The 144,179-nt window shown below is 43.9% G+C and overlaps 1 protein-coding gene and 2 long non-coding RNA genes across 53 annotated transcripts; 2 read left to right on the top strand and 1 right to left on the bottom strand.

Moving 5' to 3' along the window:
- Window positions 1-28,630: 28,630 nt before the first annotated feature.
- Window positions 28,631-31,432, bottom strand: LOC127911861 (uncharacterized). 2 transcript variants are annotated; one of them, XR_008079676.1, is made up of 3 exons: window positions 30,338-31,432; window positions 29,367-29,567; window positions 28,631-28,784 (listed from the first exon to the last, which is right to left on the bottom strand). It is a non-coding gene; the product is annotated as an uncharacterized LOC127911861 (long non-coding RNA). The 2 variants fall into 2 exon arrangements; XR_008079675.1 differs by having other exon boundaries at window positions 29,367-29,760; window positions 30,539-31,432.
- A 12,812-nt stretch (window positions 31,433-44,244) lies between these two features.
- On the top strand, window positions 44,245-128,351 carry LOC118380717 (atrial natriuretic peptide receptor 3-like). Of its 50 annotated transcripts, none has more exons than XM_052479789.1 (11): window positions 44,245-45,239; window positions 72,734-72,856; window positions 75,459-75,634; window positions 107,799-107,934; window positions 115,520-115,614; window positions 119,416-119,536; window positions 124,706-124,793; window positions 125,130-126,096; window positions 126,130-126,215; window positions 126,579-126,707; window positions 126,741-128,351. In XM_052479789.1, exons 1-8 carry the CDS (start codon window positions 44,570-44,572, stop codon window positions 125,239-125,241), a joined length of 1,521 nt encoding a protein of 506 aa, XP_052335749.1. In that variant the 5' UTR covers window positions 44,245-44,569; the 3' UTR covers window positions 125,242-126,096; window positions 126,130-126,215; window positions 126,579-126,707; window positions 126,741-128,351. The 50 variants fall into 50 exon arrangements, with proteins under 50 accessions (XP_052335749.1, XP_052335755.1, XP_052335753.1 ...); XM_052479795.1 differs by lacking the exon at window positions 126,579-126,707 and having other exon boundaries at window positions 126,130-126,448; window positions 126,826-126,910; window positions 126,996-128,351; XM_052479793.1 differs by having other exon boundaries at window positions 126,130-127,251; window positions 127,486-127,523; window positions 127,694-128,351.
- Window positions 128,352-130,304: 1,953 nt separating this feature from the next.
- Window positions 130,305-142,538, top strand: LOC127911859 (uncharacterized). Its single transcript, XR_008079665.1, has 13 exons — window positions 130,305-132,392; window positions 133,188-133,263; window positions 133,428-134,099; window positions 134,293-134,532; window positions 134,749-135,011; window positions 135,047-135,087; window positions 135,193-135,554; window positions 135,625-135,975; window positions 136,239-137,406; window positions 137,559-137,827; window positions 137,977-138,397; window positions 138,433-139,378; window positions 139,759-142,538. It is a non-coding gene; the product is annotated as an uncharacterized LOC127911859 (long non-coding RNA).
- Window positions 142,539-144,179: the final 1,641 nt, after the last annotated feature.

Genomic DNA, 144,179 nt, shown 5'->3' with positions numbered 1-144,179 from the left:
CCAGTCATTTCCAATATATACAGTCATTACCGGTCATAACCAACAGGTACAGTCATTACCAGTCATTACCAATAGATACAGTCATTACCAGTCATTAGTAATATATACAGTCATTACCAGTCATTACCAATATATACAGTCATTCCCAGTCATTACCAACAGGTACAGTCATTACCAGTCATTACCAATAGATACAGTCATTACCAGTCATTACCAACAGGTACAGTCATTAGTAATATATACAGTCATCACCAGTCATTACCAATAGATACAGTCATCACCAGTCATTACCAATATATACAGTCATTACCAGTCATTACCAATAGATACAGTCATTACCAGTCATTACCAATATATACAGTCATTACCAGTCATTACCAACAGGTACAGTCATTACCAGTCATTACCAATAGATACAGTCATTACCAGTCATTACCAACAGGTACAGTCATTGGTAATATATACAGTCATTACCAGTAATTACCAATATATACAGTCATTACCAGTCATTACCAATAGATACAGTCATTACCAGTCATTACCAATAGATACAGTCATTAGTAATATATACAGTCATTACCAGTCATTACCAATATATACAGTCATTACCAGTCATTACCAATATATACAGTCATTACCAGTCATTACCAATAGATACAGTCATTACCAGTCATTACCAATAGATACAGTCATTAGTAATATATACAGTCATTACCAATAGATACAGTCATTAGTAATATATACAGTCATTACCAGTCATTGCCAATAGATACAGTCATTACCAGTCATTACCAATAGATACAGTCATTACAAATAGATACAGTCATCACCAGTCATTACCAATAGATACAGTCATCACCAGTCATTACCAATATATACAGTCATTACCAGTCATTACCAATATATACAGTCATTACCAGTCATTACCAATAGATACAGTCATTACCAGTCATTACACATATATACAGTCATTACCAGTTATTACCAACAGGTACAGTCATTACATTTACATTACATTTACATTTAAGTCATTTAGCAGACGCTCTTATCCAGAGCGACTTACAAATTGGTGCATACACCTTATGACAACCAGTGGAACAGCCACTTGCATCTAAATCTTGTTGGGGGGGAGGTGAGAAGGATTACTTACCCTTACTTACCCTATCCTAGGTATTCCTTGAAGAGGTGGGGTTTCAGGTGTCTCCGGAAGGTGGTGATTGACTCCGCTGTCCTGGCGTCGTGAGGGAGTTTGTTCCACCATTGGGGGCCAGAGCAGCGAACAGTTTTGACTGGGCTGAGCGGGAACTGTACTTCCTCAGTGGTAGGGAGGCGAGCAGGCCAGAGGTGGATGAACGCAGTGCCCTTGTTTGGGTGTAGGGCCTGATCAGAGCCTGAGGTACTGAGGTGCCGTACTGTCCCTCACAGCTCCGTAGGCGAGCACCATGGTCTTGTAGCGGATGCGAGCTTCAACTGGAAGCCAGTGGAGAGAGCGGAGGAGCGGGGTGACGTGAGAGAACTTGGGAAGGTTGAACACCAGACGGGCTGCGGCATTCTGGATGAGTTGTAGGGTTAATGGCACAGGCAGGGAGCCCAGCCAACATTCAGTTGCAGTAATCAAGACGGAGATGACAAGTGCCTGGATTAGGACCTGTTACTCATACGCCGCTTCCTGTGTGAGGCAGGGTCGTACTCTGCGGATGTTGTAGAGCATGAACCTACAGGAACGGGACACCGCCTTGATGTTAGTTGAGAACGTCAGGGTGTTGTCCAGGATCACGCCAAGGTTCTTAGCGCTCTGGGAGGAGGACACAATGGAGTTGTCAACCGTGATGGCGAGATCATGGAACGGGCAGTCCTTCCCCGGGAGGAAGAGGAGCTCCGTCTTGCTGAGGTTCAGCTTGAGGTGGTGATCCGTCATCCACACTGATATGTCTGCCAGACATGCAGAGATGCGATTCGCCACCTGGTCATCAGAAGGGGGAAAGGAGAAGATTAATTGTGTGTCGTCTGCATAGCAATGATAGGAGAGACCATGTGAGGTTATGACAGAGCCAAGTGACTTGGTGTATAGCGAGAATAAGAGAGGGCCTAGAACAGAGCCCTGGGGACACCAGTGGTGAGAGCGCGTGGTGAGGAGACAGTGTTCTCGCCACGCCACCTGGTAGGAGCGACCTGTCAGGTAGGACGCAATCCAAGCGTGGGCCGCGCCGGAGATGCCCAACTCGGAGAGGGTGGAGAGGAGGATCTGATGGTTCACAGTATCAAGGCAGCCGATAGGTCTAGAAGGATGAGAGCAGAGGAGAGAGAGTTAGCTTTAGCAGTGCGGTCTCCGTGATACAGAGAAGAGCAGTCTCAGTTGAATGACTAGTCTTGAAACCTGACTGATTTGGATCAAGAAGGTCATTCTGAGAGAGATAGCGGTAGAGCTGGCCAAGGACGGCACGCTCAAGAGTTTTGGAGAGAAAAGAGAGAAGGGATACTGGTCTGTAGTTGTTGACATCGGAGGGATCAGTGTAGGTTTTTTCAGAAGGGGTGCAACTCTCGCTCTCTTGAAGACGGGAGGGACTCAGCCAGCGGTCAGGGATGAGTTGATGAGCGAGGTAAGGTAGGGAGAAGGTCTCCGGAAATGGTCTGGAGAAGAGAGGAGGGGATAGGGTCAAGCGGGCAGGTTGTTGGGCGGCCGGCCGTCACAAGACGCGAGATTTCATCTGGAGAGAGGGGAGAAAGAGGTCAGAGCATAGGGTAGGGCAGTGTGAGCAGAACCAGCGGTGTCGTTTGACTTAGCAAACGAGGATCGGATGTCATCGACCTTCTTTCAAAATGGTTGACGAAGTCATCTGCAGAGAGGGGAGGAGGGAGGGGGGAGGATTCAGGAGGGAGGAGAAGGTGGCAAAGAGCTTCCTAGGGTTAGAGGCAGATGCTTGGAATTTAGAATGGTAGAAAGTGGCTTTAGCAGCAGAGACAGAGGAGGAAAATGTAGAGAGGAGGGAGTGAAAGGATGCCAGGTCCGCAGGGAGGCGAGTTTTCCTCCATTTCCGAAGTCGGCTGCCCGGAGCCCTGTTCTGTGAGCTCGCAATGAGTCGTCGAGCCACGGAGCGGGAGGGGAGGACCGAGCCGGCCTGGAGGATAGGGGACATAGGGAGTCAAAGGATGCGTAAGGGAGGAGAGGAGGGTTGAGGAGGCAGAATCAGGAGATAGGTTGGAGAAAGTTTGAGCAGAGGGAAGAGAAGATAGGATGGAAGAGGAGAGAGTCAAGGGGGAGAGAGAGCGAAGATTGGGACGGCGCGATACCATCCGAGTAGGGGCAGTGTGGGAAGTGTTGGATGAGAGCGAGAGGGAAAAGGATACAAGGTAGTGGTCGGAGACTTGGAGGGGAGTTGCAATGAGGTTAGTGGAAGAACAGCATCTAGTAAAGATGAGGTCAAGCGTATTGCCTGCCTTGTGAGTAGGGGGAGGGTGAGAGGGTGAGGTCAAAAGAGGAGAGGAGTGGAAAGAAGGAGGCAGAGAGGAATGAGTCAAAGGTAGACGTGGGGAGGTTAAAGTCGCCCAGAACTGTGAGAGGTGAGCCGTCCTCAGGAAAGGAGCTTATCAAGGCATCAAGCTCATTGATGAACTCTCCGAGGGAACCTGGAGGGCGATAAATGATAAGGATGTTAAGCTTGAGAGGGCTGGTAACTGTGACAGCATGGAATTCAAAGGAGGCAATAGACAGATGGGTAAGGGGAGAAAGAGAGAAAGACCACTTGGGAGAGATGAGGATCCCGGTGCCACCACCCCGCTGACCAGAAGCTCTCGGGGTGTGCATGAACACGTGGGCGGACGAGGAGAGAGCAGTAGGAGTAGCAGTGTTATCTGTGGTGATCCATGTTTCCGTCAGTGCCAAGAAGTCAAGGGACTGGAGGGAGGCATAGGCTGAGATGAACTCTGCCTTGTTGGCCGCAGATTGGCAGTTCCAGAGGCTACCAGAGACCTGGAACTCCACGTGGGTCGTACGCGCTGGGACCACCAGGTTAGGGTGGTCGCGGCCACGCGGTGTGGAGCGTTTGTATGGTCTGTGCAGAGAGGAGAGAACAGGGATAGACAGACACATAGTTGACAGGCTACAGAAAAGGCTACGCTAATGCAAGGAAATTGGAATGACAAGCGGACTACACGTCTCGAATGTTCAGAAAGTTGCTTACGTAGCAAGAATCTTATTGACTAAAATGATTAAAATGATACAGTACTGCTAAAGTAGGCTAGCTGGCAGTAGCATCGTTGTTGACACTACACTAATCAAGTCGTTCCGTTGAGTGTAATAATTCTACAGTGCTGCTATTCGGGGCTAGCTGGCTAGCTAGCAGTGTTGTTTACGTTACGTTGAGTTAAAAGAACGACAATAGCTGGCTAGCTAACCTAGGGAATCGGTCTAGACTACACAATTATCTTTGAAACAAAGACGGCTATGCAGCTAGCCACGATCAAACAAATCAAACCGCTGCACTGCAATGAAACGAAAATGTGAAACCACCTGACCGGGTTGTTGAATTCAAAACAGCAGACGTTGGCTAGCTGTTAGCAGTTAGCTGTTGGCTAGCTAGCAGAGTCTCCTACGTTAAGGACGACAAATAGCTGGCTAGCGAACCTCAGTGAAATAAGATAATCACTCCAAGGCTACACACACTAAACTACACAATTATCTTGGAAACAAAGACAGCTATGTAGCTAGTTAACACTGAACTAATCAAGTCGTCATCAGTTGAGTGAATAGCACTACAGTGATGCTAATCTGTGTGCGTTAGCTAGCTCCTGGCGAATAGCAGTGAAGGCTACGTTAGGGCGACGAAATACGATAATTATGCAATTATCTCTGATACAAGGACGGCTATGTAGCTAGCTAAGAAGAATTGCTAAGATTAGACAAATCAACCGTTGTACTATAATGAAATGTAATGAAAAAGTTATAAAAAGTTATACAACCTGCAGAGCGAAGTGCGAATGCGACCGCCGCTCCAACCAGTCATTACCAATAGATACAGTCATTACCAGTCATTACCAGTCATCAGTGTTACTCATACTGTCCCTGACACAACATTCATCATGTTGTCATCAGTGTTACTCATACTGTCCCTAATACAACATTCATCATGAAGTCATCAGTGTTATTCATACTGTCCCTGATGCAACATTCATCACGAAGTCATCAGTGTTACTCATACTGTCCCTGACATAACATTCATCATGAAGTCATCAGTGTTACTCATACTGTCCCTGATACGACATTCATCATGATGTCATCAGTGTTACTCATACTGTCCCATATACAACATTCATCATGAAGTCATCAGTGTTACTCATACTGTCCCATATACAACATTCATCATGAAGTCATCAGTGTTACTCATACTGTCCCTGATACAACATTCATCATGATGTCATCAGTGTTACTCATACTGTCGATGACACGACATTCATCATGAAGTCATCAGTGTTACTCATACTGTCCCATATACAACATTCATCATAAAGTCATCAGTGTTACTCATACTGTCCCTGATACAACATTCATCATGATGTCATCAGTGTTACTCATACTGTCGATGACACGACATTCATCATGAAGTCATCAGTGTTACTCATACTGTCCCTGATACAACATTCATCATGAAGTCATCAGTGTTACTCATACTGTCCCTGATACAACATTCATCATGATGTCATCAGTGTTACTCATACTGTCCCTGACACAACATTCATCATGAAGTCATCAGTGTTACTCATACTGTCCCATATACAACATTCATCATGAAGTCATCAGTGTTACTCATACTGTCCCTGATACAACATTGATCATGAAGTCATCGGTGTTACTCATACTGTCCCTGATACAACATTCATCATGAAGTCATCAGTGTTACTCATACTGTCCCTGACACAACATTCATCATGAAGTCATCAGTGTAACTCATACTGTCCCTGATACAACATTCATCATGATGTCAGCAGTGTTACTCATACTGTCCCTGACACAACATTCATCATGAAGTCATCAGTGTTACTCATACTGCCCCTGACACAACATTCATCATGAAGTCATCAGTGTTACTCATACTGCCCCTGACACAACATTCATCATGAAGTCATCAGTGTTACTCATACTGTCCCATATACAACATTCATCATGATGTCATCAGTGTTACTCATACTGTCCCTGATACAACATTCATCATGAAGTCATCAGTGTTACTCATACTGTCCCATATACAACATTCATCATGAAGTCATCAGTGTTACTCATACTGTCCCATATACAACATTCATCATGAAGTCATCAGTGTTACTCATACTGTCCCATATACAACATTCATCATGAAGTCATCAGTGTTACTCATACTGTCCCTGATACAACATTCATCAGGAAGTCATTAGTGTTACTCATACTGCCCCTGATACAACATTCATCATGAAGTCATCGGTGTTACTCATACTGTCCCTGATACAACAGTCATCATGAAGTCATCAGTGTTACTCATACTGTCCCTGACACAACATTTTAATCATTTTAGTCAAGATTCTTGCTACGTAAGCTTAACTTTCTGAACATTCGAGACGTGTAGTCCGCTTGTCATTCCAATTTCCTTGCATTAGCGTAGCCTTTTCTGTAGCCTGTCAACTATGTGTCTGTCTATCCCTGTTCTCTCCTCTCTGCACAGACCATACAAACGCTCCACACCGCGTGGCCGCGACCACCCTAACCTGGTGGTCCCAGCGCGTACGACCCACGTGGAGTTCCAGGTCTCTGGTAGCCTCTGGAACTGCCAATCTGCGGCCAACAAGGCAGAGTTCATCTCAGCCTATGCCTCCCTCCAGTCCTTGACTTCTTGGCACTGACGGAAACATGGATCACCACAGATAACACTGCTACTCCTACTGCTCTCTCCTCGTCCGCCCACGTGTTCTCGCACACCCCAAGAGCTTCTGGTCAGCGGGGTGGTGGCACCGGGATCCTCATCTCTCCCAAGTGGTCTTTCTCTCTTTCTCCTCTTACCCATCTGTCTATTGCCTCCTTTGAATTCCATGCTGTCACAGTTACCAGCCCTTTCAAGCTTAACATCCTTATCATTTATCGCCCTCCAGGTTCCCTCGGAGAGTTCATCAATGAGCTTGATGCCTTGATAAGCTCCTTTCCTGAGGACGGCTCACCTCTCACAGTTCTGGGCGACTTTAACCTCCCCACGTCTACCTTTGACTCATTCCTCTCTGCCTCCTTCTTTCCACTCCTCTCCTCTTTTGACCTCACCCTCTCACCTTCCCCCCCTACTCACAAGGCAGGCAATACGCTTGACCTCATCTTTACTAGATGCTGTTCTTCCACTAACCTCATTGCAACTCCCCTCCAAGTCTCCGACCACTACCTTGTATCCTTTTCCCTCTCGCTCTCATCCAACACTTCCCACACTGCCCCTACTCGGATGGTATCGCGCCGTCCCAACCTTCGCTCTCTCTCCCCCGCTACTCTCTCCTCTTCCATCCTATCTTCTCTTCCCTCTGCTCAAACTTTCTCCAACCTATCTCCTGATTCTGCCTCCTCAACCCTCCTCCTCTCCTCCCTTACTGCATCCTTTGACTCCCTATGTCCCCTATCCTCCAGGCCGGCTCGGTCCTCCCCTCCCGCTCCGTGGCTCGACGACTCATTGCGAGCTCACAGAACAGGGCTCCGGGCAGCCGAGCGGAAATGGAGGAAAACTCGCCTCCCTGCGGACCTGGCATCCTTTCACTCCCTCCTCTCTACATTTTCCTCCTCTGTCTCCGCTGCTAAAGCCACTTTCTACCATTCTAAATTCCAAGCATCTGCCTCTAACCCTAGGAAGCTCTTTGCCACCTTCTCCTCCCTCCTGAATCCCCCCCCCCCCCCCCTCCCTCCTCCCTCTCTGCAGATGACTTCGTCAACCATTTTGAAAAGAAGGTCGATGACATCCGATCCTCGTTTGCTAAGTCAAACGACACCGCTGGTTCTGCTCACACTGCCCTACCCTATGCTCTGACCTCTTTCTCCCCTCTCTCCAGATGAAATCTCGCGTCTTGTGACGGCCGGCCGCCCAACAACCTGCCCGCTTGACCCTATCCCCTCCTCTCTTCTCCAGACCATTTCCGGAGACCTTCTCCTTACCTCACCTCGCTCATCAACTCATCCCTGACCACTGGCTACGTCCCTCCCGTCTTCAAGAGAGCGAGAGTTGCACCCCTTCTGAAAAAAACCTACACTCGATCCCTCCGATGTCAACAACTACAGACCAGTATCCCTTCTCTCTTTTCTCTCCAAAACTCTTGAGCGTGCCGTCCTTGGCCAGCTCTACCGCTATCTCTCTCAGAATGACCTTCTTGATCCAAATCAGTCAGGTTTCAAGACTAGTCATTCAACTGAGACTGCTCTTCTCTGTATCACGGAGGCGCTCCGCACTGCTAAAGCTAACTCTCTCCTCTGCTCTCATCCTTCTAGACCTATCGGCTGCCTTCGATACTGTGAACCATCAGATCCTCCTCTCCACCCTCTCCGAGTTGGGCATCTCCGGCGCGGCCCACGCTTGGATTGCGTCCTACCTGACAGGTCGCTCCTACCAGGTGGCGTGGCGAGAATCTGTCTCCTCACCACGCGCCCTCACCACTGGTGTCCCCCAGGGCTCTGTTCTAGGCCCTCTCTTATTCTCGCTATACACCAAGTCACTTGGCTCTGTCATAACCTCACATGGTCTCTCCTATCATTGCTATGCAGACGACACACAATTAATCTTCTCCTTTCCCCTTCTGATGACCAGGTGGCGAATCGCATCTCTGCATGTCTGGCAGACATATCAGTGTGGATGACGGATCACCACCTCAAGCTGAACCTCAGCAAGACGGAGCTCCTCTTCCTCCCGGGGAAGGACTGCCCGTTCCATGATCTCGCCATCACGGTTGACAACTCCATTGTGTCCTCCTCCCAGAGCGCTAAGAACCTTGGCGTGATCCTGGACAACACCCTGACGTTCTCAACTAACATCAAGGCGGTGTCCCGTTCCTGTAGGTTCATGCTCTACAACATCCGCAGAGTACGACCCTGCTCACACAGGAAGCGGCGCAGGTCCTAATCCAGGCACTTGTCATCTCCCGTCTTGATTACTGCAACTCGCTGTTGGCTGGGCTCCCTGCCTGTGCCATTAAACCCCTACAACTCATCCAGAACGCCGCAGCCCGTCTGGTGTTCAACCTTCCCAAGTTCTCTCACGTCACCCCGCTCCTCCGCTCTCTCCACTGGCTTCCAGTTGAAGCTCGCATCCGCTACAAGACCATGGTGCTCGCCTACGGAGCTGTGAGGGGAACGGCACCTCAGTACCTCCAGGCTCTGATCAGGCCCTACACCCAAACAAGGGCACCGTTCATCCACCTCTGGCCTGCTCGCCTCCCTACCACTGAGGAAGTACAGTTCCCGCTCAGCCCAGTCAAAACTGTTCGCTGCCCTGGCCCCCCAATGGTGGAACAAACTCCCTCACGACGCCAGGACAGCGGAGTCAATCACCACCTTCCGGAGACACCTGAAACCCCACCTCTTCAAGGAATACCTAGGATAGGTAAGTAAGGGTAAGTAATCCTTCTCACCCCCCCAACAAGATTTAGATGCAAGTGGCTGTTCCACTGGTTGTCATAAGGTGTATGCACCAATTTGTAAGTCGCTCTGGATAAGAGCGTCTGCTAAATGACTTAAATGTAAATGTAAATGTCTTCAGTGTTACTCATACTGTCCCATATACAACATTCATCATCAAGTCATCAGTGTTACTCATACTGTCCCTGACACAACATTCATCATGAAGTCATCAGTGTTATTCATACTGTCCCTGACACAACATTTATCATGATGTCATCAGTGTTACTCATACTGTCCCATATGCAACATTCATCATCAAGTCATCAGTGTTACTCATACTGTCCCTGACACAACATTCATCATGTTGTCATCAGTGTTATTCATACGGTCCCTGATACAACATTCATCACGAAGTCATCGGTGTTACTCATACTGTCCCTGACACAACATTCATCATGTTGTCATCGGTGTTATTCATACGGTCCCTGATACAACATTCATCAGGAAGTCATTAGTGTTACTCATACTGTCCCTGATACAACATTCATCATGAAGTCATCAGTGTTACTCATACTGTCCCTGATACAACATTCATCATGAAGTCATCGGTGTTACTCATACTGTCCCTGATACAACATTTATCATGATGTCATCAGTGTTACTCATACTGTCCCTGATACAACATTCATCATGAAGTCATTAGTGTTACTCATACTGTCCCTGACATGACATTCATCATGTTGTCATCAGTGTTACTCATACTGTCCCTGATACAACATTCATCAGGAAGTCATTAGTGTTACTCATACTGTCCCATATACAACATTCATCATGTTGTCATCAGTGTTACTCATTCTGTCCCATATACAACATTCATCATGAAGTCATCAGTGTTACTCATACTGTCCCTGATACAACATTCATCAGGAAGTCATTAGTGTTACTCATACTGTCCCATATACAACATTCATCATGTTGTCATCAGTGTTACTCATACTGTCCCATATACAACATTCATCATGTTGTCATCAGTGTTACTCATACTGTCCCTGATACAACATTCATCATGAAGTCATCAGTGTTACTCATACTGTCCCTGACACAACATTCATCATGAAGTCATCAGTGTTACTCATACTGTCCCTGACACAACATTCATCATGAAGTCATCAGTGTTACTCATACTGTCCCTGATACAACATTCATCATGAAGTCATCAGTGTTACTCATACTGTCCCTGATGCGACATTCATCATGATGTCATCAGTGTTACTCATACTGTCCCATATACAACAGTCATCATGATGTCAGCAGTGTTACTCATACTGTCCCTGACACAACATTCATCATGTTGTCATCAGTGTTACTCATACTGTCCCTGATACAACATTCATCAGGAAGTCATTAGTGTTACTCATACTGTCCCATATACAACATTCATCATGAAGTCATCAGTGTTACTCATACTGTCCCTGATACAACATTCATCATGATGTCATCAGTGTTACTCATACTGTCCCTGACACAACATTCATCATGAAGTCATCAGTGTTACTCATACTGTCCCTGATACAACATTCATCATGAAGTCATCGGTGTTACTCATACTGTCCTTGATACAACATTCATCATGAAGTCATCAGTGTTACTCATACTGTCCCTGATACGACAGTCATCAGGAAGTCATTAGTGTTACTCATACTGTCCTATATACAACATTCATCATGTTGTCATCAGTGTTACTCATACTGTCCCATATACAACATTCATCATGAAGTCATCAGTGTTACTCATACTGTCCCTGATACAACATTCATCATGAAGTCATTAGTGTTACTCATACTGTCCCTTATACAACATTCATCATGATGTCATCAGTGTTACTCATACTGTCCCTGACACAACATTCATCATGTTGTCATCAGTGTTACTCATACTGTCCCTGACATGACATTCATCATGAAGTCATCAGTGTTACTCATACTGTCCCTGACACAACATTCATCATGAAGTCATCAGTGTTACTCATACTGTCCCTGACACAACATTCATCATGTTGTCATCAGTGTTACTCATACTGTCCCTGATACGACAGTCATCAGGAAGTCATTAGTGTTACTCATACTGTCCCATATACAACATTCATCATGAAGTCATCGGTGTTACTCATACTGTCCCTGATACAACAGTCATCATGAAGTCATCAGTGTTACTCATACTGTCCCTGATACAACATTCATCATGAAGTCATCGGTGTTACTCATACTGTCCCATATACAACATTCATCATGATGTCATCAGTGTTACTCATACTGTCCCTGATACAACATTCATCATGAAGTCATCAGTGTTACTCATACTGTCCCTGATACGACATTCATCAGGAAGTCATTAGTGTTACTCATACTGTCCCATATACAACATTCATCATGATGTCATCAGTGTTACTCATACTGTCCCATATACAACATTCATCATGAAGTCATCAGTGTTACTCATACTGTCCCTGATACAACGTTCATCATGAAGTCATCGGTGTTACTCATACTGTCCCTGACACAACATTCATCATGATGTCATCAGTGTTACTCATACTGTCCCTGACACAACATTCATCATGAAGTCATCAGTGTTACTCATACTGTCCCTGACACAACATTCATCATGAAGTCATCAGTGTTACTCATACTGTCCCTGACACAACATTCATCATGTTGTCATCAGTGTTACTCATTTGTCCCTGATACAACATAACATTCATCATGAAGTCATCAGTGTTACTCATACTGTCCCTGACACAACATTCATCATGTTGTCATCAGTGTTACTCATTTGTCCCTGATACAACATAACATTCATCAGGAAGTCATTAGTGTTACTCATACTGTCCCTGATACAACGTTCATCATGAAGTCATCAGTGTTACTCATACTGTCCCTGATACAACATTCATCATGAAGTCATCAGTGTTACTCATACTGTCCCTGAAATGACATTCATCATGAAGTCATCAGTGTTACTCATACTGTCCCGTATACAACATTCATCATGAAGTCATCAGTGTTGCTCATACTGTCCCTGACACAACATTCATCATGATGTCAGCAGTGTTACTCATACTGTCCCTGATACGACAGTCATCATGAAGTCATCAGTGTTACTCATACTGTCCCATATACAACATTCATCATGATGTCATCAGTGTTACTCATACTGTCCCATATACAACATTCATCATGAAGTCATCAGTGTTACTCATACTGTCCCTTATACAACATTCATCATGAAGTCATCGGTGTTACTCATACTGTCCCTGATACGACATTCATCATGATGTCATCAGTGTTACTCATACTGTCCCATATACAACATTCATCATGAAGTCATCGGTGTTACTCATACTGTCCCTGATACAACATTCATCATGAAGTCATCAGTGTTACTCATACTGTCCCTGACATGACATTCATCATGAAGTCAGCAGTGTTACTCATACTGTCCCTGACACAACATTCATCATGAAGTCATCAGTGTTACTCATACTGTCCCTGACATGACATTCATCATGAAGTCAGCAGTGTTACTCATACTGTCCCTGACACAACATTCATCATGAAGTCATCAGTGTTACTCATACTGTCCCTGATACAACAGTCATCATGATGTCAGCAGTGTTACTCATACTGTCCCTGACACAACATTCATCATGTTGTCATCAGTGTTACTCATACTGTCCCATATACAACAGTCATCATGTTGTCATCAGTGTTACTCATACTGTCCCTGACACAACATTCATCATGTTGTCAGCAGTGTTACTCATACTGTCCCTGATACAACATTCATCACGAAGTCATTAGTGTTACTCATACTGTCCCATATACAACATTCATCATGATGTCATCAGTGTTACTCATACTGTCCCTGATACAACATTCATCATGATGTCATCAGTGTTACTCATACTGTCCCTGATACAACATTCATCAGGAAGTCATTAGTGTTACTCATACTGTCCCATATACAACATTCATCATGATGTCATCTGTGTTACTCATAATGTCCCATATACAACATGCATCATGAAGTCATCAGTGTTACTCATACTGTCCCATATACAACATTCATCATGAAGTCATCGGTGTTACTCATACTGTCCCTGATACAACATTCATCATGAAGTCATCGGTGTTACTCATACTGTCCCTGATACAACATTCATCACGAAGTCATCAGTGTTACTCATACTGTCCCTGACACAACATTCATCCTAATGTCATCAGTGTTACTCATACTGTCCCATATACAACATTCATCATGATGTCATCAGTGTTACTCATGATGTCATCAGTGTTACTCATACTGTCCCTGACACAACATTCATCATGATGTCATCAGTGTTACTCATGATGTCATCAGTGTTACTCATACTGTCCCATATACAACATTCATCATGTTGTCATCAGTGTTACTCATGATGTCATCAGTGTTACTCATACTGTCCCTGATACAACATTCATCATGAAGTCATCAGTGTTACTCATACTGTCCCTGATACAACATTCATCATGAAGTCATCAGTGTTACTCATACTGTCCCATATACAACATTCATCATGAAGTCATCAGTGTTACTCATACTGTCCCTGACACAACATTCATCATGAAGTCATCAGTGTTACTCATACTGTCCCTGATACAACATTCATCATGAAGTCATCAGTGTTACTCATACTGTCCCATATACAACATTCATCATGAAGTCATCAGTGTTACTCATACTGTCCCATATACAACATTCATCATGAAGTCATCGGTGTTACTCATACTGTCCCTCATACAACATTCATCATGAAGTCATCAGTGTTACTCATACTGTCCCTGACATGACATTCATCATGAAGTCAGCAGTGTTACTCATACTGTCCCTGACACAACATTCATCATGAAGTCATCAGTGTTACTCATACTGTCCCTGATACGACATTCATCATGATGACATCAGTGTTACTCATACTGTCCCATATACAACAGTCATCATGATGTCAGCAGTGTTACTCATACTGTCCCTGACACAACATTCATCATGTTGTCATCAGTGTTACTCATACTGTCCCTGATACAACATTCATCAGGAAGTCATTAGTGTTACTCATACTGTCCCATATACAACATTCATCATGATGTCATCAGAACATTCATCATGAAGTCATCAGTGTTACTCATACTGTCCCTGATACAACATTCATCAGGAAGTCATTAGTGTTACTCATACTGTCCCATATACAACATTCATCATGATGTCATCAGTGTTACTCATAATGTCCCATATACAACATGCATCATGAAGTCATCAGTGTTACTCATACTGTCCCATATACAACATTCATCATGAAGTCATCGGTGTTACTCATACTGTCCCATATACAACATTCATCATGTTGTCATCAGAGTTACTCATACTGTCCCCGATACAACATTCATCATGAAGTCATCAGTGTTACTAATACTGTCCCTGACACAACATTCATCATGAAGTCATCAGTGTTACTCATACTGTCCCTGACACAACATTCATCATGAAGTCATCAGTGTTACTCATACTGTCCCTGACGTAACATTCATCATGTTGTCATCAGTGTTACTCATACTGTCCCTGATACAACAGTCATCATGAAGTCATCAGTGTTACTCATACTGTCCCTGACACAACATTCATCATGAAGTCATCAGTGTTACTCATACTGTCCCTGATACAACAGTCATCATGAAGTCATCAGTGTTACTCATACTGTCCCTGACACAACATTCATCATGAAGTCATCAGTGTTACTCATACTGTCCCTGATGCAACATTCATCATGAAGTCATCAGTGTTACTCATACTGTCCCTGAAATGACATTCATCATGAAGTCATCAGTGTTACTCATACTGTCCCTGATACGACATTCATCATGATGTCATCAGTGTTACTCATACTGTCCCATATACAACATTCATCATGAAGTCATCAGTGTTACTCATACTGTCCCTGATACAACATTCATCATGAAGTCATCGGTGTTACTCATACTGTCCCTGATACAACGTTCATCATGAAGTCATCAGTGTTACTCATACTGTCCCTGATACAACATTCATCATGAAGTCATCAGTGTTACTCATACTGTCCCTGAAATGACATTCATCATGAAGTCATCAGTGTTACTCATACTGTCCCTGATACAACGTTCATCATGAAGTCATCAGTGTTACTCATACTGTCCCTGACACAACATTCATCATGAAGTCATCAGTGTTACTCATATTGTCCCTGATACAACATTCATCATGAAGTCATCAGTGTTACTCATACTGTCGATGACACGACATTCATCATGTTGTCATCAGTGTTACTCATACTGTCCCTGAAATGACATTCATCATGAAGTCATCAGTGTTACTCATACTGTCCCATATACAACATTCATCATGATGTCATCAGTGTTACTCATACTGTCCCATATACAACATTCATCATGAAGTCATCAGTGTTACTCATACTGTCCCTGATACAACATTCATCATGATGTCATCAGTGTTACTCATACTGTCCCTGATACAACATTCATCACGAAGTCATCAGTGTTACTCATACTGTCCCTGACACAACATTCATCATGATGTCATCAGTGTTACTCATACTGTCCCATATACAACATTCATCATGATGTCATCAGTGTTACTCATGAAGTCATCAGTGTTACTCATACTGTCCCTGATGCAACATTCATAATGAAGTCATCAGTGTTACTCATACTGTCCCTGAAATGACATTCATCATGAAGTCATCAGTGTTACTCATACTGTCCCTGATACGACATTCATCATGATGTCATCAGTGTTACTCATACTGTCCCATATACAACATTCATCATGAAGTCATCAGTGTTACTCATACTGTCCCTGATACAACATTCATCATGAAGTCATCGGTGTTACTCATACTGTCCCTGATACAACGTTCATCATGAAGTCATCAGTGTTACTCATACTGTCCCTGATACAACATTCATCATGAAGTCATCAGTGTTACTCATACTGTCCCTGATACAACGTTCATCATGAAGTCATCGGTGTTACTCATACCGTCCCTGATACAACAGTCATCATGAAGTCATCAGTGTTACTCATACTGTCCCTGATACAACATTCATCAGGAAGTCATTAGTGTTACTCATACTGTCGATGACACGACATTCATCATGTTGTCATCAGTGTTACTCATACTGTCCCATATACAACATTCATCATGAAGTCATCAGTGTTGCTCATACTGTCCCTGATACAACATTCATCAGGAAGTCATTAGTGTTACTCATACTGTCCCATATACAACATTTATCATGATGTCATCAGTGTTACTCATACTGTCCCATATACAACATTCATCATGAAGTCATCAGTGTTACTCATACTGTCCCTGATACAACATTCATCATGATGTCATCAGTGTTACTCATACTGTCCCTGATACAACATTCATCAGGAAGTCATCAGTGTTACTCATACTGTCCCATATACAACATTCATCATGATGTCATCAGTGTTACTCATAATGTCCCATATACAACATTCATCATGAAGTCATCAGTGTTACTCATACTGTCCCATATACAACATTCATCATGAAGTCATCGGTGTTACTCATACTGTCCCTGATACAACATTCATCATGAAGTCATCAGTGTTACTCATACTGTCCCTGATACAACATTCATCATGATGTCATCAGTGTTACTCATACTGTCCCTGACACAACATTCATCATGAAGTCATCAGTGTTACTCATACTGTCCCATATACAACATTCATCATGATGTCATCAGTGTTACTCATGAAGTCATCAGTGTTACTCATACTGTCCCTGATGCAACATTCATAATGGATTCATCAGTGTTACTCATACTGTCCCTGAAATGACATTCATCATGAAGTCATCAGTGTTACTCATACTGTCCCTGATACGACATTCATCATGATGTCATCAGTGTTACTCATACTGTCCCATATACAACATTCATCATGAAGTCATCAGTGTTACTCATACTGTCCCTGATACAACATTAATCATGAAGTCATCGGTGTTACTCATACTGTCCCTGATACAACATTCATCATGAAGTCATCGGTGTTACTCATACTGTCCCTGATACAACGTTCATCATGAAGTCATCAGTGTTACTCATACTGTCCCTGATACAACATTCATCATGAAGTCATCAGTGTTACTCATACTGTCCCTGAAATGACATTCATCATGAAGTCATCAGTGTTACTCATACTGTCCCTGATACAACGTTCATCATGAAGTCATCAGTGTTACTCATACTGTCCCTGACACAACATTCATCATGAAGTCATCAGTGTTACTCATATTGTCCCTGATACAACATTCATCATGAAGTCATCAGTGTTACTCATACTGTCGATGACACGACATTCATCATGTTGTCATCAGTGTTACTCATACTGTCCCTGAAATGACATTCATCATGAAGTCATCAGTGTTACTCATACTGTCCCATATACAACATTCATCATGATGTCATCAGTGTTACTCATACTGTCCCATATACAACATTCATCATGAAGTCATCAGTGTTACTCATACTGTCCCTGATACAACATTCATCATGATGTCATCAGTGTTACTCATACTGTCCCTGATACAACATTCATCACGAAGTCATCAGTGTTACTCATACTGTCCCTGACACAACATTCATCATGATGTCATCAGTGTTACTCATACTGTCCCATATACAACATTCATCATGATGTCATCAGTGTTACTCATGAAGTCATCAGTGTTACTCATACTGTCCCTGACACAACATTCATCATGATGTCATCAGTGTTACTCATACTGTCCCTGATACAACATTCATCATGAAGTCATCAGTGTTACTCATACTGTCCCTGATACAACATTCATCATGAAGTCATCAGTGTTACTCATACTGTCCCTGATACAACATTCATCATGAAGTCATCAGTGTTACTCATACTGTCCCTGATACAACATTCATCATGAAGTCATCGGTGTTACTCATACCGTCCCTGATACAACAGTCATCATGAAGTCATCAGTGTTACTCATACTGTCCCTGATACTACATTCATCATGAAGTCATTAGTGTTACTCATACTGTCGATGACACGACATTCATCATGTTGTCATCAGTGTTACTCATACTGTCCCATATACAACATTCATCATGAAGTCATCAGTGTTACTCATACTGTCCCTGATACAACATTCATCATGATGTCATCAGTGTTACTCATACTGTCCCTGATACAACATTCATCAGGAAGTCATTAGTGTTACTCATACTGTCCCATATACAACATTCATCATGATGTCATCAGTGTTACTCATAATGTCCCATATACAACATTCATCATGAAGTCATCAGTGTTACTCATACTGTCCCATATACAACATTCATCATGAAGTCATCGGTGTTACTCATACTGTCCCTGATACAACATTCATCATGAAGTCATCGGTGTTACTCATACTGTCCCTGATACAACATTCATCACGAAGTCATCAGTGTTACTCATACTGTCCCTGACACAACATTCATCATGATGTCATCAGTGTTACTCATACTGTCCCATATACAACATTCATCATGATGTCATCAGTGTTACTCATGAAGTCATCAGTGTTACTCATACTGTCCCTGATGCAACATTCATAATGGATTCATCAGTGTTACTCATACTGTCCCTGAAATGACATTCATCATGAAGTCATCAGTGTTACTCATACTGTCCCTGATACGACATTCATCATGATGTCATCAGTGTTACTCATACTGTCCCATATACAACATTCATCATGAAGTCATCAGTGTTACTCATACTGTCCCTGATACAACATTAATCATGAAGTCATCGGTGTTACTCATACTGTCCCTGATACAGCGTTCATCATGAAGTCATCAGTGTTACTCATTCTGTCCCTGATACAACATTCATCATGAAGTCATCAGTGTTACTCATACTGTCCCTGAAATGACATTCATCATGAAGTCATCAGTGTTACTCATACTGTCCCTGATACAACATTCATCATGAAGTCATCAGTGTTACTCATACTGTCCCTGACACGACATTCATCATGAAGTCATCAGTGTTACTCATACTGTCCCTGATACAACATTCATCATGAAGTCATCAGTGTTACTCATACTGTCGATGACACGACATTCATCATGTTGTCATCAGTGTTACTCATACTGTCCCTGAAATGACATTCATCATGAAGTCATCAGTGTTACTCATACTGTCCCATATACAACATTCATCATGATGTCATCAGTGTTACTCATACTGTCCCATATACAACATTCATCATGAAGTCATCAGTGTTGCTCATACTGTCCCTGACACAACATTCATCATGATGTCAGCAGTGTTACTCATACTGTCCCTGATACGACAGTCATCATGAAGTCATCAGTGTTACTCATACTGTCCCATATACAACATTCATCATGATGTCATCAGTGTTACTCATACTGTCCCATATACAACATTCATCATGAAGTCATCAGTGTTACTCATACTGTCCCTTATACAACATTCATCATGAAGTCATCGGTGTTACTCATACTGTCCCTGATACGACATTCATCATGATGTCATCAGTGTTACTCATACTGTCCCATATACAACATTCATCATGAAGTCATCGGTGTTACTCATACTGTCCCTGATACAACATTCATCATGAAGTCATCAGTGTTACTCATACTGTCCCTGATACAACATTCATCAGGAAGTCATTAGTGTTACTCATACTGTCGATGACACGACATTCATCATGTTGTCATCAGTGTTACTCATACTGTCCCTGAAATGACATTCATCATGAAGTCATCAGTGTTACTCATACTGTCCCATATACAACATTCATCATGAAGTCATCAGTGTTGCTCATACTGTCCCTGATACAACATTCATCAGGAAGTCATTAGTGTTACTCATACTGTCCCATATACAACATTCATCATGATGTCATCAGTGTTACTCATACTGTCCCATATACAACATTCATCATGAAGTCATCAGTGTTACTCATACTGTCCCTGATACAACATTCATCATGATGTCATCAGTGTTACTCATACTGTCCCTAATACAACATTCATCAGGAAGTCATTAGTGTTACTCATACTGTCCCATATACAACATTCATCATGAAGTCATCAGTGTTACTCATACTGTCCCTGATACAACATTCATCATGATGTCATCAGTGTTACTCATACTGTCCCTAATACAACATTCATCAGGAAGTCATTAGTGTTACTCATACTGTCCCATATACAACATTCATCATGATGTCATCAGTGTTACTCATAATGTCCCATATACAACATTCATCATGAAGTCATCAGTGTTACTCATACTGTCCCATATACAACATTCATCATGAAGTCCTTCTGTAGCTCAGTTGGTAGAGCATGGCGCTTGTAACGCCAGGGTAGTGGGTTCAATTCCCGCGACCACCCATACGTAGAATGTATGCACACATGACTGTAAGTCGCTTTGGATAAAAGCGTCCGCTAAATGGCATATATTATTATTATTATTATTATTATATATTAAGTCATCGGTGTTACTCATACTGTCCCTGATACAACATTCATCATGAAGTCATCGGTGTTACTCATACTGTCCCTGATACAACATTCATCACGAAGTCATCAGTGTTACTCATACTGTCCCTGACACAACATTCATCATGATGTCATCAGTGTTACTCATACTGTCCCATACACAACATTCATCAGGAAGTCATTAGTGTTACTCATACTGTCCCATATACAACATTCATCATGATGTCATCAGTGTTACTCATACTGTCCCATATACAACATTCATCATGAAGTCATCAGTGTTACTCATACTGTCCCTGATACATAATTCATCATGATGTCATCAGTGTTAATCATACTGTCCCTAATACAACATTCATCAGGAAGTCATTAGTGTTACTCATACTGTCCCATATACAACATTCATCATGATGTCATCAGTGTTACTCATAATGTCCCATATACAACATTCATCATGAAGTCATCAGTGTTACTCATACTGTCCCATATACAACATTCATCATGAAGTCATCGGTGTTACTCATACTGTCCCTGATACAACATTCATCATGAAGTCATCAGTGTTACTCATACTGTCCCTGATACAACATTCATCACGAAGTCATCAGTGTTACTCATACTGTCCCTGACACAACATTCATCATGATGTCATCAGTGTTACTCATACTGTCCCATATACAACATTCATCATGATGTCATCAGTGTTACTCATGAAGTCATCAGTGTTACTCATACTGTCCCTGATGCAACATTCATAATGAAGTCATCAGTGTTACTCATACTGTCCCTGAAATGACATTCATCATGAAGTCATCAGTGTTACTCATACTGTCCCTGATACGACATTCATCATGATGTCATCAGTGTTACTCATACTGTCCCATATACAACATTCATCATGAAGTCATCAGTGTTACTCATACTGTCCCATATACAACATTCATCATGAAGTCATCAGTGTTACTCATACTGTCCCTGATACAACATTCATCATGAAGTCATCAGTGTTACTCATACTGTCCCTGATACAACATTCATCATGAAATCATCAGTGTTACTCGTACTGTCCCTGAAATGACATTCATCATGAAGTCATCAGTGTTACTCATACTGTCCCTAATACAACATTCATCATGAAGTCATCAGTGTTACTCATACTGTCGATGACACGACATTCATCATGTTGTCATCAGTGTTACTCATACTGTCCCTGAAATGACATTCATCATGAAGTCATCAGTGTTACTCATACTGTCCCATATACAACATTCATCATGATGTCATCAGTGTTACTCATACTGTCCCATATACAACATTCATCATGAAGTCATCAGTGTTGCTCATACTGTCCCTGACACAACATTCATCATGATGTCAGCAGTGTTACTCATACTGTCCCTGACACAACATTCATCATGAAGTCATCGGTGTTACTCATACTGTCCCTGATACGACATTCATCATGATGTCATCAGTGTTACTCATACTGTCCCATATACAACATTCATCATGAAGTCATCGGTGTTACTCATACTGTCCCTGATACAACATTCATCATGAAGTCATCAGTGTTACTCATACTGTCCCTGACATGACATTCATCATGAAGTCAGCAGTGTTACTCATACTGTCCCTGACACAACATTCATCATGAAGTCATCAGTGTTACTCATACTGTCCCTGATACGACATTCATCATGATGACATCAGTGTTACTCATACTGTCCCTGATACAACAGTCATCATGATGTCAGCAGTGTTACTCATACTGTCCCTGACACAACATTCATCATGTTGTCATCAGTGTTACTCATACTGTCCCTGATACAACATTCATCAGGAAGTCATTAGTGTTACTCATACTGTCCCATATACAACATTCATCATGATGTCATCAGTGTTACTCATACTGTCCCATATACAACATTCATCATGAAGTCATCAGTGTTACTCATACTGTCCCTGATACAACATTCATCATGATGTCATCAGTGTTACTCATACTGTCCCTGATACAACATTCATCAGGAAGTCATTAGTGTTACTCATACTGTCCCATATACAACATTCATCATGATGTCATCAGTGTTACTCATAATGTCCCATATACAACATTCATCATGAAGTCATCAGTGTTACTCATACTGTCCCATATACAACATTCATCATGAAGTCATCGGTGTTACTCATACTGTCCCATATACAACATTCATCATGAAGTCATCGGTGTTACTCATACTGTCCCTGATACAACATTCATCACGAAGTCATCAGTGTTACTCATACTGTCCCTGACACAACATTCATCATGATGTCATCAGTGTTACTCATACTGTCCCATATACAACATTCATCATGATGTCATCAGTGTTACTCATGATGTCATCAGTGTTACTCATACTGTCCCTGACACAGCATTCATCATGATGTCATCAGTGTTACTCATGATGTCATCAGTGTTACTCATACTGTCCCTGACACAACATTCATCATGATGTCATCAGTGTTACTCATGATGTCATCAGTGTTACTCATACTGTCCCATATACAACATTCATCATGTTGTCATCAGTGTTACTCATACTGTCCCTGACACAACATTCATCATGAAGTCATCAGTGTTACTCATACTGTCCCTGATACAACATTCATCATGAAGTCATCAGTGTTACTCATACTGTCCCATATACAACATTCATCATGAAGTCATCAGTGTTACTCATACTGTCCCATATACAACATTCATCATGTTGTCATCAGTGTTACTCATACTGTCCCATATACAACATTCATCATGATGTCATCAGTGTTACTCATACTGTCCCTGATACAACATTCATCATGAAGTCATCAGTGTTACTCATACTGTCCCTGATACAACATTCATCATGTTGTCATCAGTGTTACTCATACTGTCCCTGACACAACATTCATCATGAAGTCATCAGTGTTACTCATACTGTCCCTGACGCAACATTCATCATGTTGTCATCAGTGTTACTCATACTGTCCCTGACACAACATTCATCATGTTGTCATCAGTGTTACTCATACTGTCCCTGACACAACATTCATCATGTTGTCATCAGTGTTACTCATACTGTCCCTGATACAACATTCATCACGAAGTCATTAGTGTTACTCATACTGTCCCATATACAACATTCATCATGAAGTCATCAGTGTTACTCATACTGTCCCTGATACAACATTCATCATGAAGTCATCAGTGTTACTCATACTGTCCCTGAAATGACATTCATCATGAAGTCATCAGTGTTACTCATACTGTCCCTGATACGACATTCATCATGATGTCATCAGTGTTACTCATACTGTCCCATATACAACATTCATCATGAAGTCATCAGTGTTACTCATACTGTCCCTGATACAACATTCATCATGAAGTCATCGGTGTTACTCATACTGTCCCTGATACAACGTTCATCATGAAGTCATCAGTGTTACTCATACTGTCCCTGATACAACATTCATCATGAAGTCATCAGTGTTACTCATACTGTCCCTGAAATGACATTCATCATGAAGTCATCAGTGTTACTCATACTGTCCCTGATACAACGTTCATCATGAAGTCATCAGTGTTACTCATACTGTCCCTGATACAACAGTCATCATGAAGTCATCAGTGTTACTCATACTGTCCCTGATACAACATTCATCATGAAGTCATCAGTGTTACTCATACTGTCGATGACACAACATTCATCATGTTGTCATCAGTGTTACTCATACTGTCCCTGAAATGACATTCATCATGAAGTCATCAGTGTTACTCATACTGTCCCATATACAACATTCATCATGAAGTCATCAGTGTTGCTCATACTGTCCCTGATACAACATTCATCAGGAAGTCATTAGTGTTACTCATACTGTCCCATATACAACATTCATCATGATGTCATCAGTGTTACTCATACTGTCCCATATACAACATTCATCATGATGTCATCAGTGTTACTCATAATGTCCCATATACAACATTCATCATGAAGTCATCAGTGTTACTCATACTGTCCCATATACAACATTCATCATGAAGTCATCGGTGTTACTCATACTGTCCCTGATACAACATTCATCATGAAGTCATCGGTGTTACTCATACTGTCCCTGATACAACATTCATCACGAAGTCATCAGTGTTACTCATACTGTCCCTGACATACCTTAAGGGAAGATTTCGGCAGTACCTGTATGGTTAGTGAGAAAGTCCATATTGCAAATGTACGGTCCCTTACTAGACGTCCGAAATCGTTTGTAAAATTCGCGGACGGCGTCGGGCCGAGCGGCAGGGCCGGACCTACCAGGAAGTCATCAAATGAACTTTGTCGGACATTCGGTTTCCGTTTTACAAAAATAATAAAATTTATGTCATTTTTCCCATGTCCCGGAAATTCCCACAAGAGGGCATAAGCAATCATATGGCTATTGCTACAAAACATCACGATTCACGACGGGGCCTTATCTCGAAAACTGAAAATATTTAGAAGCCGAAACTCGGTGAGCGTAGGGGCGGCATAATGGGCAGTTGGCCCCGAACAAGATGGCGTCTAGGCCTCAACGGTTTTTGAGTTATGGCCATTTATCTGGGATTAAAGGTCCAAAATGAAAATAGAGAAATTCTTTTTCCACTTCACGTCAAAGTCAAGGAGCCTCCGGTGTCAATAAAAAGGACCAGCCATTTATCTATCGTCATTTAAGAGAAATCGCATAACGACACCTTGGTGATGTTCACGGATAGGTGTTTTTTTTTTTCAACGGTTACAGATCCAGTTGCAGGTTGTTCTTACGAATCTTTTTAAAGTGTGCTGCGGAGCTCTGCGAGATTTCTGTGATTTTCTATGATTTTCTGAAATAACACACACTCACTAAACCCTCCGTAAATAACTCAGTTCTTAACGTAAAGACTTAAAACTCAGGATTCTGTAAAGGCATACCCCAATCATGATATTAGTTTATTTATAGCTTCCTGTGCCAACCGGAAGTGCCTTTAATGGTGTCACAGTGGCAGTTTCCATGGGTTAAAAGGTCAGATCTTTTCAAAACTTCATATGTGTGACTAGGTAACCCTCATGAACTGTAAATCGGTCATTTCTCCCAACAGATGTCAAAGAAAATCTCTCACACGCACACACAGCAAGGATGGAGTGAAAAGTGCGGTTCTCAAAGACACAGAGAGCAGGCAATGGCATAAACATAATAATCTCTAGGCCGTGCCGAGTTCAACGAGATATCCCGCTTGACCGTAGCTCGCTCGGTCTAAGCGCAGCGACCATTAGAAAATTAGGCCCAAAATGAAGCCTGCCCCACAACGTCATTTGCTTTTGGGTGACAGTGAGAGAACCGTTAGGGTGAGAAGCACAATTCGACCTCAGGTACGTTCCTAAGGTCCTTCCGATCCGTGCAAGCCTAACGTTGACCGTGTGGCATTAACCCTTAATAGTTAAAAGAAGGTGTTTACTTCAAAGAGTTTGCATTGACTTCTCTCCCCATAGGAATACATTGCCTTTACCCCTAAATTCAACCTGAAGTCTATATGGGTTATGAATGCCGTATGAACCTGTCTTTGGTAACAGTCCATCAGGCCAGTATGAGGTCTACCTGTGTTGATTCTAAGCTTCCTGGACCAACCGGAAGTGGTTAAAATCACCCTAAAAGTGTTTTCCATTACCTGCCTGCAGTTTGATAGACATAGTGCATTCAACCCTGTGTAAATCAGTCAATTCTTAACGTAAGGACTTAAAACTCAGGATTCTGTAAAAGCATAGCCCAGTGAGGATATGTGTTGACTTATAGCTTCCTGTGACAACCGGAAGTGCCTTAATTGGTGTCTCAGGGGCTGTTTCGAGGGGTTAAAAAAGTCAGATCTGTCCAAAACTTCATATGTGTGATTAGGCAACCCCCATGAACTGTAAATCAGTCATTTTTCCCATAAAATTTCAAAGGAAAACTAAATCACACAGACACACAACTTGGAAGGAGGGACGTATTGGGGTTTGTAGAGACAGACAGTGCCTCCAATAGTTAGCTTTGTTCGAGCTAAAAAAGAACCGTCAGACCTAGAGTTCCGAAACTTTAGAAACCTGTTCTAGACCTCGGGTCGATAGTGCGTGGTGAGTTAGGTGGCTCTAGGAGGTTCTCGGACCGAGAAATAGCCTCGTACATTTGCAATGACTTCAATTCATTTTGACCATTACGAAAATGGCGACATTTAGAAAAGTCTCAGAGACACAAGACTAGGTGCATTGAAACCGGCTCGGCCCATAGAGACGGACCCCAACGTTTCGGTCCGATAGCTCATTCAAGGACCCCATAGCAAGGCATGGAAAAAAGTGGATTTTCAGCACCAATTAGGGTTTTACTCGGGCACCGAAGGACCTATCGAGCCGAAACTCGAGATTCGGGGTCGCCTCACATAGGCCTTCACATAATGTCCGACCTGGACCCGCAGCTAGAACGTAACTATGTGTTTTACGTTTTTATTATGTTTTAAACTAAAGGCGCTGTGAATTATGGGTCTGCTCTGACATATATGATAGTTGGCTTCTAAATGAGTTGGAAAAAGTGGGTTTGGTGTCAATTGGTATCAGTTTGGTGTCAAAATGACATCTAATTGACTGATGGACACTGACTTGCTAGTTGACTTTTGTACATTAGCAATATGTTTAAACGGAGAGGGACCATCACCAAAAGTGACATTCTGAAATCAACCCTAACGAGCCATGGAGATGAACCAGAATCACTGCCCAGCTATCCCGAGTTCATCGGGCCAGTCAATTTCACATTCCTGCAGGATTTTTATAGCATGACAAATTCGTGATGGTACCTGCCCATTGAACCATATTGCAAATGCACAGTGATTTTGCAAAAGTGAGAAAACATAAACAAATGGACATGATGAAATCAACACAACGAGTGATGGAAATGTACAACTATCACTGCTCGGCCATCCTGTGTTCATCAGACCAGTCAATTTTGCATTTTTGAGCATGTCAAATTTCATATGGTAAATGCACATTGAAACATATTGCAAATGCACGTGCACTTACAATATGATTCTATAGTGAAAAAAAATCACCTAACGGAGATAATGAAATCAACACAACGAGTGATGGAAATGTACAACTATCACTGCTCAGCCATCCTGTGTTCATCAGACCAGTCAATTTTGCATTTTTGAGCATGTCAAATTTCATATGGTAAATGCACATTGAAACATATTGCAAATGCACGTGCACATACAATATGATTCTATAGTGAAAAAACATCACTTAATGTTCACGATGAAATCAACACAACGAGTGATGGAAAGGAACAACTATCACTGCCCGGCCATCCTGTGTTCCCATAGCGGGCATTAATATCAGAATGACCGGTAAATGCATTTACAACCATATTTTTATTTTTGGGTTACCAGTTGCACAACAATGCACGTGCATTTGCAATATGATTCTATAGTGAAAAAACATCACCTAATGGACATGATGAAATCAACACAACGAGTGATGGAAAGGAACAACTATCACTGCCAGGCCATCCTGTGTTCATCAGGCCAGTCAATTTCACATTCCTGCAGGATTTTTATAGCATGACAAATTCGTGATGGTACCTGCCCATTGAACCATATTGCAAATGCACAGTGACTTTGCAAAAGTGAGAAAACATAAACAAATGGACATGATGAAATCAACACAACGAGTGATGGAAATGTACAACTATCACTGCTCAGCCATCCTGTGTTCATCAGACCAGTCAATTTAGCATTTTTGAGCATGTCAAATTTCATATGGTAAATGCACATTGAAACATATTGCAAATGCACGTGCACTTACAATATGATTCTATAGTGAAAAAAAATCACCTAACGGAGATAATGAAATCAACACAACGAGTGATGGAAATGTACAACTATCACTGCTCAGCCATCCTGTGTTCATCAGACCAGTCAATTTTGCATTTTTGAGCATGTCAAATTTCATATGGTAAATGCACATTGAAACATATTGCAAATGCACGTGCACTTACAATATGATTCTATAGTGAAAAAAAATCACCTAATGGACATGATGAAATCAACACAACGAGTGATGGAAATGTACAACTATCACTGCCCGGCCATCCTGTGTTCCCATAGCGAGCATTAATATCAGAATGACCGGTAAATGCATTTACAACCATATTTTTATTTTTGGGTTACCAGTTGCACAACAATGCACGTGCATTTGCAATATGATTCTATAGTGAAAAAACATCACCTAATGGACATGATGAAATCAACACAACGAGTGATGGAAATGTACAACTATCACTGCTCGGCCATCCTGTGTCCATCAGACCAGTCAATTTTGCATTTTTGAGCATGTCAAATTTCATATGGTAAATGCACATTGAAACATATTGCAAATGCGCGTGCACTTGCAATATGATTCTATAGTGTAAAAACATCACCTAATGGACATGATGAAATCAACACAACGAGTGATGGAAATGTACAACTATCACTGCCCGGCCATCCTTTGTTCCCATAGCGAGCATTAATATCAGAATGACCGGTAAATGCATTTACAAGCATATTTTTTGGGGGGTTACCAGGTGCCTATTTTCAATCACCAGTTGCACAACATGCGTATCCATCAGAATATTTTAAACAGTCCATAAAGCACTCAGGACGGACTCAATAGATAGAGGGCCGTAGTAGGGTACTCCCATAGCGGGCATGGACAATTGGCGTCCCGGTAAATGCATTTACAACCATATTTTTATTTTTGGGTTACCAGTTGCACAACAATGCAAGTGCATTTGCAATATGATTCTATAGTGAAAAAACATCAACTAATGGACATGATGAAATCAACACAACGAGTGATGGAAATGTACAACTATCACTGCTCAGCCATCCTGTGTTCATCAGACCAGTCAATTTTGCATTTTTGAGCATGTCAAATTTCATATGGTAAATGCACATTGAAACATATTGCAAATGCGCGTGCACTTGCAATATGATTCTATAGTGTAAAAACATCACCTAATGGACATGATGAAATCAACACAACGAGTGATGGAAATGTACAACTATCACTGCCCGGCCATCCTGTGTTCCCATAGCGAGCATTAATATCAGAATGACCGGTAAATGCATTTACAACCATATTTTTATTTTTGGGTTACCAGTTGCACAACAATGCACGTGCATTTGCAATATGATTCTATAGTGAAAAAACATCACCTAATGGACATGATGAAATCAACACAACGAGTGATGGAAATGTACAACTATCACTGCCCGGCCATCCTGTGTTCCCATAGCGAGCATTAATATCAGAATGACCGGTAAATGCATTTACAAGCATATTTTTTGGGGGGTTACCAGGTGCCTATTTTCAATCACCAGTTGCACAACATGCGTATCCATCAGAATATTTTAAACAGTCCATAAAGCACTCAGGACGGACTCAATAGATAGAGGGCCGTAGTAGGGTACTCCCATAGCGGGCATGGACAATAGGCGTCCCGGTAAATGCATTTACAACCATATTTTTATTTTTGGGTTACCAGTTGCACAACAATGCACGTGCATTTGCAATATGATTCTATAGTGAAAAAACATCACCTAATGGACATGATGAAATCAACACAACGAGTGATGGAAAGGAACAACTATCACTGCCAGGCCATCCTGTGTTCATCAGGCCAGTCAATTTCACATTCCTGCAGGATTTTTATAGCATGACAAATTCGTGATGGTACCTGCCCATTGAACCATATTGCAAATGCACAGTGACTTTGCAAAAGTGAGAAAACATAAACAAATGGACATGATGAAATCAACACAACGAGTGATGGAAAGGTACAACTCTCACTGCTCGGCCATCCTGTGTTCATCAGACCAGTCAATTTAGCATTTTTGAGCATGTCAAATTTCATATGGTAAATGCACATTGAAACATATTGCAAATGCACGTGCACTTACAATATGATTCTATAGTGAAAAAACATCACCTAATGTTCATGATGAAATCAACACAACGAGTGATGGAAATGTACAACTATCACTGCTCGGCCATCCTGTGTTCATCAGACCAGTCAATTTTGCATTTTTGAGCATGTCAAATTTCATATGGTAAATGCACATTGAAACATATTGCAAATGCACGTGCACTTGCAATATGATTCAATAGTGAAAAAAAATCACCTAACGGAGATAATGAAATCAACACAACGAGTGATGGAAATGTACAACTATCACTGCTCAGCCATCCTGTGTTCATCAGACCAGTCAATTTTGCATTTTTGAGCATGTCAAATTTCATATGGTAAATGCACATTGAAACATATTGCAAATGCACGTGCACTTGCAATATGATTATATAGTGAAAAAACATCACAAAATGGACATGATGAAGTCAACACAACGAGTGATGGAAAGGAACAACTATCACTGCCCGGCCATCCCGAGTTCATCAGGCCAGTCAATTTTGCATTTCTGCAGGATTTTTGAGCATGTCAAATTTCTTATGTCATTTGGCCCACAAAAAAATTCCTTATGCACAATTTAAAAAAATATATAAAAAAATATGATAATAAAATTGGACAAAAGTATATTCATACAGTTCTTACACATGTGTAATTGACCAAAAAAATGAAAGAATTTCAAAAAACGGTCCAGAAAGCACTTTTTTAAGGGTGTGTGAAGTTTTTTACAAAATTTTGACATTTTTGACTTTTGACTTTTGACTTCCTATGAAATCATATTGAAATTGGACAAAACATATTCCTTATGCGCATGTAAAAAAAAAAAAAAAAATATGATAATAAAATTGGACAAAAGTATATTCATACAGTTCTTACACATGTGTAATTGACAAAAAAATCGAAAGAATTTCGAAAAACGGTCCAGAAAGCACTTTTTTAAGGGTGTGTGAAGTTTTTTACAAAATTTTGACATTTTTGACTTTTGACTTTTGACTTCCTATGAAATCATATTGAAATTGGACAAAACATATTCCTTATGCGCATGTAAAAAAAAAAAAATTATGATAATAAAATTGGACAAAAGTATATTCATACAGTTCTTACACATGTGTAATTGACCAAAAATCAAAAGAATTTCGAAAAACGGTCCAGAAAGCACTTTTTTATGGGTGTGTGAAGTTTTTACAAAATTTTGACATTTTTGACTTTTGACTTTGACTTCCTATGAAATCATATTGGAATTGGACAAAACATATTCCTTATGCGCATGTAAAAAAAAAAAAAAAAAAAAAAAAAATTATGATAATAAAATTGGACAAAAGTATATTCATACAGTTCTTACACATGTGTAATTGACAAAAATCGAAAGAATTTCGAAAAACGGTCCAGAAAGCACTTTTTTATGGGTGTGTGAAGTTTTTACAAAATTTTGACATTTTTGACTTTTGACTTTTGACTTCCTATGAAATCATATTGGAATTGGACAAAACATATTCCTTATGCGCATGTAAAAAAATAAAAATTATGATAATAAAATTGGACAAAAGTATATTCATACAGTTCTTACACATGTGTAATTGACAAAAAATCAAAAGAATTTCGAAAAACGGTCCAGAAAGCACTTTTTATGGGTGTGTGAAGTTTTTACAAAATTTTGACATTTTTGACTTTTGACTTTGACTTCCTATGAAATCATATTGGAATTGGACAAAACATATTCCTTATGCGCATGTAAAAAAAAAAAAAAAAAAAATTATGATAATAAAATTGGACAAAAGTATATTCATACAGTTCTTACACATGTGTAATTGACAAAAAATCGAAAGAATTTCGAAAAACGGTCCAGAAAGCACTTTTTATGGGTGTGTGAAGTTTTTACAAAATTTTGACATTTTTGACTTTTGACTTTGACTTCCTATGAAATCATATTGGAATTGGACAAAACATATTCCTTATGCGCATGTAAAAAAAAAAAAAAAAAAAAATTATGATAATAAAATTGGACAAAAGTATATTCATACAGTTCTTACACATGTGTAATTGACAAAAAATCGAAAGAATTTCGAAAAACGGTCCAGAAAGCACTTTTTAAGGGGTGATAAGTTTTCGAAAAAAAATTTCATTTTTCAAAATTTTACTTTTGGACATTGACTTGGGTTACATATCCAATATGAAAAACCCCGGTGGAGCGCATTTGCCCCCTGTTGAATTTTTAAAGTGTTACAACTGGCAATTGCCATATGGCATTTGCAATACACTTTGCATGAATCAACGCCGAATTGGGTGGTATTGGCCAATGTGTATATGGTTTGTCCGATGCCAATGACTTGCCATTCATTTTTGTCCAATACAGGGGGGACTTCCCTTACACAACATTCATCATGATGTCATCAGTGTTACTCATACTGTCCCATATACAACATTCATCATGATGTCATCAGTGTTACTCATGATGTCATCAGTGTTACTCATACTGTCCCTGACACAGCATTCATCATGATGTCATCAGTGTTACTCATGATGTCATCAGTGTTACTCATGATGTCATCAGTGTTACTCATACTGTCCCTGACACAACATTCATCATGATGTCATCAGTGTTACTCATGATGTCATCAGTGTTACTCATACTGTCCCATATACAACATTCATCATGTTGTCATCAGTGTTACTCATACTGTCCCTGACACAACATTCATCATGAAGTCATCAGTGTTACTCATACTGTCCCTGATACAACATTCATCATGAAGTCATCAGTGTTACTCATACTGTCCCATATACAACATTCATCATGAAGTCATCAGTGTTACTCATACTGTCCCATATACAACATTCATCATGTTGTCATCAGTGTTACTCATACTGTCCCCGATACAACATTCATCATGAAGTCATCAGTGTTACTCATACTGTCCCTGACACAACATTCATCATGAAGTCATCAGTGTTACTCATACTGTCCCTGACACAAAATTCATCATGTTGTCATCAGTGTTACTCATACTGTCCCTGATACAACATTCATCATGAAGTCATCAGTGTTACTCATACTGTCCCTGATACAACATTCATCATGAAGTCATCAGTGTTACTCATACTGTCCCTGATGCAACATTCATAATGAAGTCATCAGTGTTACTCATACTGTCCCTGAAATGACATTCATCATGAAGTCATCAGTGTTACTCATACTGTCCCTGATACGACATTCATCATGATGTCATCAGTGTTACTCATACTGTCCCATATACAACATTCATCATGAAGTCATCAGTGTTACTCATACTGTCCCTGATACAACATTCATCATGAAGTCATCGGTGTTACTCATACTGTCCCTGATACAACATTCATCATGAAGTCATCAGTGTTACTCATACTGTCCCTGATACAACATTCATCATGAAGTCATCAGTGTTACTCATACTGTCCCTGAAATGACATTCATCATGAAGTCATCAGTGTTACTCATACTGTCCCTGATACAACGTTCATCATGAAGTCATCGGTGTTACTCATACTGTCCCTGATACAACATTCATCATGAAGTCATCAGTGTTACTCATACTGTCGATGACACGACATTCATCATGAAGTCATCAGTGTTACTCATACTGTCCCTGATACAACATTCATCATGAAGTCATCAGTGTTACTCATACTGTCCCTGATACAACATTCATCATGAAGTCATCGGTGTTACTCATACTGTCCCTGATACAACATTTATCATGATGTCATCAGTGTTACTCATACTGTCCCTGATACAACATTCATCATGAAGTCATTAGTGTTACTCATACTGTCCCTGACATGACATTCATCATGTTGTCATCAGTGTTACTCATACTGTCCCTGATACAACATTCATCATGAAGTCATCAGTGTTACTCATACTGTCGATGACACGACATTCATCATGAAGTCATCAGTGTTACTCATACTGTCCCTGATACAACATTCATCATGAAGTCATCAGTGTTACTCATACTGTCCCTGATACAACATTCATCATGAAGTCATCGGTGTTACTCATACTGTCCCTGATACAACATTTATCATGATGTCATCAGTGTTACTCATACTGTCCCTGATACAACATTCATCATGAAGTCATTAGTGTTACTCATACTGTCCCTGACACAACATTCATCAGGAAGTCATTAGTGTTACTCATACTGTCCCATATACAACATTCATCATGTTGTCATCAGTGTTACTCATACTGTCCCATATACAACATTCATCATGAAGTCATCAGTGTTACTCATACTGTCCCTGATACAACATTCATCAGGAAGTCATTAGTGTTACTCATACTGTCCCATATACAACATTCATCATGTTGTCATCAGTGTTACTCATACTGTCCCATATACAACATTCATCATGAAGTCATCAGTGTTACTCATACTGTCCCTGATACAACATTCATCAGGAAGTCATTAGTGTTACTCATACTGTCCCATATACAACATTCATCATGTTGTCATCAGTGTTACTCATACTGTCCCATATACAACATTCATCATGTTGTCATCAGTGTTACTCATACTGTCCCTGATACAACATTCATCATGAAGTCATCAGTGTTACTCATACTGTCCCTGATACAACATTCATCATGATGTCATCAGTGTTACTCATACTGTCCCTGACACAACATTCATCATGAAGTCATCAGTGTTACTCATACTGTCCCTGACACAACATTCATCATGAAGTCATCAGTGTTACTCATACTGTCCCTGATACAACATTCATCATGAAGTCATCAGTGTTACTCATACTGTCCCTGATGCGACAGTCATCATGATGTCATCAGTGTTACTCATACTGTCCCTGATACAACATTTATCATGATGTCATCAGTGTTACTCATACTGTCCCTGATACAACATTCATCATGAAGTCATCAGTGTTACTCATACTGTCCCATATACAACATTCATCATGAAGTCATCAGTGTTACTCATACTGTCCCTGATACAACATTCATCATGATGTCATCAGTGTTACTCATACTGTCCCTGACACAACATTCATCATGAAGTCATCAGTGTTACTCATACTGTCCCTGATACAACATTCATCATGAAGTCATCGGTGTTACTCATACTGTCCCTGATACAACATTCATCATGAAGTCATCAGTGTTACTCATACTGTCCCTGATACAACATTCATCATGAAGTCATCAGTGTTACTCATACTGTCCCTGACACAACATTCATCATGTTGTCATCAGTGTTACTCATACTGTCCCTGACATGACATTCATCATGAAGTCATCAGTGTTACTCATACTGTCCCTGACACAACATTCATCATGAAGTCATCAGTGTTACTCATACTGTCCCTGACATGACATTCATCATGAAGTCATCAGTGTTACTCATACTGTCCCTGACACAACATTCATCATGTTGTCAGCAGTGTTACTCATACTGTCCCTGATACGACAGTCATCATGAAGTCATCAGTGTTACTCATACTGTCCCTGATACGACATTCATCATGAAGTCATCGGTGTTACTCATACTTTCTCTGATACAACATTCATCATGAAGTCATCAGTGTTACTCATACTGTCCCTGATACAACATTCATCATGAAGTCATCAGTGTTACTCATACTGTCCCATATACAACATTCATCATGAAGTCATCAGTGTTAATCATACTGTCCCTGATACAACATTCATCATGAAGTCATCAGTGTTACTCATACTGTCCCTGATACGACATTCATCATGATGACATCAGTGTTACTCATACTGTCCCTGATACAACATTCATCACGAAGTCATTAGTGTTACTCATACTGTCGATGACACGACATTCATCATGATGACATCAGTGTTACTCATACTGTCCCTGATACAACATTCATCATGAAGTCATCAGTGTTACTCATACTGTCCCTGATACAACATTCATCATGATGTCATCAGTGTTACTCATACTGTCCCTGATACAACATTCATCACGAAGTCATTAGTGTTACTCATACTGTCCCATATACAACATTCATCATGATGTCATCAGTGTTACTCATACTGTCCCCGATACAACATTCATCATGAAGTCATCAGTGTTATTCATACTGTCCCTGATACAACAGTCATCATGAAGTCATCAGTGTTACTCATACTGTCCCTGACACAACATTCATCATGAAGTCATCAGTGTTACTCATACTGTCCCTGATGCAACATTCGTAATGAAGTCATCAGTGTTACTCATACTGTCCCTGAAATGACATTCATCATGAAGTCATCAGTGTTACTCATACTGTCCCTGATACAACATTCATCATGAAGTCATCAGTGTTACTCATACTGTCCCTGAAATGACATTCATCATGAAGTCATCAGTGTTACTCATACTGTCCCTGATACAACGTTCATCATGAAGTCATCAGTGTTACTCATACTGTCCCTGATACAACATTCATCATGAAGTCATCGGTGTTACTCATACTGTCCCTGATACAACATTCATCATGAAGTCATCAGTGTTACTCATACTGTCCCTGATACAACATTCATCATGAAGTCATCAGTGTTACTCATACTGTCCCATATACAACATTCATCATGATGTCATCAGTGTTACTCATACTGTCCCTGATACAACATTCATCATGAAGTCATCAGTGTTGCTCATACTGTCCCTGACACAACATTCATCATGATGTCAGCAGTGTTACTCATACTGTCCCTGACACAACATTCATCATGAAGTCATCGCATCGATGTTACTCATACTGTCCCTGATACAACATTCATCATGATGTCATCAGTGTTACTCATACTGTCCCTGATACAACATTCATCATGAAGTCATCAGTGTTACTCATACTGTCCCTGATACGACATTCATCATGATGACATCAGTGTTACTCATTCTGTCCCTGACATGACATTCATCATGAAGTCAACAGTGTTACTCATACTGTCCCTGACACAACATTCATCATGAAGTCATCAGTGTTACTCATACTGTCCCTGATACGACATTCATCATGATGACATCAGTGTTACTCATACTGTCCCATATACAACAGTCATCATGATGTCAGCAGTGTTACTCATACTGTCCCATATACAACATTCATCATGATGTCATCAGTGTTACTCATACTGTCCCATATACAACATTCATCATGATGTCATCAGTGTTACTCATAGTGTCCCATATACAACATTCATCATGAAGTCATCAGTGTTACTCATACTGTCCCATATACAACATTCATCATGAAGTCATCGGTGTTACTCATACTGTCCCTGATACAACATTCATCATGAAGTCATCGGTGTTACTCATACTGTCCCTGATACAACATTCATCACGAAGTCATCAGTGTTACTCATACTGTCCCTGACACAACATTCATCATGATGTCATCAGTGTTGCTCATACTGTCCTTGATACAACATTCATCATGGAGTCATCAGTGTTACTCATACTGTCCCATATACAACATTCATCATGATGTCATCAGTGTTACTCATGATGTCATCAGTGTTACTCATACTGTCCCTGACACAGCATTCATCATGATGTCATCAGTGTTACTCATGATGTCATCAGTGTTACTCATACTGTCCCTGACACAACATTCATCATGATGTCATCAGTGTTACTCATGATGTCATCAGTGTTACTCATACTGTCCCATATACAACATTCATCATGTTGTCATCAGTGTTACTCATACTGTCCCTGACACAACATTCATCATGAAGTCATCAGTGTTACTCATACTGTCCCTGATACAACATTCATCATGAAGTCATCAGTGTTACTCATACTGTCCCATATACAACATTCATCATGAAGTCATCAGTGTTACTCATACTGTCCCATATACAACATTCATCATGTTGTCATCAGTGTTACTCATACTGTCCCCGATACAACATTCATCATGAAGTCATCAGTGTTACTCATACTGTCCCTGACACAACATTCATCATGAAGTCATCAGTGTTACTCATACTGTCCCTGATACAACATTCATCATGAAGTCATCAGTGTTACTCATACTGTCCCCGATACAACATTCATCATGAAGTCATCAGTGTTACTCATACTGTCCCTGACACAACATTCATCATGAAGTCATCAGTGTTACTCATACTGTCCCTGATACAACATTCATCATGAAGTCATCAGTGTTACTCATACTGTCCCTGAAATGACATTCATCATGAAGTCATCAGTGTTACTCATACTGTCCCTGATACAACGTTCATCATGAAGTCATCAGTGTTACTCATACTGTCCCTGATACAACAGTCATCATGAAGTCATCAGTGTTACTCATACTGTCCCTGATTCAACATTCATCATGAAGTCATCAGTGTTACTCATACTGTCGATGACACGACATTCATCATGTTGTCATCAGTGTTACTCATACTGTCCCTGAAATGACATTCATCATGAAGTCATCAGTGTTACTCATACTGTCCCATATACAACATTCATCATGATGTCATCAGTGTTACTCATACTGTTCCATATACAACATTCATCATGAAGTCATCAGTGTTACTCATACTGTCCTTTATACAACATTCATCATGAAGTCATCGGTGTTACTCATACTGTCCCTGATACAACATTCATCATGAAGTCATCAGTGTTACTCATACTGTCCCTGACATGACATTCATCATGAAGTCAACAGTGTTACTCATACTGTCCCTGACACAACATTCATCATGAAGTCTTCAGTGTTACTCATACTGTCCCTGATACGACATTCATCAGGAAGTCATTAGTGTTACTCATACTGTCCCATATACAACATTCATCATGATGTCATCAGTGTTACTCATACTGTCCCATATACAACATTCATCATGAAGTCATCAGTGTTACTCATACTGTCCCTGATACAACATTCATCATGATGTCATCAGTGTTACTCATACTGTCCCTGATACAACATTCATCAGGAAGTCATTAGTGTTACTCATACTGTCCCATATACAACATTCATCATGATGTCATCAGTGTTACTCATAATGTCCCATATACAACATTCATCATGAAGTCATCAGTGTTACTCATACTGTCCCATATACAACATTCATCATGAAGTCATCGGTGTTACTCATACTGTCCCTGATACAACATTCATCATGAAGTCATCGGTGTTACTCATACTGTCCCTGATACAACATTCATCACGAAGTCATCAGTGTTACTCATACTGTCCCTGACACAACATTCATCATGATGTCATCAGTGTTACTCATACTGTCCCATATACAACATTCATCATGATGTCATTAGTGTTACTCATGATGTCATCAGTGTTACTCATACTGTCCCTGACACAGCATTCATCATGATGTCATCAGTGTTACTCATGATGTCATCAGTGTTACTCATACTGTCCCTGACACAACATTCATCATGATGTCATCAGTGTTACTCATGATGACATCAGTGTTACTCATACTGTCCCTGATACAACATTCATCATGTTGTCATCAGTGTTACTCATACTGTCCCTGACACAACATTCATCATGAAGTCATCAGTGTTACTCATACTGTCCCTGATACAACATTCATCATGAAGTCATCAGTGTTACTCATACTGTCCCATATACAACATTCATCATGAAGTCATCAGTGTTACTCATACTGTCCCATATACAACATTCATCATGTTGTCATCAGTGTTACTCATACTGTCCCCGATACAACATTCATCATGAAGTCATCAGTGTTACTCATACTATCCCTGACACAACATTCATCATGAAGTCATCAGTGTTACTCATACTGTCCCTGATACAACATTCATCATGAAGTCATCAGTGTTGCTCATACTGTCCCCGATACAACATTCATCATGAAGTCATCAGTGTTACTCATACTGTCCCTGACACAACATTCATCATGAAGTCATCAGTGTTACTCATACTGTCCCTGATACAACATTCATCATGATGTCATCAGTGTTACTCATACTGTCCCTAACACAACATTCATTATGAAGTCATCAGTGTTTTTTTAAATTGATATTTGTTGAGGGTCAGTGAGGGTCAGGCTCTCTTTGTCTGGTGGTTGTCATAGGGTCACATTGTGTGATTGTCATTTCGGTACTAAACACTGTCAACTGGCAGTTAGGAATCTCAGGAAGATTACGTTGTTTCACTACCACATCTCATCACTCTCCACCCACATTTCACATTTGCTTTCGTTGCTGCAACCCCAGCAGAAGCTAATTCAATGACAGAAATGCTTTCCTTGCTGCAACCCCAGCAGAAGCTAATTCAATGACAGAAAAAAAAACAGGAAGTGACACATTCAGCAAAACAACAACAACTACGCCTTTCTGTCGTACAGGGAGGTCTTTATTTTTTTTGGGGGGGGGGTTGGGTGCGTCATATAGGCCTAAACATCAGGTGATATTATCTAAATGACATGAATGGAAATATACCGCGCCGAGAAAACAGCTGTTTTAAAAAGGCCCTTCATAGATTTTAATCCAATTTATAAAAGACGAGGTAACACTTCCCATTAAGGTTCCCCCTTTTATTAACATTAACGGAAACCAAAAGACATCGTCTAGGATATCGTACAGCTTCACTTACTTACTGTCTGTGGATCAAGTGTCTCCTTTGCACAGGGACAAACACAGGGACATTTAAAACAAGACTGTGTGGCGTTGATATAAAACACACCCTGTCGTGGCTGACAGATGGCCTTGATAATATGACTCCTTTAATAGATTTAAAAGAGCTGCGGTTATAAACCAGAACCCTTATTACGTGAACTAACACACCATCAACAACTTGCTCTGCCTGGACCGGTCATCTTCCTGCACAATTATACAACACACACACACACACACACACACACACACACACACACACACACACACACACACACACACACACACACACACACACACACACACACACACACACACACACACACACACACACACACACACACACACATACACAACTGTACACACACACACACACACATACACAACTGTACACACACACACACACACACACACACACACACACACACACAACTGTACACACACACACACACACACACACACACATACACAACTGTACACACACACACACACACACACACACACACACACACACACACACACACACACACACACACACACACACACACACACACACACACACACACACACACACACACACACACACACACGATCACACACGACACACACACACACACACACACACACACACACACACACACACACACACACACACACACACACACACACACACACACACACATACATACGCATCCCCCCCACACACACACACACACACACACACACACACACACACACACACACACACACACACACACACACACACACACACACATACATACGCATCCCCCCACACACACACACACACAACACATAGCTCAAATGATCTGCATTGGCACCAACCAGGCCGAGCCAAACAGGTAGAATATAACGTGTCTGCAGGATGAAGTGACCTCCGTCTCCAAGCATCTGTGAACCTAAGAAGGCGTCAGTTGTTCAGCGACTGTCCCAGCCCCCATAGAGACCTACACCTCCAGTAGCTACACAACCCTAGCTACAGAACAGGATGCGGTAAAGATTAAATAACAAGCTGACTAGTTAAGCAGAAGGACTCTTAATTGCCTCTAAATAAGCGACTCCAAATTGCACCCATTGGTGTAATCAGGATAAAGGGCGTATAGACAACATTACATTGCGTCAAAACCCCTGTCATTATTATAATGAGATTTATGGAGAATGTGAGCTCTATGTGTCAAATGAGCCACAAACCAAATGGCCCGCGTGGGCCGCACATTAAAAGGTGATGTGAATGAGAGGTTGTTAGCCGTTACGTAAAAGAGAACCTGTTATGTGACTCATTTTGCAAGCCAACGGCTTAATGGGACATGAGAAATATAACCAGAGGCCCTCCTCCCCCTTGCTAATTCCACATCCAACATTCAGTTCTCAGCTGTTGAGATGTGTATTCAATACAACACTGAGGTTAGTATTGATTCTATCCATTGTTTCCACGTATACCAACACAGGTGCACTCTGTTCTAATTTAAAAAGATACCGCTTTGGTTACGAATTGGTCAGGACAGTTAAAGGCATGTCGATATATATCTCAACCTTGGTGATCAAGTAAGCCTACAGTACAGCTTCAGTGTAGAATAGCCTATGTCGGTTGTAGACCACTAGGTGTCAGTCTATGGCAGGGTTACTCTTTCTCCCACGCAGGGTGTCCTCGTGCAGACTTAAAGAGGTTGATCATTCATTGAGTCTTTCACTTTGGAACGCTCAGGCGCTCGTGTAATACTGGATATGTTAAGTGGGGTTTCTATCAAGTGAAACGAATTAAATGATCAGTAGACCAATGATTGTGCAGTAAGCATTGATGTCACACCTTGTTGTCTTCAAGGTAAATTGATCAGGTAAGTCACACGTATTTAATCTATAAATACAAGATATAGACGTTCTTTACTATACTGTACTATACAGTCTATTGTATTGTGTAACAAAAAACAACAACTGCTTAGACTCGTGTGTTTGTATCGAAAATAGCAAAGAAAACCTTCTCTTGAAACCTTGCCTACAATTATTTTAATAGTTCTATTTAGATGATACCATTGTTTTGTATGAGGCAATGCATCCCAGTGCATTCGGTGTCTGTAAATCCAAGTGTGCCTACGTACAGTGGAATAAAGCACAACTCTACTTTCTTTGTAAAAAAAAAGAGAGAGAGAGAAAGAAATAGAGGGACCTGCAGCTTTAAGAAAGAGGTGTAATCATACAAGGATGACGCATGAATAATAATGAAAAGATTCTTCAAAACTCCTCCCCTCGGCCAGCGTGTGTGGTAGCTGTCTGGGCAGTTACCATATTTAAACAAGAGGATTGACCAGGGAAACGGGAGAATTAGTTAGGAAAACTCAGGGGATTCTTCCATCAGTTGAGAAAGTTGCAGGAGACTCTCTGTACAGGATCATACACTTAATACATTTAGACATTTTATTTCATTAATTCAAAGAAAAAGGCAATTCAATTTAGATTCTTTGTTGTTGTTAAAAGATTCCACATTTGCAATTTACCTGCGCGCGCTCCGCGGCTCCGGGGACGCAGTTGACTTGGAGAGAGAGAGTTATACAGAGAGGATAGAATCTCTCCAATATTGCATTATTACTGATTTACAGGCAAAGCATAACTTGTAAAGTTGCATCATGCCATTTTTCATTTCATTGTGTTTGTACCTTTGGCTGGGGTTGTTACCTGGCCGGACAAGTACAGCCGTGAATGAAGACATTGAAGTGTTGGTGATGTTGCCCAAAAATAACTCGTATATGTTCTCAATAGCAAGAGTGGCACCGGTCATCGAGTATGCAAAGCAGGGGTTGAAAATCAGCGGCGGTCTGTATTCGGGACTTAATTTCAAAGTGCGTTATGAGGATTCCGACTGTGGCAATGATGCACTCTTCTCCCTGGTGGACCGTTCCTGCGAGAAGAAACCGGACTTGGTGCTCGGTCCGGTGTGTGAATACGCCGCGGCGCCGGTTGTAAGGATGGCATCTCACTGGAACATCCCGGTAATATCGACAGGTGCTCTGGCCAGCGGTTTTAGAGACAAAGAGAAAGAATACTCTCACCTGACCCGAATCTCCCCGTCTTACCTAAAAATGGCAGAGACTTTCTTGGCGATGTTCCGTCATTTCAACTGGAAAGACGCGTTGCTGATCTTCGATGACGACAAGAAGGAGAGGAATTGCTACTTCACTATGGAAGGGGTGCACCTCAAACTCATGGAGGAATATCAGACTGTCACCTATGCCATCAACTCTAAAGACGAGCGCCTGAACACAGACGAAATCATCAAATATATCTACGAGAGTGAAGGTACTGTACTGAAAAGTCTCTACTCTGTCCCAGGGTATAGTTTTAAATGACAGAATAGTTGGTCCACTAGTCCCATCTGCTAATCGTGCCACCCATTCCACTTATTTCCACTTGTCATGTAATTTTATGCTTTATTGAAAGAAAAAAACACGTATGTGAATGGCATGCGTTTCTGCTGCCCAGATATGCCCAGTATGTGAGGAACCTATCCATGAAATATGCCAAATATTTACAGGTAGGTTATGTGAAGAACCCATTGGATGTCAACAGGCATCAAGAACACATATTTGCAGTTGGCATATTCATGTACCAGTATAACTTTACGTCCGTCCCCTCGCCCATACCCGGGCGCGAACCAGGGACCTTCTGCACACATCGACATTGAAACGCTATTTAGCGCACACCGCTAACTAAGCTCGCCGTTTCACATCCGTCACGTTCACACTAAATGAAAATGAAATGGTTCCAAAATTCCCCCGTACTGTGTGCGGTACTGTATGTATGTATGTAAGAGCACTCTCCACGCTATGCCAAGAGGTCTTTGACCTTTTTACGGCACACTTTAAGGATGCTGGTTCAAGCATTTGCTCAGACCGTTACAACAGTATACCTTCGGTGGGCTGCGAGACTGCTGTGTTATCAATGAAGCCAGGTGCTTTTATAAACGGTGAATAATCACAAATGGCATCGTTTACCACAGTGGAGAGAACAGGTGCGACATGTCGGTTGCCATAGTTACTGGGACACCAGCTGGATACGCGTTACATTGTGTTACATTTAAGCAATACGGAACGATATATATATAACCCGAGGTTTATCGCGTTTTAATAGGTTTAATATTAGTTTCTGAATGGCTAGAAGGGCATTTAAAACCAGATAGCGGACAGTTGGTAGGTAACATGACTCAATATGCACCTACGCTTACAGACCGTGTTTAATTACACAGTCGCATAAAGGCAAAACCAACAACCATACAAACCGAAATTGGATACGTTGTCAACGCAGGTCCAAGGAGAAATAAAACGTCGCTAGCATTGATTTGTTTTTGTAGAGACATCTTTTTGTTGTTGTTGGGGAGCATCTGGTGCCGTAACGTGGTGAGTGGTGAACATCATTTCCTACTGTTATGACACAAGTCAAATCCTACCACATGTTTGTAGTTTGACCAACTGTTTTCAGCAACTGACATTTTATAATTAGGTTGACATATTGGAAGGTTTGCAAGCAAAAAAAAAACTATTTAGCCCAGCTTCTAACCCTAGTGTTTGATATGCAATGCGATCTCCTCGTAGTGAAGTGTTCAGTGTCCTGACGAGAAGGAACACTTTTCTAGCTATGCCAGGGAAAATCGGGCTGCACCAACTCATTGTTATGGATGTAAACAAATTAATATCAATAGAAAATAGCTAAATTAAGCGCAAAGGCAGCTCCTTTGCTGTTATTCTGTCTGCAGAAGTAGTGACTGTGTTAGTTGGCTAGCTAGCAAGCGAGAGATAAGAACGTTGCTATCGAGCATGGCAACATAACATATAGCATGGCAACAGAACATATAGCATGGCAACAGAACATATAGCATGGCAACAGAACATATAGCATGGCAACGGAACATATAGCATGGCAATGGAACATATAGCATGGCAACGGAACATATAGCATAGCAACGGAACATATAGCATAGCAACGGAATCTATAGCATAGCAACGGAACATATAGCATGGCAACAGAACATATAGCATGGCAATGGAACATATAGCATGGCAACGGAACATATAGCATAGCAACGGAACATATAGCATAGCAACGGAATCTATAGCATAGCAACGGAACATATAGCGTGGCAATGGAATATATAGCATGGCAACAGAACATATAGCATGGCAACGGAATATATAGCATGGCAACATAACATATAGCATGGCAACGGAACATATAGCATAGCAACGGAACATATAGCATAGCAACGGAACATATAGCATGGCAACGGACCATATAGCATGCCAACGGAACATATAGCATAGCAACGGAACATATAGCATGGCAATGGAACATATAGCATGGCAACGGAACATATAGCATAGCAACGGAACATATAGCATGGCAATGGAACATATAGCATGGCAACGGAACATATAGCATGGCAACGGAACATATAGCATGGCAACGGAACATATAGCGTGGCAACGGAACATATAGCGTGGCGAAGGAACATATAGCGTGGCAACGGAACATATAGCGTGGTAACGGAATATATAGCATGGCAACGGAACATATAGCATGGCAACGGAACATATAGCATGGCAACGGAACATATAGCACGGCAACGGAACATATAGCACGGCAACGGAACATATAGCACGGTAACTGAACATCTAGCACGGCAACGGAACATATAGCACGGCAACGGAACATATAGCACGGCAACGGAACTTATAGCACGGCAACGGAACATATAGCACGGCAACGGAACATATAGCACGGCAACGGAACATATAGCACGGCAACGGAACATATAGCACGGCAACGGAACATACAGAATGAACAAGTGGGTTGCGTACATAAATATAGAACTAACTAGCGTCCAAAAGAGGAGAAAGCATGAATTTGCTTATGTACATATATATTTCCACCGTTGAATGTGTTCTTTTATATTGTTTTCTCAGCAACTGTGGCATAAACAGGTTAAACACCTCCGTTCTGTACATTACCAGGGCGGCAGCGTAGCCTAGTGGTAAGAGCGTTGGACTAGTAGCCGGAAGGTTGCCAGTTCAAACCCCCTAGCTGACAAGGTACAAATCTGTCGTTCTGCCCCTGAACAGGCAGTTAACCCACTGTTCCAAAATTGTACCTTTATTTAACTCGGCAAGTCAGTTAAGAACAAATTACTTATTTACAATGACAGCCTAGGGACAGTGGGATAACTGCCTGTTCAGGGGCAGAACGACAGATTTGTACCTTGTCAGCTGGGGGGACCTGAACTTGCAACCTTCCTTGAGGTGAAAGGTGACAGAACTAGAGCAGTGTTTTGTCAGACCAGGAGACATCCCATCTGAGGTGAAAGGTAACAGAACTAGAGCAGTGTTTTGTCAGACCAGGAGACATCCCATCTGAGGTGAAAGGTAACAGAACTAGAGCAGTGTTTATCAGACCAGGAGACATCCCATCTGAGGTGAAAGGTGACAGAACTAGAGCAGTGTTTATCAGACCAGGAGACATCCCATCTGAGGTGAAAGGTGACAGAACTAGAGCAGTGTTGGTCAGACCAGGAGACATCCCATCTGAGGTGAAAGGTGACAGAACTAGAGCAGTGTTGGTCAGACCAGGAGACATCCCATCTGAGGTGAAAGGTAACAGAACTAGAGCAGTGTTTTGTCAGACCAGGAGACATCCCATCTGAGGTGAAAGGTAACAGAACTAGAGCAGTGTTGGTCAGACCAGGAGACATCCCATCTGAGGTGAAAGGTAACAGAACTAGAGCAGTGTTGGTCACACCAGGAGACATCCCATCTGAGGTGAAAGGTGACAGAACTAGAGCAGTGTTGGTCAGACCAGGAGACATCCCATCTGAGGTGAAAGGTAACAGAACTAGAGCAGTGTTGGTCAGACCAGGAGACATCCCATCTGAGGTGAAAGGTGACAGAACTAGAGCAGTGTTGGTCAGACCAGGAGACATCCCATCTGAGGTGAAAGGTGACAGAACTAGAGCAGTGTTGGTCAGACCAGGAGACATCCCATCTGAGGTGAAAGGTGACAGAACTAGAGCATGGTTTATCAGACCAGGAGACATCCCATCTGAGGTGAAAGGTGACAGAACTAGAGCAGTGTTGGTCAGACCAGGAGACATCCCATCTGAGGTGAAAGGTGACAGAACTAGAGCAGTGTTGGTCACACCAGGAGACATCCCATCTGAGGTGAAACATCTGTAAAATGATAGTCTAGAAACTAAAGCTTTGGTTGTCTTCCTCTCAGGCTTCCATGTCTTCTCCCTGGACCTCCTCAATGTCCACCTCTTGAACATCAGACTCTGAGGCCTCATCTTCACTGTCCCTTTCCAACCTTGTTAAGGATGGCTCGTTGTCAGGCTCAAAAAGCCTCAAATTTGCCCTGATGGCCACCAATTTTTCAATCCTTGTATTAATCAGCCTGTTGTGTGCTTTGGTGTGTGCGTTCCCAAACAAGGACCAGTTGCGCTCTGAGGCGGCTGATGTTGGTGGGATTTGGAGGATGATGGAGGCAACAGGGGTAAAAGCCTCAGATCCACAAAGTCCCTTCCACTAGGTGGCCGATGAGATGTTTGGCACAACTGCCATATTGCATTTCCATCCCAAAGTGTGTTTCGCCAGACTGCCAAGAACCTTGCCCTCATCCAGGCCAAGGTGGCGAGACACGGTAGTGATGACACCATAGGCCTTGTTGATCTCTGCACCAGACAGGATGCTCTTTCCAGCATACCTGGGATCCAACATGGATGTAAATGTATGTCCGCTGCGGTGTGTATGGGCTTCAGGCAGTGGTCTTCATGTCTTTTGATGTATTTCAGAACTGCAGTTTCCTCTGCTTGGAGCAACAGTGAAGTGGGCAGGGCAGTACGGAGTTATTATCTTACATCTGCAAGCAGAGTCTGAACATCAGACTGGGTGGCATTGTCTCCTACAATCCGTGCACTGGCTACTGCTATAGGTTTCTGGCTGCTTACCACTCTCTCCCAAAATACATCATCCTGGAGGATCCTCTTGATGTTGCTGTCCATATCGGCAGACTGAGATATGGCCATGTCTTGGAGACTCCTTCCCCTCCAGGAGACTATTAAACATGATAACAACATCACTCCAACAGGTGTTGCTGGGCAGCTTTAATGTGGTGCTCTTATTCTTCTCACTTTGCTTGGTGAGGTAGATTGCTGCTATAACTTGATGACCCTTCACATACCTAACCATTTCCTTGGCTCTTTAGTAGAGTGTATCCATTGTTTTCAGTGCCATGATGTCCCTGAAGAGCAGATTCAATGTATTAGCAGCACAGCCAATAGGTGTGATGTGAGGGTAGGACTCCTCCACTTTAGACCAAGCAGCCTTCATGTTCACAGCATTGTCTGCATTGCCAGTGCAAATACCTTCTGTGGTCCAAGGTCATTGTTGACTTCCTTCAGCTCATTTGCAATGTAGAGGCCGGTGTGTCTGTTGTCCCTTGTGTCTGTGCTCTTGTAGAATACTGGTTGAAGGGTGGAGATGATGTAATTAATTATTCCTTGCCCACAAACATTTGACCGCCCATCAGAGATGATTGCAATACAGTCTGCTTTCTCTATGATTTGCTGGAACTTCACTTGAACTCTGTTGAACTCTGCATCCAGCAAATGAGTAGATAAAGCATGTCTGGTTGGAGGGGTGTATGCTGGGTGAAGAACATTCATAAATCTCTTCCAATACACATTGCCTGTAAGCATCAGAGGTGAACCAGTTCCATATACAGCTCGAGCAGCAAGACCTTCATCAGTATTTCTCTGACTATGTTCCTCCATTGAGACAAGAACTTGATTCCAGGAGGACCATGAGCTGTTGAGGGAACTTTATGCACTTGGCCAGATTATTCTGCATCTTTGTTGTATGTGCACAGCTTTTCCTTCTACATTAGCTACAGTGAAATGTCTCCACACATCAGATAGTGCCTGTGGCATTTTCCTGTAAATATTAGTACAAAATGAGTTTAAAAAAAAAACAAATACCATTCCATCTACAGATAAATAGTTAAGCAGTTAGATTAAACAACTCCTTTGTAAGATACATGTTTTAAAATAACGAAACATGTATGGAAACAGGTTAATTAGCACAAGCAAGCTAAAACCCACATCGTTTTGGCTTGGGAAAAACTACCATGTGGGTTTTAGCTTGTGGGTGGATGGAGTGATGGGGGTGATGGATGGATGGATGGGTGGATGGTCGGATGGATTGGCAGTATGGTTTCAAGGGTAAACTGGTGATGGGGCATCCTTTTCTGAATTGCCTTCTCTGTCTCTCTTCATTCAGACTGGTAATTGCAACTAGACCTATGTCTAATGTTTGCACAGAGGCATCCTCTGTTCATTCATGGCTCTCCTTTAACAGACTTAAAGAGAGAGATGAAGGGAGAGAGAAGAGTGAGACAGACAGACAGACAGACAGACAGACAGACAGACAGACAGACAGACAGACAGACAGACAGACAGACAGACACCTTGAGACATGATCTACTAGGACAAGCAAGTGAGTGGTTCATTTGGGGACTCATAAAAATAGTTAATATTCTGTAAGTATTCTCATAATGTTAATTTACAGGCCAGGGGGGTAGCTGGAATGGGCAGAGTCTAAAGCAAGGGTACATCATCATTGGGTTTTTTATCATAATGTGTAGAGAATGACATTAAAGAGAGAGACGTAATCATTCTGTTATCTGGTGACGTTGTGGACTCATTGAGTTGTGTCGTGACTTTGGCTATGCCGGATTAAGTGATATGACATGCTATTCTATAAAATAATTTATCTCTAATTAAGCTAATTAGGTAAATAATTAACTAGAAAGTCGGGGCACCACAAAATAATATTTATAGAGCTGTTGTCTTCTGAATAAACTCTTAAAGACCTGGTCATCTTTTACATCAGTAGCAGTTCATATTTAATCGTCACCTTATTCAGTCTCATCTGAAAGTTGTAAATTCTTCACGAATCCTGGCTAACAAGTTGAATCAGCAATTCAAAATTGGGTTTAATTATTTATTTACTTAATACCTAAATAATCACACAGAATTACATATATACAGAATGGATCATACATTGATGACAAATTATGTCATAAAGGAAAACGTCCCTAGTGGGCGGAACAGATATGACAGCTGGTTACACAAAAGAAAGGGGTTGGGTTTTGAATGAAAGAGCGGGAAGACTAAGGAACAAAGAGATTTTGTTCCTTAGCAGATACTCTGCCCGTCCTCTCCTAGCCCACGTCTACAGTTGCTGTTCTAACGCGACGGCTAGGAGGTATCACTAAGGGTGCCAGTTCCACTGCATTGTTTCATTGTTTCTCTCTAATCCGGGACTGATTTAAACCTATGGACACCAGGTGGGTGATTCCCCTCTAATCAGGGACTGATTTAAACCTATGGACACCAGGTGGGTGATTCCCCTCTAATCAGGGACTGATTTAAACCTATGGACACCAGGTGGGTGATTCCCCTCTAATCAGGGACTGATTTAAACCTATGGACACCAGGTGGGTGATTCCCCTCTAATCAGGGACTGATTTAAACCTATAGACACCAGGTGGGTGATTCCCCTCTAATCAGGGACTGAGTTAGACCTGTTACACCAGGTGGGTGATTCCCCTCTAATCAGGGACTGATTTAAACCTTTGGACACCAGGTGTGTGATTCCCCTCTAATCCGGGACTGATTTAAACCTTTGGACACCAGGTGGGTGATTCCCCTCTAATCCGGGACTGATTTAAACCTTTGGACACCAGGTGTGTGCAATGGATTATCAGGTAGAACAGAAAACCAGCAGGCTCCGGACCTCGCAGCCTTACTCGTTTCATACTCCACCTCGGTAGGAAAATGATAAAACAAATGTGCACAGTGTGCAAGAATCGTTGCTTCACAACGTGTACATTGTCTGTTGTTTTAGCTTGTCATATTGTAGAGGCTTAGACCATGTTTGAGAAACACTGTACATCAAGAACCCAAGTTTAGTGACATTAAAGGGACAATCCTGAATTTGTGTTTTACCCAGACGGCAGTCCCACCCCTTTTTCTTTGCTGGAAAGATGAGGGAGTGGATGGGGGCCGGAGATATTGCAACCACTCTCAAATTCATTGATGGAAAAAAACGTAAATATTGAATATTGTACCTTTTTATGAACATGTGAAACTCCTCAACTTGTTTAAAAAAAAAAAGCAGAGAAATGTTCACAGTTCAGATGTTGTCATCTTTTATCGATGGAATCTATTACACCTCTATATCTGTCGGTGTTGTCATCAGAGAGCCAATGGTTGAGGCTATGCTGCCTACCTAGATCTACAGTACAGACAGAGAGACAGACAGAGACAGACAGACACAGACAGACAGACAGACAGACAGACAGACAGACAGACAGACAGACAGACAGACAGAACATAGCCCCGAGTCAGCCTAGCTTGTTAAGGCTCCGGCATCAAGGTCAGGAGACGTCATTGGGATGGTTTCCAGCAACATTGACGTCTTTTTTAAAATTCATACATAACCTGCCTGTTATTATCACAGCATGCTGTTATGTTTCCATTCCCAACATGTTGCAGCGGCTGACATGGCCTAAACGTCACCAGCACAGCTTAATGGAATGCAAAACACAAAAGAGGACTATTGACATGGATCCTTGCCTTGTGGGCACGTCATCGACACATCCCTTCAATAACGACCCAGAGATTTATTGAGATGCATTATTATACTACACTATGATCTACTTTACGTCTATTAATGTCGGGATGGTATTGTTAAAGTGACTATACATATATGATGAACAGAGAGTAGTGGTGGGTGGGACACAATGCAGATAGCCCGGTTAACTAATGTCCGGGAGCACTGGTTGGTCGGGACAATTGAGGTAGTATGTATATTAATGTATAGTTAAAGTGACTATGCATATATGATAAACAGAGTAGCAGCAGTGTAAAAGAGGGGTTGGGGGGACACACACAATGTAAATAGTAATTAGTCCGGGTAGCCATTTGGTTACCTGTTCAGGAGTCTTATGGCTTGGGGGTAAAAACTGTTGAGAAGCCTTTTTATCCTAGACTTTGCACTCCGGTGCCGCTTGCCATGCGGTAGTAGACAGAACAGTCTATGACTGGGGTGGCTGGGGTCTTTGACCATTGTTAGGGCCTTCCTCTGACACCGCCTGGTGTAGAGGTCCTGGATGGAAAGCAGCTTAGCCCCAGTGATGTACTGGGCTGTACACGCTACCCTCTGAAGTGCCTTACGGTCGGAGGCCGAGCAGTTGCCGTACCAGGCAGTGATGCAACCGGTCAGGATGCTCTCGATGTTGCAGCTGTAGAACCTTTTGAGGATCTCAGGACCCATGCCAAATCTTTTTCGTTTCCTGAGGGGGAATAGGCTTTGTCGTGCCCTCTTCACAACTGTCTTGATGTGTTTGGACTGATCTAGTTTGTTGTTGATGTGGACACCAAGGAACTTGAAGCTCTCAACCTGCTCCACTACAGCCCCGTCAATGAGAATGGGGACGTGCTCGGTGCTCCTATTCCTGTAGTCCACAATCATCTCCTTAGTCTTGGTTACGTTGAGGGATAGGTTGTTATTCTGGCACCACCCGGCCAGGTCTCTGACCTCCTCCCTATAGGCTGTCTCGTTGTTGTCGGTGATCAGGCCTACCACTGTTGTGTCGTTAGCAAACTTAATAATGGTGTTGGAGTCGTGCCTGGCCATGCAGTCGTGGGTGAACAGGGCATACAGGAGGGGACTGAGCGCGCACCCCTGGGGAGCTCCAGTGTTGAGGATCAGCGTGGCAGATGTGTTGCTACCTACCCTCACCACCTGGGGGCGGCCTGTCAGGAAGTCCAGGATCCAGTTGCAGAGGGAGGTGTTTAGTCTCAGTTTCCTTAGCTTAGTGATGAGCTTTGAGGGTTGAACGCTGAGCTGTAGCCAATGAACAGCATTCTCACATTGGTGTTCCTTTTGTCTAGGTGGGAAAGGGCAGTGTGGGGTGCAACTCTGTGGATACACGTAGCGTCTCCATCATTAACCAATCGAACTCTGTGGATACACGTAGCGTCTCCATCATTAACCAATCCAACTCTGTGGATACACGTGGCGTCTCCATCATTAACCAATCCAACTCTGTGGATACACGTGGCGTCTCCATCATTAACCAATCCAACTCTGTGGATACACGTGGCGTCTCCATCATTAACCAATCCAACTCTGTGGATACACGTGGCGTCTCCATCATTAACCAATCCAACTCTGTGGATACACGTGGCGTCTCCATCATTAACCAATCCAACTCTGTGGATACACGTGGCGTCTCCATCATTAACCAATCCAACTCTGTGGATACACGTGGCGTCTCCATCATTAACCAATCCAACTCTGTGGATACACGTGGCGTCTCCATCATTAACCAATCCAACTCTGTGGATACACGTGGCGTCTCCATCATTAACCAATCCAACTCTGTGGATACACGTAGCGTCTCCATCATTAACCAACTCTGTGATCTAGTGTGGTAATCCATGTTTCTATATTTCAACATTGATGTGAAGTAAATTGGTAGTTTATTGAGTAAGGTTTTATAAACAAAAATAGAATAATGAAGTGACCTATGTGTTTTTAGCGAGGTCCAACCAACTCCATGGTAAAGGATTCAGTGGTGAGGTCCAACCAACTCCATGGTAAAGGATTCAGTGGTGAGGTCCAACCAACTCCATGATAAAGGATTCAGTGGTGAGGTCCAACCAACTCCATGATAAAGGATTCAGTGGTGAGGTCCAACCAACTCCATGGTAAAGGATTCAGTGGTGAGGTCCAACCATGATAAAGGATTCAGTGGTGAGGTCCAACCAACTCCATGGTAAAGGATTCAGTGGTGAGGTCCAACCAACTCCATGATAAAGGATTCAGTGGTGAGGTCCAACCAACTCCATGGTAAAGGATTCAGTGGTGAGGTCCAACCAACTCCATGATAAAGGATTCAGTGGTGAGGTCCAACCATGGTAAAGGATTCAGTGGTGAGGTCCAACCAACTCCATGGTAAAGGATTCAGTGGTGAGGTCCAACCAACTCCATGGTAAAGGATTCAGTGGTGAGGTCCAACCAAGATAAAGGATTCAGTGGTGAGGTCCAACCAACTCCATGGTAAAGGATTCAGTGGTGAGGTCCAACCAACTCCATGATAAATGATTCAGTGGTGAGGTCCAACCAAGATAAAGGATTCAGTGGTGAGGTCCAACCAACTCCATGATAAATGATTCAGTGGTGAGGTCCAACCAAGATAAAGGATTCAGTGGTGAGGTCCAACCATGGTAAAGGATTCAGTGGTGAGGTCCAACCAACTCCATGATAAAGGATTCAGTGGTGAGGTCCAACCAAGTCCATGGTAAAGGATTCAGTGGTGAAGTCCAACCAACTCCATGGTAAAGGATTCAGTAGTGAGGTCCAACCATGGTAAAGGATTCAGTGGTGAGGTCCAACCAACTCCATGGTAAAGGATTCAGTGGTGAGGTCCAACCAACTCCATGGTAAAGGATTCAGTGGTGAGGTCCAACCAACTCCATGGTAAAGGATTCAGTGGTGAGGTCCAACCAACTCCATGATAAAGGATTCAGTGGTGAGGTCCAACCAACTCCATGGTAAAGGATTCAGTGGTGAGGTCCAACCAACTCCATGGTAAAGGATTCAGTGGTGAGGTCCAACCAACTCCATGATAAAGGATTCAGTGGTGAGGTTCAACCAACTCCATGATAAAGGATTCAGTGGTGAGGTCCAACCAACTCCATGGTAAAGGATTCAGTAGTGAGGTCCAACCATGATAAAGGATTCAGTGGTGAGGTCCAACCATGATAAAGGATTCAGTGGTGAGGTCCAACCAACTCCATGATAAAGGATTCAGTGGTGAGGTCCAACCATGATAAAGGATTCAGTGGTGAGGTCCAACCAACTCCATGATAAAGGATTCAGTGGTGAGGTCCAACCAACCATGATAAAGGATTCAGTGGTGAGGTCCAACCAACTCCATGGTAAAGGATTCAGTAGTGAGGTCCAACTCCATGATAAAGGATTCAGTGGTGAGGTCCAACCAATGATAAAGGATTCAGTGGTGAGGTCCAACCAACTCCATGGTAAAGGATTCAGTGGTGAGGTCCAACCATGATAAAGGATTCAGTGGTGAGGTCCAACCATCTCCATGGTAAAGGATTCAGTAGTGAGGTCCAACCAACTCCATGGTAAAGGATTCAGTGGTGAGGTCCAACCAACTCCATGGTAAAGGATTCAGTAGTGAGGTCCAACCATCTCCATGGTAAAGGATTCAGTGGTGAGGTCCAACCAACTCCATGGTAAAGGATTCAGTGGTGAGGTCCAACCAACTCCATGATAAAGGATTCAGTGGTGAGGTCCAACCAACTCCATGGTAAAGGATTCAGTAGTGAGGTCCAACCATGATAAAGGATTCAGTGGTGAGGTCCAACCATGATAAAGGATTCAGTGGTGAGGTCCAACCAACTCCATGATAAAGGATTCAGTGGTGAGGTCCAACCAACTCCATGATAAAGGATTCAGTGGTGAGGTCCAACCATGATAAAGGATTCAGTGGTGAGGTCCAACCAACTCCATGATAAAGGATTCAGTGGTGAGGTCCAACCAACTCCATGATAAAGGATTCAGTGGTGAGGTCCAACCATGATAAAGGATTCCAACCAACTCCATGATAAAGGATTCAGTAGTGAGGTCCAACCAAGATAAAGGATTCAGTGGTGAGGTTCAACCAACTCCATGATAAAGGATTCAGTGGTGAGGTCCAACCAACTCCATGGTAAAGGATTCAGTAGTGAGGTCCAACCAACTCCATGGTAAAGGATTCAGTAGTGAGGTCCAACCATGATAAAGGATTCAGTGGTGAGGTCCAACCAACTCCATGATAAAGGATTCAGTGGTGAGGTCCAACCAACTCCATGATAAAGGATTCAGTGGTGAGGTCCAACCAACTCCATGATAAAGGATTCAGTGGTGAGGTCCAACCATGATAAAGGATTCAGTGGTGAGGTCCAACCAACTCCATGGTAAAGGATTCAGTGGTGAGGTCCAACCAACTCCATGATAAAGGATTCAGTGGTGAGGTCCAACCATGATAAAGGATTCAGTGGTGAGGTCCAACCAACTCCATGATAAAGGATTCAGTGGTGAGGTCCAACCATGATAAAGGATTCAGTGGTGAGTGTCAAAACTGTCAGATGTTATAAAACTAAGTGCGCTATGATAAATTGTGTCCAAGGGCCTCAAAACACTGGTAGCTGTATTCATGTATATAATATCACCGTAATCTATAACAGTAATATATGTAGACTGAATTATCTGTTTTCTACTATTTAATGAAAGGCCCTGTTCTTATAGAAGAAGACAGACTAAATTCTTAATTTCTTAAGTAACTCGTCAGCATGCTTTTTAAATTATAGCTTTTCATCAATCCAGATGACCAGATATTTATTGACGGGGGACACGATCAATGGGGGCACCATCTAACGTACTAATGCACAAATCACCAGTTACAATATTACATGATTTGGAAAATAAAATGGTACTTGGTTTTCCCAGCATTTAGTACCAACTTCAGGTCAACCAATGCTTTCTGCAAGGTAGTAGAAACAGATTGAAGAGTCAACAAAGCCTGAGCTACCGTAAGGGACAGTATACAACACTGACGTCTGCGTACAGATTAAAATGACACTTTTGTACAGATGGTACTATGTCCTGGTCTGAACCCTGACCGGTTTACATTCAGACCATATGTAGCAGTATCAGAGATGGTACTATGTCCTGGTCTGAACCCTGACTGGTTTACATTCAGACGATATGTAGCAGTATCAGAGATGGTACTATGTCCTGGTCTGAATTGGTTTACATTTACGCTGTTAATATAAATGGCGAAAAGAACTGGACGAAGAATTGAACCCTGTGGGACACCTTTTTTTTTACGTCTAAACATCCCGATTTAACGCCAAGACACTGTGAAATAATTCTCAAAACACCGACAAGCAGCCCGATCTAAGCCAATCATTGCGCATTTCTGAATAAGATGTGATCCACAGTGTCGAATGCCTTGCACAGGTCAATGAAGAGGGCAGCACAGTGTTTCTTCATATTTATAAAAAAAAATCTGACATAATTTAAAACCATATAAGTATAAGAGATGGTACTATGTCCTGGTCTGAATTGGTTTACATTCAGACGATATGTAACAGTTAATAGGGATCTAAGCTGAGTATTAATCAATAATTCCAGGATTGTTGCTCGGCAACAGAGAGTTTGGAAATGGGCCGATAATTATTTAGATCACCTGGGTCGCCACCTTTATGTTGAGGAAGCACATGGGCCGTCTTCTAAACTCTAGGAATACCACTCAGTATAAATGTTAAGTTAAAAATATGTGTTAATGCTTCAGCAATCAATGGAGCAGAAAGCTGTGATAAGAAGGGAACAAGCATATCAGCCCCTGTCACCCCCTGACTTTAGAGACCCTTTTTATGTCTCTATTTTGGTTTTGTCAGGGCGTGAGTTGTGGTGGGTATTCTATGTTCTATGTTGTGTAGTTCTATGTTTTGGCCGGGTATGATTCTCAATCAGGGACAGCTGTCTATCGTTGCCTCTGATTGGGAACCATACTTAGGCTGCCCTTTTTCCCACCTGTGTTTGTGGGAAGTTGACTTTGTTTAGGGCACATAGCCTTTAGCTTCACAGTTTGTTTTTTTTGTAGTGTTTATTGTTTTGTTCTGCGTTTTTTTTCCAAATAAAAAGAGAAATGTACTCTCACCACGCTGCACTTTGGTCCTCTTCCTTTAATAACGGCCGTGACAGCCACAGTATATATATTTTTACATCGATCATAACTAGTTGTTCCAATACATCAAAGAGAGACAAAGAGAGACAGAGAGAGAGGGACAGATAGACACACACACAGAGACTGGGAGAGTGAGAAACAGAGAGAGAGAGACACAGAGAGAGAGACAGAGAGAGAGGGACAGATAGACACACACATAGAGACTGGGAGAGACAGACAGACAGACAGACAGACAGACAGACAGACAGACAGACTGAGAGAGTGAGAAACAGACAGACAGACAGACTGAGAGAGTGAGAAACAGAGAGAGAGAGAGAGAGTGAGACAGAAGCACAGAGAGTGACACACACACACAGAGGACTGTTGTGTTCCTCTCTCTAGGCATGCCTAATTAAAGGGTGCTGTAGTGCCGGCAGCACCAGCAGCAGGAGCACTGAGATGAAGAGTGTCCCTCTTTCTGGGAGCAGGAGGATATTCCAGGAGCCATGAGGCGCTGCTAGCCAGCCAGCCACCCGACCCTCCACTATAGTGACAGAGCTGTGGGAATGTTCCAGCAGACGCTGGATTTATCCCAAATATAACCCTATTCCCTAAACAGTGCACTACTTCTGTCCAAAGCCTCATGGACCCAGGTCAACAGTAGTGCACTGTACAGGGGATAGGCTGCCACTCAGTGTGTTAATGTGCCCTATTGACCACGGCTAGTCGACGCTGGGACACTCTGACAAGTTATTTCCAAACCCTCCGACTCGCCTTGTTGTTTGTTTGTCTGTTTGTTGTTTATTTTAAAAACCCTAACATTTCATGGTTACCAGACAGGTTTTCTGTGGATATTTGGGTGACGGCTCAGGGCTGTGGGGTCTGTATCTACTGTAAGGTCTGTATCTACTGTAGGATCTGTATCTACTGTAGGGTCTGTATCTACTGTATCTACTGTATCTACTGTAGGGTCTGTATCTACTGTAGGGTCTGTATCTACTGTAGGATCTGTATCTACTGTAAGGTCTGTATCTACTGTAGGATCTGTATCTACTGTAGGATCTGTATCTACTGTAAGGTCTGTATCTACTGTAGGGTCTGTATCTACTGTAGGGTCTGTATCTACTGTAGGGTCTGTATCTACTGTAAGGTCTGTATCTACTGTAGGGTCTGTATCTACTGTAGGGTCTGTATCTACTGTAAGGTCTGTATCTACTGTAAGGTCTGTATCTACTGTAGGGTCTGTATCTACTGTAAGGTCTGTATCTACTGTAGGGTCTGTATCTACTGTAGGATCTGTATCTACTGTAAGGTCTGTATCTACTGTAGGGTCTGTATCTACTGTAGGGTCTGTATCTACTGTAGGGTCTGTATCTACTGTAGGGTCTGTATCTACTGTAAGGTCTGTATCTACTGTAGGGTCTGTATCTACTGTAGGGTCTGCATCTACTGTAGGGTCTGTATCTACTGTAGGGTCTGTACTGTAGGGTCTGTATCTACTGTAGGGTCTGTATCTACTGTAGGGTCTGTATCTACTGTAGGGTCTGTATCTACTGTAGGGTCTGTATCTACTGTAGGGTCTGTATTTACTGTAGGGTCTGTATCTACTGTAGGGTCTGTATCTACTGTAAGGTCTGTATCTACTGTAGGGTCTGTCTGTATCTACTGTAAGGTCTGTATCTACTGTAGGGTCTGTATCTACTGTAAGGTCTGTATCTACTGTAGGGTCTGTATCTACTGTAAGGTCTGTATCTACTGTAGGGTCTGTATCTACTGTAGGGTCTGTATCTACTGTAAGGTCTGTATCTACTGCAGGGTCTGTATCTACTGTAGGGTCTGTATCTACTGTAGGGTCTGTATCTACTGCAGGGTCTGTATCTACTGTATCTAGGTCTGTATCTACTGTCTACTGTAGGGTCTGTATCTACTGTAGGGTCTGTGTCTACTGTAGGGTCTGTATCTACTGTATCTACTGGTCTGTATCTACTGTATCTACTGTATCTACTGTAGGGTCTGTATCTATCTACTGTATCTACTGGGTCTGTATCTACTGTAGGGTCTGTATCTACTGTATCTACTGTAGTGTCTGTATCTACTGTATCTACTGTATCTACTGTAGGGTCTGTATCTACTGTAGGGTCTGTATCTACTGTAAGGTCTGTATCTACTGTATCTACTGTAGGGTCTGTATCTACTGTATCTACTGTAGGGTCTGTATCTACTGTATCTACTGTATCTACTGTAGGGTCTGTATCTACTGTATCTACTGTATCTACTGTAGGGTCTGTATCTACTGTAGGGTCTGTATCTACTGTAGGGTCTGTATCTACTGTATCTACTGTAGGGTCTGTATCTACTGTATCTACTGTAGGGTCTGTATCTACTGTAGGGTCTGTATCTACTGTATCTCTGCATCTACTGTAGGGTCTGTATCTACTGTAAGGTCTGTCTGTATCTACTGTATCTACTGTAAGGTATCTATTGTATCTACTGTAGGGCCTGTATCTACTGTATCTACTGTATCTACTGTAGGGTCTGTATCTACTGTAGGGTCTGTATCTACTGTGTCTACTGTATCTACTGTAGGGTCTGTATCTACTGTAGGGCCTGTATCTGTATCTACTGTATCTCTGTATCTACTGTAGGGTCTGTGTCTACTGTAGGGTCTGTATCTACTGTAGGGTCTGTATCTACTGTATCTACTGTAGGGTCTGTATCTACTGTAGGGTCTGTACTGTAGGGTCAGGGTCTGTATCTACTGTAGGGTCTGTATCTCTGTATCTACTGTAGGGTCTGTATCTACTGTAATGTCTGTATCTACTGTATCTCTTGTATCTACTGTATCTACTGTAGGTCTGTATCTACTGTAGGGTCTGTATCTACTGTATCTACTGTATCTATTGTAGGGTCTGTATCTACTGTATCTACTGTATTTACTGTAGGGTCTGTATCTACTGTAGGGTCTGTATCTACTGTATCTCTGTATCTACTGTAGTCTGTATCTACTGTATCTACTGTAGGGGTCTGTATCTACTGTAGGGTCTGTATCTACTGTAGGGTCTGTATCTACTGTAGGGTCTGTATCTACTGTATCTACTGTAGGGTCTGTATCTACTGTAGGGTCTGTATCTACTGTAGGGTCTGTGTCTACTGTATCTACTGTAGGGTCTGTATCTACTGTATCTACTGTAGGGTCTGTATCTACTGTAAGGTCTGTATCTACTGTATCTACTGTAGGGTCTGTATCTATCTGTATCTACTGTAGGGTCTGTATCTACTGTATCTACTGTAGGGTCTGTATCTACTGTAGGGTCTGTATCTACTGTAGGTCTGTATCTACTGTAGGTCTGTATCTACTGTATCTACTGTATCTACTGTAGGGTCTGTATCTACTGTATCTACTGTAGGGTCTGTATCTACTGTAGGGTCTGTATCTACTGTATCTACTGTATCTACTGTAGGGTCTGTATCTACTGTATCTACTGTATCTACTGTATCTACTGTAGGGTCTGTATCTACTGTATCTACTGTATCTACTGTAGGGTCTGTATCTACTGTAGGGTCTGTATCTACTGTATCTACTGTAGGGTCTGTATCTACTGTAGGGTCTGTATCTACTGTAGGGTACTGTAGGGTCTGTATCTACTGTAGGATCTGTATCTACTGTATGTCTGTATCTACTGTATCTACTGTATCTACTGTAGGGTCTGTATCTACTGTAAGGTCTGTATCTACTGTATCTACTGTAGGGTCTGTATCTACTGTATCTACTGTAGGGTCTGTATCTACTGTAGGGTCTGTATCTACTGTATCTACTGTATCTACTGTAAGGTCTGTATCTACTGTATCTACTGTAGGGTCTGTATCTACTGTAGGGTCTGTATCTACTGTAGGGTCTGTATCTACTGTAGGGTCTGTATCTACTGTATCTACTGTAGGGTCTGTATCTACTGTAGGGTCTGTATCTACTGTATCTACTGTATCTACTGTAGGGTCTGTATCTACTGTATCTACTGTAGGGTCTGTATCTACTGTAGGGTCTGTATCTACTGTAGGTCTGTATGGTCTGTATCTACTGTATCTATTGTAGGGTCTGTATCTACTGTAGGTCTGTGTCTACTGTAGGGTCTGTATCTACTGTAGGGTCTGTATCTACTGTAAGGTCTGTATCTACTGTAGGGTCTGTATCTACTGTAGGGTCTGTATCTACTGTATCTACTGTAGGGTCTGTATCTACTGTATCTACTGTATCTACTGTGGGGTCTGTATCTACTGTATCTACTGTATCTACTGTATCTACTGTAGGGTCTGTATCTACTGTATCTACTGTAGGGTCTGTATCTACTGTAGGGTCTGTATCTACTGTAGGGTCTGTATCTACTGTAGGGTCTGTATCTACTGTAGGGCCTTATCTGCTGTACGTCTCCAGGGGAAGAGTCTGTATAACTGTCAAATCTATTAAAAAAAAACTGTCACATGGGTCTGTATCTACTGTAGGGTCTGTATCTACTGTAACCAACAAGGGTCTTAAAATCTGCTGTTAAGGGTCTTTATCTAAAATAAGGTCTGAAAATCTAAAAAACTGAAAATCTACTGAAGGGCCTGTATCTACTGTATAAAACTGTAGGGTCTGTATCTACTGTATCACTGTTAGGGTCTGTTATCTACTGTAAGGTCTGTATGTACTGTTGAAAGGTCTGTATACACATACTCCTCTGGGTCTGTTCTTCAACTGATTCTCTACTGTATCTCACTTTGTAGGATCTGATCTACTGAAACCAGGTCTGTATCTACTGTAGGGTCTGTATCTCACTAATACTTTAGGGTCTGTATCTACTGTAGGGTCTGTATCTACTGTATAGGGTCTGTATCTACTGTAAGGTCTGTATCTACCTGTTGGTCTGTATATCACTGTATCTACTGTATCTACTATCACCTGGGTCTGTATCTACTGTAGGGTCTGTATCTACTGTAGGGTCTGTATCTACTTTAGGGTCTGTGATATCACTGTAAGGTCTGTATCTACTGTAGGTTCTGTATCTACCTGTTGTTCTGTGATATCACCTGTAGGATCTGTGATCTACTGTAGGGTCCTGTGATCTCACTTTAGGGTCTGTGATATCACCTGGGTCTGTGATATACTGTTGGTCTGTATCTACTGTAAGGTTGGTGATATCACCTGGTTGTCTCCTAGTGATATCAGTTAAATTAAATTGGTTGTTCTAGTGATATCACCTGGTTGTTTTAACCTGGTTGTTCTGGTGATATCACCTGCGTTCCTAAATACAACACCTGGTTGTGTATATCACTGAGAGTGAAATATCACCTGGTTGTTCCTTGATATCAACTGGCAGTTTGAAATCAAAATGCTGTTCCTAGTGATATCAGTATTTACTAATATCAACTGGTTGTTCCTAGTGATATCAAATAAAAAAATCCTAGTGATAAATGTTCCTAGTGAAAATCATAACGAAAGATCAACAATAAAATAAAACAGTAGTGATGCTATACCTGGAGGGGTTCACCTGGTTGTTCTGGTGATATCACCTGGTTGTTCCTAGTGATATCAGGTTTCCTAGTGATAATTGTTGTAATATGTTCATGTGATATCACCTGGTTGTTCTGGTGTATCACATATCTCACCTGACTTGTTCTTGATATCACCTGGTTGTCCTGGTGATATCACTGGGTTGTACCTAGTGATATCACCTGGTTGTTCTAGTGATATCACCTGGTTGTTCCTAGTGATATCACCTGGTTGTTCCTGGTGATATCACCTGGTTGTTCCTGGTGATATCACCTGGTTGTTCCTGGTGATATCACCTGGTTGTTCCTAGTGATATCACCTGGTTGTTCCTGGTGATATCACCTGGTTGTTCCTAGTGATATCACCTGGTTGTTCCTAGTGATATCGCCTGGTTGTTCCTGGTGATATCGCCTGGTTGTTCCTAGTGATATCACCTGGTTGTTCCTAGTGATATCACCTGGTTGTTCCTAGTGATATCACCTGGTTGTTCCTGGTGATATCACCTGGTTGTTCTAGTGATATAGTGATATCACCTGGTTGTTCCTGGTGATATCACCTGGTTGTTCCTAGTGATATCACCTGGTTGTTCCTAGTGATATCACCTGGTTGTTCCTAGTGATATCACCTGGTTGTTCCTGGTGATATCACCTGGTTGTTCCTAGTGATATCACCTGGTTGTTCCTGGTGATATCACTAATATCACCTGGTTGTTCCTGGTGATATCACCTGGTTGTTCCTGGTGATATCACCTGGTTGTTCCTAGTGATATCACCTGGTTGTTCCTAGTGATATCACCTGGTTGTTCCTAGTGTGATGTTCAGTGATATCACCTGGTTGTTCCTAGTGATATCACCTGGTTGTTCCTGGTGATATCACCTGGTTGTTCCTAGTGATATCACCTGGTTGTTCCTAGTGATATCACCTGGTTGTTCCTAGTGATATCGCCTGGTTGTTCCTAGTGATATCACTGGTTGTTCCTAGTGATATCATCACCTGGTTGTTCCTAGTGTGATATCACCTGGTTGTTCCTAGTGATATCACCTGGTTGTTCCTGGTGATATCACCTGGTTGTTCCTGGTGATATCGCCTGGTTGTTCCTGGTGATATCGCCTGGTTGTTCCTAGTGATATCACCTGGTTGTTCCTAGTGATATCACTAATATCACCTGGTTGTTCCTAGTGATATCACCTGGTTGTTCCTAGTGATATCACTAATATCACCTGGTTGTTCCTAGTGATATCACCTGGTTGTTCCTAGTGATATCACCTGGTTGTTCCTAGTGATATCACCTGGTTGTTCCTAGTGATATCACCTGGTTGTTCCTAGTGATATCACCTGGTTGTTCCTAGTGATATCACCTGGTTGTTCATCGTGATATCACCTGGTTGTTCCTAGTGATATCACCTGGTTGTTCCTGGTGATATCGCCTGGTTGTTCCTAGTGATATCACCTGGTTGTTCCTAGTGATATCACCTGGTTGTTCCTAGTGATATCACCTGGTTGTTCCTGGTGATATCACCTGGTTGTTCCTGGTGATATCACCTGGTTGTTCCTGGTGATATCACCTGGTTGTTCCTGGTGATATCACCTGGTTGTTCCTGGTGATATCACCTGGTTGTTCCTGGTGATATCACCTGGTTGTTCCTAGTGATATCACCTGGTTGTTCCTAGTGATATCACCTGGTTGTTCCTAGTGATATCACTAATATCACCTGGTTGTTCATTGTGATATAACCTGGTTGTTCCTGGTGATATCACCTTGTTGTTCATCGTGATATCACCTTGTTGTTCATCGTGATATCACCTGGTTGTTCCTAGTGATATCACCTGGTTGTTCCTGGTGATATCACCTTGTTGTTCATCGTGATATCACCTGGTTGTTCCTGGTGATATCGCCTGGTTGTTCCTGGTGATATCACCTGGTTGTTCCTAGTGATATCACCTGGTTGTTCCTAGTGATATCACCTGGTTGTTCCTAGTGATATCACCTGGTTGTTCCTAGTGATATCACCTGGTTGTTCCTAGTGATATCACCTGGTTGTTCCTAGTGATATCACCTGGTTGTTCCTAGTGATATCACCTTGTTGTTCATCGTGATATCACCTGGTTGTTCCTAGTGATATCACCTGGTTGTTCCTAGTGATATCACCTGGTTGTTCCTAGTGATATCACCTGGTTGTTCCTAGTGATATCACCTGGTTGTTCATCGTGATATCACCTTGTTGTTCATCGTGATATCACCTTGTTGTTCCTGGTGATATCACCTGGTTGTTCCTAGTTACATCACCTTGTTGTTCAGTCTGTGTTGTAGTAGTGCTCTGTATGGGTCCACATGATAATATGATTAAAGAGATTACCTGTGATTATTATTTATCTTTCAGTGGTAATCTTATGTTCCACCCTCTACCAGGAAAATTTGTGGTGGCAAACTGCTTTTGAAAACCGACGTTTAATGTATTTAATTGGAAGGGCATTGGCCTCTACTGTCCTCTCTGGTTGAGTGCCGGGCTCGGAGAGTACTCTAAGTAATTGGGCACTTCTGAAATCAGCCACAAAGACTCAAGTGGGCACAACACTTTTCTGTGTGTTAGTGTGTGTGTGTATGTGTGTGTGTGTGTGCGTGTCACATCTTTTTTTAGGTGCAAAACATTACCTAATTGTGTGTTTCATAATTGTATCTAACAGTTGAAAGATTATGGAGTGGTGCATTCTATCCCTCCTACGGTAACTGGACACTTGACCAGTTAAACATGTTTCAGCCATAAATTCTCCTATAGGGTGTCATTTTGGGACACATCATATTCATGAAGTCCAGGACAAGGAAAACCCTAAGTCCCATAGGGGACCCTATTCCCTATATAGTGCACTACTTTATACTACAGCCCTATTGCCTATATAGTGCACTACTTTATACTACAGCCCTATTCCCTATATAGTGCACTACTTTATACTACAGCCCTATTGCCTATATAGTGCACTACTTTATACTACAGCCCTATTCCCTATATAGTGCACTACTTTATACTACAGCCTTATTCCCTATATAGTGTACTACTTTATACTACAGCCCTATTCCCTATATAGTGCACTACTTTATACTACAGCCCTATTCCCTATATAGTGCACTACTTTATACTACAGCCCTATTGCCTATATAGTGTACTACTTTATACTACAGCCCTATTCCCTATATAGTGCACTACTTTATACTACAGCCCTATTGCCTATATAGTGCACTACTTTATACTACAGCCCTATTCCCTATATAGTGCACTACTTTATACTACAGCCCTATTCCCTATATAGTGCACTACTTTATACTACAGCCCTATTCCCTATATAGTGTACTACTTTATACTACAGCCCTATTCCCTATATAGTTCACTACTTTATACTACAGCCCTATTCCTTATATAGTGCACTACTTTATACTACAGCCCTATTCCCTATATAGTGCACGACTTTATACTACAGCCCTATTCCCTATATAGTACACTACTTTATACTACAGCCCTATTCCCTATATAGTGCACTACTTTATACTACAGCCCTATTCCCTATATAGTGCACTACTTTATACTACAGCCCTATTCCCTATATAGTGCACTACTTTATACTACAGCCCTATTCCCTATATAGTGCACTACTTTATACTACAGCCCTATTCCCTATATAGTGCACTACTTTATACTACAGCCCTATTCCCTATATAGTGCACTACTTTATACTACAGCCCTATTCCCTATATAGTGCACTACTTTATACTACAGCCCTATTCCCTATATAGTGTACTACTTTATACTACAGCCCTATTCCCTATATAGTTCACTACTTTATACTACAGCCCTATTCCTTATATAGTGCACTACTTTATACTACAGCCCTATTCCCTATATAGTGCACGACTTTATACTACAGCCCTATTCCCTATATAGTGCACTACTTTATACTACAGCCCTATTCCCTATATAGTGCACAACTTTATGCTACAGCCCTATTCCCTATATAGTGCACAACTTTATGCTACAGCCCTATTCCCTATATAGTGCACTACTTTATGCTACAGCCCTTGTATAAAGAGCATTTGGAAAGAATTCAGACCCCTTGACTTTTTCAATTTGTTGTTATGTTACAGGCTTGTTCTAAAATGTATCAATCTACACACAATACCCCATAATGACATCACAATACCTCATAATGACATCACAATACCTCATAATGACATCACAATACCCCATAATGACATCACAATACCCCATAATGACATCACAATACCCCATAATGACATCACAATACCCCATAATGACATCACAATACCCCATAATGACATCACAATACCCCATAATGACATCACAATACCCCATAATGACATCACAATACCCCATAATGACATCACAATACCTCATAATGACATCACAATACCCCATAATGACATCACAATACCCCATAATGACATCACAATACCCCATAATGACATCACAATACCCCATAATGACATCACAATACCCCATAATGACATCACAATACCTCATAATGACATCACAATACCCCATAATGACATCACAATACCCCATAATGGCATCACAATACCCCATAATGACATCACAATACCCCATAATGACATCACAATACCCCATAATGACATCACAATACCTCATAATGACATCACAATACCCCATAATGACATCACAATACCCCATAATGACATCACAATACCCCATAATGACATCACAATACCCCATAATGATATCACAATTCCCCATAATGACATCACAATACCCCATAATGACATCACAATACCCCATAATGACATCACAATACCCCATGACAAAGCAAAAAAACAGTTTTTTAGAACATTTTCCAAATCTATTACAAAAGTGAAATATCACATTTGCTGAAGTATTCAGACCCTTTACTCTGCACTTTGTTGAGGCACCTTTGGCAGCGATTACATCTTAGAGTCTTCTTGGGTATGATTACGTCATCATGGTAACCAACCATATTTAAAATATGTTGAATTTGTACCTGTGAAACAACGTCAGACCTTCAACGTTATATCCACTATCAGAAAAATGTCAATAAACTGGGCCGCATCTCCTACTAGACAGTTAATCTGCCTAGACCAACTATTCTTTGGTCTCCCATCCAGGGTTAAAACAAGCCCAGCTCTGCGTAGCTTTGATATTTGTAAATTGCCTAAGAAATGGTATGTTGGATTCACAACTCCAACCATAGTTAAAGAATAGGATTAAGCCAGTAGCTCAGGTGAAACTGTCCAAGCATTAGATACATCTGTTTTAAATGTTGACATTTGGTTTGTCCAACCATTAGATACATCTGTTTTAAACGTTGACATTTGGTTTGTCCAAGCATTAGATACATCTGTTTTAAATGTTGACATTTGGTTCCGTTGTCAACCAAACAATTCAATATTACTTTTGCAATCCAATAATTGGTCAAAGTTTAATGCTATTTTACAAACTAATGTAACAGTATTTATTCATGGCCTCATTTTGAGGTTACTATACGTTTCTTCAATCATAAAACATGTTCAAGATAGACGGCAAAGGTCGCAGGTCTGTACAAATCTTCACATATTCTATAATAATCTGACCAACAGCATATATTTTTTTATGTAATTTCACCTGCAATCCAGGTCATTTGACTGTTAGAAATTCAACAACCTTCTGGCTGTCTTTTTGAGTAGGTGGATAAAAGTTTCAAATCTCATTGATCAACGTCTCAACCAAAAATTAGCCACATTTCCACGTTGAAATGATCGGATGTGCCCAGTGGGATGCTCCATTTCCACTCCAGCTCTAAGAAAAAAGTCATTTGTCATGTAGTTGTAGTCTTGTTGAAACGGGCCGAGGAGTCAAACTGGTTCGTCTTCTGGTCTTATTGAAACGGGCCGAGGAGTCAAACTGGTTCGTCTTCTGGTCTTGTTGAAACGGGCCGAGGAGTCAAACTGGTTCATGTCTTCTGGTCTTGTTGAAACGGGTCGAGGAGTCAAACTGGTTCATGTCTTCTGGTCTTGTTGAAACGGGCCGAGGAGTCAAACTGGTTCATGTCTTCTGGTCTTGTTGAAACGGGCCGAGGAGTCAAACTGGTTCATGTCTTCTGGTCTTGTTGAAACGGGTCGAGGAGTCAAACTGGTTCATGTCTTCTGGTCTTGTTGAAACGGGCCGAGGAGTCAAACTGGTTCATGTCTTCTGGTCTTGTTGAAACGGGCCGAGGAGTCAAACTGGTTCATGTCTTCTGGTCTTGTTGAAACGGGCCGAGGAGTCAAACTGGTTCATGTCTTCTGGTCTTGTTGAAACGGGCCGAGGAGTCAAACTGGTTCATGTCTTCTGGTCTTGTAGGTACAGGTTTCTGTACAGCACTTTGAGATATCAGCTGATGTACGAAGGGCTATATAAATACATTTGATTTGATTTGATCTGGTTGAAACTGGTTGAGGTATAACACTGGTTCATGTCTTCTGGTCTTGTTGAAACGGGTTGAGGTATATCACTGGTTCATGTCTTCTAGTCTTGTTGAAACTGGTTGAGGTATAACACTGGTTCATGTCTTCTGGTCTTGTTGAAACGGGTTGAGGTATATCACTGGTTCATGTCTTCTGGTCTTGTTGAAACTGGTTGAGGTATAACACTGGTTCATGTCTTCTGGTCTTGTTGAAACGGGTTGAGGTATATCACTGGTTCATGTCTTCTGGTCTTGTTGAAACTGGTTGAGGTATATCACTGGTTCATGTCTTCTGGTCTTGTTGAAACTGGTTGAGGTATATCACTGGTTCATGTCTTCTGGTCTTGTTGAAACTGGTTGAGGTATATCACTGGTTCATGTCTTCTGGTCTTGTTGAAACTGGTTGAGGTATATCACTGGTTCATGTCTTCTGGTCTTGTTGAAACTGGTTGAGGTATATCACTGGTTCATGTCTTCTGGTCTTGTTGAAACTGGTTGAGAGTATAACACTGGTTCATGTCTTCTGGTCTTGTTGAAACTGGTTGAGAGTATAACACTGGTTCATGTCTTCTAGTCTTGTTGAAACTGGTTGAGGTATAACACTGGTTCATGTCTTCTAGTCTTGTTGAAACTGGTTGAGGTATATCACTGGTTCATGTCTTCTGGTCTTGTTGAAACTGGTTGAGGTATATCACTGGTTCATGTCTTCTGGTCTTGTTGAAACGGGTTGAGGTATAACACTGGTTCATGTCTTCTGGTCTTATTGAAACGGGTCGAGGAGTCAAACTGGTTCATGTCTTCTGGTCTTGTTGAAACTGGTTGAGGTATAACACTGGTTCATGTCTTCTAGTCTTGTTGAAACTGGTTGAGGTATAACACTGGTTCATGTCTTCTGGTCTTGTTGAAACTGGTTGAGGTATAACACTGGTTCCTTCATGTTGATCTCTTCCAGTTGTTATCATGTGTGCGGGAGCTGACATCGTCCGAGACATCATGCTAGCTGCTCATCGACGGAGGCTCACTAATGGCAGCTACATCTTCTTCAACATCGAACTCTTCAACTCCACATCTTATGGTAACACTACTCCCAGCCCTACATATACACTGTACCAAAATATAAATGCAACTAATTAAAGTGTTGGTCCCATGTTTCATAAGCTGGACATAAATCTATGTTCCATACGCAAAACAAATCAAATTCTGTGCACAATATTGTTTACATCCCTGTTAGTGAGTATTTCTAATTTGCCAAGATAATCCATTCACCTGACAGGTGTGTCAAATCAAGAAGTTGATAAAACAGCATGATTGTTACACAGGTGCACCTTGTGCTGGGGACAGAAAAAAGGCCATGCTCTTTGCTTGACATCATGGGAAAACCAAAGAAATCAGCCAAGACCTCAGAACATTTTTTTTTGTAGACCTTCACAAGTCTGGTTCATCCTTTGGGAGAAATTTCCAAACACCTGAAGGTACCACATTCATCTGTACAAACAATAGTACACAAGTATAAACACCATGGGACCACGTAGCCGTCATACCGCTCAGGAAGGAGACACGTTCTGTCTCCTAGAGATGAACGTACTTTGGTGTGAAAAGTGCAAATCAATCCCAGAACAACAGCAAAGGACCTTGTGAAGATGCTGGAGGAAACAGGTACAAAAGTATCTATATCCACAGTAAAATGAGTCCCATATTGACATAACCTGAAAGGCCGCTCAGCAAGGAAGAAGCCACTGCTCCAAAACCGCCATTAAAAAGCCAGACTACGGTTTGCAACTGCACATGGGGACAAAGATCGTACTTTTGGAAAAACGTCCTCTGATCTGATGAAACAAAAATAGAACTGTTTGGCCATAATGACCATCGTTATGTTTGGAGGAACAAGGGGGAGGCTTGCAAGCCGAATAACACCATCCCAACCGTGAAGCACGGGGTGGCAGCATCATGTTGTGTTTTTTTTTTGCTGCAGGAGGGACTGGTGCACTTCACAAAATATATGGCTGCACGAGGAGGAAAATTTTGTGGATATGTTGAAGCAACATCTCAAGACATCAGTCAGGAAGTTAAAACTCGGTCGCAAATGGGTCTTCCAAATGGACAATGACCCTAAGCATACTTCCAAAGTTGTGGCAAAATGGCTTTACGGACAACAAAGTCAAGGTATTGGAGTGGCCATCACAAAGCCCTGACCTCAATCCTATAGAACATTTGTGGGCAGAACTGAAAAAGCATGTGCGAGCAAGGAGGCCTACAAACCTGACTCAGTTACACCAGCTCTGTTAGGAGGAATGGGACAAAATTCACCCAACTTATTGTGTGAATCTTGTGGAAGGCAACCTCAAACATTTGACCCAAGTTAAACAATTTAAAGGCAATGCTACCAAATACTATTTGAGTGTATGTAAACTTCTGACCCACTGGGAACGTGATGAAAGAAACAAAACCTGAAAAAAATCATTCTCTCTACTATTATTCTGACATTTCAAAATGAAGTGGTGATCCTAACTGACCTAAAACAGGGAATTTTTGCTTGGATTAAAGGTCAGGAATTGTGGAAAAACTGAGTTTAAATGTATTTGGCTAAGGTGACTTCAGCTGTACACAGTGATGGTGGGGTGGCAGGTAGCCTAGCGGTAGCTAGGTGGCAGGTAGCCTAGCGGTAGCTAGGTGGTAGGTAGCCTAGCGGTAGCTAGGTGGTAGGTAGCCTAGCGGTAGCTAGGTGGTAGGTAGCCTAGCGGTAGCTAGGTGGCAGGTAGCCTAGCGGTAGCTAGGTGGCAGGTAGCCTAGCGGTAGCTAGGTGGTAGGTAGCCTAGAGCGTTGGGTCAATAATCAAAAGGTTTGCTGGTTCAAATTCCTGAGCTGATACAATGTACATCTGTAGGTCCAGACCTGCATACCATGTACATCTGCAGGTCCAGACCTGCATACCATGTACATCTGTAGGTCCAGACCTGCATACCATATACATCTGCAGGTCCAGACCTGCATACCATATACATCTGCAGGTCCAGACCTGCATACCATATACATCTGTAGGTCCAGACCTGCATACCATATACATCTGCAGGTCCAGACCTGCATACCATGTACATCTGTAGGTCCAGACCTGCATACCATATACATCTGCAGGTCCAGACCTGCATACCATATACATCTGCAGGTCCAGACCTGCATACCATATACATCTGTAGGTCCAGACCTGCATACCATATACATCTGTAGGTCCAGACCTGCATACCATATACATCTGTAGGTCCAGACCTGCATACCATATACATCAAATCAAATCAAATGTATTTATATAGCGTACATCAGTACATCAGCTGATATCTCAAAGTGCTGTACAGAAACCCAGCCTAAAACCCCAAACAGCAAGCAATGTAGAAGCGGTGTAGAAGCACGATGGCTAGGAAAAACTCCCTAGAAAGGCCAAAACCTAGGAAGCAACCTAGAGATGAACCAGGCTATGTGGGGTGGCCAGTCCTCTTCTGGCGGTGCCGGGTGGAGATCATAACAAAACATGGCCAAGATGTTCAAATGTTCATAAATGACCAGCAGGGTCAAATATCTCTAGGTCCAGTGTCGCACTACATGGTGACAGACATTAGTAGATAAACATTTCAACATGTTAGCAATTTCACCACTTTTTTCTCTCTCCTCGTATGGTCTCCTAGGCAACGGCTCGTGGAAGCGAGGGGATAAGCACGACAGTGAGGCGCGACAAGCGTACTCTGCCCTCAACACAGTCACGCTGCTCCGGACGGTCAAACCAGAGTTTGAGAACTTCTCTCTGGAGGTCAAGAGGTCCATTCAGAAGGCTGGCCTACCGGACTGTGACGACTGTGACAACGTACGTAAGTCTACCCTGCCCCGTGTGGCTCCGATGGTAGAGCGTGGTGCTTGGTGCAACGCCAGGGTCACTACTGTATGTCTGCAAAAATGTGAAAAGAAGATGGAGCGAAACCCTCAGTGAAGACTGTGACTGTGTCCGGAAAATAGTTTTAGCGAATGGCAGGCCGAATGGCAGGCCACAACAGTTAGCCAAGAGTCTTGATCAGCCAAATTGATTGCCGTTTATTGAGGTGATCAACGTTTATTGAGGTGATCAACTGAATTGATTGCTGTTTATGAGGTGAGAGACATGGCAAGTGGCAGCTTGGTCCTGGAGCTGTAGAAAATCATATTTTGATCGACATGCCGTTGACTGACTTTTCTTTCGCTTTCTTAGTTGATATTTTGTCTTGTTGAGGACAGTCCTAATGTGTGGTTTTGTTGAGGACAGTCCTAATGTGTTGTCTTGTTGAGGACAGTCCTAATGTGTTGTCTTGTTGAGGACAGTCCTAATGTGTTGTCTTGTTGAGGACAGTCCTAATGTGTTGTCTTGTGAGGACAGTCCTAGCATGTTGTCTTGTTGAGGACAGTCCTAGCATGTTGTCTTGTTGAGGACAGTTCTAATGTGTTGTCTTGTTGAGGACAGTCCTAATGTGTTGTCTAGTTGAGGACAGTTCTAATGTGTTGTCATGTTGAGGACAGTCCTAATGTGTTGTCTTGTTGAGGACAGTCCTAGCATGTTGTCTTGTGTTGGGGACAGTCCTAGCATGTTGTCTTGTTGAGGACAGTCCTAATGTGTTGTCTTGTTGAGGACAGTCCTAATGTGTTCTCTTGTTGAGGACAGTCCTAAAGTGTTGTCTTGTTGAGGACAGTCCTAATGTGTTGTCTTGTTGAGGACAGTCCTAGCATGTTGTCTTGTTGAGGACAGTCCTAATGTGTTGTCTTGTGAGGACAGTCCTAGCATGTTGTCTTGTTGAGGACAGTCCTAGCATGTTGTCTTGTTGAGGACAGTTCTAATGTGTTGTCTTGTTGAGGACAGTCCTAATGTGTTGTCTAGTTGAGGACAGTTCTAATGTGTTGTCATGTTGAGGACAGTCCTAATGTGTTGTCTTGTTGAGGACAGTCCTAATGTGTTGTCTTGTTGAGGACAGTCCTAATGTGTTGTCTTGTTGAGGACAGTCCTAATGTGTTGTCTTGTTGAGGACAGTCCTAATGTGTTGTCTTGTTGAGGACAGTCCTAATGTGTTGTCTTGTTGAGGACAGTCCTAATGTGTTGTCTTGTTGAGGACAGTCCTAATGTGTTGTCTTGTTGAGGACAGTCCTAATGTGTTGTCTTGTTGAGGACAGTCCTAATGTGTTGTCTTGTTGAGGACAGTCCTAGCATGTTGTCTTGTTGAGGACAGTCCTAATGTGTTGTCTTGTTGAGGACAGTCCTAGCATGTTGTCTTGTTGAGGACAGTCCTAGCATGTTGTCTTGTTGAGGACAGTTCTAATGTTGTCTTGTTGAGGACAGTCCTAGCATGTTGTCTTGTTGAGGACAGTTCTAATGTGTTGTCTTGTTGAGGACAGTCCTAATGTGTTGTCTAGTTGAGGACAGTCCTAATGTGTTGTCATGTTGAGGACAGTTCTAATGTGTTGTCTTGTTGAGGACAGTCCTAGCATGTTGTCTTGTTGAGGACAGTCCTAATGTGTTGTCTTGTTGAGGACAGTCCTAATGTGTTGTCTTGTTGAGGACAGTCCTAGCATGTTGTCTTGTTGAGGACAGTCCTAATGTGTCCTAATTGTCTTGTTGAGGACAGTCCTAGCATGTTGTCTTGTTCAGGACAGTCCTAATGTGTTGTCTTGTTGAGGACAGTCCTAATGTGTTGTCTTGTTGAGGACAGTCCTAACGTGTGGTCTTGTTGAGGACAGTCCTAGCATGTTGTCTTGTTGAGGACAGTTCTAATGTGTTGTCTTGTTGAGGACAGTCCTAATGTGTTGTCTAGTTGAGGACAGTTCTAATGTGTTGTCTTGTTGAGGACAGTCCTAATGTGTTGTCTTGTTGAGGACAGTCCTAGCATGTTGTCTTGTGTTGGGGACAGTCCTAGCATGTTGTCTTGTTGAGGACAGTCCTAATGTGTTGTCTTGTTGAGGACAGTTCTAATGTGTTGTCTTGTTGAGGACAGTCCTAGCATGTTGTCTTGTTGAGGACAGTTCTAATGTGTTGTCTTGTTGAGGACAGTCCTAGCATGCTGTCTTGTTGAGGACAGTCCTAATGTGTTGTCTTGTTGAGGACAGTCCTAATGTGTTGTCTTGTTGAGGACAGTCCTAAAGTGTTGTCTTGTTGAGGACAGTCCTGATGTGTTGTCTTGTTGAGGACAGTCCTAGCATGTTGTCTTGTTGAGGACAGTCCTAATGTGTTGTCTTGTTGAGGACAGTTCTAATGTGTTGTCTTGTTGTCTTGTTGAGGACAGTCCTAGCATGTTGTCTTGTTGAGGACTGTCCTAGTTGTTGTCTTGTTGAGGACAAACATGCTCAATGGCTGACATATCTGGTGAGTATGCAGGTCATGGAAGAACTTTGACATTCTCAGCTGCCAGGGAAGAACTGGGACATTTTCAGTTTTCAGGAATTGCAACATGGTCTCATGCTGAAACATGAAGCGATGGTGGTGGATGAATGGCACGACAATGGGCCTCAGGATCTCATCATGGTATCTCTGTGCATTCAAATTGCCATCGATAAAATGCAATTGTGTTCGTTGCCCGTAGCTTATGCCTGCCCCATACCATAACCCCACAGCCGCCATGGGGCACTCTGTTCACAACGTTGGAATCAGCAAACCACTCGCCCACACAATGCGAAACACATGATCTGCAGTTGTGAGGTCGGTTGGACAGACTGCCGATTTCTCTAAAACAATGTTGGAGGCGGCTAATGGTAGAGAAATTAACAATACATTCTCTGGCAACAGCTTTGGTGGATCTTCCTGTAGTCAGCATGTCAATCGCACTCTGTGGCATTGAGACATCTGTGGCATTTTAGAGTGGCCTTTTATTGTCCCCAACACAAGGTGCACCTGTGTAATGATCATGCTGTTTAATCAGCTTCTTGATATGCCACACCTGTCAGGTGGACTTTTTGTTGTTCCCACTCTTCATACACAACTCCAGTTGAGGTTTAGGTCTTAGACAATGTTTTGAACCAAATACAAATGCTTTTCATTTTAGATGTATACTGAACTAATATATAAACGCAACAATTAAAGTGTTGGTCATTATCTTGGCAAAGGAGAAATACTCACTCTCAGGGATGTAAACATATTGCGCACTAATTTGGAGAGAAATAAGCTTTTTTTTGTGCGTATGGAACATTTCTGGTATCTTTTATTTCAGCTCATGGAACAACACTTTAAATGTTGCGTTTTATATTTTGGTTCAGTTTACATCTGAAACGAAAAGCATTCTAATTGGTTCAAAACATTCTCTAAGACATAAACCTCAACATTAAGAGTGGGCCCATAGAAAAAGTAGAGGAAGCTTAAGCTCTTACTGTAGGTATAATATCGGACGGTCAATTATCATGTTCAAGTCATATTGACAAAGTCGTTGTGAAGATGGGGAAGGGTATGTCTGTCATAATAAGAAAAAGCTCAGTTTTTGACACAGATCAACTGTACTAATGTTTCAGGCTCTGGTCTTGTCCCCATCTTGATTACCGTCTGGAAATAGGGTCAGGTGCAGCATAGAAAGACCTAGAAAAGCTACAGCTGGCTCAAACCAGAGCAGCACGCCTCGCCCTTAACTGCACATATAGAGCTAACATCAACATGCTTTCCTGGTTGAGGGATTAACGGCTTCTCTTCTAGTTGTTATTAGAAATAGCAGTGTTATTAAAACACCTCAGACATCCATGCCTACAACATGGGTCTCTCAGACAGACAGGCAGACAGACAGAGACAGGCAGGCAGGCAGGCAGGCAGGCACAGACAGACAGACAGACAGACAGACAGACAGACGTCTAGTCTTAGTGGACATTATGAAATGACTCCTCCCTCAGAGAGAGAGAGAGAGAAAAAGACATCCTATTGAAATCTCTACAGTTGAAAGGCGGAGCCTCTTGCCAGAAAGCCTAATCTCAGTGGATTTCCATATCCCCAATATTTCTATCCAATCACAACCAGTAGGTGGGTGTGTTGCGTTAGAGCTCTGTTATTACATTCACTAACATGACATACAGTACGTTATACAAAGGACCAGGGCTGAATGATTTGTTTTGCGTCAGGAATGAAAACATGAATGGGTCTTACCCCTAAACGTCCAGAAGAGATGAATTTCCAAACACATTCATCGTTTTGGTTTGGAACGTTACTTCACTGTCTGGCCGTTGTTCTCGGAGCTCAAATAAAATATTTACAAGAGGACATTCTTACTGACCTTGTCGTGCGAGAAGCGCTCAAAGCAAATCCTGTTCCAATGAATCAAACCTTCAACTACTATAGTAGGAAGATAGACCTATCTATGCCATCAAAGAGTATATTGAAAAGGAATCTATGACGTAGCCATACAGAATGAAAGATGGTGTATTGTAGATTCTAGAGGCCATTCTGAGACTGTTGCTGTCAAATGATTCATCTGTAGATTCTAGAGGCCATTCTGAGACTGTTGCTGTCAAATGATTCATCTGTAGAATCTAGAGGCCATTCTGAGACTGTTGCTGTCAAATGATTAATCTGTAGATTCTAGAGGCCATTCTGAGGCAGGCAGACAGAGAGACAGACAGGTAGACAGACAGACAGGTAGACAGACAGACAGGCGGCAGGCAGAGAGACAGGCAGACAGGCGGCAGGCAGAGAGACAGGCAGCAGACAGACAGACAGAGAGAGAGAGAGACAGACAGACAGAGAGAGAGAGAGACAGACAGGTGACAGGCAGAGAGACAGACAGCAGACAGACAGACAGAGAGAGAGAGAGAGAGAGAGAGAGAGACAGACAGACAGGTGACAGGCAGACAGACAGTCCTGTCTTGTTCATTCACCGCATGGATTTTGTGATGCTTCAGCAGTGTGTGTGCATGCATGTGCTTATGTCTCTGCACGTGCTTATGTTTGTGTTCTTGCACGTGCATGTGTGTCAAACATCTAATGTGCGTCATGAAGAGGCAGGCTGTCAGGTCTGTGCTTGAAGCAACCCCCCCCATCCTCAGAGCCAACATTAGTTTGAAGTAATTAGATATATTAACAGAAACTTTGTCATTCCTGACAGCCAGATTGTTAGAGCACATTATAATCGTACCTCCAAGCTGTCGACTTGCGTCAAAGGAGTGAATAGCATTCGTCCCTTCAAACGATTTGCCAGGGGCTGCATGTGCGTGTCACAGAGGGCTGGGGCATCGACTGGGGAAACAATCAGGAACATTTCAGATCTGCTTTGAATGTTATTCCTCAAATGTATTTAATCTTTATTTAAACCAGGAAGTGCCATTATTAAGAAGCAAGACATGGTCAAGCAGGCAATAGAAGACCATGAATAATACATTAGTAAATGGACAGAGTGGAACCCCCTGCGAATCCCAGTACATTTCACTAGGCCCCCAGCGAATCCCAGTACACTTCGCTATGCCCCCAGCAAATACCAGCACACTTCACTAGGCCCCCAGCGAATCCCAGTACACTTCACTAGGCCCCCAGCGAATACCAGCACACTTCACTAGGCCCCCAGCGAATCCCAGTACACTTCACTAGGCCCCCAGCGAATCCCAGTACACTTCACGAGGCCCCCAGCGAATCCCAGTACACTTCACGAGGCCTCCAGTGAATCCCAGTACACTTCAATAGGCCTCCAGTGAATCCCAGTACACTTCGCTATGCCTCCTGCGAATCCCGGTACACTTCGCTAGGCCCCCAGCGAATCCCAGTACACTTCAATAGGCCTCCTGCGAATCCCGGTACACTTCACTAGGCCCCCAGCGAATCGCAGGACATTTCACTATGCCCCCAGCGAATCCCAGTACACTTCGCTAGGCCCCCAGCGAATCCCAGTACACTTCACTAGGCCCCCAGCGAATCCCAGTACATTTCACTAGGCCCCCAGCGAATCCCAGTACACTTCACTCGGCCCCCAGCGAATCCCAGTACACTTCACAAGGCCCCCAGCGAATCCCAGTACACTTCACTAGGCCCCCAGCGAATCCCAGTACATTTCACTAGGCCCCCAGCGAATCCCAGTGCACGTCACAAGGCCCCCAGCGAATCCCAGTCCATTTCACTAACCTCTTTAACAGACAGGATACACAACCTCTTTAACAGACAGGATACACAACCTCTTTAACAGACAGGATACACAACCTCTTTAACAGACAGGATACACAACCTCTTTAACAGACAGGATACACAACCTTTTTAACAGACAGGATACACAACCTTTTTAACAGACAGGATACACAACCTCTTTAACAGACAGGATACACAACCTCTTTAACAGACAGGATACACAACCTTTTTAACAGACAGGATAAACATCACAACCTCTTTGACAGACAGGATACACAACCTCTTTAACAGACAGGATACACAACCTTTTTAACAGACAGGATACACAACCTCTTTAACAGACAGGATACACGACACAACCTCTATAAGAACAAATTCTCATTTTCAATGACGGCCTGGGAACAGTGCCTTTATCAGTGGTCTTGGTGATGAACGAGCCATCTGGTTCAATGAATGATGAAGCGGAGTTGGCTTTTTTCCCCCAAATTTCATTTAAGGTGCCTCAAAGCTTTTTACTATTATTCTTTATATAATTTATTTTTGTTTCATAGTGTAGTTTATTTTTAATTTTTATTTAGTTTAGTCACATGATTTCTTCATTTGCAGTACGTTTGCCAGTCAGTTGGGCTGCCAGACTTAATAACTGCCAGACCTTTTGCCTCATCACTCTCAGCCATACAATTTTTCAATTCCTCATCAATCCACGGGGATTTAACAGTTTTTAGTCATTTTCTTAATGGGTGCTTCGTGCTTGTTAGTAACTAGTAACTAAATAAGTAGTTGAATGCGTCAAGTGCAGCGTCTGGTTGCTCCTCATTACACACCACAGACCAACAGCGTCTGGTTGCTCCTCATTACACACCACAGACCAACAGCGTCTGGTTGCTCCTCGTTACACACCACAGACCAGCAGCGTCTGGTTGCTCCTCATTACACACCACAGACCAGCAGCGTCTGGTTGCTCCTCATTACACACCACAGACCAGCAGCGTCTGGTTGCTCCTCATTACACACCACAGACCAGCAGCGTCTGGTTGCTCCTCATTACACACCACAGACCAGCAGCGTCTGGTTGCTCCTCATTACACACCACAGACCAGCAGCGTCTGGTTGCTCCTCATTACACACCACAGACCAGCAGCGTCTGGTTGCTCCTCATTACACACCACAGACCAACAGCGTCTGTTTGCTTCTCATTACACACCACAGACCAGCAGCGTCTGGTTGCTCCTCATTACACACCACAGACCAACAGCGTCTGTTTGCTTCTCATTACACACCACAGACCAGCAGCGTCTGGTTGCTCCTCATTACACACCACAGACCAGCAGCGTCTGGTTGCTCCTCATTACACACCACAGACCAGCAGCGTCTGGTTGCTCCTCATTACACACCACAGACCAGCAGCGTCTGGTTGCTTCTCATTACACACCACAGACCAGCAGTGTCTGGTTGCTCCTCATTATACACCACAGACCAGCAGCGTCTGTTTGCTCCTCATTACACACCACAGACCAGCAGCGTCTGGTTGCTCCTCATTACACACCACAGACCAGCAGCGTCTGGTTGCTCCTCATTACACACCACAGACCAACAGCATCTGTTTGCTTCTCATTACACACCACAGACCAGCAGCGTCTGGTTGCTCCTCATTACACACCACAGACCAACAGCATCTGTTTGCTTCTCATTACACACCACAGACCAGCAGCGTCTGGTTGCTCCTCATTACACACCACAGACCAGCAGCGTCTGGTTGTGCCTCATTACACACCACAGACCAGCAGCGTCTGGTTGCTCCTCGTTACACACCACAGACCAACAGCGTCTGTTTGCTTCTCATTACACACCACAGACCAGCAGCGTCTGGTTGCTCCTCATTACACACCACAGACCAGCAGCGTCTGGTTGCTCCTCATTACACACCACAGACCAGCAACGTCTGGTTGCTCCTCATTACACACCACAGACCAGGAGCGTCTGGTTGCTTCTCATTACACACCACAGACCAGCAGTGTCTGGTTGCTCCTCATTACACACCACAGACCAACAGTGTCTGGTTGCTCCTCATTACACACCACAGACCAACAGCGTCTGGTTGCTCCTCATTACACACCACAGACCAGCAGCGTCTGGTTGCTCCTCATTACACACCACAGACCAACAGCGTCTGGTTGCTCCTCATTACACACCACAGACCAACAGCGTCTGGTTGCTCCTCATTACACACCACAGACCAACAGCGTCTGGTTGCTCCTCATTACACACCACAGACCAGCAGCGTCTGGTTGCTCCTCATTACACACCACAGACCAGCAGCGTCTGGTTGCTCCTCATTACACACCACAGACCAGCAGCGTCTGGTTGCTCCTCATTACACACCACAGACCAGCAGCGTCTGGTTGCTCCTCATTACACACCACAGACCAGCAGTGTCTGGTTGCTCCTCATTACACACCACAGACCAGCAGTGTCTGGTTGCTCCTCATTACACACCACAGACCAGCAGTGTCTGGTTGCTTCTCATTACACACCACAGACCAGCAGCGTCTGGTTGCTCCTCATTACACACCACAGACCAGCAGCGTCTGGTTGCTTCTCATTACACACCACAGACCAGCAGCGTCTGGTTGCTCCTCATTACACACCACAGACCAGCAGCGTCTGGTTGCTTCTCATTACACACCACAGACCAGCAGCGTCTGGTTGCTCCTCATTACACACCACAGACCAGCAGCGTCTGGTTGCTCCTCATTACACACCACAGACCAACAGCGTCTGTTTGCTTCTCATTACACACCACAGACCAGCAGCGTCTGGTTGCTCCTCATTACACACCACAGACCAGCAGCGTCTGGTTGCTCCTCATTACACACCACAGACCAGCAGCGTCTGGTTGCTCCTCATTACACACCACAGACCAGCAGCGTCTGGTTGCTCCTCATTACACACCACAGACCAGCAGCGTCTGGTTGCTCCTCATTACACACCACAGACCAGCAGCGTCTGGTTGCTCCTCATTACACACCACAGACCAACAGCGTCTGGTTGCTTCTCATTACACACCACAGACCAGCAGCGTCTGTTTGCTCCTCATTACACACCACAGACCAGCAGCGTCTGGTTGCTCCTCATTACACACCACAGACCAGCAGCGTCTGGTTGCTCCTCATTATACACCACAGACCAGCAGCGTCTGTTTGCTCCTCATTACACACCACAGACCAGCAGCGTCTGGTTGCTCCTCATTACACACCACAGACCAGCAGCGTCTGGTTGCTCCTCATTACACACCACAGACCAACAGCGTCTGTTTGCTTCTCATTACACACCACAGACCAGCAGCGTCTGGTTGCTCCTCATTACACACCACAGACCAACAGCATCTGTTTGCTTCTCATTACACACCACAGACCAGCAGCGTCTGGTTGCTCCTCATTACACACCACAGACCAGCAGCGTCTGGTTGCGCCTCATTACACACCACAGACCAGCAGCGTCTGGTTGCTCCTCATTACACACCACAGACCAACAGCATCTGTTTGCTTCTCATTACACACCACAGACCAGCAGCGTCTGGTTGCTCCTCATTACACACCACAGACCAACAGCATCTGTTTGCTTCTCATTACACACCACAGACCAGCAGCGTCTGGTTGCTCCTCATTACACACCACAGACCAGCAGCGTCTGGTTGTGCCTCATTACACACCACAGACCAGCAGCGTCTGGTTGCTCCTCGTTACACACCACAGACCAACAGCGTCTGTTTGCTTCTCATTACACACCACAGACCAACAGCGTCTGGTTGCTCCTCATTACACACCACAGACCAGCAGCGTCTGGTTGCTCCTCATTACACACCACAGACCAGCAACGTCTGGTTGCTCCTCATTACACACCACAGACCAGGAGCGTCTGGTTGCTTCTCATTACACACCACAGACCAGCAGTGTCTGGTTGCTCCTCATTACACACCACAGACCAACAGTGTCTGGTTGCTCCTCATTACACACCACAGACCAACAGTGTCTGGTTGCTCCTCATTACACACCACAGACCAACAGCGTCTGGTTGCTCCTCATTACACACCACAGACCAGCAGCGTCTGGTTGCTCCTCATTACACACCACAGACCAACAGCGTCTGGTTGCTCCTCATTACACACCACAGACCAACAGCATCTGGTTGCTCCTCATTACACACCACAGACCAACAGCGTCTGGTTGCTCCTCATTACACACCACAGACCAGCAGCGTCTGGTTGCTCCTCATTACACACCACAGACCAGCAGCGTCTGGTTGCTCCTCATTACACACCACAGACCAGCAGCGTCTGGTTGCTCCTCATTACACACCACAGACCAGCAGCGTCTGGTTGCTCCTCATTACACACCACAGACCAGCAGTGTCTGGTTGCTCCTCATTACACACCACAGACCAGCAGTGTCTGGTTGCTCCTCATTACACACCACAGACCAGCAGTGTCTGGTTGCTTCTCATTACACACCACAGACCAGCAGCGTCTGGTTGCTCCTCATTACACACCACAGACCAGCAGCGTCTGGTTGCTTCTCATTACACACCACAGACCAGCAGCGTCTGGTTGCTCCTCATTACACACCACAGACCAGCAGCGTCTGGTTGCTTCTCATTACACACCACAGACCAGCAGCGTCTGGTTGCTCCTCATTACACACCACAGACCAGCAGCGTCTGGTTGCTCCTCATTACACACCACAGACCAACAGCGTCTGTTTGCTTCTCATTACACACCACAGACCAGCAGCGTCTGGTTGCTCCTCATTACACACCACAGACCAGCAGCGTCTGGTTGCTCCTCATTACACACCACAGACCAGCAGCGTCTGGTTGCTCCTCATTACACACCACAGACCAGCAGCGTCTGGTTGCTCCTCATTACACACCACAGACCAGCAGCGTCTGGTTGCGCCTCATTACACACCACACACCAGCAGCGTCTGGTTGCTCCTCATTACACACCACAGACCAACAGCGTCTGGTTGCTTCTCATTACACACCACAGACCAGCAGCGTCTGTTTGCTCCTCATTACACACCACAGACCAGCAGCGTCTGGTTGCTCCTCATTACACACCACAGACCAGCAGCGTCTGGTTGCTCCTCATTATACACCACAGACCAGCAGCGTCTGTTTGCTCCTCATTACACACCACAGACCAGCAGCGTCTGGTTGCTCCTCATTACACACCACAGACCAGCAGCGTCTGGTTGCTCCTCATTACACACCACAGACCAACAGCATCTGTTTGCTTCTCATTACACACCACAGACCAGCAGCGTCTGGTTGCTCCTCATTACACACCACAGACCAACAGCATCTGTTTGCTTCTCATTACACACCACAGACCAGCAGCGTCTGGTTGCTCCTCATTACACACCACAGACCAGCAGCGTCTGGTTGCGCCTCATTACACACCACAGACCAGCAGCGTCTGGTTGCTCCTCGTTACACACCACAGACCAACAGCGTCTGTTTGCTTCTCATTACACACCACAGACCAGCAGCGTCTGGTTGCTCCTCATTACACACCACAGACCAGGAGCGTCTGGTTGCTTCTCATTACACACCACAGACCAGCAGTGTCTGGTTGCTCCTCGTTATACACCACAGACCAGGAGCGTCTGGTTGCTTCTCATTACACACCACAGACCAGCAGCGTCTGGTTGCTCCTCATTACACACCACAGACCAGCAGCGTCTGGTTGCTCCTCATTACACACCACAGACCAGCAACGTCTGGTTGCTCCTCATTACACACCACAGACCAGGAGCGTCTGGTTGCTTCTCATTACACACCACAGACCAGCAGTGTCTGGTTGCTCCTCATTATACACCACAGACCAGGAGCGTCTGGTTGCTTCTCATTACACACCACAGACCAGCAGCGTCTGGTTGCTCCTCATTACACACCACAGACCAGCAGTGTCTGGTTGCTCCTCATTACACACCACAGACCAGCAGCGTCTGGTTGCTCCTCATTACACACCACAGACCAGCAGCGTCTGGTTGCTCCTCATTACACACCACAGACTAGGAGCGTCTGGTTGCTCCTCATTACACCCCACAGACCAGCAGCATCTGGTTACTCCTCATTACACACCACAGACCAGCAGCGTCTGGTTGCTCCTCATCACACACCACAGGCCAACAAATATTATTTACATCATCAACATATGAATCACTACAAAACGTCTTGTATGACCTCTGATATACTCTATTAGGCCCAGCCTGACCTCTGATATACTCTATTAGGCCCAGCCTGACCTCTGATATACTCTATTAGGCCCAGCCTGACCTCTGATATACTCTATTAGGCCCAGCCTGACCTCTGATATACTCTATTAGGCCCAGCCTGACCTCTGATATACTCTATTAGGCCCAGCCTGACTTCTGATATACTCTATTAGGCCCAGCCTGACCTCTGATATACTCTATTAGGCCCAGCCTGACCTCTGATATACTCTATTAGGCCCAGCCTGACCTCTGATATACTCTATTAGGCCCAGCCTGACCTCTGATATACTCTATTAGGCCCAGCCTGACCTCTGATATACTCTATTAGGCCCAGCCTGACCTCTGATATACTCTATTAGGCCCAGCCTGACCTCTGATATACTCTATTAGGCCCAGCCTTTGGAACTTTGGTTTTCCTAGATGTTGAGTGCCCTTCTCTATAAGCATGCTGAAAGTCTGTTGTTAATTAGTTTACAGAGAAATAGAATTGTATTTGCTAAGAGCTGGCAGCAAGCTGATAGGTCTGCTGTTAGAACCAGTAAAGGCCGCTTCATCACTTTGGCTTCCCTCCAGGCTTGAGGACAAAGACCTCTAGGCTCAGGTTAAATTTATGACAGATGGGAGTGGCTATAGAGTCAGTAGGAGTGGCTATAGAGTCAGTGGGAGTGGCTATAGAGTCAGTAGGAGTGGCCTGAGGACAAAGAACTCTAGGCTCAGGTTAAAGATATGACAGATGGGAGTGGCTATAGAGTCAGTAGGAGTGGCTATAGAGTCAGTAGGAGTGGCTATAGAGTCAGTAGGAGTGGCCTGAGGACAAAGACCTCTAGGCTCAGGTTAAAGATATGACAGATAGGAGTGGCTATAGAGTCAGTCAAATAGAAATCAAACTGGATGGACATCAGAAATAGATGGGAGGGGGGGAGGTTATAGGAAGGACCTCAGAAATAGATGGGAGGGGGGTTATAGGAAGGACATCAGAAATAGATGGGAGGGGGGTTATAGGAAGGACATCAGAAATAGATGGGAGGGGGAGGTTATAGGAAGGACCTCAGAAATAGATGGGGGGGTTATAGGAAGGACATCAGAAATAGATGGGAGAGGTTGAGGGTAGAGGAAGGACATCAGTAATAGATGGGAGAGGTTGAGGGTAGAGGAAGGACATCAGTAATATAGGTTGAGGGTAGAGGAAGCCCATCAGTAATAGATGGGAGAGGTTGAGGGTAGAGGAAGGACATCAGTAATAGATGGAGAGGTTGAGGGTAGAGGAAGGACATCAGTAATAGATGGGAGAGGTTGAGGGTAGAGGAAGGACATCAGTAATAGATGGGAGAGGTTGAGGGTAGAGGAAGGACATCAGTAATATAGGTTGAGGGTAGAGGAAGCCCATCAGTAATAGATGGGAGAGGTTGAGGGTAGAGGAAGGACATCAGTAATAGATGGAGAGGTTGAGGGTAGAGGAAGGACATCAGTAATAGATGGGAGAGGTTGAGGGTAGAGGAAGGACATCAGTAATATAGGTTGAGGGTAGAGGAAGCCCATCAGTAATAGATGGGAGAGGTTGAGGGTAGAGGAAGGACATCAGTAATAGATGGGAGAGGTTGAGGGTAGAGGAAGGACATCAGTAATAGATGGTTGAGGGTAGAGGAAGGACATCAGTAATAGATGGGAGAGGTTGAGGGTAGAGGAAGGACATCAGTAATAGATGGGAGAGGGTAGAGGAAGGACATCAGTAATAGATGGGAGAGGGTAGAGGAAGGACATCAGTAATAGATGGTTGAGGGTAGAGGAAGAACATCAGTAATAGATGGGAGAGGTTGAGGGTAGAGGAAGGACATCAGTAATAGATGGGAGAGGTTGAGGGTAGAGGAAGGACATCAGTAATAGAGGTTGAGGGTAGAGGAAGCTCATCAGTAATAGATGAGAGAGGTTGAGGGTAGAGGAAGGACATCAGTAATAGATGGAGAGGTTGAGGGTAGAGGAAGGACATCAGTAATAGATGAGAGGGGTTGAGGGTAGAGGAAGCCCATCAGTAATAGATGAGAGAGGTTGAGGGTAGAGGAAGGGCATCAGTAATAGATGGGAGAGGTTGAGGGTAGAGGAAGGACATCAGTAATAGATGAGAGAAGTTGAGGGTAGAGGAAGGACATCAGTAATAGATGAGAGAGGTTGAGGGTAGATGAAGGACATCAGTAATAGATGGGAGAGGTTGAGGGTAGAGGAAGGACATCAGTAATAGATGGAGAGGTTGAGGGTAGATGAAGGACATCAGTAATAGATGGGAGAGGTTGAGGGTAGAGGAAGGACATCAGTAATAGATGGAGAGGTTGAGGGTAGAGGAAGGACATCAGTAATAGATGGGAGAGGTTGAGGGTAGTTGAAGGACATCAGTAATAGATGGAGAGGTTGAGGGTAGAGGAAGGACATCAGTAATAGAGGTTGAGTGTAGAGGAAGGACATCAGTAATAGATGGGAGAGGTTGAGGGTTGAGGAAGGACATCAGTAATAGATGGAGAGGTTGAGGGTTGAGGAAGGACATCAGTAATAGAGGTTGAGTGTAGAGGAAGGACATCAGTAATAGATGGTAGAGGAAGGACATCAGTAATAGATGGTTGAGGGTAGAGGAAGAACATCAGTAATAGATGGTTGGGGGTAGAGGAAGGACATCAGTAATAGATGGTTGAGTGTAGAGGAAGGACATCAGTAATAGATGGGAGAGGGTAGAGGAAGGACATCAGTAATAGATGGTTGAGGGTAGAGGAAGAACATCAGTAATAGATGGTTGAGGGTAGAGGAAGGACATCAGTAATAGATGGTTGAGGGTAGAGGAAGGACATCAGTAATAGATGGTTGAGGGTAGAGGAAGGACATCAGTAATAGATGGTTGAGGGTAGAGGAAGGACGTCAGTAATAGATGGTTGAGGGTAGAGGAAGGACGTCAGTAATAGAGATTGAGGGTAGAGGAAGGACATCAGTAATAGATGGTTGAGGGTAGAGGAAGAACATCAGTAATAGATGGTTGAGGGTAGAGGAAGGACGTCAGTAATAGAGGTTGAGGGTAGAGGAAGGACATCAGTAATAGATGGTTGAGGGTAGAGGAAGGACATCAGTAATAGATGGTTGAGGGTAGAGGAAGGACATCAGTAATAGATGGTTGAGGGTAGAGGAAGGACATCAGTAATAGATGGTTGAGGGTAGAGGAAGGACATCAGTAATAGATGGTTGAGGGTAGAGGAAGGACATCAGTAATAGATGGTTGAGGGTAGAGGAAGGACATCAGTAATAGAGGTTGAGGGTAGAGGAAGGACATCAGTAATAGATGGTTGAGGGTAGAGGAAGGACATCAGTAATAGATGGTTGAGGGTAGAGGAAGGACATCAGTAATAGATGGTTGAGGGTAGAGGAAGGACGTCAGTAATAGAGGTTGAGGGTAGAGGAAGGACATCAGTAATAGATGGTTGAGGGTAGAGGAAGGACATCAGTAATAGATGGTTGAGGGTAGAGGAAGGACATCAGTAATAGATGGGAGAGGTTGTGGAAGGACATCAGTAATAGATGGTTGAGGGTAGAGGAAGGACGTCAGTAATAGAGGTTGAGGGTAGAGGAAGGACATCAGTAATAGATGGGAGAGGTTGAGGGTAGATGAAGGACATCAGTAATAGATGGAGAGGTTGAGGGTAGATGAAGGAGAGGTTGAGGGTAGATGAAGGACATCAGTAATAGATGGGAGAGGTTGAGGGTAGAGGAAGGACGTCAGTAATAGATGGTTGAGGGTAGAGGAAGGACATCAGTAATAGATGGGAGAGGTTGAGGGTAGATGAAGGACATCAGTAATAGATGGGAGAGGTTGAGGGTAGAGGAAGGACATCAGTAATAGATGGAGAGGTTGAGGGTAGATGAAGGACATCAGTAATAGATGGTTGAGGGTAGAGGAAGGACATCAGTAATAGATGATTGAGCGCAGAGGAAGGACATCAGTAATAGATGGGAGAGGTTGAGGGTAGAGGATGGACATCAGTAATAGATGGAGAGGTTGAGGGTAGAGGAAGGACATCAGTAATAGATGGTTGAGGGTAGAGGAAGGACGTCAGTAATAGATGGTTGAGGGTAGAGGAAGGACATCAGTAATAGATGGGAGAGGTTGAGGGTAGAGGAAGGACATCAGTAATAGATGGGAGAGGTTGAGGGTAGATGAAGGACATCAGTAATAGATGGGAGAGGTTGAGGGTAGAGGAAGGACGTCAGTAATAGATGGTTGAGGGTAGAGGAAGGACATCAGTAATAGATGGGAGAGGTTGAGGGTAGAGGAAGGACATCAGTAATAGATGGGAGAGGTTAAGGGTAGATGAAGGACATCAGTAATAGATGGGAGAGGTTGAGGGTAGAGGAAGGACATCAGTAATAGATGGAGAGGTTGAGGGTAGATGAAGGACATCAGTAATAGATGGGAGAGGTTGAGGGTAGATGAAGGACATCAGTAATAGATGGGAGAGGTTGAGGGTAGAGGTTAGAACTATTGAAAAATAGATTGTGTCCATAAAATGTTTATTGTGTGTATAAGCTGGAAATACAAGCCTAAGTGTTGTTGTTCACTAGTTTACTCCAATTAGAGGAGGGGTGCTAGGGTTCACAGAAAATAATAAAGGAACATATATATTTCTAAAGATATTTAAAAAAGATAAACCACCGGTCAAAATATTGGACACGCCCACTCATTCCAGAGTTTTAGAACACCTACTCATTCCAGAGTTTTAGAACACCTACTCATTCCAGAGTTTTAGAACACCTACTCATTCAAGGGTTTTAGAACACCTACTCATTCCAGGGTTTTAGAACACCTACTCATTCAAGGGTTTTAGAACACCTACTCATTCAAGGGTTTTAGAACACCTACTCAGTCAAGGGTTTTAGAACACCTACTCAGTCAAGGGTTTTAGAACACCTACTCATTCAAGGGTTTTAGAACACCTACTCATTCAAGGGTTTTAGAACACCTACTCATTCAAGGGTTTTAGAACACCTACTCATTCAAGGGTTTTAGAACACCTACTCATTCAAGGGTTTTAGAACACCTACTCATTCAAGGGTTTTAGAACACCTACTCATTCAAGGGTTTTAGAACACCTACTCAGTCAAGGGTTTTAGAACACCTACTCATTCAAGGGTTTTAGAACACCTACTCATTCAAGCGTTTTAGAACACCTACTCATTCAAGGGTTTTAGAACACCTACTCATTCAAGGGTTTTAGAACACCTACTCATTCAAGGGTTTTTCTTTATTTTTTACTATTTTCTACATTGTAGAATAATAGTGAAGACATCAAAACTATGAAATAACACATATGGAATCACCTCGTAACCAAAAATGTTTTTGAAATTTTCTGAATTGATGGACCGTCATTTCTTTTTGTTTATTTGAGCTGTTCTTGCCGTAATATGTACTTTGTCTTTTACCAAATAGGGCTATCTTCTGTATACCACCCCTACCATGTCACAATACAACGGATTAGATCATTAAGAAGGAAAGAAATACCAGAAATTAACTTTTAACAATCCACACCTGTTAATTGAAATGCATTCCAGGTGACTACCTTATGAAGCTGGTTGAGAGAATGCCAAGAGTGTGCAAAGCTGTCACCAAGGCAAAGGATGGCTACTTTGAACAATCTCAACTATAAAATTTGTTTAACACTTTTTTTTGCCTCCAACATGATTCCATATGTGTTATTTAATAGTTTTGATGTCTTCACTATTATTTTACAATGTAGAAAATAGTTGTTTTTAAATAAAGAAAAACCCTTGAATGTGGGCCCAAACTTCTGACTGGTACTGGACGTACATGTATATCTGCATTAAATTGAAAACAATTGAAAGACAAAATTGACCATTCTGCCTGCCCTGACCTCGAGCCTGTCTGCCACTCTGTACCTGCCTGCCTGACCATTCTGCCTGCCCTGACCTCCAGCCTGTCTTCCACTCTGTACCTCCTGGACTCTGATCTGGTTTGGACCTTTTGCCTGTCCACGACCATTCTCTTGCCTTCCTCTTTTGGATTATTAATAAATATCAAAGACTCAAACCATCTCTCTCCCGTGTCTGTATCTAGGTCTCGCCTTGTTCCCTCATAAGCAGTGATTGAAAAAGTACTCAATTGTCCTACTAGAGTAAAAGTAAAGATACATTAATAGAAATTGACTCAAGTGAAAGTGAAAGTCACCCAGTAAAATACTACTCTAATAAAAGTCTGAACGTATTTGGTTTTAAATGTACTGAAGTATCAAAAGTAAAATTATAAACCATTTCAAATTGCTTATATTAAGCAAACCACAATTCACAGTTTTATTTTTAAAATGTATTTACAGGTTGCCAGGGGCACATTAATTAACACTCAGACATAATTTACAAACAAAGCAGTTTGTAAATCTGCCAGATCAGAGGCAGTAGGGATGACCAGGGATGTTCTCTGTTTAGTGAGTCCTCCAGATCAGAGGCAGTAGGGATGACCAGGGATGTTCTCTGTTTAGTGTGTCCTCCAGATCAGAGGCAGTAGGGATGACCAGGGATGTTCTCTGTTTAGTGAGTCCTCCAGATCAGAGGCATTAAGGATGACCAGGGATGTTCTCTGTTTAGTGAGTCCTCCAGATCAGAGGCAGTAGGGATGACCGGGGATGTTCTCTGTTTAGTGAGTCCTCCAGATCAGAGGCAGTAGATGACCAAGGATGTTCTCTGTTCAGTGAGTCCTCCAGATCAGAGGCAGTAGGGATGACCAGGGATGTTCTCTGTTTAGTGAGTCCGCCAGATCAGAGGCAGTAGGGATGACCAGGGATGTTCTCTGTTTAGTGAGTCCACCAGATCAGAGGCAGTAGGGATGACCAGGGATGTTCTCTGTTTAGTGAGTCCGCCAGATCAGAGGCAGTAGGGATGACCAGGGATGTTCTCTGTTTAGTGAGTCCACCAGATCAGAGGCAGTAGGGATGACCAGGGATGTTCTCTGTTTAGTGAGTCCTCCAGATCAGAGGCAGTAGGTATGACAAGGGATGTTCTCTGTTTAGTGAGTCCTCCAGATCAGAGGCAGTAGGGATGACCAGGGATGTTCTCTTGATAAGTGTGTGAATTAGAACATGTTCCTGTCAAAATGTAACGACGGGTGTACGTTGGGTCTCAAGAAAAATGCACGGAGTAAAAAGTACATTATTTATTTTTTAGGAATGTAAGTGAAGTTAAAAGTATATACCCCAAAAAAACTACTTAAGTAGTACTTTAAAGTAGTTTGTTTCTTAAGTACTTTACACCACTGCTGAATAGCCATTCAAGTTGTTATTCATCACCAGTTTTTTTTTTTCAGATAAGGTTACTGTTACAGCATCATCTAAAAAGGTCATTGCATTCTCCCATCTCCCCTGAATCTCAGACTGTAAACAGGGCTCTGGTCTGGGTTTCATTCTCCCATCTCCCCTGAATCTCAGACTGTAAACAGGGCTCTGGTCTGGGTTTCATTCTCCCATCTCCCCTAAATCTCAGACTGTAAACAGGGCTCTGGTCTGGGTTTCATTCTCCCATCTCCCCTGAATCTCAGACTGTAAACAGGGCTCAGGTCTGGGTTTCATTCTCCCATCTCCCCTGAATCTCAGACTGTAAACAGGGCTCTGGTCTGGGTTTCATTCTCCCATCTCCCCTGAATCTCAGACTGTAAACAGGGCTCAGGTCTGGGTTTCATTCTCCCATCTCCCCTGAATCTCAGACTGTAAACAGAGCTCTGGTCTGGGTTTCATTCTCCATCTCCCCTGAATCTCAGACTGTAAACAGGGCTCTGGTCTGGGTTTCATTCTCCCATCTCCCCTGAATCTCAGACTGTAAACAGGGCTCTGGTCTGGGTTTCATTCTCCATCTCCCCTGAATCTCAGACTGTAAACAGGGCTCTGGTCTGGGTTTCATTCTCCCATCTCCCCTGAATCTCAGACTGTAAACAGGGCTCTGGTCTGGGTTTCATTCTCCATCTCCCCTGAATCTCAGACTGTAAACAGGGCTCTGGTCTGGGTTTCATTCTCCCATCTCCCCTGAATCTCAGACTGTAAACAGGGCTCTGGTCTGGGTTTCATTCTCCCATCTCCCCTGAATCTCAGACTGTAAACAGGGCTCTGGTCTGGGTTGCATTCTCCATCTCCCCTGAATCACAGACTGTAAACAGGGCTCTGGTCTGGGTTGCATTCTCCATCTCCCCTGAATCTCAGACTGTAAACAGGGCTCTGGTCTGGGTTTCATTCTCCCATCTCCCCTGAATCTCAGACTGTAATCAGGGCTCTGGTCTGGGTTTCATTCTCCCATCTCCCCTGAATCTCAGACTGTAAACAGGGCTCTGGTCTGGGGGGAAACTGCTTTACTGTGAGAGGCTGGAGGACAAGGGAAGGGGGGGCTGCTTGGCCTGCTGTGGGTGGTTGGAGGACAGGGGGGTTGGCCTGCTGTGGGCGATTGGAGACGGGGGTGGGTTGGCCTGCTGTGGGAGGGAGATAGCTTTTTCCTTTGTCTCCCCTTTCAGCTTCCTGCTCCCAGTAGATTTCACCATCCACACGGTCCTGTAGAGAGACAATGGTTGGTAGAGGTTGCCACCAACAGACCAGACCTGCATGGCCGTCCTGGCGTATCAAACACTGTATGGTCTTATTCTTCTAGCCCGTTGCTATTCAACTCTAGCCTGGTCCCAGATCTGTTTGTGTTGTCTTGCCAACTCTGATAGTCATTGACAGCACAACATATCTAGGATCAGGCTAATTCCATTTTCTCTCACCTGGTTGACTGGCTTCAGAATCAAGGATGTCCTTAAGACGAGGCAAGACTAGGCTAGTGTTGTGTGACTTTTCACCAGTGTGAAGAAGTTAACATGTGGTTGCTACTTTTAGTGGCAGTACCCAAAGTTGGTTCCTGTGGCGCTGAAGTAGACTGAGGGCTGGCTGGGACGCTCCAGCATTGAGCCAAGAGGAAGAAATGGAGGACACTATATCACAATCACTGCTCTGGTGACATCATATAATGTCGCCCTCAATGACGTCGCAAGTCTGTCGACAAGTATTTCTTATTTCGCTAGTGATCTGTGCCTCGACACAATCCTGTCTCGGACCTCTACAGACAATGCCTTCCATCTCATGGCTCGGTTTCTGCTCTGACATGCACTGTCAACTGTGGGACTTTTATATAGACAGGCGTGTGCCTTTCCAAATGATGTTCAATCAGTTGAATTCACCACAGGTGGACTCTAATCAAGTTGTAGAAACATCTCAAGGATGATCAATGGAAACAGGATGCACCTGAGCTCAATTTCAAGTCTCACAGCAAAGGGTCTGAATACTTACTGTATGTAAATCAGGTATTTCTGTTTTTGATTTTTTTTTTGCCAGTTTTTGCTTTGTCATTATGGGGTACTGTGATGTCATTATGGGGTACTGTGATGTCATTATGGGGTACTGTGATGTCATTATGGGGTACTGTGATGTCATTATGGGGTATTGTGTGTAGATTGATGAGGGGGGGGGGGTGATTTAATCAATCTTATAAATAAGGCTGTAACGTAACAAAATGTGGAAAAAGTAGAGGGGTCTGAATACTTTCGGGATGCACTGTGCTTCCATAAATGTATTCGACTCGCACCGGGGAACCTTCAGACGAGTCTTCTGAGGCCTGTGGCCATTCTAGAGCAAAACAACAACCTTGTACGTGAGAGTCTCACCTTTACACAGAGGAGACGTTTCAACATCTCTCTTACTCTAAGCAATTGTATTAGTATAAAATAATATAATTCAAACTGTTTTTAGCAGTTCAGTGTTTTGTAATATTCATTTTATACAGTCTTTTTTTGCTGATCTTTAACAAGGGGTCCGATATTTCCAGCGTATATGAGACCGCTTGACCCTGGTTTCTCCTGATGTAAACAAACCTCTATCTGTTTACCATAACAATCATAATACCACACAGAAAATAATCTGTTCTCCGGCAATTTGCAGCCTAAGTACCAGACAGTGTAAATAATGAGTTAGTCCACACACAGTCTCTAGCTAAACAAACAATTTGGCCCATATTTGTTTTCACAAGAAACCATGAAACCAACAGAAATGTTGAAAGGTTTTCCCTTCCACTTAAGACACAGTGAGTCACTGAGTACTCCTGGTATCCCTGCGTGAGTCACCGAGTACTCCTGATATCCCTGCGTGAGTCACCGAGTACTCCTGATATCCCTGCGTGAGTCACTGAGTACCACTGATGTCCCTGCGTGAGTCACCGAGTACTCCTGGTATCCCTGCGTGAGTCACTGAGTACTCCTGATATCCCTGCGTGAGTCACTGAGTACTCCTGATATCCCTGCGTGAGTCACTGAGTACTCCTGATATCCCTGCGTGAGTCACTGAGTACTCCTGGTATCCCTGCGTGAGTCACTGAGTACTCCTGATATCCCTGCGTGAGTCACTGAGTACTCCTGATATCCCTGCGTGAGTCACTGAGTACTCCTGATATCCCTGCGTGAGTCACTGAGTACTCCTGGTATCCCTGCGTGAGTCACTGAGTACTCCTGATATCCCTGCGTGAGTCACCGAGTACTCCTGATATCCCTGCGTGAGTCACTGAGTACTCCTGATATCCCTGCGTGAGTCACTGAGTACTCCTGGTATCCCTGCGTGAGTCACTGAGTACTCCTGGTATCCCTGCGTGAGTCACTGAGTACTCCTGATATCCCTGCGTGAGTCACTGAGTACTCATGGTATCCCTGCGTGAGTCACTGAGTACTCCTGATATCCCTGCGTGAGTCACTGAGTACTCCTGATATCCCTGCGTGAGTCACTGAGTACTCCTGGTATCCCTGCGTGAGTCACTGAGTACTCCTGGTATCCCTGCGTGAGTCACCGAGTACTCCTGATATCCCTGCGTGAGTCACTGAGTACTCCTGGTATCCCTGCGTGAGTCACCGAGTACTCCTGATATCCCTGCGTGAGTCACTGAGTACTCCTGGTATCCCTGCGTGAGTCACCGAGTACTCCTGATATCCCTGCGTGAGTCACTGAGTACTCCTGGTATCCCTGCGTGAGTCACTGAGTACTCCTGATATCCCTGCGTGAGTCACTGAGTACTCCTGATATCCCTGCGTGAGTCACTGAGTACTCCTGATATCCCTGCGTGAGTCACCGAGTACTCCTGATATCCCTGCGTGAGTCACTGAGTACTCCTGGTATCCCTGCGTGAGTCACTGAGTACTCCTGGTATCCCTGCGTGAGTCACTGAGTACTCCTGATATCCCTGCGTGAGTCACTGAGTACTCCTGGTATCCCTGCGTGAGTCACTGAGTACTCCTGGTATCCCTGCGTGAGTCACTGAGTACTCCTGATATCCCTGCGTGAGTCACTGAGTACTCCTGATATCCCTGCGTGAGTCACTGAGTACTCCTGATATCCCTGCGTGAGTCACTGAGTACTCCTGATATCCCTGCGTGAGTCACCGAGTACTCCTGATATCCCTGCGTGAGTCACTGGGTACTCCTGGTATCCCTGCGTGAGTCACTGAGTACTCCTGGTATCCCTGCGTGAGTCACTGAGTACTCCTGATATCCCTGCGTGAGTCACTGAGTACTCCTGATATCCCTGCGTGAGTCACTGAGTACTCCTGGTATCCCTGCGTGAGTCACCGAGTACTCCTGGTATCGTGATCCTGTCAAAGACCTGTTCCAATAGGGCACCGCCATGCTCCCATGTGATCGAGGCTATACGATTCACGAAGTTACCAACGTTCAGCTCACCTTTTCATTTTCTAACATAGTGATCACTTTTCCAAAACACGTGACCATGGGTTCCACTCAGTCTCTAAATAAAACAACACACATTTACTGTAGGTGTCTTAATTAACGTCCTTACAAGAATTAACTACTAACTCAAGGCAATTTGGGTCTGAACGTTCTCCGTCCGACTGATTTCCATTGGCCGGATGAGCTTACACCACCTACTTACCCGTCGTCGGTTTCCTCATTCAAAATGAATCAATCAACCATCACTGAATGGATTTTTTCTCGGGAGGAACGTTCTGTACACTGATCTTCATCCCTCGGGCCGACTAGCCAATTATATGCATGTTGCCTGTGGTGATACCCCCTGAGAGCTGTGGATGCTGTTAGACTGGCACTAATAGTTGATACTCCCTAAGAGCTGTGGATACTGTTAGATTGACACCATTTGAGCTGTGGATCCTGTTAGTCTGACACTAATAGTTTATACCCCCTAAGAGCTGTGGATCCTGTTAGACTGACACTAATAGTTGATACCCCCTAAGAGCTGTGGATACTGTTAGATTGATACCCTAAGAGCTGTGGATCCTGTTAGTCTGACACTAATAGTTGATACCCCCTAAGAGCTGTGGATACTGTTAGATTGATACCCTAAGAGCTGTGGATCCTGTTAGTCTGACACTAATAGTTTATACCCCCTAAGAGCTGTGGATCCTGTTAGACTGACACTAATAGTTGATACCCCCTAAGAGCTGTGGTTACTGTTAGATTGATACCCTAAGAGCTGTGGATCCTGTTAGTCTGACACTAATAGTTGATACCCCCTAAGAGCTGTGGATACTGTTAGATTGATACCCTAAGAGCTGTGGATACTGTTAGACTGACACTAATAGTTGATACCCCCTAAGAGCTGTGGATCCTGTTAGTCTGACACTAATAGTTTATACCCCCTAAGAGCTGTGGATCCTGTTAGACTGACACTAATAGTTGATACCCCCTAAGAGCTGTGGATACTGTTAGATTGATACCCTAAGAGCTGTGGATCCTGTTAGTCTGACACTAATAGTTGATACCCCCTAAGAGCTGTGGATACTGTTAGATTGATACCCTAAGAGCTGTGGATCCTGTTAGTCTGACACTAATAGTTTATACCCCCTAAGAGCTGTGGATCCTGTTAGACTGACACTAATAGTTGATACCCCGTAAGAGCTGTGGTTACTGTTAGATTGATACCCTAAGAGCTGTGGATCCTGTTAGTCTGACACTAATAGTTGATACCCCCTAAGAGCTGTGGATACTGTTAGATTGATACCCTAAGAGCTGTGGATACTGTTAGATTGATACCCTAAGAGCTGTGGATACTGTTAGACTGACACTAATAGTTTATACCCCCTAAGAGCTGTGGATACTGTTAGATTGATACCCTAAGAGCTGTGGATACTGTTATACTGACACCCTAAGAGCTGTGGATCCTGTTAGACTGACACTAATAGTTGATACCCCCTAAGAGCTGTGGATACTGTTAGATTGACACCCTAAGAGCTGTGGATACTGTTAGATTGACACCCTAAGAGCTGTGGATACTGTTAGATTGATACCCTAAGAGCTGTGGATACTGTTAGACTGACACTAATAGTTGATACTCCCTGAGAGCTGTGGATACTGTTAGACTGACACCCTAAGAGCTGTGGATCCTGTTAGACTGACACTAATAGTTCATACCCCCTGAGAGCTGTGGATACTGTTAGACTGACACTAATAGTTGATACCCCCTAAGAGCTGTGGATACTGTTAGACTGGCACCCTAAGAGCTGTGGATACTGTTAGACTGGCACTAATAGTTGATACCCCCTAAGAGCTGTGGATACTGTTTGACTGACACCCTTTGAGCTGTGGATCCTGTTAGTCTGACACTAATAGTTGATACCCCCTAAGAGCTGTGGATACTGTTAGATTGACACCCTGAGAGCTGTGGATACTGTTAGACTGGCACCCTAAGAGCTGTGGATACTGTTAGATTGACACACTGAGAGCTGTGAATACTGTTAGACAGACATCCTGAGAGCTGTGGATACTGTTAGACTGGCACTAATAGTTTATACCCCCTAAGAGCTGTGGATCCTGTTAGACTGACACCCTAAGAGCTGTGGATACTGTTAGATTGACACACTGAGAGCTGTGAATACTGTTAGACTGACACCCTGAGAGCTGTGGATACTGTTAGACTGGCACTAATAGTTTATACCCCCTAAGAGCTGTGGATCCTGTTAGACTGACACCCTAAGAGCTGTGGATACTGTTAGATTGACACCCTGAGAGCTGTGGATACTGTTAGACTGACACCCTGAGAGCTGTGGATACTGTTAGACTGGCACTAATAGTTTATACCCCCTAAGAGCTGTGGATCCTGTTAGACTGACACCCTAAGAGCTGTGGATACTGTTAGATTGACACACTGAGAGCTGTGAATACTGTTAGACTGACACCCTGAGAGCTGTGGATACTGTTAGACTGGCACTAATAGTTTATACCCCCTAAGAGCTGTGGATACTGTTAGATTGATACCCTAAGAGCTGTGGATACTGTTAGACTGACACCCTAAGAGCTGTGGATCCTGTTAGACTGACACTAATAGTTGATACCCCCTAAGAGCTGTGGATACTGTTAGATTGACACCCTAAGAGCTGTGGATACTGTTAGATTGACACCCTAAGAGCTGTGGATACTGTTAGATTGATACCCTAAGAGCTGTGGATACTGTTAGACTGACACTAATAGTTGATACCCCCTAAGAGCTGTGGATACTGTTAGATTGACACCCTAAGAGCTGTGGATACTGTTAGATTGACACCCTGAGAGCTGTGGATACTGTTAGACTGACACCCTAAGAGCTGTGGATCCTGTTAGACTGACACTAATAGTTGATACCCCCTGAGAGCTGTGGATACTGTTAGTCTGACACTAATAGTTGATACCCCCTGAGAGCTGTGGATACTGTTAGTCTGACACTAATAGTTGATACCCCCTAAGAGCTGTGGATACTGTTAGACTGGCACTAATAGTTGATACCCCCTAAGAGCTGTGGATACTGTTTGACTGACACCCTTTGAGCTGTGGATCCTGTTAGTCTGACACTAATAGTTGATACCCCCTAAGAGCTGTGGATACTGTTAGATTGACACCCTGAGAGCTGTGGATACTGTTAGACTGGCACCCTAAGAGCTGTGGATACTGTTAGATTGACACACTGAGAGCTGTGAATACTGTTAGACAGACATCCTGAGAGCTGTGGATACTGTTAGACTGGCACTAATAGTTTATACCCCCTAAGAGCTGTGGATCCTGTTAGACTGACACCCTAAGAGCTGTGGATACTGTTAGATTGACACACTGAGAGCTGTGAATACTGTTAGACTGACACCCTGAGAGCTGTGGATACTGTTAGACTGGCACTAATAGTTTATACCCCTAAGAGCTGTGGATCCTGTTAGACTGACACCCTAAGAGCTGTGGATACTGTTAGATTGACACCCTGAGAGCTGTGGATACTGTTAGACTGACACCCTGAGAGCTGTGGATACTGTTAGACTGGCACTAATAGTTTATACCCCCTAAGAGCTGTGGATCCTGTTAGACTGACACCCTAAGAGCTGTGGATACTGTTAGATTGACACACTGAGAGCTGTGAATACTGTTAGACTGACACCCTGAGAGCTGTGGATACTGTTAGACTGGCACTAATAGTTTATACCCCTAAGAGCTGTGGATACTGTTAGATTGATACCCTAAGAGCTGTGGATACTGTTAGACTGACACCCTAAGAGCTGTGGATCCTGTTAGACTGACACTAATAGTTGATACCCCTAAGAGCTGTGGATACTGTTAGATTGACACCCTAAGAGCTGTGGATACTGTTAGATTGACACCCTAAGAGCTGTGGATACTGTTAGATTGATACCCTAAGAGCTGTGGATACTGTTAGACTGACACTAATAGTTGATACCCCCTAAGAGCTGTGGATACTGTTAGATTGACACCCTAAGAGCTGTGGATACTGTTAGATTGACACCCTGAGAGCTGTGGATACTGTTAGACTGACACCCTAAGAGCTGTGGATCCTGTTAGACTGACACTAATAGTTGATACCCCCTGAGAGCTGTGGATACTGTTAGTCTGACACTAATAGTTGATACCCCCTGAGAGCTGTGGATACTGTTAGTCTGACACTAATAGTTGATACCCCCTAAGAGCTGTGGATACTGTTAGACTGGCACTAATAGTTGATACCCCCTAAGAGCTGTGGATACTGTTTGACTGACACCCTTTGAGCTGTGGATCCTGTTAGTCTGACACTAATAGTTGATACCCCCTAAGAGCTGTGGATACTGTTTGACTGACACCCTTTGAGCTGTGGATCCTGTTAGTCTGACACTAATAGTTGATACCCCCTAAGAGCTGTGGATACTGTTTGACTGACACCCTTTGAGCTGTGGATCCTGTTAGTCTGACACTAATAGTTGATACCCCCTAAGAGCTGTGGATCCTGTTAGACTGACACCCTAAGAGCTGTGGATACTGTTAGATTGACACACTGAGAGCTGTGAATACTGTTAGACTGACACCCTGAGAGCTGTGGATACTGTTAGACTGGCACTAATAGTTTATACCCCCTAAGAGCTGTGGATCCTGTTAGACTGACACTAATAGTTGATACCCCCTAAGAGATGTGGATACTGTTAGATTGACACACTGAGAGCTGTGAATACTGTTAGACTGACACCCTGAGAGCTGTGGATACTGTTAGACTGGCACTAATAGTTGATACCCCCTAAGAGCTGTGGATCCTGTTAGACTGACACTAATAGTTGATACCCCCTGAGAGCTGTGGATACTGTTAGATTGATACCCTAAGAGCTGTGGATACTGTTATACTGGCACTAATAGTTGATACCCCCTGAGAGCTGTGGATACTGTTAGATTGATACCCTAAGAGCTGTGGATCCTGTTAGTCTGACACTAATAGTTGATACCCCCTAAGAGCTGTGAATACTGTTAGACTGACACCCTAAGAGCTGTGGATACTGTTAGATTGATACCCTAAGAGCTGTGGATACTGTTAGACTGGCACTAATAGTTGATACCCCCTGAGAGCTGTGGATACTGTTAGATTGATACCCTAAGAGCTGTGGATCCTGTTAGTCTGACACTAATAGTTTATACCCCCTAAGAGCTGTGGATACTGTTAGACTGGCACTAATAGTTGATACCTAAGAGCTGTGGATACTGTTAGACTGACACCCTAAGAGCTGTGGATACTGTTAGACTGACACTAATAGTTGATACCCCCTGAGAGCTGTGGATACTTTTAGACTGACACCCTAAGAGCTGTGGATCCTGTTAGTCTGACACCCTAAGAGCTGTGGATACTGTTAGACTGACACCCTAAGAGCTGTGAATCCTGTTAGTCTGACACCCTAAGAGCTGTGGATCCTGTTAGTCTGACACTAATAGTTTATACCCCCTAAGAGCTGTGGATACTGTTAGATTGACACTAATAGTTGATACCCCCTAAGAGCTGTGGATCCTGTTAGACTGACACCCTGAGAGCTGTGGTTACTGTTAGACTGACACTAATAGTTGATGCCCCCTAAGAGCTGTGGATACTGTTAGACTGACACCCTTTGAGCTGTGGATACTGTTAGATTGACACACTGAGAGCTGTGGTTACTGTTAGACTGACACTAATAGTTGATACCCCCTAAGAGCTGTGGATCCTGTTAGACTGACACCCTGAGAGCTGTGGTTACTGTTAGACTGACACTAATAGTTGATGCCCCCTAAGAGCTGTGGATACTGTTAGACTGACACCCTTTGAGCTGTGGATACTGTTAGACTGACACTAATAGTTGATACCTAAGAGCTGTGGCTACTGTTAGATTGACACCCTAAGAGCTGTGGATACTGTTAGATTGACACCCTAAGAGCTGTGGATCCTGTTAGACTGACACTAATAGTTGATCACGTTCTGATTGGGATCATTGTTCCATTCCATGTCTTCTCTATCAATCTATCCAGTGCCCAACCTAAACAGGAAGTAATCTGGACTGCTACTCAGGGGGAACTCATTACATGTACGAGCCGAGGTGATGGCTGTGTATTTCCATTCACCTTCAGCAGCCGATTAGCAGCCCCGCGGCGGCAGGGAACAGGCTGATATAGCTAACAACCAACTCTTTTTAAACAATCTATTCATTTATGTATGTTTTACTACGCTCTGCTGCCCATCGCTGGCGGGGGAGGAAGAGAGGCTGATACTACATACCGAGGCCTGTGGTTTCATATTTTAGAGAGCGTTTGCTTTCTCAATGCTGACAACACAAGTAAACATACTTTCCTCCCTCCAAATAAAGGTAAGGGAATTTGCTCGTTTCCCAAAAATACACAAATATCGAGCTAAGAATTTTACAGAATATTTTTAGCAGAAACAAAATGCTGACATGATCCATTCTGAAGCAAACTATAGTAGCCTAGGTTTCAGTGGCGGTCAATGCCATTTAAGATGAGGGATCATGATATATATATATTTTTTTATGAACATGGCCTTATTTCTATAACAGCATATTGGGTGACTGTCATTCATATTTCAATCACCCAGCTCTGGGGAGACCTGAAAACATCTGTACAGAGACACTCCCCATCCAACCTGACACCCTCCCCAGTTGTCAATACTCTAGAACCCTCCCCTGTTGTCAATGCTCTAGAACCCTCCCCTGTTGTCAATACTCTAGAACCCTTCCCTGTTGTCAATATTCTAGAACCCTCCCCTGTTGTCAATACTCTAGAACCCTCCCCTGTTGTCAATACTCTAGAACCCTCCCCTGTTGTCAATACTCTAGAACCCTCCCCTGTTGTCAATACTCTAGCATCCTCCCCTGTTGTCAATACTCTAGTACCTTCCCCTGTTGTCAATACTCTAGCATCCTCCCCTGCTGTCAATACTCTAGAACATTCCCCTGTTGTCAGTACTCTAGAACCCTCACCTGTTGTCAATACTTTAGAACCCTCCCCTGTTGTCAGTACTCTAGAACCCTCCCCTGTTGTCAGTACTCTAGAACCCTCACCTGTTGTCAATACTCTAGAACCTTCCCCTGTTGTCAGTACTCTAGAACCCTCCCCTGTTGTCAATACTCTAGAACCCTCCCCTGGTGCCAATACTCTAGAACCCTCCCCTGGTGCCAATACTCTAGAACCCTCCCCTGGTGGCAATACTCTAGAACCCTCCCCTGTTGTCAATACTCTAGAACCCTCCCCTGTTTTCAATACTCTAGATCCCTCCACTTGCGAGGATAACAGCACTGAGCCTTTCTCTGTTGTTTTTTTTTTAGATTGTAGAACACATTCGGATGGATCTTAGACCATTCCTCCATACAGGACCTTTCCAGATGCTTGGTATCATTTTTCGGGGCTTATGGACCATTCTCTTCAATTCAAATCCCAGGCTTTAGTCCAGAGACCGAGGGCCGTTTCAAAATGTTGATATTGGGTTCAATTAACCGTTTCTACTTTTGTTTTGTTTATTGCTTGCGGTTATTGTCTCCACTTATTTTGAAGGCCTCGAGTACCAGCGTTGTTATGTGACTATATAAATTGACACATTTTTGTTACCAGTGGCCTTCACATTCTGAGCAAAGAGGGAAGCATCTATCTAAGAGAATTTGTATGTGGTAATTTTTTTGGTCCTCGTTCATCATTTCAAAGGTTTTCAAGGCTAGACACCCATTGACTAACTGCAAGGCTCTGTTGTTAAAAGCGTGTCTGAAAGTTGATCAAGACTCTGTGATACAGTACGACGGGAGGAGATCAGGTGATTAATCCCTGTTTTACTGTTGTTTTCCTCCAGATCAACATGTTTATGGAAGGGTTCCATGATGCATTGCTGCTGTACGCCCTGGCGCTGCACGAAGCCATCAGGAACGGCCTCACCAAGAAGGACGGAGCAGAGATCACCTATCGCATGTGGAACAGAACATTTGAAGGTAAAAAAACAAAAACCCTCTGGTCCTTATTGAACCTCTGCCTTATCTCTGGTCCTTATTGAACCTCTGCCTTATCTCTGGTCCTTATTGAACCTCTGCCTTATCTCTGGTCCTTATTAAACCTCTCCTCCCCTCTGGTCCTTATTAAACCTCTGCCTTATCTCTGGTCCTTATTGAACCTCTGCCTTATCTCTGGTCCTTATTGAACCTCAGCCTTATCTCTGGTCCTTATTGAACCTCTGCCTTATCTCTGGTCCTTATTAAACCTCTGCCGTATCTCTGATCCTTATTAAACCTCTGCCTTATCTCTGGTCCTTATTGAACATCTGCCTTATCTCTGGTCCTTATTAAACCTCTGCCTTATCTCTGGTCCTTATTGAACCTCTGCCTTATCTCTGGTCCTTATTGAACCTCTGCCTTATCTCTGGTCCTTATTGAACCTCTGCCTTATCTCTGGTCCTTATTAAACCTCTGCCTTATCTCTGGTCCTTATTGAACCCCTGCCTTATCTCTGGTCCTTATTAAACCTCTGCCTTATCTCTGGTCCTTATTAAACCTCTGCCTTATCTCTGGTCCTTATTAAACCTCTGCCTTATCTCTGGTCCTTATTAAACCTCTGCCTTATCTCTGGTCCTTATTAAACCTCTGCCTTATCTCTGGTCCTTATTAAACCTCTGCCTTATCTCTGGTCCTTATTAAACCTCTGCCTTATCTCTGGTCCTTATTAAACCTCTCCTCCCCTCTGGTCCTTATTAAACCTCTGCCTTATCTCTGGTCCTTATTAAACCTCTGCCTTATCTCTGGTCCTTATTAAACCTCTGCCTTATCTCTGGTCCTTATTAAACCTCTGCCTTATCTCTGGTCCTTATTAAACCTCTGCCTTATCTCTGGTCCTTATTAAACCTCTGCCTTATCTCTGGTCCTTATTAAACCTCTGCCTTATCTCTGGTCCTTATTAAACCTCTGCCTTATCTCTGGTCCTTAATAAACCTCTCCTCCCCTCTGGTCCTTATTAAACCTCTCCTCCCCTCTGGTCCTTATTAAACCTCTGCCTTATCTCTGGTCCTTATTGAACCTCTGCCTTATCTCTGGTCCTTATTGAACCTCAGCCTTATCTCTGGTCCTTATTGAACCTCTGCCTTATCTCTGGTCCTTATTAAACCTCTGCCTTATCTCTGATCCTTATTAAACCTCTGCCTTATCTCTCGTCCTTATTGAACCTCTGCCTTATCTCTGGTCCTTAATAAACCTCTCCTCCCCTCTGGTCCTTATTAAACCTCTGCCTTATCTCTGGTCCTTATTAAACCTCTGCCTTATCTCTGGTCCTTATTAAACCTCTCCTCCCCTCTGGTCCTTATTAAACCTCTGCCTTATCTCTGGTCCTTATTAAACCTCTCCTCCCCTCTGGTCCTTATTAAACCTCTCCTCCCCTCTGGTCCTTATTACCTCTGCCTTATCTCTGGTCCTTATTAAACCTCTGCCTTATCTCTGGTCCTTATTAAACCCCTCCTCCCCTCTGGTCCTTATTAAACCTCTCCTCCCCTCTGGTCCTTATTAAACCTCTCCTCCCCTCTGGTCCTTATTAAACCTCTCCTCCCCTCTGGTCCTTATTAAACCTCTGCCTTATCTCTGGTCCTTATTAAACCTCTCCTCCCCTCTGGTCCTTATTAAACCTCTGCCTGATCTCTGGTCCTTATTAAAACTCTCCTCCCCTCTGGTCCTTATTAAAACTCTCCCTTATCTCTTCCCCATTCTTATCCTCCCATCCTTATCATAATGGCCTCCCTCCAGAGCCTTAGCAGCCTGCATTCATCCTCTCTCTCGCTCTCTCACTCTCTCTCTTTCTCAATTCAATTCAATTTAAGTCCTTTTTTGGCATGGGAAACATATTTTTTAAATGCCAAAGCAAGTGCAATAGATCATAAACAAAGTGAAATATAAATAAATATAAATTACATCTCTCTCTCTCTCTCTCTCTCTCTCTCTCTCTCTCTCTCTCTCTCTCTCTCTCTCTCTCTCTCTCTCTCTCTCTCTCTCTCTCTCTCTCTCTCTCTCTCTCTTTCTCTCTTTCTCTTCTCACTGTCTCATCATATGTCCTCTGAGGATGTTTTTTACTGAGGTGTGGATCATTTTCCAAAGACTGTAAGACTGTTGGAATGTGATCTGAATTTTAGATCTAAGACCGGAGCTCAGATTCTGCCTCCTTCAGTTGTCCTGGCTCCCAGCTGGACCAATCATCACCCTTAATTAGGCCAATGTTGTCAACCAGAGTTGAGCCTCTGGCATTCTCCACTCATTTTTAATGGCTGTAGAAGGAACATTTATAGCATTATTGATATCACTATCAATTACACAAGGCTTTGGCGTGCAACACAGCTAGCTCAGCGCAGTGCAGCTTTGTCCTGAGCTGTTAACCAGAAGGATTTCCTTTAGCTTGTAGAGGATGTTAAAATACACCACAGAAGGGCTTACAGCAGTATGAAGGGCTTATAGCAGTATGAAGGGCTTACAGCAGTACCAAGGGCTTACAGCAGTATGAAGGGCTTATAGCAGTATGAAGGGCTTATAGCAGTACGAAGGGCTTATAGCAGTATGAAGGGCTTACAGCAGTATGAAGGGCTTACAGCAGTATGAAGGGCTTATAGCAGTATGAAGCGCTTACAGCAGTATGAAGGGCTTACAGCAGTACCAAGGGCTTATAGCAGTATGAAGGGCTTATAGCAGTATGAAGGGCTTATAGCAGTATGAAGCGCTTACAGCAGTATGAAGGGCTTACAGCAGTACCAAGGGCTTATAGCAGTATGAAGGGCTTATAGCAGTATGAAGGGCTTATAGCAGTACGAAGGGCTTACAGCAGTATGAAGGGCTTATAGCAGTATGAAGGGCTTACAGCAGTATGAAGGGCTTACAGCAGTATGAAGGGCTTACAGCAGTATGAAGGGCTTACAGCAGTACCAAGGGCTTACAGCAGTATGAAGGGCTTACGGCAGTATGAAGGGCTTACAGCAGTATGAAGGGCTTACGGCAGTATGAAGGGTTTACAGCAGTATGAAGGGCTTATAGCAGTATGAAGGGTTTATAGCAGTATGAAGGGCTTACAGCAGTATGAAGGGCTTACAGCAGTACCAAGGGCTTACAGCAGTATGAAGGGCTTACGGCAGTATGAAGGGCTTACAGCAGTATGAAGGGCTTACGGCAGTATGAAGGGTTTACAGCAGTATGAAGGGCTTATAGCAGTATGAAGGGTTTATAGCAGTATGAAGGGCTTACAGCAGTATGAAGGGCTTATAGCAGTATGAAGGGTTTATAGCAGTATGAAGGGTTTATAGCAGTATGAAGGGCTTATAGCAGTATGAAGGCCTTATAGCAGTATGAAGGGTTTATAGCAGTATGAAGGGTTTATAGCAGTATGAAGGGCTTATAGCAGAATGTATATTTACATGTTAGTCATTTAGAAGACGCTCTTATCCAGAGAGATGTACATCTTAATTCGTTTTAAAGTAGCTAGGTGGGACAACCACATACCGCTGGCATAGAAAATAAATTTATCCTCAATAACATAGCTAGAATAACGGTCCGAGCTCGAAGGTGGGGGAGTGTCAGGAGACCTGAGGGGATAGAACAACGTGCGTAGCGGGGAACCCAGCAAACAGCGAGTTGCAGTAGTCCAGACGGAGATGACTAGTGCCTGGATTAGGACCTGTGCATCTTCCTGTGTGAGGTAGGGTCATACTCTACAGATGTTGTAGAGCTTGAACCTCTGCAGGAGCGGGTCACGGGACGACACTGTGGAATTGTCAACCATGATGGCGAGGTCTTTGAGTGGGCAGTCCTTCCCCTGGGAGGAAGAGCAGCTCAGTCTTGTCCAGGTTGAGCTTGAGGTGGTTAACGACATCCAAGTTGAGATATCTGCCATGAACGCAGAGATGCATGTCGCCACCTGGGTGTCAGATTGAAGTAAGGAGAAAAATAGTGAGAAAAATAGAGGTCCATCCTCATAGCGGCGATAGGAGAGACCATGTGAGGATATGACAGAGCTGAGTGACTTGGTCTATAGAGAGTAGAGGAGAGGTCCATCCTCATAGCAGTGATAGGTGAGACCATGTGAGGATATGACAGAGATGAGTGACTTGGTCTATAGAGAGAAGAGGAGAGGTCCATCCTCATAGCGGCGATAGGAGAGACCATGTGAGGATATGACGGAGCTGGGTGACTTGGTCTATAGAGAGGAGAGGTCAATCCTCATAGCAGTGATAGGAGAGACCATGTGAGGATATGACAGAGCTGAGTGACTTAGTTTATAGAGAAAGATGACAGGGCCTAGAACTGATCCCTGGGGGACACCAGTAGTGAGAGTACGTGGTGCAGAACCAGATCCTCTCCACCTCACCTGGTAGGAGCGGACTGCCAGGTAGGATGCAATCCAAGACTGAGACGCCCAGCCCTGAGAGAGTGGAGAGGAGGATCTGATAGAGCCTGAGACACCCAGCCCTGAGAGGGTGGAGAGGAGGATCTGATCTGATAGAGACTGATTCTTCCAGCCCTGAGAGAGTGGAGAGGAGGATCTGATAGAGCCTGAGACACCCAGCCCTGAGAGAGTGGAGAGGAGGATCTGATAGAGACGGATTCTTCCAGCCCTGAGGGTGGAGAGGAGGATCTGATAGAGCCTGAGACACCCAGCCCTGAGAGGGTGGAGAGGAGGATCTGATCTGATAGAGACTGATTCTTCCAGCCCTGAGAGAGTGGAGAGGAGGATCTGATAGAGCCTGAGACACCCAGCCCTGAGAGGGTGGAGAGGAGGATCTGATCTGATAGAGACTGATTCTTCCAGCCCTGAGAGGGTGGAGAGGAGGATCTGATAGAGCCTGAGACTCCCAGCCCTGAGAGAGTGGAGAGGAGGATCTGATAGAGACGGATTCTTCCAGCCCTGAGGGTGGAGAGGAGGATCTGATAGAGACGGATTCTTCCAGCCCTGAGAGGGTGGAGAGGAGGATCTGATAGAGACTGATTCTCCCAGCCCTCAGAGGGTGGAGGGGAGGATCTGATAGAGACTGATTCTCCCAGCCCTCAGAGGGTGGAGGGGAGGATCTGATAGAGCCTGAGACACCCAGCCCTGAAAGGGTGGAGAGGAGGATCTGATAGAGCCTGAGACACCCAGCCCTGAGAGAGTGGAGAGGAGGATCTGATAGAGCCTGAGACAGGAGTGGGACCAGTGGACTCAATAGGCTGAGTGAATGAGTGGGACCAGTGGACTCAATAGGCTGAGTGAAGGAGGGGGACCAGTGGACTCAATAGGCTGAGTGAAGGAGTGGGTGGGACCAGTGGACTCAATAGGCTGAGTGAATTAGTAGCGGATGTCGTCAACCTTTTTTTCAAAGTGGTTGACAAAGTTGTCCTCAGAGAGGGAGGATGAAGGAGGGGGAGGAGGATTAAGCAGGGAGGAGAAGGTGGAAAAACGTTTCCTAGGTTTAGAGGCAGAAGCCTGATATTTAGAGCGATAGGAAGTGGCTTTAACAGTGGATACAGAGGAAGAGGAGGGAGTGAAAGGATGAAAAGGCCTCCGGAAATGTATATTCCCTCCATTATCGCTCAGCTGCCCGCAGCCCTATTCTGTAAGCTCGTAATGACCTCACTGTACTAATTGCTAATTGCCTAGCATAGGTGGAGAGCACACCTCCCTCTACTAATTGCTGATTGCCTAGCATAGGTGGAGAGCACACCTCCCTCTACTAATTGCTAATTGCCTAGCATAGGTGGAGAGCACACCTCCCTCTACTAATTGCTGATTGCCTAGCATAGGTGGAGAGCACACCTCCTCTACTAATTGCTGATTGCCTAGCATAGGTGGAGAGCACACCTCCCTCTACTAATTGCTAATTGCTAATTGCCTAGCATAGGTGGAGAGCACACCTCCCTCTACTAATTGCTGATTGCCTAGCATAGGTGGAGAGCACACCTCCCTCTACTAATTGCTGATTGCCTAGCATAGGTGGAGAGCACACCTCCCTCTACTAATTGCTAATTGCTAATTACCTAGCATAGGTGGAGAGCACACCTCCCTCTACTAATTGCTAATTGCCTAGCATAGGTGGAGAGCACACCTCCCTCTACTAATTGCTGATTGCTAATTGCCTAGCATAGGTGGAGAGCACACCTCCCTCTACTAATTGCTAATTGCCTAGCATAGGTGGAGAGCACACCTCCCTCTACTAATTGCTAATTGCCTATGAGAGTGAAACAAATCACAAATGGCCCGCCCTTTTGATCCTGGTTCCTTTGATCCTGGTTCCTTTGATCCTGGTTCCTTTGATCCTGGTTCATTTGATCATGGTTCCTTTGATCCTGGTTCCTTTGATCCTGGTTCCTTTGATCCTGGTTGATGTGTCAACAACTATCTGCAAGTCATGATCAGGCAGCAGTTCACACACCAAGTAGGCTGCTACAGACCCCTGTCCATTCACCACTACAGACCCCTGTCCATTCACCACTACAGACCCCTGTCTATTTACCACTACAGACCCCTGTCTATTCACCACTACAGACCCCTGTCTATTCACCACTACAGACCCCTGTCCATTCACCACTACAGACCCCTGTCCATTCACCACTACAGACCCCTGTCTATTCACCACTACAGACCCCTGTCTATTCACCACTACAGACCCCTGTCCATTCACCACTACAGACCCCTGTCTATTCACCACTACAGACCCCTGTCCATTCACCACTACAGACCCCTGTCTATTCACCACTACAGACCCCTGTCCCCTGTCTCTTCACCACTACAGACCCCTGTCCCCTGTCCATTCACCACTACAGACCCCTGTCTATTCACCACTACAGACCCCTGTCCCCTGTCTCTTCACCACTACAGACCCCTGTCCCCTGTCCATTCACCACTACAGACCCCTGTCTCTTCACCACTACAGACCCCTGTCCCTTCACCACTACAGACCCCTGTCCCCTGTCCATTCACCACTACAGACCCCTGTCTATTCACCACTACAGACCCCTGTCCCTTCACCACTACAGACCCCTGTCTAAGACCCCTGTCTCTTCACCATACGTCCTCTGTACATCCAACAAACAGTATGGTGACAGACTCCAGTTGCAAAATAATGTCCTCCAGATAACTCCAGTTAAAGTCTTAAAGGGATGAGGCAGAGTCACACACGGAGAAAACAAGACCTTTCATCTGCTGTGATTAGAGTCCCCGTTACAGAACGGATGTCCCCTCTCGCCAAACTGGTTAAAAAGCCAATGCATTGCCAGCTCCCAACGTGAAGTAACAATGTTTTGTTCGGCGGGGAATCGTCAAGAACAGGGTCATATTTTCTTGTTAAAATAAATAATATGTTAAAAATGCCAACAATTTGTGGGAACACAGGCGTAGGGATGAAATTACAATTCTTGGAGGGCCTGCCAACACAAACGACGGGAGGAGAGATGGGATTTCCTGTTCTATTGGCCGGTGCTGGAATTTCTCCATTCCGCTCTCTGTTCTCTGTTTTCCTTGGAATGTTGGGCTCTAGCTAATTAATTCTGCCATTCTTTACATGCCACTGGTCCTCTGGTCGCTGGGCAGGCATCGCAGGCCAGGTGTCTATGGACTTCAACGGGGACAGATACGGAGACTTCTCTGTGATGAGCATGACCAACACCGAGGCCGGCACCTATGAGGTAAGAACAAAACCTAACACCAACAACCCTCCTACATCAGGGCCCTTATTCAGTAAGCATCTGAGAGTGGTGTCCACATCGACGGGACAGTCGTGGAGAGGGTAGTAAAGTTTTAAGTTCCTCGGCGTACACATCACGGACAAACTGAATTGGTCCACCCACACAGACAGCGTTGTGAAGAAGGCGCAGCAGCGCCTCTTCAACCTCAGGAGGCTGAAGAAATTTGGCTCGTCACCAAAAGCACTCACAAACTTCTACAGATGCACAATCGAGAGCATCCTGTCAGGCTGTATCACCGCCTGGTACGGCAACTGCTCCGCCCACAACTGTAAGGCTCTCCAGAGGGTAGTGAGGTCTGCACAACGCATCACCGGAGGCAAACTACCTGCCCTCCAGGACACCTACCCCACCCGATGTTACAGGAAGGCCATAAAGATCATCAAGGACATCAACCACCCAAGCCACTGCCTGTTCACCCCGCTATCATCCAGAAGGCGAGGTCAGTACAGGTGCATCAAAGCTGGGACCGAGAGACTGAAAAACAGCTTCTATCTCAAGGCCATCAGACTGTTAAACAGCCACCACTAACATTGAGTGGCTGCTGCCAACACACTGACTCAACTCCAGCCACTTTAAAAATGGAAATTGATGGAAATTGATGGAAAAAATGTATCACTAGCCACTTTAAACAATGCCACTTAATATAATGTTTACATACCCTACATTACTCATCTCATATGTATATGTATATACTGTACTCTATACCATCTACTGCATCTTTATGTAATACATGTGTCACTAGACACTTTAAACTATGCCACTTTGTTTAAATACCCTACATTACTCATCTCATACAGTATGTACTATATATACTGTGCTCGATACCATCTACTGCATCTTGCCTATGCTGTTCTGTACCATCACTCATTCATATATATTTATGTACATATTCTTTATCCTTTTACACTTGTGTGTATAAGGTAGTAGTTGTGGAATAGTTAGTTAGATTACTTGTTGGTTATTACTGCATTGTCGGAACTAGAAGCACAAGCATTTCGCTACACTCGCATTAACATCTGCTAACCATGTATATGTGACAAATACAATTTGATTTGATTTGTTCTAGGATCAGGTCACAAAGAGTCTCAGTAGGAGTGGTGATCTAGGATCAGGTCATAAAGAGTCTCAGTAGGAGTACTGATCTAGGATCAGGTCATAGAGTCTCAGTAGGAGTACTGATCTAGGATCAGGTCATAGAGTCTCAGTAGGAGTGGTGATCTAGGATCAGGTCATAAAGAGTCTCAGTAGGAGTGGTGATCTAGGATCAGGTCATAAATAGTCTCAGTAGGAGTATTGATCTAGGATCAGGTCATAAAGAGTCTCATTTGGAGTGGTGATCTAGGATCAGGTCATAAAGAGTTTCAGTAGGAGTACTGATCTAGGATCAGGTCATAGAGTCTCAGTAGGAGTACTGATCTAGGATCAGGTCATAAAGAGTCTCAGTAGGAGTACTGATCTAGGATCAGGTCATAAAGAGTCTCAGTAGGAGTGCTGATCTAGGATCAGGTCATAAAGAGTCTCAGTAGGAGTGTTGATCTAGGATCAGGTCATAAAGAGTCTCAGTAGGAGTGGTGATCTAGGATCAGGTCATAGTCTCAGTAGGAGTGGTGATCTAGGATCAGATCATATAGAGTTTCAGTAGGAGTGGTGATCTAGGATCAGGTCATAAAGAGTCTCAGTAGGAGTACTGATCTAGGATCAGGTCATACAGAGTCTCAGTAGGAGTGTTGATCTAGGATCAGGTCATAAAGGGTCTCAGTAGGAGTGCTGATCTAGGATCAGGTCATAGAGTCTCCGTAGGAGTGGTGATCTAGGATCTGGTCATAGAGTCTCATTAGGAGTGGTGATCTAGGATCTGGTCATAGAGTCTCATTAGGAGTGTTGATCTAGGATCAGGTCATAGAGTCTCATTAGGAGTGGTGATCTAGGATCAGGTCATAAACAGTCTCAGTAGGAGTGGTGATCTAGGATCAGGTCATAGAGTCTCAGTAGGAGTGGTGATCTAGGATCAGGTCATAAAGAGTCTCAGTAGGAGTGCTGATCTAGGATCAGGTCATAAAGAGTCTCAGAGTAGGAGTGTTGATCTAGGATCAGGTCATAAAGAGTCTCAGAGTAGGAGTGTTGATCTAGGATCAGGTCATAAAGAGTCTCAGTAGGAGTGTTGATCTAGGATCAGGTCATAAAGAGTCTCAGTAGGAGTGCTGATCTAGGATCAGGTCATAAAGAGTCTCAGTAGGAGTGTTGATCTAGGATCAGGTCATAAAGAGTCTCAGTAGGAGTGCTGATCTAGGATCAGGTCATAAAGAGTTTCAGTAGGAGTACTGATCTAGGATCAGGTCATAAAGAGTCTCAGTAGGAGTGGTGATCTAGGATCAGATCAGAAAGAGTCTCAGTAGGAGTGGTGATCTAGGATCAGGTCATAGAGTCTCCGTAGGAGTGGTGATCTAGGATCTGGTCATAGAGTCTCATTAGGAGTGGTGATCTAGGATCTGGTCATAGAGTCTCATTAGGAGTGTTGATCTAGGATCAGGTCATAGAGTCTCATTAGGAGTGGTGATCTAGGATCAGGTCATAAACAGTCTCAGTAGGAGTGGTGATCTAGGATCAGGTCATAGAGTCTCAGTAGGAGTGGTGATCTAGGATCAGGTCATAGAGTCTCATTAGGAGTGGTGATCTAGGATCAGGTCATAGAGTCTCAGGTAGGAGTGGTGATCTAGGATCAGGTCATAAAGAGTCTCAGTAGGAGTGTTGATCTAGGATCAGGTCATAAAGAGTCTCAGTAGGAGTGTTGATCTAGGATCAGGTCATAGAGAGTCTCAGTAGGAGTGGTGATCTAGGATCAGGTCATAAAGAGTCTCAGTAGGAGTGTTGATCTAGGATCAGGTCATAAACAGTCTCAGTAGGAGTGGTGATCTAGGATCAGGTCATAGAGTCTCAGTAGGAGTGGTGATCTAGGATCAGGTCATATAGAGTCTCAGTAGGAGTGGTGATCTAGGATCAGGTCATAGAGTCTCAGTAGGAGTGGTGATCTAGGATCAGATCATAAAGAGTCTCAGTAGGAGTGTTGATCTAGGATCAGGTCATAAAGAGTTTCAGTAGGAGTGGTGATCTAGGATCAGGTCATAGAGTCTCAGTAGGAGTGGTGATCTAGGATCAGGTCATAAAGAGTTTCAGTAGGAGTGGTGATCTAGGATCAGGTCATAGAGTCTCAGTAGGAGTGGTGATCTAGGATCAGGTCATAGAGTCTCAGTAGGAGTGGTGATCTAGGATCAGGTCATAGAGTCTCAGTAGGAGTGTCTACGCCTATGATGTAAGAAGAAAACCTTCCACTGCAGATAACATCCAACCTAATCCTGTAACCTCTAGCATCGCTAGTGATCAGGTGTTTTTTCAGGCTTGTCAAATGCCCCCTTCTAAATGACCCTCGTAAAGGACTGTACAGCTTCCATAGAATGCTATCTGGCTTGTCAAATGCCCCCTTCTAAATGACCCTCGTAAAGGACTGTACAGCTTCCATACAATGCTATCTGGCTTGTCAAATGCCCCCTTCTAAATGACCCTCGTAAAGGACTGTACAGCTTCCATACAATGCTATCTGGCTTGTCAAATGCCCCCTTCTCCTCGTAGTTGTCCTTTTCTAGTACAACTTCTCAATATGTGGGCCCTATTTGAGATTGACGGCATTTGTTTCCCTTGTGTTTGTTCTTGGTGTGTAACTACCATGGTGTGTGTGTTTCTCAGACGGTGTGTAACTACTATGGTGTGAAGGAGAGTTTCCAGATGCTTCCGGGGTTCAATCCTGACCACTTCACCCTGAGAGGACTACACAGAGTCTCCCACGCAGACCTGCCAGACAAATCATGTAAATTATCTCTAATGATCTGTAATATATCTGTTATATCTGTCTGTCTGCACCACACACCAACAAACACTCCTCCTCCTCAAACTCCTCCCTCTGCCTCTGGCGCTCTAACCCTGTTTACACCTGCTGTTTAAATGCACCTTTTTTTCTGATCTTGTCCACATTCTGATTGCGATCAGGTCTTCGCGACAAGCTCCAGAGGTAGGCAGGCATGCATTGTGTCTGGATAACAATCAAATGTAAACTGATACGGATGATCAACCCACTCAAATCATTATTACACCTACCTCTAATATCTACGACAGGTACCACCATTGACTAAAGGCATCAGTAATTGTGTTAAAATAAATGCATTCATATAATATTTTTAAAGAATATACGAAGAGTTAATTTCCAAAAAATGATATATTTGTGGATTAACCCACTTAAATCATTATTACACCTACCTCTAATATCTACGACAGGTACCACCATTCAGAAATCTTGTTAAATCTGCTTTTATTGTTTATTAAAGAAGTTATAAAATATATATATATATATTCTTCTATATCTAATCAAGGCACGAGGTTCAACAACATATACATATTTATTCATTTGAAATCTTTCGTTTCAGACAAATAATATTTTTTTTGTTTGTAAAATATATATATATTTATATGCCATTTAGCAGACGCTTTTATCCAAAGCGACTTACAGTCATGTGTGCATACATTCTACGTATGGGTGGTCCTGGGAATCGAACCCACTACCCTGGCGTTACAAGCGCCATGCTCTACCGACTGAGCTACAGAAGGACCACCTCACTCTCAGATAAATATAATACTGCCAGGGTTTCCACTGTCAAATGGAACAAATAACGTCACATTAGTACTTTATTATTATTATTATTTATTATTATTACTATTATTATTATTATTATGTATTATTATGTATTATTTATGTATTATTATTATTATTATTACTTTATTATTATTTATTTATTATTATGTATTATTACTTTATTATTATTATTTATTATTATTTATTATTATTATTATTTATTATTACTTTATTATTATTATTATTATTATTCATTATTACTTTATTATTCACATGAAGGTACCCATAAGCATTCATTTCTGGTTAAAAAAACACAAATGTGAAAAATATACTGTCGTAACCCAGGTGCACCCGCTCCAGCAGGTATAATTCACTGGTCATCCCCAAAGCCAACACCTCCTTTGGCCACCTTTCCTTCCAGTTCTCTGCTGCCAGTGACTGGAACGAATGGAGACTGGAGGTGGAGACTTATATCCCTCACCAACTTTAAACATCATGTATCTGAGCAGCTAACCGATCGCTGTACATAGTCCATCTGTAAATAGCCCACCTAATCTACCTACCTCATCCCCATATTGTTTTTATTTCCTTTTCTGCTCTTTTGCACACCAGTATCTCGACTTGAACATCACCATCTGCTCATTTATCACTCGTGTTAATCTGCTAAATTGTAATTACTTTGCTACTATTGGCCTATTTATTGCCTTACCTCCTCACGCCATTTTCAGACACTGTATATATATTTCCCCCCCCCCTATTGTGTTATTGACTGTACACTTCTTTATTCCATTTGTAACTCTGTGTTGATGTTTGTGTCGCACTGCTTGGCCAGGTCACAGTTAGAAATGAGAACTTGTTCTCAACTGGCCGACCTGGTTAAATGAAGGTGAAATAAAATAAAATATTAAAAATGGTGGATATACTGTAGTAACCCAGGTGGGTATACTGTAGTACTGTAGTAACACAGGTGGGTATACTGTAGTAACCCAGGTGGGTATACTGTAGTACTGTAGTAACCCAGGTGGGTATACTGTAGTAACCCAGGTGGATATACTGTAGTACTGTAGTAACCCAGGTGGATATACTGTAGTACTGTAGTAACCCAGATGGATATACTGTAGTACTGTAGTAACCCAGGTGGATATACTGTAGTACTGTAGTAACCCAGGTGGATATACTGTAGTACTGTAGTAACACAGGTGGGTATACTGTAGTAACCCAGGTGGATATACTGTAGTACTGTAGTAACCCAGGTGGGTATACTGTAGTACTGTAGTAACCCAGGTGGGTATACTGTAGCACTGTAGTAACCCAGGTGGGTATACTGTAGTACTATAGTAACCCAGGTGGATATACTGTAGTAACCCAGGTGGATATACTGTAGTACTGTAGTAACCCAGGTGGATATACTGTAGTACTGTAGTAACCCAGGTGGATATACTGTAGTACTGTAGTAACCCATGTAGGTATACTGTAGTACTGTAGTAACACAGGTGGATATACTGTAGTACTGTAGTAACCCAGGTGGATATACTGTAGTACTGTAGTAACCCAGGTGGATATACTGTAGTACTGTAGTAACCCAGGTGGGTATACTGTAGTACTGTAGTAACCCAGGTGGATATACTGTAGTAACCCAGGTGGGTATACTGTAGTAACCCAGGTGGATATACTGAAGTACTGTAGTAACCCAGGTGGATATACTGTAGTACTGTAGTAACCCAGGTGGATATACTGTAGTACTGTAGTAACCCAGGTGGATATACTGTAGTACTGTAGTAACCCAGGTGGATATACTGTAGTACTGTAGTAACCCAGGTGGGTATACTGTAGTACTGTAGTAACCCAGGTGGATATACTGTAGTAACCCAGGTTGATATACTGTAGTAACCCAGGTGGATATACTGTAGTAACCCAGGTGGATATACTGTAGTACTGTAGTAACCCAGGTGGGTATACTGTAGTACTGTCGTAACCCAGGTGGATATACTGTAGTACTGTAGTCACCCAGGTGGGTATACTGTAGTAACCCAGGTGGATATACTGTAGTAACCCAGGTGGATATACTGTAGTAACCCAGGTGGGTATACTGTAGTACTGTCGTAACCCAGGTGGATATACTGTAGTACTGTAGTAACCCAGGTGGGTATACTGTAGTACTGTAGTAACCCAGGTGGATATACTGTAGTACTGTAGTAACCCAGGTGGATATACTGTAGTAACCCAGGTGGGTATACTGTAGTAACCCAGGTGGATATACGGTAGTACTGTAGTAACCCAGGTTGATATACTGTAGTAACCCAGGTGGATATACTGTAGTAACCCAGGTGGATATACTGTAGTACTGTAGTAACCCAGGTGGATATACTGTAGTACTGTAGTAACCCAGGTGGATATACTGTAGTAACCCAGGTGGGTATACTGTAGTAACCCAGGTGGGTATACTGTAGTAACCCAGGTGGATATACTGAAGTACTGTAGTAACCCAGGTGGATATACTGTAGTACTGTAGTAACCCAGGTGGATATACTGTAGTACTGTAGTAACCCAGGTGAATATACTGTAGTAACCCAGGTGGGTATACTGTAGTAACCCAGGTGGATATACTGTAGTACTGTAGTAACCCAGGTGAATATACTGTAGTAACCCAGGTGGGTATACTGTAGTACTGTAGTAACCCAGGTGGGTATACTGTAGTACTGTAGTAACCCAGGTGGATATACTGTAGTACTGTAGTAACCCAGGTGGGTATACTGTAGTACTGTAGTAACCCAGGTGGATATACTGTAGTACTGTAGTAACCCAGGTGGATATACTGTAGTACTGTAGTAACCCAGGTTGATATACTGTAGTAACCCAGGTGGATATACTGTAGTAACCCAGGTGGATATACTGTAGTACTGTAGTAACCCAGGTGGGTATACTGTAGTACTGTCGTAACCCAGGTGGATATACTGTAGTACTGTAGTCACCCAGGTGGGTATACTGTAGTAACCCAGGTGGATATACTGTAGTAACCCAGGTGGATATACTGTAGTAACCCAGGTGGGTATACTGTAGTACTGTCGTAACCCAGGTGGATATACTGTAGTACTGTAGTAACCCAGGTGGGTATACTGTAGTACTGTAGTAACCCAGGTGGATATACTGTAGTACTGTAGTAACCCAGGTGGATATACTGTAGTAACCCAGGTGGGTATACTGTAGTAACCCAGGTGGATATACGGTAGTACTGTAGTAACCCAGGTTGATATACTGTAGTAACCCAGGTGGATATACTGTAGTAACCCAGGTGGATATACTGTAGTACTGTAGTAACCCAGGTGGATATACTGTAGTACTGTAGTAACCCAGGTGGATATACTGTAGTAACCCAGGTGGGTATACTGTAGTAACCCAGGTGGGTATACTGTAGTAACCCAGGTGGATATACTGAAGTACTGTAGTAACCCAGGTGGATATACTGTAGTACTGTAGTAACCCAGGTGGATATACTGTAGTACTGTAGTAACCCAGGTGAATATACTGTAGTAACCCAGGTGGGTATACTGTAGTAACCCAGGTGGATATACTGTAGTAACCCAGGTGGGTATACTGTAGTACTGTAGTAACCCCGGTGGATATACTGTAGTACTGTAGTAACCCAGGTGAATATACTGTAGTAACCCAGGTGGGTATACTGTAGTACTGTAGTAACCCAGGTGGATATACTGTAGTACTGTAGTAACCCAGGTGGATATACTGTAGTACTGTAGTAACCCAGGTGGGTATACTGTAGTACTGTAGTAACCCAGGTGGATATACTGTAGTACTGTAGTAACCCAGGTGGATATACTGTAGTAACCCAGGTGGGTATACTGTAGTAACCCAGGTGGATATACGGTAGTACTGGAGTAACCCAGGTTGATATACTGTATTAACCCAGGTGGGTATACTGTAGTAACCCAGGTGGATATACTGTAGTACTGTAGTAACCCAGGTGGATATACTGTAGTACTGTAGTAACCCAGGTGGATATACTGTATTAACCCAGGTGGGTATACTGTAGTAACCCAGGTGGATATACTGTAGTACTGTAGTAACCCAGGTGGATATACTGTAGTACTGTAGTAACCCAGGTGGATATACTGTAGTAACCCAGGTGGGTATACTATAGTAACCCAGGTGGATATACTGTAGTAACCCAGGTGGGTATACTGTAGTACTGTAGTAACCCAGGTGGGTATACTGTAGTACTGTAGTAACCCAGGTGGATATACTGTAGTACTGTAGTAACCCAGGTGGATATACTGTAGGTGTGCAGCAGAGGTACCGTTAACCTTACTAATAGCCTCCCTCTTCTTCTCCAAGCAGGTGGACTAGGAGTATCTGCTGTTACTGGGATCATAGTGGGAGCCCTGCTAGGGACAGCCCTGCTAATGGCCTTCTACTTCATCAGGTAAAACAGCACATGTCATGTTCAGTACTGTCTGTGTGGCTCATTTGGTAAGAGTGGATGCTTGTTTCGTACTACAGGGCTGATCTAGTAAGAGTGGATGCTTGTTTCGTACTACAGCGCTGATCTCGTAAGAGTGGATGCTTGTTTCGTACTACAGGGCTGATCTAGTAAGAGTGGATGCTGGTTTCCTGCTACAGGGCTGATCTAGTAGGAAACTATAGCAGGAGGCCCCATTTCACTGTAAACAACCATCTGTGCACATTTACTGGCCTGGCCTAAAGGAGAAGACAGACGATTCAAACCCTTCTCAAAGCCTTTTTGTCTTGTTCCTAACAGGAAGAACTACAGGATAACCATTGAGAGGCGCACGGCGAGGCAGGAATGTGACATTGGGAAGCACCGTCAGTTACGAGAGGATTCTATCAGATCTAACTTCTCGGCAGCGTAGAGCGTCACCGCGGTTACCATCCGTTGCTCCTGACGTTCCCGTTCCAGGGAAGCAAGAAGCAGCGTGGCGCGGAAGGAAGCACCATGGGAAATGTGACCAAAGACTCACGCTACACGGCTGTCAGAGGAGTCGTGCTATTTAAAGAAAGACATACTGTCATTTATACGTGTTTTAAAATCTATCTTTTTAACTTTTTTGACTTTCATAAACTCAGGAAAGTTCCAATCACACAACAGCACCACTTTCATCTCTGTTGAAGTATATCTTTAGGTGTGTCTTCTCCCCTTAAGAGGGCCAGTACGGACAGCATTAATATTATAATAATATGTTTTCACCTGTTTTATAACAAACAGCGCAAGCGGTTTTGACCATGTAAAAAGCATTTGCACTCCATACAGGGTTAAAGTAACACCAGAGATAACAGGGATCAATAAGCCTGTGAACTTCATTGGTACATGTCAGATCAGAGATAACAGGGGTTGATAAACAGGTCAGATCAGAGATAACAGGGGTTGATAAACAGGTCAGATCAGAGATAACAGGGGTTGATAAACAGGTCAGATCAGAGATAACAGGGGTTGATAAACAGGTCAGATCAGAGACAACAGGGGTTGATAAACAGGTCAGATCAGAGATTACAGGTCAGATCAGAGATTACAGGTCAGATCAGAGATTACAGGTCAGATCAGAGATTACAGGTCAGATCAGAGATAACAGGGGTTGATAAACAGGTCAGATCAGAGATAAACAGGTCAGATCAGAGATAACAGGGGTTGATAAACAGGTCAGATCAGAGATAACAGGTCAGATCAGAGATAACAGGTCAGATCAGAGATAACAGGGGTTGATAAACAGGTCAGATCAGAGATTACAGGGGTTGATAAACAGGTCAGATCAGAGATAACAGGGGTTGATAAACAGGTCAGATCAGAGATAACAGGGGTTGATAAACAGGTCAGATCAGAGATAAACAGGTCAGATCAGAGATAAACAGGTCAGATCAGAGATTACAGGTCAGATCAGAGATTACAGGTCAGATCAGAGATTACAGGTCAGATCAGAGATTACAGGTCAGATCAGAGATAACAGGGGTTGATAAACAGGTCAGATCAGAGATAACAGGGGTTGATAAACAGGTCAGATCAGAGATAACAGGGGTTGATAAACAGGTCAGATCAGAGATAACAGGTCAGATCAGAGATAACAGGTCAGATCAGAGATAACGGGTTGATAAACAGGTCAGATCAGAGATAACAGGGGTTGATAAACAGGTCAGATCAGAGATAACAGGGGTTGATAAACAGGTCAGATCAGAGACAACAGGGGTTGATAAACAGGTCAGATCAGAGATTACAGGTCAGATCAGAGATTACAGGTCAGATCAGAGATTACAGGTCAGATCAGAGATTACAGGTCAGATCAGAGATAACAGGGGTTGATAAACAGGTCAGATCAGAGATAAACAGGTCAGATCAGAGATAACAAGGGTTGATAAACAGGTCAGATCAGAGATAACAGGGGTTGATAAACAGGTCAGATCAGAGATAACAGGTCAGATCAGAGATAACAGGGGTTGATAAACAGGTCAGATCAGAGATAACAGGGGTTGATAAACAGGTCAGATCAGAGATAACAGGGGTTGATAAACAGGTCAGATCAGAGATAACAGGTCAGATCAGAGTTAACAGGTCAGATCAGAGATAACAGGGGTTGATAAACAGGTCAGCTCAGAGATAACAGGGGTTGATAAACAGGTCAGATCAGAGATAACAGGGGTTGATAAACAGGTCAGATCAGAGATAACAGGGGTTGATAAACAGGTCAGATCAGAGATAACAGGTCAGATCAGAGATAACAGGTCCGATCAGAGATAACAGGTCAGATCAGAGATAACAGGTCAGATCAGAGATTACAGGTCAGATCAGAGACAACAGGTCAGATCAGAGACAACAGGTCAGATCAGAGATAACAGGTCAGATCAGAGATAACAGGTCAGATCAGAGATAACAGGTCAGATCAGAGATAACAGGGGTTGATAAACAGGTCAGATCAGAGATAAACAGGTCAGATCAGAGATTACAGGTCAGATCAGAGATTACAGGTCAGATCAGAGATTACAGGTCAGATCAGAGATTACAGGTCAGATCAGAGATAACAGGGGTTGATAAACAGGTCAGATCAGAGATAAACAGGTCAGATCAGAGATAACAGGGGTTGATAAACAGGTCAGATCAGAGATAACAGGTCAGATCAGAGACAACAGGTCAGATCAGAGACAACAGGTCAGATCAGAGACAACAGGTCAGATCAGAGACAACAGGGGTTGATAAACAGGTCAGATCAGAGATAACAGGGGTTGATAAACAGGTCAGATCAGAGATAACAGGGGTTGATAAACAGGTCAGATCAGAGACAACAGGGGTTGATAAACAGGTCAGCTCAGAGATAACAGGTCAGATCAGAGATAACAGGTCAGATCAGAGATAACAGGGGTTGATAAACAGGTCAGATCAGAGATAACAGTCTTGTTTAATAATCTTACGGCTTGGGGTTAGAACCCGTTCAGGGTCCTGGTGGTTCCAGACTTGCTGTGCGGTACGCAGAGAGAACAGTCTACGGCAGTGCCCTCCAACCCTCTTCCTGGAGAGATACCGTTTTCACATCAATCCTAATCTAGCACACTGGATTGTAATTCAACTGGGGTTGGAGCAAACACCTGGGGGAGGAAAGCCCTGGTCAATGGAATGGTCCACACTAAAGGGACCCACCGGAAACTACTACAGGAGATTTGAGTCTTTAAACTTCGGATTACACCATTTCGGTATCATTGCAGTGATTTGATTCTCAATCAACCAATCAAGTAAATTATATAGTATTACACTTTGCAAACTAAAATTCTCTGGTAAAAACCTCTATTCGACTTTGCTTATTTTCGAAAGTAAGAATTTTCTAGAGATATTTTTTTTAGATTAAATATGGTAATTCTGTAATATACTCTTCCCACAGTATAATAATAATGTATATTACAGTATATGATGATTCTGACACAACTATAACAAAACAGACTGGTTTCTTCTGAGATGAATAGTAACATATATTTCTCCTCTGCATCTCTGAGACCTGTTATTTCACTATATATATATATATATATATATATATATATATATATACAGTTGAAGTCGGAAGTTTACATACCCCTTAGCCAAATACGTTTAAACTCCGTTTTTCACAATTCCTGACATTTAATCTTAGTTAAAAATCCCTGTATTAGGTCAGTTAGGATCACCACTTTATTTTAAGAATGTGAAATGTCAGAATAATAGTAGAGAGAATGATTTAGTTCAGATTTTATTTCTTTCATCACATTCCCAGTGGGTCAGAAGTTTACATATACTCAATTAGTATTTGGTAGTACTGCCTTGACATTGTTTTACTTGGGTCAAACGTGTCGGGGAGCCTTCCACAAGCTTCCCACAATAAGTTGGGTGAATTTTGGCCCATTCGTCCTGACAGAGCTGGTGTAACTGAGTCAGGTTTGTAGGCCTCCCTGCTCGCATAAGCTTTTTCAGTTCTGCCCACACATTTTATATGGGATTGAGGTCAGGGCTTTGTGATGGCCACTCCAATACCTTGACGTTGTTGTCCTTAAGCCATTTAGCCACAACTTTAAAACTTTAAAAGTATGAAGTGTGCTTGTGGTCATTATCCATGTGGAAGACCCATTTGCGACCAAGCTTTGACTTCCTGACTGATGTCCTAAAATGTTGCTTCAATATATCCACATAATTTGCGTTCCACATAATTTGTGAAGTGCACCAGTCCTTCCTGCAGCAAAGCACCCCCACAACATGATGCTGCCACCCCAATGCTGCCACCCCGGTTGGGATGGTGTTCTTCAGCTAGCAAGCCTCCCCCTTTTTCGTGCAAACATAACATGGTCATTATGGACAAACATTTCTCCAAAAAGTACGATCTTTGTCCCCATGCGCAGTTGCAAACTGTAGTCTGGCTTTTTTTATGGCAGTTTTGGAGCAGTGGCTTATTCCTTGCTGAGCAGCCTTTCAGGTTATGTCGATATAGAAACTTTTGTACCTGTTTCCTCCAGAATCTTCACAAGGTCCTTTGCTGTTCTGTGATTGATTTGCACTTTTCACACCAAAGTACGTTCATCTCTAGGAGACAGAATGTGTCTCCTTCCTGAGCGGTATGACGGCTACGTGGTCCCGTGGTGTTTATACTTGAGTACTATTGTTTGTACAGATGAACGTGGTGCCTTCAGGCATTTGGACATCGCTCCCAAGGATGAACCAGCCTTGTGGAGGTCTACAATGTTTTTTCTGAGGTCTTGGCTGATTTCTTTTGATTTCCCTATGATGTCAAACAAAGAGGCACTGAGTTTGAAGGTAGGCCTTGAAATACATCCACAGGTACACCTCCAATTGACTCAAATGATGTCAATTAGCCTATCAGAAGCTTCTAAAGACATTACATAAATTTCGGGAATTTTCCAAGCTGTTTAAAGTTACAGTCAACTTAGTGTATGTAAACTTCTGACCCACTGGAATTGTGATACAGTGAATTATAAGTGAAATGATCTGTCTGTAAACAATTGTTGGTAAAAATGACTTGTGTCATGCACAAAGTAGATGTCCTAACCGACTTGCCAAAATTATAGTTGTTGAAAAAACAAGTTTTAATGACTCCAATCCAAGTGTATGTAAACTTAGACTTCAACTGTATATTTTGGGAAACTACAGAATCATCAAAGTGATATGTGTAAATTAGTTATATTTATGTATTTATGTCTTTTAGTATAATAACAGAAATCTTAGATAAAATATCTACAGACTCACGTATTTAGTACATAGTTAAGAACACATCTGATATTAATGCATTATGAATGATATCAGATGCCTCATTAGGGTTAGATGGCATTAATATTTCATTATTACTCCTGGACCCTTATGTTCTCTTCTTCCTGGGCAGAAGGACCATCTCATTTGGCAATATGGTGTAGATATATTTTAGAAGAATTTGTTTTATTTCATTTTTATTTCGGGGGGCTCTGCTCTAATGTAAATCATGTCCTCAAAAGTTTGGTGAAAATGAAAAGCGCGGAAAACTAATCTGGAATGAAATCTCCACTGGACTCTTTTCAATTATAAAATCCTTTGTAGAAAATAAAGGGCATTTAAATAGAGCTTAATGTGATACTAGAATAACTATAATAACTCCAGCATGCCAGCTAGGTGTCTGGAAGAGAAATCGTTAAATGGAAATATTAATTTTTCAATTATTTAATTTGAATCTCAGTCTTAATTCCTCTTCCACCTTTGGAATGATCTAAAAGGTTTTGTTTTTCAAATCTTGTTTCAGACATCCTCATTCCCTCTTAAACATGTCATTTCGGAGGCCGTTTGGGAGTTAAAAGTTCTAGGGGACATGTTAATGACATGGTATATGGCATCAGTTGGAAAACTCATCATTTGAAAAATGAGTCTGGCAAGGATGGCCAATCAGAGGCCAGTCAAGGCTGGTGTTGGGGGAAACACAGAGGCCAGTCACTGCAGGCCTTGCACAAGGTAAATACATCCACCCAGCCTATTGGCAGCCTGCGGTTAAACCAGGGCCAATACTGGGTGATTTAAATGACATGATACTGATTGGAACCTTTTAAAGTGCAGTAGTTAAATGAAAAGCCTGTTGGAGTGGGAGACACATCATCCAATCCAATCCCACTCATTGCAACAACATCACATACAAGAGCTATGAGGTTTTCCTCCCAACTCTAAACTGTTTTTGTCATACGCCAATGTTAATCTCCATGCGTAGTGCGTAGTGCGTAGTACGTAGTGCGTAGTGCGTAGTACGTAGTGCGTAGTGCTGCGTAGTACGTAGTGCGTAATGCGTAGTGCATAGTACGTAGTACGTAGTGCGTAGTACGTAGTACGTAGTGCGTAGAGCGTAGTACGTAGTGCGTAGTACGTAGTGCGTAGTACGTAGTACGTAGTATAATAAATACAACCACTCAGTCCCAAAGTGTTCCCTTCTGAACGTTTATTGGCCTATTTCAAACTCCATTGTAAAATATACTTGATAAAGAATCAGTACGTTCCAAAACCAATGACTGGCCGTTACAGCACATCCTTCAGGAAGTGATCAGACATCAACTCCGTGTTCAGGGAGTCATTGAGGCACGTACTGACTTCCCTGAACACCCAGTAGGTGCGTTCACAGAGCATCTCAGAGTTGAGGTGGTTATCTAGGATCAGGCCCCCCTCATCCCTCTTCTTGTTCATTATGATGTTAACACTGATCCTGGATGTGGTCTCTTTTTCTGAATACTGGCCCAGTAGCAGTGTCAGGATACTCCGGTCTCTCTTTCTGAATACTGGCCCAGTAGCAGTGTCAGGAAACTCCGGTCTCTCTTTCTGAATACTGGCCCAGGAGCAGTGTTAGGAAACTCCGGTCTCTCTTTCTGAATACTGGCCCAGTAGCAGTGTCAGGAATCTCCGGTCTCTCTTTCTGAATACTGGCCCAGTAGCAGTGTCAGGAAACTCCGGTCTCTCTTTCTGAATACTGGCCCAGTAGCAGTGTCAGGAAACTCCGGTCTCTCTTTCTGAATACTGGCCCAGGAGCAGTGTTAGGAAACTCCGGTCTCTCTTTCTGAATACTGGCCCAGTAGCAGTGTCAGGAATCTCCGGTCTCTCTTTCTGAATACTGGCCCAGGAGCAGTGTCAGGAAACTCTGGTCTCTCTTTCTGAATACTGGCCCAGTAGCAGTGTCAGGAAACTCCGGTCTCTCTTTCTGAATACTGGCCCAGTAGCAGTGTCAGGAAACTCCGGTCTCTCTTTCTCCCAACCCTAACCCACCAGGATACAGGCCAAATTATCTGACCCCAACCATAACCCACCAAGATACAGGTCAACATATCTGACCCCAACCCACCAGGATACAGGCCAACATATCTGACCCCAACCATAACCCACCAGGATACAGGTCAACATATCTGACCCCAACCCACCAGGATACAGGCCAACATATCTGACCCCAACCCACCAGGATACAGGCCAACATATCTGACCCCAACCCTAACCCACCAGGATACAGGTCAACATATCTGACCCCAACCATAACCCACCAGGATACAGGTCAACATATCTGACCCCAACCCTAACCCACCAGGATACAGGCCAACATATCTGACCCCAACCCACCAAGATACAGGCCAACATATCTGACCCCAACCCACCAGGATACAGGTCAACATATCTGACTCCAACCCACCAGGATACAGGTCAACATATCTGACCCCAACCCACCAGGATACAGGTCAACATATCTGACCCCAACCCACCAGGATACAGGTCAACATATCTGACCCCAACCCTAACCCACCAGGATACAGGCCAACATATCTGACCCCAACCCTAACCCACCATGATACAGGTCAACATATCTGACCCCAACCCACCAGGATACAGGCCAACATATCTGACCCCAACCCTAACCCACCAAGATACAGGCCAACATATCTGACCCCAACCCTAACCCACCAGGATACAGGCCAACATATCTGACCCCAACCCTAACCCACCAGGATACAGGTCAACATATCTGACCCCAACCCACCAGGATACAGGCCAACATATCTGACCCCAACCCTAACCCACCAGGATACAGGCCAACATATCTGACCCCAACCCTAACCCACCAGGATACAGGTCAACATATCTGACCCCAACCCTAACCCACCAGGATACAGGTCAACTTATCTGACCCCAACCCACCAAGATACAGGCCAACATATCTGACCCTAACCCACCAGGATACAGGCCAACATATCTGACCCCAACCCACCAGGATACAGGTCAACATATCTGACCCCAACCCTAACCCACCAGGATACAGGTCAACATATCTGACTCCAACCCACCAGGATACAGGCCAACATATCTGACCCCAACCCACCAGGATACAGGTCAACATATCTGACCCCAACCCTAACCCACCAGGATACAGGTCAACATATCTGACCCCAACCCTAACCCACCAAGATACAGGCCAACATATCTGACCCCAACCCTAACCCACCAAGATACAGGTCAACATATCTGACCCCAACCCTAACCCACCAGGATATAGGCCAACATATCTGACCCCAACCCTAACCCACCAGGATACAGGTCAACATATCTGACCCCAACCCACCAGGATACAGGCCAACATATCTGACCCTAACCCACCAGGATACAGGTCAACATATCTGACCCCAACCCTAACCCACCAAGATACAGGTCAACATATCTGACCCCAACCCTAACCCACCATGATACAGGTCAACATATCTGACCCTAACCCACCAGGATACAGGTCAACATATCTGACCCCAACCCACCAGGATACAGGTCAACATATCTGACCCCAACCCTAACCCACCAGGATACAGGCCAACATATCTGACCCCAACCCTAACCCACCAGGATACAGGTCAACATATCTGACCCCAACCCACCAGGATACAGGCCAACATATCTGACCCCAACCCACCAGGATACAGGCCAACATATCTGACCCCAACCCACCAGGATACAGGCCAACATATCTGACCCCAACCCACCAGGATACAGGTCAACATATCTGACCCCAACCCACCAGGATACAGGCCAACATATCTGACCCCAACCCACCAGGATACAGGTCAACATATCTGACCCCAACCATAACCCACCAGGATACAGGTCAACATATCTGACCCCAACCATAACCCACCAGGATACAGGTCAACATTTCTGACCCCAACCCACCAAGATACAGGTCAACATATCTGACCCCAACCCTAACCCACCAGGATACAGGTCAACATATCTGACCCCAACCCACCAGGATACAGGTCAACATATCTGACCCCAACCCACCAGGATACAGGCCAACATATCTGACCCCAACCCTAACCCACCAGGATACAGGCCAACATATCTGACCCCAACCATAACCCACCAGGATACAGGCCAACATATCTGACCCCAATCCTAACCCACCAGGATACAGGCCAACATATCTGACCCCAACCATAACCCACCAGGATACAGGCCAACATATCTGACCCCAACCCTAACCCACCAGGATACAGGCCAACATATCTGACCCCAACCATAACCCACCAGGATACAGGCCAACATATCTGACCCCAACCATAACCCACCAGGATACAGGCCAACATATCTGACCCCAACCATAACCCACCAGGATACAGGCCAACATATCTGACCCCAACCCACCAGGATACAGGTCAACATATCTGACCCCAACCCCCAGGATACAGGTCAACATATCTGACCCCTAACCCACCAAGATACAGGTCAGCATATCTGACCCCAACCCTAACCCACCAAGATACAGGTCAACATATCTGACCCCAACCCACCAGGATACAGGTCAACATATCTGACCCTAACCCACCAGGATACAGGTCAACATATCTGACCCTAACCCACCAGGATACAGGTCAACATATCTGACCCCAACCCACCAGGATACAGGCCAACATATCTGACCCCAACCCACCAGGATACAGGTCAACATATCTGACCCCAACCCACCAGGATACAGGCCAACATATCTGACCCCAACCCACCAGGATACAGGCCAACATATCTGACCCCAACCCTAACCCACCAGGATACAGGTCAACATATCTGACCCCAACCATAACCCACCAGGATACAGGTCAACATATCTGACCCCAACCCTAACCCACCAGGATACAGGTCAACATATCTGACCCTAACCCACCAGGATACAGGCCAACATATCTGACCCCAACCATAACCCACCAGGATACAGGTCAACATATCTGACCCCAACCCACCAGGATACAGGCCAACATATCTGACCCCAACCCACCAAGATACAGGCCAACATATCTGACCCTAACCCACCAGGATACAGGTCAACATATCTGACCCCAACCATAACCCACCAGGATACAGGTCAACATATCTGACCCCAACCCACCAGGATACAGGCCAACATATCTGACCCCAACCCACCAGGATACAGGCCAACATATCTGACCCCAACCCACCAGGATACAGGTCAACATATCTGACCCCAACCCACCAGGATACAGGTCAACATATCTGACCCCAACCCACCAGGATACAGGCCAACATATCTGACCCCAACCCTAACCCACCAGGATACAGGTCAACATATCTGACCCTAACCCACCAGGATACAGGTCAACATATCTGACCCCAACCCACCAGGATACAGGTCAACATATCTGACCCTAACCCACCAGGATACAGGTCAACATATCCGACCCCAACCCACCAGGATACAGGTCAACATATCTGACCCTAACCCACCAGGATACAGGTCAACATATCTGACCCTAACCCACCATCATACAGGCCAACATATCTGACCCCAACCATAACCCACCAGGATACAGGCCAACATATCTGACCCCAACCCCAACCCACCAGGATACAGGTCAACATATCTGACCCCAACCCACCAAGATACAGGCCAACATATCTGACCCCAACCCTAACCCACCAGGATACAGGCCAACATATCTGACCCCAACCATAACCCACCAGGATACAGGTCAACATATCTGACCCCAACCATAACCCACCAGGATACAGGCCAACATATCTGACCCCAACCCACCAGGATACAGGCCAACATATCTGACCCCAACCCTAACCCACCAGGATACAGGTCAACATATCTGACCCCAACCCACCAGGATACAGGTCAACATATCTGACCCCAACCCTAACCCACCAGGATACAGGCCAACATATCTGACCCTAACCCACCAGGATACAGGCCAACATATCTGACCCCAACCCACCAGGATACAGGCCAACATATCTGACCCCAACCCTAACCCACCAGGATACAGGCCAACATATCTGACCCCAACCCACCAAGATACAGGCCAACATATCTGACCCCAACCATAACCCACCAAGATACAGGCCAACATATCTGACCCCAACCCACCAAGATACAGGCCAACATATCTGACCCCAACCATAACCCACCAAGATACAGGCCAACATATCTGACCCCAACCCACCAGGATACAGGTCAACATATCTGACCCCAACCCACCAGGATACAGGTCAACATATCTGACCCCAACCCTAACCCACCAAGATACAGGTCAACATATCTGACCCCAACCCTAACCCACCAAGATACAGGTCAACATATCTGACCCCAACCCACCAGGATACAGGTCAACATATCTGACCCTAACCCACCAGGATACAGGTCAACATATCTGACCCTAACCCACCAGGATACAGGTCAACATATCTGACCCCAACCCACCAGGATACAGGCCAACATATCTGACCCCAACCCACCAGGATACAGGTCAACATATCTGACCCCAACCCACCAGGATACAGGTCAACATATCTGACCCCAACCCACCAGGATACAGGCCAACATATCTGACCCCAACCCTAACCCACCAGGATACAGGTCAACATATCTGACCCTAACCCACCAGGATACAGGTCAACATATCTGACCCCAACCCTAACCCACCAGGATACAGGTCAACATATCTGACCCTAACCCACCAGGATACAGGCCAACATATCTGACCCCAACCATAACCCACCAGGATACAGGTCAACATATCTGACCCCAACCCACCAGGATACAGGCCAACATATCTGACCCCAACCCACCAAGATACAGGCCAACATATCTGACCCTAACCCACCAGGATACAGGTCAACATATCTGACCCCAACCATAACCCACCAGGATACAGGTCAACATATCTGACCCCAACCCACCAGGATACAGGCCAACATATCTGACCCCAACCCACCAAGATACAGGCCAACATATCTGACCCTAACCCACCAGGATACAGGTCAACATATCTGACCCCAACCCACCAGGATACAGGTCAACATATCTGACCCCAACCCACCAAGATACAGGCCAACATATCTGACCCCAACCCTAACCCACCAGGATACAGGCCAACATATCTGACCCCAACCCACCAGGATACAGGTCAACATATCTGACCCCAACCCACCAGGATACAGGTCAACATATCTGACCCTAACCCACCAGGATACAGGTCAACATATCTGACCCCAACCCACCAGGATACAGGTCAACATATCTGACCCTAACCCACCAGGATACAGGTCAACATATCTGACCCTAACCCACCATCATACAGGCCAACATATCTGACCCCAACCATAACCCACCAGGATACAGGCCAACATATCTGACCCCAACCCCAACCCACCAGGATACAGGTCAACATATCTGACCCCAACCCACCAAGATACAGGCCAACATATCTGACCCCAACCCTAACCCACCAGGATACAGGCCAACATATCTGACCCCAACCATAACCCACCAGGATACAGGTCAACATATCTGACCCCAACCATAACCCACCAGGATACAGGCCAACATATCTGACCCCAACCCACCAGGATACAGGCCAACATATCTGACCCCAACCCTAACCCACCAGGATACAGGTCAACATATCTGACCCCAACCCACCAGGATACAGGTCAACATATCTGACCCCAACCCTAACCCACCAGGATACAGGCCAACATATCTGACCCTAACCCACCAGGATACAGGCCAACATATCTGACCCCAACCCACCAGGATACAGGCCAACATATCTGACCCCCCTAACCCACCAGGATACAGGTCAACATATCTGACCCCAACCCTAACCCACCAGGATACAGGCCAACATATCTGACCCCAACCCTAACCCACCAGGATACAGGCCAACATATCTGACCCCAACCCACCAAGATACAGGCCAACATATCTGACCCCAACCATAACCCACCAAGATACAGGCCAACATATCTGACCCCAACCCACCAAGATACAGGCCAACATATCTGACCCCAACCATAACCCACCAAGATACAGGCCAACATATCTGACCCCAACCCACCAAGATACAGGTCAACATATCTGACCCCAACCCTAACCCACCAAGATACAGGCCAACATATCTTACCCCAACCCACCAAGATACAGGCCAACATATCTGACCCCAACCATAACCCACCAGGATACAGGCCAACATATCTGACCCCAACCCACCAGGATACAGGTCAACATATCTGACCCCAAAAAACCAGGATACAGGCCAACATATCTGACCCCAACCCTAACCCACCAGGATACAGGTCAACATATCTGACCCCAACCATAACCCACCAGGATACAGGTCAACATTTCTGACCCCAACCCACCAAGATACAGGTCAACATATCTGACCCCAACCCACCAGGATACAGGTCAACATATCTGACCCCAACCCACCAGGATACAGGTCAACATATCTGACCCCAACCCACCAAGATACAGGCCAACATATCTGACCCTAACCCACCAGGATACAGGTCAACATATCTGACCCCAACCCACCAGGATACAGGTCAACATATCTGACCCCAACCCACCAGGATACAGGTCAACATATCTGACCCCAACCCACCAGGATACAGGTCAACATATCTGACCCCAACCCACCAGGATACAGGTCAACATATCTGACCCCAACCCTAACCCACCAGGATACAGGTCAACATATCTGACCCCAACCCTAACCCACCAGGATACAGGTCAACATATCTGACCCCAACCATAACCCACCAGGATACAGGTCAACATTTCTGACCCCAACCCACCAAGATACAGGTCAACATATCTGACCCCAACCCACCAGGATACAGGTCAACATATCTGACCCCAACCCACCAGGATACAGGTCAACATATCTGACCCCAACCCACCAAGATACAGGCCAACATATCTGACCCTAACCCACCAGGATACAGGTCAACATATCTGACCCCAACCCACCAGGATACAGGTCAACATATCTGACCCCAACCCACCAGGATACAGGTCAACATATCTGACCCCAACCCACCAGGATACAGGTCAACATATCTGACCCCAACCCACCAAGATACAGGCCAACATATCTGACCCTAACCCACCAGGATACAGGCCAACATATCTGACCCCAACCCACCAAGATACAGGTCAACATATCTGACCCCAACCATAACCCACCAGGATACAGGTCAACATATCTGACCCCAACCCACCAGGATACAGGTCAACATATCTGACCCCAACCCTAACCCACCACGATACAGGTCAACATATCTGACCCCAACCCACCAAGATACAGGTCAACATATCTGACCCCAACCATAACCCACCAGGATAAAGGTCAACATATCTGACCCCAACCCACCAAGATACAGGTCAACATATCTGACCCCAACCCACCAGGATGCAGGCCAACATATCTGACCCCAACCCTAACCCACCAGGATACAGGTCAACATATCTGACCCTAACCCACCAGGATACAGGTCAACATATCTGACCCCAACCCTAACCCACCAGGATACAGGTCAACATATCTGACCCCAACCAGAACCCACCAGGATACAGGTTAACATATCTGACCCCAACCCTAACCCACCAGGATACAGGCCAACATATCTGACCCCAACCCACCAGGATACAGGCCAACATATCTGACCCCAACCCACCAGGATACAGGCCAACATATCTGACCCTAACCCACCAGGATACAGGCCAACATATCTGACCCCAACCCACCAGGATACAGGCCAACATATCTGACCCTAACCCACCAGGATACAGGCCAACATATCTGACCCCAACCCACCAGGATACAGGCCAACATATCTGACCCCAACCCACCAGGATACAGGCCAACATATCTGACCCCAACCCACCAGGATACAGGCCAACATATCTGACCCCAACCCACCAGGATACAGGTCAACATATCTGACCCCAACCATAACCCACCAGGATACAGGTCAACATATCTGACCCCAACCATAACCCACCAGGATACAGGTCAACATATCTGACCCCAACCCTAACCCACCAGGATACAGGTCAACATATCTGACCCCAACCCTAACCCACCAGGATACAGGTCAACATATCTGACCCCAACCATAACCCACCAGGATACAGGTCAACATATCTGACCCCAACCCACCAGGATACAGGTCAACATATCTGACCCCAACCCACCAGGATACAGGCCAACATATCTGACCCCAACCCACCAGGATACAGGTCAACATATCTGACCCCAACCCTAACCCACCAGGATACAGGCCAACATATCTGACCCCAACCCACCAGGATACAGGCCAACATATCTGACCCCAACCCACCAGGATACAGGTCAACATATCTGACCCCAACCCACCAGGATACAGGTCATCATATCTGACCCCAACCCTAACCCACCAGGATACAGGTCAACATATCTGACCCCAACCCACCAGGATACAGGTCAACATATCTGACCCCAACCCTAACCCACCAGGATACAGGTCAACATATCTGACCCCAACCATAACCCACCAGGATACAGGCCAACATATCTGACCCCAACCCACCAGGATACAGGTCAACATATCTGACCCCAACCCTAACCCACCAGGATACAGGTCAACATATCTGACCCCAACCCACCAGGATACAGGCCAACATATCTGACCCCAACCCACCAGGATACAGGCCAACATATCTGACCCCAACCATAACCCACCAGGATACAGGTCAACATATCTGACCCCAACCCACCAGGATACAGGCCAACATATCTGACCCCAACCCACCAGGATACAGGCCAACATATCTGACCCCAACCCACCAGGATACAGGCCAACATATCTGACCCCAACCCACCAGGATACAGGTCAACATATCTGACCCCAACCCACCAGGATACAGGTCAACATATCTGACCCCAACCCACCAGGATACAGGCCAACATATCTGACCCTAACCCACCAGGATACAGGTCAACATATCTGACCCCAACCCTAACCCACCAGGATACAGGTCAACATATCTGACCCCAACCCACCAGGATACAGGTCAACATATCTGACCCCAACCCACCAGGATACAGGCCAACATATCTGACCCCAACCCACCAGGATACAGGTCAACATATCTGACCCCAACCCACCAGGATACAGGCCAACATATCTGACCCTAACCCACCAGGATACAGGCCAACATATCTGACCCCAACCCACCAAGATACAGGCCAACATATCTGACCCCAACCCACCAGGATACAGGCCAACATATCTGACCCCAACCCACCAGGATACAGGCCAACATATCTGACCCCAACCCACCAGGATACAGGTCAACATATCTGACCCTAACCCACCAGGATACAGGTCAACATATCTGACCCCAACCCACCAGGATACAGGCCAACATATCTGACCCCAACCCTAACCCACCAGGATACAGGCCAACATATCTGACATTATCAAAGTGTTCCAGAGGAAACATTTCCCTTTGTCACTTGATACAAACCATACTAGTCCTCCCACAGAGACAGACAAAAACAGACGGACGGACGGACGGACGGACGGACGGAAAGACGGACAGACGGACAGACAGACAGACAGACAGACAGACAGACAGACAGACAGACAGACAGACAGACAGACAGACAGACAGACAGACAGACAGACAGACAGACAGACAGACAAAACCTGTGATCTAAACGTCTCTATCTTGAAAATTTGAAAATAGCTTTCAATTGTAAAATGTCATCGGGAGACAATCATGTGAAGGACTTTCTGAAACGGTGTCGGTACACTTTAATTTAGTTTAGCCTCTCATCTTCACACAGGCCCCTTTGAGGTGAAAAGGAAATGGGATTACATTTTCTAAAGGAATCCAGTTTTGTAAGCATCCACAAACCTTACAGCAAATACACGTACGAGCTTCGGCAACAGTCTCTGGGTTAACTTCCTAAAAAAATTGGGCCATTGCATATAAGACGCCTGTCTAACACGCCTCTCAAAGTGGACATTTCACAGTGAATTAAAAATCAGTTTGTATCATAATGAATGATATATAAAAGCTACATGAAGCTAGTGATGAGGACATGTAGTGATGTAAGTAAAGTATCTGCATATAATGTGTTAGTGTTATTTATGGGTTGACCTTTTATGGTTTCTTTTATTTAACCCCTTTGTTTGTGTAATATTACTGTATTATTTTCTGAGATGACACATTATTAAGAAATATCTGCCTTTTACAGACTATACATGGCTTTTTAAGACGTATATATGTCAGAAATGTAACTTATTTACATTACCAACATACATTGTGTGTATATATATATATTCACAAATAAAATGTAAAAAGTAGCTTGTCCTGTAGTTCCTTATTGTAATCCATTTCCTTGGTGTCACTATAGATTCTCTCCATAAAGGACTCAACAACATGGAAAGAATGATATTTGGCTTGTCAAATGCCCCCTTCTCCTCTTACTTGACCTTCTATAGCACAGCACGATAACCTTCGGGAACTCTTTAGACTGTACTGCAAGGAGACTGTACTGCAAAGGGGACTGGACTGTACTGCAAGGAGACTCGACTGCAAGGTGACTAGACTGTACTGCAAGGAGACTGTACTGTACTGCAAGGAGACTCGACTGCAAGGTGACTAGACTACTGCAAGGAGACTGTACTGCAAGGTGACTAGACTGTACTGCAAGGAGACTGGACTGCAAGGTGACTAGACTGTACTGCAAGGAGACTGGACTGCAAGGTGACTAGACTGTACTGCAAGGAGACTGGACTGCAAGGTGACTAGACTGTACTGCAAGGAGACTGTACTGCAAGGAGACTGTACTGCAAGGAGACTGTACTGCAAGGGGACTGTACTGCAAGGGGACTGTACTGCAAGGAGACTGTACTGCAAGGAGACTGGACTGCAAGGGGACTAGACTGTACTGCAAGGAGACTGTACTGCAAGGTGACTGTACTGCAAGGGGACTGTACTGCAAGGAGACTGTACTGCAAGGAGACTGTCCTGCAAGGAGACTGTACTGCAAGGGGACTAGACTGTACTGCAAGGAGACTAGACTGCAAGGTGACTAGACTGTACTGCAAGGAGACTGTACTGCAAGGAGACTGTACTGCAAGGGGACTGTACTGCAAGGGGACTGTACTGCAAGGAGACTGTACTGCAAGGAGACTGTCCTGCAAGGAGACTGTACTGCAAGGGGACTAGACTGTACTGCAAAGAGACTGTACTGCAAGGGGACTAGACTGTACTGCAAGGAGACTGTAATGCAAGGGGACTATACTGCAAGGGGGCGAGACTGTACTGGATGGGGACTAGACTGTACTGCAAGGAGACTGTAATGCAAGGGGACTATACTGCAAGGGGACTAGACTGTACTGCAAGGGGACTAGACTGTACTGCAAGGGGACTAGACTGTACTGCAAAGAGACTGTACTGCAGGGGGACTAGACTGCAAGGGGACTAGACTGTACTGCAAGGGGACTAGACTGTACTGCAAGGAGACTGTAATGCAAGGGGACTATACTGCAAGGGGACTAGACTGTACTGCAAGGGGACTAGACTGTACTGCAAGGAGACTGTACTGCAAGGGGACTAGACTACTGCAAGGGGACTAGACTACTGGAAGTGGACTAGACTGTACTGCAAGGAGACTAGACTGTACTGCAAGGAGACTGTACTGCAAGGAGACTAGACTCTACTGCAAGGGGGCTAGACTACTGGAAGTGGACTAGACTGTAGTGCAAGGAGACTAGACTCTACTGCAAGGGGACTAGACTACTGGAAGTGGACTAGACTGTACTGCAAGGAGACTAGACTGTACTGCAAGGAGACTGTACTGCAAGGGGACTAGACTACTGCAAGGGGACTAGACTACTGCAAGTGGACTAGACTGTACTGCAAGGAGACTAGACTCTACTGCAAGGGACCTAGACTGTACTGCAAGGAGACTAGACTCTACTGCAAGGGGACTAGACGAC

Source organism: Oncorhynchus keta, chromosome 25 (genome assembly GCF_023373465.1).
Source record: "Oncorhynchus keta strain PuntledgeMale-10-30-2019 chromosome 25, Oket_V2, whole genome shotgun sequence".
Classification (NCBI taxonomy): Eukaryota; Metazoa; Chordata; class Actinopteri; order Salmoniformes; family Salmonidae; genus Oncorhynchus; species Oncorhynchus keta.
The sequence above is the reverse complement of the archived record's forward strand: the minus strand, read 5'-3'. Positions and strand labels throughout refer to the sequence as shown.

Excerpts from the sequence above, each read along its gene's own strand:
- LOC118380717 (XM_052479786.1), top strand. The coding sequence starts at position 44,570 with ATGCCATTTTTCATTTCATTGTGTTTGTACCTTTGGCTGGGGTTGTTA. Across the intron at positions 119,537-124,705 it reads AGACCTGCCAGACAAATCAT|CAGGTGGACTAGGAGTATCT; the intron begins GTAAATTATCTC and ends TTCTTCTCCAAG. Across the intron at positions 124,794-125,129 it reads ATGGCCTTCTACTTCATCAG|GAAGAACTACAGGATAACCA; the intron begins GTAAAACAGCAC and ends TGTTCCTAACAG.